This window comes from Tasmannia lanceolata, unplaced genomic scaffold (genome assembly GCF_043159265.1).
Source record: "Tasmannia lanceolata isolate RefF3 unplaced genomic scaffold, GAP_Taslan_0.1 ptg000005l, whole genome shotgun sequence".
Classification (NCBI taxonomy): Eukaryota; Viridiplantae; Streptophyta; class Magnoliopsida; order Canellales; family Winteraceae; genus Tasmannia; species Tasmannia lanceolata.
In genome coordinates, this window is record NW_027518682.1 from 11839496 (window position 1) to 11958764 (window position 119269).

The window sequence follows — 119269 nt, forward strand, 5'->3', positions numbered from 1 at the left end:
AGCCTCATTTAGGGTTATGTAAAAAAAAAAAAATTTACTGGGTGATTTTTGAAGGTCTCTTAGGAGGATGTACCTTTATGGTCTGGGTCCCCTCATGATGACACTACCAATGGTCTAGATTTCAGCATTGACCCATTGCCCTCATAATCAACGTTTAAGATTTTGGTTTTGGTACCGGTTTCGGTTTCGGACCAAGGAATTTCGAAATTTCGGTCGAAATCTAGTACATAACCCGAAATGATTATTTTATTTAATATTAAATTTCGGTAAAATATTAAATTAATATTAAAAAAACAGTTTTTTTTTTGTCAAATTTTGGAAAAACTGAAATTTCGACCGAAATTCCAAAATTTTGGCCTAAATAAATGACCGTTTCGGTTTTGGTCAATTTCGGTGTCGGTCTCCAGGACTGAAATTTCGGATTTCGGTCGAAATTTAAAACCATACTCATAATGACATAATTTGCAATTTAATTATACCATTTTTTGCATTGTGTTAAATGAAGAGGTCATTGGTAAAGTTCTGTCATGGAAAATGATAGAGTATGACTGATGGGAATGTACTATATGTGCAAAAAAATATACTTTTTGTTGATTTCTTTGTGGCCAGAACCCATTTGTTATGTCCCAGTTCCGGTCTTACTGTCGGTCTCGCTAGCATCACTCAATGAGAAATATTGGGTTGCCGTGCCTATAACATAAGGTTATTTAAAAATTTACATATGAGTCTATAAATTAAATATAAGTTAAATTCTTCGAATAACAGCACGAGGTTATTTAAAACTATATTAATGAAAATTTTTCTAAAAATATTAAATACGTACGTGACAAAATTTTAAATTAAAGGAACAATATATAGTTGGAAACGACACTATAATCTATTTAAATACATGCACATGAAAAGGAAAAACAAAATACTAATCTCCTAATTAAAATAGGCTACTGTTTTTATTTAGGGCAGTGATAAATCGACTCCCCATGTGTCTATCTCTCTCCTCTTTCTCTCTCTAACCTAGAGGAGAGAGAAAGACACATGGGGAGTCGATTTATCAATTTGGGGAGTAGATTTATCACTCCCCTCTATTTATTGAAATGTGAGCCTATGTAGCTGCTCTCATGCAACATAACATTCACGAAATGCCTTATGCTATGGTCCCTAGCAAATCCCTACATATGTACCAACCATGTTTCTTAATTTCCATTGTCATTTGTTTGCTTTCCAAGAAAATTTTTTATTGGAAAACCTTGGGTTGCTCCCGAGTTTTTTAATTAAAACCTTATAAATGTAATGACCTCTAAACTATTAAATAAATTAGAAATGTCAATTTCTTTATAGTTTTTGAATAATTTATACACATATTTTCGCTGGCTATAAAAAGCTATTTTTACCTCATTAAAATGTAGTCATAATTAAGAGGGTGAGCCTTGGCACAACGGTAAGGTTACTCCATTGTGACCTAGTGGTCACAGGTTTGAGTCACGGAAACAACCTCTCTGCAAAGCAGGGATAAGGCTGCGTACATCTCCAGACCCCGCCATGGCTGGAGCCTCGTGCACTGGGCTGCCCTTTCTTTCTTAAAAAAAAAATAAAAAAATAGTCATAATTAAGCAAGTTTGGCGCATTTCATTTTCTTGCAATTGATAATATCATTTGCCTCATGTAGCAATGGATCTTTTCTCTCACAGAGTTTGGCACCAGTAATAGGACCACCAACACCCGAAACCCTTAAAACATCAAGCATGCTGAGAATGTGCTCCATAATATACTAAGACAAATGCTAGGGGAACTATTTTAATGACCAGTTAGGAAACCAATCAAATCAATCGTTGCCATGTCGTAATGATAGTTAGAAAACACTTCCCTATGGCTTAACTTTTTTTTTGGTTAGGTGAGCTGGGATTAAAGCTCCCATCTTAAGGTTGAAGAACAAAGCCTTAACCAATTGAGCTAGAGGCTCAATCCCTCCCTTGGTTTAACTTAAATCGGGATACTCACCAAAAAAAAAGGGTGGCACACTTGGGTTGTTGAGTAGTTCCCATGATCATTTTTCTGTCCCAACAAAATAAAGGGAAATGCTAATAGGAAAGTCATTTTTATGCTCATTGTTACGAGACACTTATTGAGCCTCATTTGCATGATCAGATCTGTTGATCTGAACGGCAAACATAAGGCCAGCCAAATTATGTTGATCAGATCGGATGATCTATGCCCTTTATCTGTCAAGCCTCATTTCAGTTGATTTTTGTAGCACTTTGCCTTACTCACTGGATGTCCATTCAGAATGGGACCAATACCATATGAGTCGCCTCAAAGTCTAAAGGATGAACAGTTTTGATTTTACTAGATTTTATATGGTGTGCTGCCTGGCCACTTCATAGAATGATCCAAACTGTTCATTTGTTGTGCCAAACTTATACACTGTAAAATTGCAAATCATCGACATAGGATTATCCTAACTCTCCGATCTATAGAGGTTTCTATAATCTGCGGTCCCACTACAGCCTATTTGCGTCGTGGCCCATCAAATGAATGGTTTGGATCATCCGCCATACAAAATCTCATTTTAGATATATGTCATTCTACCCCCTCTATGGCATGGTTTTAAATTTCGGATTTTGGTCGAGACCGAAACCAAAATCCACAATACACGAAACCTTACAAAGTTTCTACCAAAATTTCATCCGAATTAAGGAATTTCAACCCAAAAATCTCGATTTTGTTAATTATTTAATATTTTCTCCAAAATTTTGACCGAAATTACTGAAATTTTGACTTCGGTGTGGACTGAAACGCATTCTAAAACCGAGATTTGAAACCTTGCTCCTAGGTCGCCCATAAAAAAGGTACTTTGGTACAGTTTCAAATCTGAGCAATTGGGTAGCAAAAAGGTGAAAGAAGGGAGTGATTGGACCACTTTCCCACCAACGAGATGGAGTAGCATAAAATCCATCATCCATGCAAAACCAAGGAATTGGGTAATTTTACACGGAAAATTCAAATTCAAGAAGGAAAAAAGCCTTTATCTCAAAATGACCATAGTGCCCTCTTACAGCCTTTCATCATCAGCATTGCATGGAAAACGCTCCTTTTCCCCTTTGCACCATGGTGGAATAGAAATAAATTTGGCAAAGGTAACACCATGATCGCGACCTATTAATACTCACTCAAAATCTTACGTCCTCTGGTTTTATTTTATACTCCATAAAATAGTTGAAATCCCTTTAGTGGGAGAGGACGCAAAACATGCGTGGATTCAAGGTTTTAGAGGCATCTTCTCTTATGATGATTAAGATAGACACAATAATGGAACAGTTGTGGGCATCTTAAACTAATTCATTAAGAATCTATGTATGTGACATGATGGCTTTCCACATAAACTCAACCTCTTTTATCAACTAACATGCATGCAAGTTGTCAAGTGCTATGAGATGGAAAGGCCACTATTGATCTTTTCCCAATTTTGGGAATTGTTAGAATATATCAAATTAATCTGGTAAGATCTGACCATTGGATCATTAGCATGTTAGATTTAGAAACTAGGTTATATAAGGTAGATTAGGTTTAACTCTACTATAGGTTTATCTTTATCTTTCCATGTTTGTCTCCTAAGTGCTCTATTGGATTTTGAGAATCAATTGTGAAGAATTTATATGGTGTTAAGTGCAATATTTTTTAGAAAGTATAGTGGCGCCCACATCAGAGGATGATCTAAACCTTTCCATTAAACTTTGAACTATAACTTGAGATCTTGGTGGTATTTAATAGTTATTTAAAAGTATATATATATATATATATATATATATATATATATATATATATATATATATATATATATATATATATATATATATACGAGGAATAAGATTGTACGCTCGACCGTACCTAAAGTTAGGTACGGTAGAGTGCCAAATCACATGGGTCCCACATTTTTGGTGAGCATCTAAACCATTCATTTGCAAGGCCCCATCATAGATAGGGTGCATACCAAAAATCAGCTCCATAGGATCATCCTAACCCATCCATTTGTGGAGGCCAAAATGGACAGACAGTATTTGTCCACAAATCTGCCCATTTTGGCCTCCAGTTTTGGAGGGGTTAGGATGATTCAATGGTGCTGATTTTTGGTATGCACCCTATCTATGATGGGGCCTTGCAAATGAATGGTTTAGATGCCCACCAAAAATGGGGGACCCATGTGATTTGGCACTCTATCGTACCTAACTTTAGGTACGGTCGAGCGTACAATCCTTTTCCTCTATATATATATATATATGAGGAAAGTGTTTCTAGTCCGGCCGACTAGAGATCATTCTCTAGTCCGCCGACCAAAAACACATGGGTCCCACATATTTGGGTGATGCAAAGCATTCATTTGATGGGGCCTGACATAGAGACGGTGTCCACAAGAAATTAGCTTCATAGGATCATCCCAACCCTATGATTTGTGGAGCTTAAAATGGATGGCTATAAACCGCCACAAATCTGTCAATTTTTTAACTCCACAAATCGAAGGGTTAAGAAGATCCTATGAAGCTGAATTTTTGTGGACATCCTATCTATGATGAGCCCTATATATATATATAAGCAACCAAGGGACCAATCAAGTATTCCCATCATATAGTGCAAGACTTATATGAAGATTCAAATTCAAACATTACTATTTCAATATCGAGACAATTTCCTCTTCAAAATCACATCAAGATGCACTTCGAAGAAGTAGGAAAGGCAACTCTGGGAATTCAGATATCCAAAAGAGGCTGTATGTGTGATCATTGAGAAGCTTATTTCCAGGCTATATCATCTCCACAGTCTGGTGTGAACCATCAAACCATCCAATAACCAAGAGAATATACCGTACTACAGTGTGTTAACATATGGTAATTTGAAATGAACCAGAATCATCACTCTTATAAGTATCAGAGACATGTTGCCTTGCCACTTTTTCTTTTTTGTTTTTGTTTTTTCGCGGTGTTTATATAGAAAAGATCATATACACCATGCAAATGAATATATTTCTATTGCATTTGCCAAATACACAATTACACAAACGCCCCAAACCTCCCAATGCAATACACCACAAATCCCATACAAAAGGGAAAAAAAAAAAAAGATAACAGAAGAGGAACCAACACATGAAACCCTGTAAATAACTTATTGGCCATAGAGGCGGATCCCATTTCAAGGTCTTCGGAGAGCCATGGCCGACATCACAACCAGTAACATGAAGATGACCGCTGCTATAAAAGAGGCGACCACTGCGCCACTAATGCGCTGGCAAAAGTTGTTAAATTGTTGGCAAATGGCGACCCAGTTCGCACTCGAATTCCCCTTGTGAGCCAGGTAAACAATGGAAGCAGCCGATGAAGCCGCGGAGGTAGATAACGCTACCATCACCTTAATTTGATTTATGACACATGAAGGTATATATATTAAAAAAATACATACAAAGAGTTGTGACAGACATGGTATAAATAAGTTTACAAATTTGATACAACACAATGAGGGCAGTTCGGGAATAAAATACTATCATAGGTTTAAATAGTTGGGGGTCGGGGTAGACATGGTTCGGTTCGGTTCGGTTTTGGGCTAAACCCAGAACTGAACCATATATAATTGGTTCCCTTAAATTGGAACCAGAACCGAACCATATATGTGTGGAACCGAACCTAACCAGAACCATATATAATCGGTTCGGTTCTGGGTTTACCCGACCTTCACCAATGGCTCTGTTTATATGTGAATTACAAACACTAACAGTAACATGCACAAATTTGGTCAATGTAAAACTTATATGAAGTATGAAGAAGTATAAACAGGTGGGATAATCATGCACAAATTTTGGCAATGCATGAAGCCATGAACTACAAATTTGGGAAATAATCAGGCCAAACATGCCCTAATATCCAAAGTAAAAATCACATTAAACCAGTTCGGTTCTCGGTTCCGGGATCCCAAACCCAGAACCGAACCGAATTTGCACCGGTTCCTGGATTTCTGAACCGGAACCGAACCATATAGAAATGGAACCGAACCGAACCGAACCAAATGTGCCGGTTCGGTTCGGTTCGGTTCCTCGGTTCGAACCGGAACCATGTCCACCCCTAGTTGGGGATATTTTGAGAAGGGAAGTGATATATTTGCCCCATTTTCTTACTTGGGACAGATCCCTCTAGCGTATGTATTATTACTACTCTTTTAAACTAGAGGGGGTTGTCCCAAGTAAGGAAAATGGGTGAATATGTCATTTGCCTTTTTGAGAATGAAAGTTTCAGATTTGCAAATGAGATCGTTATGTATATAAGTCAGAAATATTTCATGAGATAAAAAATTTGCAATCTAATGCATAGCATCATAGAGTTGAAATTTTTTATAGGATTGCTAATTTGCTATAAGATGGGTAATTTGAGATTAGTAAAAGCGTAAGTGGGTAACAATTTTGCAATCCAGATGGTGTGGTGAATTTTAAAACTGGGTAATATATGGGGCCAACTTGGGAACAATCTAACCCCAAATTACCGATAAAAAACAAAAAACTTGGGAATAATCTGTACAAAATTTTAAGAATCAGAAATAAACACCCGTAATCAAATGTGACGATAATACCCTCCTAAATGGAAATATTGCTGAAAACCTCCAGCTTACCGTGTCGAAGATGAGTAGTAAAAACCTTGGTCCCACTGCTTGGGGCCGAACGATAGTGAGAATGGAGAAGGGCAGGGAAAGGACAAGGTATCCGCTTGCTATCGCATTTGCAATCACAAAAAACCTGAGGACATGGAAAGATATAATAGTATTGTCAAGGGTATTATAGTTATTATGAAGAATGAGGGCATTTTGTTACTCTGAAATAGGGGTGGCAACGGGGCGGGACCGGATGTTGCACTCCCCGTCCCCGCTTCAAGGTGGCGGGGAATCCTCGTCCCCGCCCCGCACACTAGAGGGGAAAATTCCCCGCCCCTTTCCCGCCTTTCTATAATAAAAATTTCTACTTTTTTTAATCTAATTAAACACTTATTAAATAAGAATTCAAATTTCTAAACAAGATTATAACAATTTATGGAAAGACAGTCACTTATAGGGATATTTGTATAATTTTATAGATGAGGATTACGGGGCGGGACGGGTCTAGAGGCATCCCCAACTCCGCCCTGTCCCCACTTCGGGGAATTTTTGCAATCCCCACCCCGTCCCGTCCCCGCTCAAAGCGGGGAATCCCCCCGCCCCGTGCCGGGGGGATCCGCGGATCCCCGTCCCCACGGGTTTAATTGCCAGCCCTACTCTGAAATTTCAGTGATAGCGAAAAGGTTATGGGCTTCAATTCTTGGAAGAGCTAAAATTAATGGAACATCCGCTATCCTAACCTTCCAATCAGGAAATCATTGCCTACTTTTGATGATCATCTAGAAGTAGAGATTGATCGGATGGCTCCAAGAGATTATTCAGTGATTGGAGATGCCAACATCTCTATGGTTTGAGAGTGTCGAACCTCCCGATTAGCATATGATACATTTTTGACATGGGTATGGTGGGACTCTCAATCTAGGCTCTCCATCAAGTGGGTCTGTCAAACCTCCTGATTAGAATATGATACATTTTTAACATGGGTATGGTGGGACCCTCAATCTAGACCGTCCATCAAGTGGGTCCCACCCAAATTGAATTAATGCTAGGATAGCTGATCCAAGTGATATTTACACAATGAAACATCTATGGTGGGGCCCACCTGATGGGCAATTCATGCATGGCCAAAGTACTCAAAATTCAGGACAGGGTGATAATAAGTGAAATTATATGGTAATTCGCGCATAATGGGAGTACGACATAGGTACCACAGTTGATATTTCATCCAACGACAACGACTTATAAATTTCTCTATCCTTGGATCAAATATCAAGGGCTGCGACACGCGTATAATACTCACGTAAAAGCTGGAAGATCGTCATAGCTTGCTTGGAACTGGAAGAACTGAGTGAAAAAGGGAAGGGTCTGGTCAGTGGTCCCCATTGTAGTAGTGGCGACAAGAGAAGCCGCGATCGCGAACAGCCTCAGAATGAAGTCGAAAATGGAGACACCTCTCTTCCATCCTCCTCTTGCTATTTTCACAGCTGTAAATCGGGCGGCAATACCACGGCCGGCGGCCGGAGGGGCTTTGGCCGGACCGGAGGTCTCCAGACTGGCAGTAGCTATGCCTTTTCCTTTACTATCAGTGCTTGTCTCTGCAATATGGATCGTGGTCGTAGTTGGTGCATCGATGCTCGCCATTTTCGCTTGTGGGTCACTTGATGAGAGAGATGGAAGTTGTGAATATGGACTGTGGATGTTGGGATTTATACAAGGGATTAGAGAGGATAGAGAAGGGATTAGTTGTTGCATGATGGGAAGTTAGGTTTGGTACAACTTAGAGAGAAGGGAGTTGTTGTCAACTTACTCCACTTTGTGATACATTTCTCGTTTGGCCTTGGATTGGGGGGAGTTGGAAGTACATTACATTATCAGTGAGGGCCCCTCTTTTGATTCTACAAGAAGAATGTTGTAAAGATGGTTACAGTCAGGCTCTTTCCTAAGAGCCACTTAGGGCCCACCTGCACCATGTAGACGTTTGATCTGAGTGGTTATGACGAGTTCATGACCACCAAGAGCATATGAGTCTAAGGATTAGTAATCTATTTTAGAAGTTGAATGGATTCGGTCTTATACTTACGTGGGAAATGTAATAAAAAGCAAGATGGATTTGGCCGTGCGGCTGCGGGAGTATTGCTTTTGCGTGGAACCCCAACATATATGAGGGAAACAAAGGGTAAAATGGAGGGTAAAAAACAGCGATGCAATGCATTTCTTCAAGAACAAAAGTCCATTGATTGGATAGATAGGATATTCTGAGTGACTACTGAACAGTGGTACACTAAATGGGAAGCAGAAGAGTAATTGACGAGGAAACCATGCAGGCTGTTAATGAAAAAATTGCTATGAGTAATACTTGGACCCCACCTTTGGTTGATCTAGACCGTCTATCCGATAGGACTATGCTGGATCTCCAAGGATTTTACATATACGATCCATGTGAATGTAAGTGACTCAGAAAAAGAAATGATATCAGCATACACGGAAAATAAATTGGAATCTCAATAATGAATAACAAAAGCACATGTTACATATGCGAGTGAATACAAACTGCAGCAAGCTGAACTTTGTACAGAAACTCTGGAATTTACAGAAGACAAAAATCAATCCTCAACAAATAAACAAGGAAAATTGCAGCAGGCTTCTGAAGCTACAGATGAAAAGAAACTCCGATTTTCCACTAATAATATATTGACATTAACATTAATAGGCTTGCAGATATTGACATTCATGTGCAGACATGGCCAGAAACACCGATATTGCCACATAGAGGAATGCGAATTCTGATACCCTACTGTGGCATACCTCGGAAGAGAATTGAAACCAAGACACCTGTAAATGAGTGTGAATCAAGATCGGCAAGACGGAAGGGTGATGCCTCCGCAACAAGCAGCAATTATTATGTACAGCAACACCACTATCAAGCATGTCAATGTGGCCCTGCAGTGATGAGAAAAATGTAAACTGTCTGTGGAAGCATTGAAATTCACGAGCAAAGCTATAAATGCCACTTAATATTCGAATTGTAATAACCATAGAATAGCTTCATCTGTGGTCTATGATGCCTCAAAATTATTGAAAACAACATAGTGACCCGGCCTTTATTAATTTTACGAGGACTTTCTGTTTTGGGTTGTAGTGTTGAAAAATGGATGGGAAACATAATGATATAGGACCAATAGGGAAGAAAACTAATTTGTGTAGCTCTGATACCAAAAAATGATGTAGACGGAAGATCCCAATTCTTTTAGAACTTAGATGCAATATTAGTTCTTGCAGCCCTGATACCAAATATAATGCAGAACTAATAGAGGAAGGCACATTATTCGTCAGCTATGCAAAAATCCACCAAGATATAGTAGATCTAGAGTTCATGTAAACTTTCTAAAAATAGCTCCGAGCAAACCCTTCTATATGACTCGAAATCTTCATCTATGGTTAGTCTTATCCAATCAAGTGGAAATCAATCCAATCCAACCACTGGATCTTGAGATCAACCTAATCTATAAATCTGGCGGTTCAGATTAACACAACCCATCCGTCAGATTTAAGATCAGATCAGATCAGATCAGCTCAGATTGATCATTCTAATGGAAATTACAAAACTCTAACATCCACGGGGACTTTAAATTTCAAAATCAGTAAATAGATAAATTTTCAATTCGATCACTTGATTCTTTACAAGCTCTAAATTTAAAACAATATTCCACATGAACTTTTGAATCTTTAAAACACATCTACAAAGGAGATTAATAGTTCCCAACAATAAGCAGAAAAAGAAGTAGATATACCTCAATATATAAGAAAGAAAGATAGATGTTCCAGGGCATCACACCTCAGGTTGGAAGAAGGTTCAAAGAGAAATTCTCCACGAAATTTCAAAGCAAGACTTCTTTTCATTCATAATATTATAACATGTTTAGCCATAAAGCAATATATATATATATATATATATATATATATATGAGAAAACGGTTTCTACACACATGTGTAGATAAGTTATCTACACACTAGCTTAAAATGCAGTGCAGGGCATATTGTTTGGGTGATCCAAACGATTCATTTGATTGGCCCTCACATAGATAGGGTGTCCATAAAAAATCAGCTCCATAGGATCATCCCAACCCTACGATCTGTGGAGGTAAAATGGACGTGTATAAACATTCACAAATCGGTCCATTTTTTGCCTCCACGGTTCGAAGGGTTAGGATGATCCTATGGAGCTGATTTTTTGTGGACACCTTATCTATGTGTGGGCCGATCAAATGAATGGTTTGGATCACCCAAACAATGTGGGCCTCCACTATATTTTAATCTAGTGTATAGATAACTTATCTACACATGTGTGTAGAAACCGTTTTCTCTCTCTCTCTCTCTCTCTCTCTCTCTCTCTCTATATATATATATATATATATATATATATATATATATATATATATATATATATAGAGAATAGAGTTCCTAAGGTGTCACCTCATATAGCTTATATGAGGTGGCGCTCACAAAACATAAAGGGCCCACATTTTTGGGGTGATCCAAACCACACATTTGAAAGGCCCTTAGATGGATATGGTGCCTACAAAAAATCAGGTCCATAGGATCATCCTAACCCTTTCATTTATGGAGGTTAAAAATAGGCAGATTTATGGAGGTTTATACCCATCCATTTCAACCTCCACAAATGGAAGGGTTAGGATGATCCTATGAAGTTGATTTTTTCGGCACACCCTATCTATGTGAGGGCGTATCAAATGAATGCTTTGGATCATCCAAACAAAGTGGGCCCCTTATGTTTTTAAGCGCCACCTCATATAAGCTATATGAGGTGACACCTTAGGAACTCTATTCTCATATATATATATATATATATATATATATATATATATATATATATTTGTTGGAAGAAGGTTTGTAAGCCAATTAAGGCAGGGGTCTATGGAGGTCTACCAGGAAAGTGGATCTCAGATAGCAAGTATAGGCATGTTGGTGTCACAGTGTACAGGGATATTCTAAGTCAAGTTCAAGTTCAATGAGGAGATAAGATTCAGAGTTTACTCAGGGAAAAGATAAAGTTTTGGACTCATATGTGGTGTGGAGAGGCCCCATTGAAAGAAGTCTTCCGAGATTTTTTTGCAGTGGTGGTGGATAAAAAGGCATGGGAAAGGACCACTTTGAGGGGAGAATGGTATCTCTTGGAAAATCAGTTTCGGAAGGAACTTCGACAGGGAGTTGGACCGGATAGCGAGTTTACTTGAATTGCTAGAGACATGTTACATCAAGAAATCCGGTAAAGACAAAAGGGTTTGGACTAGGTGCTCTTCTGGGTTGTTTAGAGTCAAATCATTCTACAACCTAATTGCATTTAATCCTGCAACTTTGCTGGTGGCTAGAGTGTGGAACATACCAACTCCGCCTAGGGTACGTGCCTTTGCTTGGATGACTGTCCTAGACGAAATCCTCACAGCGGATCACTGCTGCAAATAGCTATATAATGATTAATGCCCACTTCACGTCAAGTGTGGAAGCGGGAGAGACAGCAGATCACCTGTTCCTTCATTGCAAAACGGCCAGGTATTTGTGGAGAAGAATTCTTACCAAATTCGGTATAGCATGGGTTTTCCCCTCTAGACTTTGATCTTCTGGAAAGTTCGTTGTGTGTTCCTTGGCGAAAGAAAGGGGAAATCATATGGAATGTGGTATTGTTAATCACCATATGGGTGTTATGGAAATAGAGGAATGGCGAGGTGTTTATGGTTTTAGACAAAAGCCTTATTTCATATTCATGAAGGTGATTGCGCTTACCATTTCTTGGGTTAGGGCTCAACCCAACTTTAGGTTCGTCTCAGCGTGTGATCTTTGGTACAGGTGGAAAGAGGTTGGCATCAGTGGCAAGCCGAGGGAGCCCATTTCCCAAGGATGGGATCCACCTAGCTAACACTATTTATCGATGAATTTTAACGGTCCAATCTTGGGGAATCTAGGGCCGCCTGGGGTAGACATCCTCCTAAGAGATGGTGGAGCAACGAAATGGGCTTTCTCATGCCTTAACTGGGATTGTAGACTGCGATGAGGAGGTTAAACCGATTCACCAAGGCCTTAGACTAATTGAGCCCAACATCATTGATAAAGTCATAGTGGAAGGAGATTCCCTCAATGTCATAAAACGGTTGAAAGAGATTCCCACAATGGATAAAGGTCACACACCTTGTGCCCTAGTGATTATGACATAAGGGTGGGACCATTGAGACTGTAAGAAGCACCTAGCTGACCCAACAAAAAGAAAAAGAAAAAGATAGAAGAGAAATCAATGGTTCATCCTAAAAAAGGAGAAATAAATGGCTTACAAGAACCAATTCCACAAGTTTCATTGTTCTCATAAAAATATGAAATATCCAGGCATTTGGAAGATTTCCTGTAAAGAAAATACAAACATTTTAATAGTTGCCGATAAATTAATCTTTTGCAAGACTTGGGTTCTTACAATAGCTTGGCATTTTTCATCCAGAGAGCTCGGGAAAGGCGCCTAGAATGCTTCTTGAAATGAAAGGCACTATCTTGCATTGTTGCAGTTTTGTCAACAAGAAGTTCAATTCGATCACCTCTCTCCAGTATCTTTTCAATATTTTCCACCATGATTGTGCGTACCTGGAAAACAAGTTTTAGTTGATAACAAAACATGAGATGACATAGACAAATATGAGATTGTATATTTAGTGAAAACAGAGAATAAAGAAACTAATCAGAGTATTCAGGATATGGCAAAATGCTCCAAACATTCTACATGTCCAAAACACCAAAATGTCCCAAAAACAACAAAAGAAGAGCCATAAAAATTCATAATGGTAGGCATACAAGATTTCATGAATTGAACAGAGAGAAGAAAAAACCAAAACCTAAAATCCACTGAAAATGACATAAAAAGTGCTTGCAATTTGATCTGTGGGCAGCACAGAAGTTCCAACTCAAGGATGTCTTTAGTCATCATCTCACCTTTTTCAATTGTTAATGGGATAATATAAAAGAATGACAAAAAGCATCTAGCGAAGCTACCGCGGCCTTATTAAAACAATCTATTGACTCTGCTAAATAAAGAAAAGCTCGCCTAACCAGATTCATCATACCATCATACCAACCAAATATCAATTCTTTAATTTAACAAATGACCAAGGCATCTTTGAAATTAGGTAGGAGGCCAAAAATTTAAAGCACCTTTCAAGGAGTTCTTTCAATGTGGTTGAAATGATTTAGAGACACTGAACCCAGTGATTTAGCTTCTATAAACAATACATCCCCATGCCAATATCATTTAGTAAAAAAATGCATTTATGAATATCTCCCATTTTTCATAATGTTTTAGCTTTACTAATCCTCTTTTTAGCATAAAAGTACCCCTACTCAACTACTAATATATGCGATGTGAATGTCCATGTAAAGCTGGGTCCATCTACATCCAGATCAAATAATGATGTAATGTGCGTGTGAGAGGGAGGGGGGTGAGGTGGTTGATGTGGCTTTACAGGCCAATCGATTTTGACTATTTTATTTCTTGATTAAACGGGCCTAAACATATCATTGCACAAAAGATTTATATGCGTAGTCGTAGTCATATACTATATTTTAAACTCTAAACATAAAGCTTTGACAACATATTAACATGGGATTTGCTAGGGACCATCGCAGAAAGGCATTTCGCGGCTGGCTGTTGCATGAGAGTGCAGCCACATCCGTCCACGAAAAGCCTTTCTGCAATGGTCCCTAGCAAATCCCTATTAATATAATACAGAAAAAATTGGAAACTGACGTCTACACCCCATTTTTATTTCGAACTTCTTTCATCGGTTATTACAATTTCCAAGAAGTAGTAACATCCAATGAACAGAGTCAGAATTTTGTGTGCGTGCGTGCGTGCATGTGTGATAAAATAAAAATTTAATACAATTTGATTCTTTTTACTATTTCAGATGTTAAGCATGTACCTACAGTGTTACCTAGTCATGTGACACACGTGCCAAGTGTCAAAGTATCCAACGTGGCTAACTCTGATGAAAATAATAAAGAAAAATCAAAATTTTTGAAAATACCAATTCAATCATAATCATTATCAACTAAGAAAAATCTAAATTAAGAAACAATCATTTCATTTTATTCTGATGAGACAATACTTTTTATTATCTCACCAAGACACTTACCCATACATGGTATAAGAGTGTCTCGTGGCAGTGGCCCAAGAGTAGGCACAATAGAAAAATATAACGTAGAAGTGCTCAGGTAACAAACAGTCCCTAGGTAGTAGGTAACCTTGGTTTTAACTGCCTAGGAAGTACAAAAGAATTTTTGTTATCTCCAGGCAATGATAATGTCTCAGCTCAACTATAGTACTTACCTCATTAACTTCACCTCGTACGCGGTTGAGAGTATCTGCATTAGGATTACTAGAGAAGTATTCCATCTGCTGATGCAAGACTCTAGAGAACTCATCATTCATTGCATAAGCTAGAGCAGAATGAGCCACTCTCCCATAGTTTTTCATAAATCTCATGTGAATATCCTCCAAGTAAGAAAAAGGAATTCTCCCTGGATTAAAGCATCAGATAAAATAAGATGAACAAATAAAAAAATAAAAATATTCTCAGAGGCAATATATCATTGAATAAGAAATTTTAAAAGGCATAATAGAAATCATTAAAAAGAAAAGCGGCGAACTTTAGGGCAGGTATCACAAATAATGGTGTACAAAAGAAGAAAGGTTTAACGTATGAATAATAACCATGAAGAGGGAAAAGATAATCTAGATGTTTCATGACATGTTCAGATTCTTCAGAATATCAAGATTGACTACTTATAGCATAACAAATCAAAGGATGTGCACATGCCCAAGTATGTGGACATACATGGTCATAAGCAAAGCATATACTGATATAATAGAAAATGAGTAAAAGAAAACCCAACTAGAAGTCCATTCATAACAATCTTGCATAGCAGCTATGTAATATAAAGCATCAATGCCTTATGAAGATTACTCAATTCCATTACTATCTAAAGTTATGATGAAACTTATCCTCACGAAAGCTGTAAGGATTGGTTTGATGATGACAGAAGCCAACGATAGCAGGCACCAAAGCAAATAGAAATGTCTAACAGCTCAACAGAAGATGGTTGGGGGTGCAATGCTCTTTTTGCCATAAGAACCATCATCGAGTTGGCTTTCTTTCAATTAACAACTAAAATGAGGCGAACTTGATCTTCTGAGGCCCCACATAGTAAGTTCGCATCATCTATATAACTTGTGCTATACAGACCTAGAACCCCCTCCAAAATAAATAAATAAATAATAATAAAAAAAAAAAAACCTATGGTGACCAAGGCACCTACATGGCATGGCACATAAGCTAGCCAAGAAGCTCAATGAGAATAGTGAAGAGTACAGGCAAAAGACATTTCTAACTCTGAAAGAAAATTGCTACATACCATAAGACACCAAAGAAATTTACCTGGACCCAATGTGGATGATCTATAGAACACATCCGATTTAGTGTTTACACTGCCATATTGAACACCAGATTGTCCTAAATTTGACATCTTCATGTTCCAAAAAGTTGTCGACATGCCACTTGCTTTACTAAGCTTGAGAAGTAGGGGCAAAAACAAGGCACACTCATATTTTTCAGATGAAAGGCAACTTAAGAAAAAGCTTATAGAAAAAAGGCTAATTGATAGAAAGTTACAAAGGTTAAAAAATTCATGGATTTAAATTGAATAACTGAGTCAAATTACTTGATTGAGCAAGTAGAGATGGATAAATCAATCATTTTAGAAAATGAAGTAATAAGATAAGAGAAGAGGTTATGCAAAAGTTGGAAAATAAGAAAAGAAAGGCAAGTTAAAAATTATAAAAATGTTTTAGGACCAAATAATATGTCTTAATTGAAGAAATATTAAATAATTAAATATACAATAAATTTTCTCACAAAAACTATACAATAAATGTAATAATTAAAAATAGGGGAATGGTAAATTTGGCCCTTTTTTGCCACACCCGCCCCCTTTTATCAAATTTACATCGGACGTGCTAAAAAAAGTAACTTCCTAGAAAGACAGCCTCTACCCTCCTTCCTCTCTCCTTAGTGTGGTGATGACAACATGATGAGTCCACCAACTTCAAGTAAAAGATGAGTGATGTAGGCCAGGGAAGAAAAATAGAAGAGGAGAAAAGAGAAGAAGATAAGGGAAAGGGAATCTCTCGACCATATTTTTATTCATTGCTGAGTTACAAGAGAGGTATGGGGTGCCATTTTGTCCAGATTTGGAATTCATTGGGTATTCCCTTCCAGTTTACAAGATTTACAAGAAGGGTGGTCTGTGACCCCTTGGAAGAAAAAGGGGTAAGTGTTGCTCTCTCTCTCAGCTATTGTGTGGGTGCTATGGAAAGAGAGGAATGCCAAAGTGTTTGAAGGTGTGGCTAAATCATCCTATTTTCTATTCATCAAAGTGGTTACTTTAACCATCACTTGGGCCAAGCCCCTTCCTCTTTTCCGCTGTGTATCGGCGTATGAGTTATGGGAAGGGAGGAAGGTGGTTTGCCATAGTAAGGAAAATCGTCCCGCGGTATTGCTTTCTTGGCAGCCCCCTCCCAATGGGTTGCTGAAATTCAATTTTGATGGGTCGGGCTTTGGAAATCTTGGCCCTGCAGGCATCGGGGGTGTTCTTAAGGACTCAAGGGGGGGAAGTATCTTGGGCCTTCTCAGGGCCTATAGGGTTGCCAGATGCTAGTGAACCGGAGATAAAGGCAGTCCACAAAGGATTAATCAATGTGGATAGAGCTTCCTTAGATCGATTAATTGTGGAGGGAGATTCCCTCAATGTCATCAGGTGGCTCAAAGGTTCTTCGGTTTCCCCGTGGAGATTTGCTCCCTTGTTTGATGAGATAAAAGATAAAACACAAGGCACCTCCATTACATGTTCATGTGAGAAGCTGACGAACTAGACAGGGATGGGGTTGACAGGCTGTAGTTAGAGATGTTTGATTTCTTACCTCCTTAAGAGGTCATCATGGTTGTATTTTTGTTCTTGTTTATCTCTTTTAGTTTCAATTTCTTGTAATTGTTGGGTGGACCTTCTCGGTTTTCCCTTGCTTTTTAATGAAATCTTGCTACCATTCATAAAAAGAAAAAGAAAAAGAAGAGATGAGGGGAAGGGAAGAAGAAGGGAAGAAAAGGAAAGAGGGAGAGGAAGAAAAGAAAAGGGAAGAGAAAATCAGAGGAAAGAAATCTCCATCAATGAGACCAGAAGCAATGACGATTTGGGCACAGACGTGTGCAAGTCATGGCTCTAGTTAGAAGAGAGTGAGTGGCGATGGACGATGACAATGTGTTGGGAGGCCGAAGTATGGTGATGAGAAGGGGGTGAATATGGTACAACAACAGGCAAGGGAAGATTTTTCGCCAATACGATTCCAAAGAGCGACCATGGATGAGGTAACTACACAGAGGGAGGGCTGAAGATGAAGTCATGTGATGAACATGGCACGAGACAGTAGAGTAGCAGCGACAATGAGCACAATAACACCTGTGCAGAGAACAAATCTGAGAGAAGAAATTTGGCATTAATGTATTCTAGGAGTCAATTATTGTATTATGGGAGAAAGCCATTAGGTGCTGATGAAAGTTCATTACAAGCAGTAGTTTCAACTTAAAATAATGACGAAAAGGTAATGTTGCTGAATGGGAAGCGAGTGTGAGAAGCGATTATTTTTTCAAAGACATTTTTTTTCTAATGTAGCATTATTTTTTGCGAATATTCCCTAGGGCTCAAAGATATTGTTCAAAGACATTATTTTGCAAATATTTCCTTAGTTTCTTTTTATAATTTTGTTATCTTTGTATTAAATTTTTGAGTTAGTTTGGGAGAATAAAATTATTTATTTTATCTTTAATTATTTAAAATAAATTTATTTAAAATGCTAATATTATTGTATTTTTAAAGACATTAAATTTTCTAACCTTAATTCTTTTCCCACAAGTTTTTTTGTTATTTTTAAGGGCAACAGTGTGTGTGCGTGTGTGCGTGCGTGTGATATTATTGTATTTTTAAAGATATTAAATTTTCTAACCTTAATTCTTTTCCCACAAGTTTTTTAGTTATTTTTAAGGGCAACATTGTGTGTGTGTGTTGTGCGGGGGGGAGGTTACTGCGCTCGAGCTTAGCCTGAGCTAGAGCTCAGAAACCACCACTCCCATAGTTGTTTGACACTTTGACTTTGACTCATCCAACCTGTTCATTTTATAGGTTATGATTAGGGTTAGGGTTATGCTTTGTGGAGGTTTAGAATGGATGGCTAGGAGATGTTCTTCTATAGATTGAATGGTAAGGATTGTGGTATGGAGATGGTTTTTTAGGAACATCCTATGTATGTGAGGTCCTATAGAATGAATGGGTTGGATGACTGAAACAACATGGAAATAGTGTATTTATAGAGCTCTAGCTCAGAAACCTCATCCTCAGAGATATATATATATATATATATATAGAAAAACAAGGGCAATGATATATTCACCTCCTTTTCCCCACTCTCGCCCCCTTTTACTAGCTTTGCTTCACAAACAGTGAAAGAGTAACTTAACTCTCTCTCTCTCTCTCTCTCTCTCTCTCTCTCTCTCAACTGCGAAGAATGAAGATTCCCTCTCCCCCCTCTTTCCTTTCTCTCTAGTGCGATTATGATGGCACAACGAGCAGCATGGAAGTAGCTTACCCCCTGCAAGCAATAGCTTGAATCACAACTGAGTCATCCAATGAAAAGCTAAACATCTTTTTCTTCAGAAATATTTATCCCGTATAAAGAATCTTCACAAGAACTAGCCAAGTAGCCATGAAGTGCAATCCATATACACAACCGTCGATAGAACAAATCTTCATCATTATTTCTCTGCATGAATAAGCCTTTCAATGAATAGTTTCCAACCAAACTTGGCAATAACTGTGAACCATTTCCGCCCCTCAACATTTCCAAACTTCCTCTTCTGTTTTCTGCTATGATTTGTGGACATGGACACGAGTGTCGCATGTCGACACGGACTCGGAGTGTCGGACACGGCAAACCCCCAAACTTTAGAAACGGGGACACGACTAAAATAGAAAGTATCTGTAATCATGATCTGTGGATATGGATTCGTGTGTTTAGTTTCGACATGGATATGAGTTGTCTAAATGAGGTGAACACAATATTCAATAAAAAAAAACAGAATGCCACACTTGACACAGTACAAAAACATGTCTACACACCCACATTAAGTCTAACACTTCCAGCAATACAAGTAAAAGTGTCCAAAGGAGTGTCGACAAGTGTGGACACGAATGTCGTGTTGAACACGGCAGGACACGTGAGTCGGCAATAAATTCGAATTGTCGGCCAAATCATAGGTTTTTTGCATGAATAACTAACTCTATACAACATAGCATTTTCAGTATAGCTAGGCAATAATTCAAACCCATGTTCAACCCTCAATTTTAATTTTTATAATAAAAATTATAAAAAAAAAAACCAAGGAATTTTCCTCAAAGCCTTAAAATGATCTTATTTTTTTTTCACATTCCAAGCTACAGTCAGCCAAAAATGAGCATGAGAATAGTATGGCAATGGAGGACAATATTGCTTTGTCTTTTTTCAACCCAAACCAACAACGTTCAAAATTGAGAGATTCAAAATACTGGCGAATCAAAGCATCTGCTCAAAAACTCATCCAGATTTTAAGGATGGGCAGCTCACTGCCGGTTCGAAACAGCCTGTGTTGGTCAGATTTTATGAATAGGGAGAAGTTTTCCTAGATTGATTTTGCAAGCTTATAGATTCGTGAACCATGAGAAATGTCATGATGAATGCGGAATAGAGTTCAAAATCCAGTACATACCTGCGCTACACCAAATTGAAAACCAAGTCGGACTAATCTGTAATGATCTGATACACAGCCACTAAAGAAGTTTCCTCTATGAAATGCATCAGATGCACCAAGCAATTTCAAATGAGAACATAATTTCCTCACACAGTCTATTTTGGACCATGTCCCAACTATGGAATCTTTTAGAAAATGGGATCTGAAACAGTCCACCATCTAAGAAAAATATGCTATTCTACTTCTATCTATGAAACCAGCTAACCAGGATCCTTAAAAATAGGTGGCGTAGCCAACTAAAAAGGATATGAGAACGATACTATACTAGTGTGCACTGTGGTGTAATATGCTATTCTACTTCTATTTATGAAACCAACTAACCAGGGTTCTTAAAATTGGGTGGTGTAGCCAACACAACAGGAAATGAGAACGATACTGTAGTAGTGTGGTATATGTGTTGCATCCAGCTTATCGATATCCCCAATTTTGGTGTTTTTCTTTTCTTTTTGCTGTTGTTGCTTAAGTGCCTAATCTTGCATATAAAGACAAAAGAAAGATGACCCTTGGAGCATGAATCTTCTTTATTCTTTTTAGATCCCTCATCATAAAAGGAAAATGAGAATCCAAGAATCCCTATCTTTAAATGCTTCTCTGTTCTTTTTATATTTCTTCCCTATCTTCTATGATTTGGCCGACACTTCGAATTTATTGCCGACTCACGTGTCCTGCCGTGTCCAACACGACACGCGTGTCCACACGAATTTATTGCCGACTCACGTGTCCTGCCGTGTCCAACACGACACGTGTGTCCACACGTGTCGACACTCCTTTGGACACTTTTACTTGTATTGCTGGAAGTGTTAGACTTAATGTGGGCGTGTAGACATGCTTTTGTACCGTGTCAAGTGTGACATTCTGTTTTTTTATTGAATATTGTGTTCACCTCATTTAGACAACTCATATCCATGTTGAAACTAGACACATGAATCCATATCCACAAATCATGATTACAGATACTTTCTATTTTAGCTGTGTCCCCGTTTCTAAAGTGTGGGGGTTTGCCGTGTCCGACACTTCGTGTCCGTGTCGACATGCGACACTAGTGTCCGTGTCCACAAATCATAGCCTATCTATAAATGCTTCTTGCTCTTTTTATATTTCTCATCATAAAGGGAATAAGAATCCAAAGAGAGAGAGAGAGGACAGGACGTGTTGATTAGCTATACAAGAGAGGTGTCATTGCTTTGCAAAAGTTAAACCATGACTATTTGAACATTTTCGTAAAGTATCCTCACCAGTTTACTCATATGCCGCACTCATCAGGTCATCACTGCATCTGCATCCTAATATATTTTGGAACTTTGAGGATCCCCTTAGCACGTCCTCCCAATATCTGATACAGACAACCTTATTCAGGTAACATAATATTCTACAACTGCCAGTCCCTAACACTGTGTTCAGAGGCATTGTTGATCTCCTTCATAGAGCCACTTTGTGGAAGAAGCAAGTAAAATTTCAAGAGTAGCTTCTACATCACCAAAATCACCATCCCCATCAAGTATAATTGGAGGATTAGAATTCACCTTTATACAAGTTTTCCCTTTGTGAAGAGTTTCAACTTGACAGTCAATGAAAACAACATAGTTGTGTAATCCCCTACGACCTTCCAAGATGTGTATAATACAATAGCATTGTTATGAATTCGAGCTCCAACACAAATGTACTGGGAATTGATTAAACGAACTAATAAGTTAGTTGAATCTATTGCATCTTATGCTTCATTATGAACATACAGAATTTCAAAACATGTAGAGTAAACTGACAATGAACCAAGTGTATATGGATCAGATTTATTCGTTGTGTTTTTTTATTTCATCAATTGACCAAGCGATGCCACGAATAGGTGCTCAAGAGTAGTAGCTGTATATATCTCTAGCTTCAGGAACTTACCTATCTTCATAAATTAGTACTAAAACATATTAATCTTCAAAACAGCAAAATGATAAACAGATCAGAATAGATTACAAAAAATGCTCTTATGATGAATTATAGACAGAAAGCAACATGGATTCATCCCATTAACAGATCGAATTAGTCAACAAGATCCGCAACAAAGAAAAAAATAGATCTAAAAAATCAGGAATTCAGATCTGATTTTTTATTAGATCTAAAAAATCGGATATTCTCACTTCCAAAGGTGTCGTTCGCCATACAGAGGAAGCTAATCCCATCGGATCTAAGTATGTGGAATATATACCGATCTTGCGAGAAACAGAGCCTAGAATCCCCATCCAAAGGCAATTTTTCCAAAATCCTACGAGCTAGGGCGCCAGTATTCCCAGACACGGCGCTGAATTCTGCTAGAACAACTGTTCCTCTAGCGACTAGGGCGTAGAGAATAGCCATTACTGTTGCAGAGAGGTTTTGTTATTGAGCTACGATATCATGGAAGATATTTTAGGGTTTTGGAGATATGTGTAGAGAAGAGGGACAAATAGAGGGTTTTACAGAGGGGAAGGAAGGGCGGTCCACGACACGGTGTTTTTTCAGTTTCTGGTTTTTGCTGGTGGCCGAATTTGAGTTGGGGGCCGGGTGGGTCTCACCACTACAATGCAGCAACTCAATTTTTTAATTTCCGTTGAATTCGATTTCCTTGTTTGGATTGCAAGAAAAGTATTTCTAATGGAAAATATTTTATTAGAAACTTTCATTCTTGGGATTTGCTAACAACTAATCGCAGAAGGCATTTGGCGGGCATGTGAGAGCAGCGACACAGCCCATACGTGAAATACCTTCTGCGATGAACGCTAGCAAATCCCCAACGATTTTTTTGGCTTTCCTTATCATCATCTTGGATTGTAAGCAGTAACTATTCAAGCATTTAGTTAGGGGTTGGCTTACCAACCATTTTTAGGTTTGCAATTTTAGCTCAATGGGACAAGCCTTTGTTCTTCAACCTATGGCCTAAGGTTCAATCCGAACTTACTCCAAGAAAAAGGCTCTGAGGAATAAATAAATATTTGGGAGTCAAAATTAGGTCAAAAATCTTCACTAGTATTGGCAAATTATTCATATTATAAACCAATTTCCCTCCTTGAAGAAAATTGGAGCCTCCAGTTCGTCCAGGGGGATAATGGCAGCCCAGCCTCTGGCCCCGCTTGTGCCAGCCCACCCAAAACTGTAGTCAGAGAGCAGCATACAAAAGATCTGAACCAACGATTGCATGATATGACCAGACATCTAAGTATTACATCTACCAGAAAGAAGTCAATTCTCATACGAATTTATACACCCAAAATTAGATAAAACAAGGTATAACAAACATACCTTCATCGCCACCGTTCCAACCCCACCCCCAATGTTCATATTCCCACCTTGTACATAGTTTTAAAAAAACAAAATACAATCCTTCCAAAAATGTGATTACATAGTGCAAACCTCAGCCCATCTCTATAGGCTTCTGAGTACATTTCAATTGGAGCAAAATCATCAATTCACAGAAGCAGAGCCCAAATACATCACACAAAGGTAGGACAGATGGGAGGATACAATATCCTTCAACTCAATGGAGAGAGCACTTGGCTCACTAATTTCATCTAGCTCGGCTTTCCTGGATTTGTACTTCGATTTGATTGGCTGACATGTCCATCATAAAGGTTTGGGGCCGAAGATGGGACTGAATTGACACCGTTCATCTTTATAGCTGAAGGTAGAGTCTCTCTCGGTGTTGAGACTATAGTCCGCTCGGAGAATTTTACAGATGGGTTTTCAGGAACTGACTGATTTTGAAGCAATTCCATGTTCCTTACAGATGGGATGTCGCCTTGACAGTACCGGTGCCATAATTTTCTATAGGTAGACTCCAATCCCAGAGTGAAGTTTGGTCCATCGCAAACTGGAGACTTCACCATTAGTTCACGGAGAGTCATTCTGAGGTTTGAGAGAGCCATAATATCAGATGCCAATTGCAGTGCCAATTCGATATACTCCTCTTCTGTTTTGGCAATTAAATTTCCTAAACCTGCATTGGAGGATTAGCCAACCCATTCACATCTGTGAGTAATGAGACCATTCTTATTGATTTGAAACAGCCACATAACTGTGACGAATTTTTTGACCCATAAAAGTTTTATATTCAAGAAGAAAAAAACAGTTCAAGAAAATTGATATGAGATGTCCGTCAAGACTACAAGTAGAAACTAGAAAAACAGCAGACAATAAAGAAATAAGAACTTGTCCATGTTATAAGAAGAGTATTTCCCAATAACAAGAAATGTGGATCTACTTCTAATTAGATTGGCTGTTAAAAATGCACAAAATGATCATCCCAATTCAAAAGCACAAAATCACATAAATATGTCAACCTTTCAAACTCCCACTGGTTCGGTGTTGCTAGGGTTTGGTTTCTGAAGTTTAGGGAACATTAAGGTTGACGTTCTGGAGGTGACCCGGACTTCACATCACATACTGCAGCACATGAATTTGGCAGGCTACTGACATTCGCACTACAATGTTTTGATAATGGGTCGAACTCACCTTGTCTGTTTTTTAATTGGCAACAAAGAGCCTTTTGAGATCTGTAATAGCCTTTGACAGCTGGTTCAATAATAAACATCAAGGTGAGTTCGCCCCATTATCAAAACATGGTAATGCGAATATCAGTAGCCATTTGGAAGACCACTACAATGTTTCACATCAGGTAATTAAATCATGAAGGCACTCTCCCAATTAGAATCCTAGCATACGCCAGCTCACTCTTCAATTGATTCCAGTGAACTAAGATACTAAGATTTGTTGCCAGAAGTAGCAGCGGCGACAAGAAAAAAGCTATGTTATGACCTCAAGCATCCAGGAATCATGAGATTCAAGAAAAGCAGTGTAAGGAGATCTCAACTAGTTCTGATTCCTTGAACATAATTTGAGTGTTCAACACACCTGTGCAACAAATTCAGATAGCACATTTTTAGAGTTTTTTTTTATTGGTTTCAAAACTGCAAATGACAAACTTACATGAACTGTGGGTTTTGAGTTCTACCCATCCCAATAGTCCAATACTAAGGGTAATGCATCAATATATTTAGGGCCCTCTTTGGATGCCCCTAAAAGTTTTTGAAATGACATAGATAATCCCTTTCCAAAGAGGCCTTAATGTCCCACTTGAAATAAGATTAAATTAAAATAATCAGATTAGCAAATACGGAACAACTTTGGCAGCATCCAAAGAGGCCCTCACAAAATCAACTATAATCAAATTATAAAATTTTCAGGGCTCGTGGAGTGGACTCCGAACACAAACAATTCTGCCAGTACCAATATGCCAGCCTACTTACTATAGCCAGAATATCGCTTCTACGGAATACGCCCTAGAATATAAGATTATGCTACAGTTTCGGACAATTCATAGTTCAAAAGCATCACATCACCATCAATTGGTACTTGGTCCTTTTTCAAAGGCATTAAAGCTAACAATTGGCATGAGTATTTGCGAAAAGAGATGTTCGAAGCTGATTTAGTTATACTTGGGGATTTTGATAAGCGGTCATATAATACAATGAAACATTTGAAATTGCCACAAGAAAACGCAGGAACTAACTTTACCATCTACATAGATGAACCTTGAATCCATAGTTTTAAATTTCAGCCGAACTATTTCAGTGTCGGTTTGGACCGACACCGAAAGTACATGGAATCGGAAAAGTACAAGATTTCGGCGAAGTTTCCCCGAAAACCGAAATTTTGTTTTTCACCCTTATTTACAAAATTTCCTCTAAAATGTTAAAGAGATTTCAACCAAAGTTAAAAGATTTCCACCGAAATTTCTGAAAATTTTATGAAAACTGAAATATTATCTTCTTTTTTTAACATAATTACGGTCGAAATCGAAAATTTTTGGTTTCGATGGTGGCCGAAACCGACATTTAAATCCTTGCTTGCATAACAGCATTTTCTACTAATGAACTAGATAAATCCTTAATCAAGAAAGGAAAAGAAGAACTAGATAAATCTTTACTCGTACTGACAAGTTCAAGTTACTATTCAACACACACAAAACTAGAAACAGACATGGGTTTTTGGATTGGAAATTGAAGATATAAGATAGCCATACACTTTAAAATAGAGATGAACACCCAAATTAGATTATATGTGAGAAAAGCCCTGCATTTCTTAAAAATTGTAGTGTCCGACATTCATCTATATACATTTTTTTGTGTTGTGATTTTATGAACTAATAACTAACATAAAAAAGCTGATAATGCCACCAACTTGTTTCAGTACTTGCCACCTATCTCCTTCATGGTTTTTTCATTACTTCGAACGTATATACAAAAGTTCAAAATGAAGAGATGGCACTGGGAGTACCAAAAAGGAGGGTGACAATACCATTTTCCTAATAACAATGTCATAATGTTATTGTACGAACACATTTTTCAAGTTACGGTGTTCGACATCTTGTGGGTGCTTGAGCCGATTTCACTCAGCAAGTTTTTCAAGTACTTGATTTCTTTTTAAACAATGTATCATGCTTGTCATTGTATGAGACCAAACAGGTAGAGACATAGTTTCCTGAGTCAGTAAAACTTCCACGTGGTAAATAATTTGAAAGATTAATGATAAGAGACAAGTCCTTACCAACTTTACTGAGAAGACTAACACCAACATTATGGGCATGTACCGAACCTGACATAGTAACACATGGAACCCCCATGTACAAAGATTCACATGTAGTAGTCGTTCCAGCATATGGAAATGTGTCCAAGCTACATGGAAGAAACAAAACAATTAGTGAAGATCCTCCAAACAAGACCCATGCTTGAAATAACAATATACTAAAGAAAAATAATTTCTGCATTCTCTAAGCATGAGAATCAAAATAACAATTGCAGTTCTTCGGTTCAATTAATCAGTCAAATGACATACAACTATCTCATAAGCTACTATTCAAGGAGTCACTTCTGATAATTGCAGTCTATTCGTAGAAAACAAAGCATAGGATGAGACATAGTCATAAAGGAGTCAATGCAACCCAATAGCCAACACACGATAGTGGGTAAGGATCCATCTCCTCCAAGAATAACTCCCTGAAGAAGGAACAAGTGGAAAATATCCCCCTAGTTATCCCATTCCAAATTCTGTTATCCAACCCACCACTAGAAAGATACATGTCCAATAAAAGAATATTTTCCACCAATTACTCTACCCCCACTAACAATACAATAATGATTCAAGATTTCACCTGATATCCATAAGGGAGTATGCTTGCATATGATCGTGGTTGAGAAGGATTAGTGGCAGAAGATCAACACGTAATGATTCAAGCCCCAATTGCTCCAATGTAGAAAGAAACCTTTGCCTTACACTATCACAGCAGAAGGGCTTACACTTAACTACAAGTCGGGAATTTGGAACTGCACACAGTATCTTTGCCCATACTTGCAAGACTTTTGGCGTAATCTGGGAAAATAAATCATTCAAGCAAAATTCTCAAACCGTTTCCACCAAGATTTAGAAAAAAAACAATGGCAATTAAAAAGAGAGTTTGATTTTTGTCCAAATCAATACCTTTGCTAGATTATTAAAACTTCCGAAAGTAACAAAACCGTTAGAAAGGGCTGGGGTTGGCGTAACAGGCCCTGCTTCGGGAGAAGGTGCATAACAAAGAAAACAATCAGGTAACCGAACTAATTCCTCAACATGCCTGCCCAAAAAAAACATACAATTATCATACATATATACAATTAACAAATAATATTTATTCGCATATTAAGAGTTACTTGAATGTATGATAAATAATCAGAATAGCATATGATAAAATAGCACCAAAAGAGAAAGCAAAACCTACTTTTGGGTTGTATCTGGCGTATCTGCAAGTGAATCGGTGATTCTATAATCAATGGTAGGCAAACCAGTTGTGTTTGGGTATCCAATCCATGTGGCCTACACACCGAACCCGGTATTAGACGATATGAAGCAAATGGACCTTAGAAATTAACAGTTTAATTGACTAAGAGCATAAGACGTAATACCAAAGCCAGATCTCAAAGCATTGCTACTTCCAAACAACAGTGGTGAAAACATGCACATATTTTCTCAGATCATTTCCTCAACAAGAGTAAAACTCATATATATATATATATATATATATATATACATGTGTGTGTGTGTGTGTCTGTGTGTGTGTGTGTGTGTGTGTGTGTATGCATATAAAGTGGTCCTTATAGACTGATTCAACTCAAGATTATACCTGCTAAGTTCATGTGCAACTCTAAAAGTGGCGTTTTACAGAGCAGGTAAGTACGTGTAAATTTACATTCAAGTAGATTACAACCTAGAGTGACCGAAACAACCCACGAGCAGGTTAATGGTTGTCGATTTGCCATATAGTTCCCAAAGATAAATTTGCACAAAATAATTACAAAAGTTTCCAACTTGTATGCAAGAAGAGTTCCCTCTAGTTCCTCAACATTAGAATAAGAAGCCTACCTCTTAATCAAATGTCCAAGAGGATAGGAAGCAAATACTAAGGAAAAAATTGGAAGTTGGGTGAACAACTTATTAGCCCACATGATCAAGTTAAAATAATAATAAATAAAGGGAAATGTTATCAGCACTACCGTATTTTGATGAGGGCACTCCTCACTTTATTTTATTTTTTTGAAAATTGACATTTTATTGGGACAAGTTGTCCCCGCCATTATACAAAAGTAGATCAAAGTCCAAGTACAATCCTTAAAAGGATTATAAAGATGTAAAAACTATAGTTTCCTCCTTTAGAACTCTCGCTTTGGCTAAAACATCCACCTCTTCATTCGCCGATCTTCTCCTGTGCTCAATTCTAGGATGCAGCACCCTTATGAGGTCAAGGACTTACGCTATCACATCATGAAGGTGCCAGGGCCCTTTTGAAGTACCCGAAGCCCAGCCCACTGCATTAGTCGAGTCCCCTTCCACTATTAGAGATCGCAGGTCGTTCTCATAAGCCTATCGTAGTCCAAAAAGGAGAGCCTTGATTTCTGCCTCATTAGCATCACAAATTCCTGCTAGACCCGAGAAGGACATAATGATCGATTGTTTATCATTCCTGATTAGGCCACCAATCCCAGCCCTGCCTGGGTTTCCTACCGAGCTTCCATCAAAATTAAATTTGAGCCACCCACTCGGCGGGGCCGACCATTTAGTTTTAGGTTTAATTCGGATCGCTCTAACCCAGATGATTGCCCACCAGTTCCTTTTCAAATCCCCCACTCCATAAGGTATTTTCTTTTTATTCTTAGCCCATGTGATCAATTCAACTTTAATATCAGTCGCCAAACGCCCCAAGGTTCTACTCTGATCTTCAAAGATTCACCTATTTCGCTCCTTCCAGATGTTCCATGCGATAGCATACGGGAAGGTGGCCTAGATAAGTTTACCTATCTCTCCAAAATGGCCTCCCCTCCAATAAATGAGAAGCGAGCTAATAGACTTTGGGCAAACCCAACACATTCCAAAAGTGCCAATTGCTCGCATCCAAATTTGATAGAAGAAAAGACAGTGCAACATCAAATGATCTAACATTTCCTCATGTTGGTGGCAAAGAACACAAATGCTTGCAAGGCTGAAGTGTCTTTTTTTCAGGCGGTCACAGGTGTTTATCTTTCTGTGAACCAAAGTCCATCCGAAAGCAACTGTTCTTGGTGGAGCCAAAGAGTTCCAGATGCACCGCTTGGTGGCACTCCTCACTTTATTGAAAGTATGGTATGAACCGCACCATAGGATGATCCAAACCGTCCATTAGATGGGCCACAGCCTAAATAGGTTGTGCCACAAAAATCATTTTCTTAGGTTGATCCTAACCCTTCGATCTATAGAGGGTTACGATCAACACTCTAACATTCAGATCAGAGGGTTAGGATCAACCTATGGAAATGATTTTTGGGGCACAACCTATTTAGGCTGTGGCCCATCTCATGGACGGTTTGGATCATCCTATGGTGCGGGCCATACCGTACTTTAATGAAGTGACGAGTGCCATCATCAAAATACAATAGTGTTGATAACATTTCCCTAAATAAATAACCTTAATACACAAGCAACAATGAGCATCTAAGTTATAAAAATCATTTCGTTTCGGCCGAAATGGCAGAAACATTTCGGCTTCGTCCGAAAACAAGAACGAAATGACCCCTTTTTTCGTTTCATTTTGGATTTCGGTCAAAACCAGAAATTTCGGACGAAATTGACAGAAATCCGGGGAAAACATTTTTTTTCTTTCTTCTTTCCTTGGTTCTCTTCTCTTCTTCTATCCTCCTAGTATTTACATGTAAAGTCATTTAAGTAAATGTCTTCCATTTACTTACGATTTACATGTAAATAAGGGAATACCCCCGATTTGAATGTATTAAAAATGGTTTCAAGATCCAAATGTAAAAGGAAAAAAAGTCAACTCTCCAGTTCTAGTACAAAATTTGAAAAAAAAAGGTCGGGCAAAATCTTAACTTCCAAACAAAGGGCTATTTTTCCAATTTTAAAAATTCATAAATTCTATCATGTCCAAAGTTAAGATTTTGACCCGACCCTTTCATTTTGTCAGGCCCTTGTCAACACAGGCATTTCAGTTGATAGCGATTTCCCTTTAAGTAAATGTTGGATCTTTTACATATTTGGTTCATTTAATTGTTTCTTAGATTTTTCTAACAATTTTTATTTTTTTCATATTTTTAACTATTAAAAAAAAACCCTCCGTCGTAACGGAACAAAAAGTTTCGAACGAAATCAGAACGAAATGACCGAAATAACTGCAGCGTTCCGTTCCGGTCACCAAAACGAAAGGGCGAACGAAATGAAATTTACAACTTAGATGAGCATTGTTCCACTCCCTAAGCTTGTAATCCGCTTCTGTCGTCAAAGCTCGTAACTTTAGAAACATTGATCACCATTGCTAGGATAACAATCTCGACTTCATTGTTAAGGCCGTTTGAACCAAAAAAATACTAGGGAGAAGTGTTTCAAAATGCGGATGTGGGTCAAAATGAGGGCAAGGCAATCCTAGTCGACTAGATGTGGCACGGCCGAGAACGTGGCACCCTAATCTTACGTTTTGATCAAGCAGGGATTCAAGTATAGTCAGGATTTTTCTCCTACTCGCATTCCATCCGTAAGATAAGTTCTACGAAAATCAACGATTTACATTCTGTAGGTATTTATCTAACGGATGGAATGTTTGTTTGGGACTAGAACCAAGTGGGTCCTAACCATGATGTTGTACAAGATCATCGCACTGGATTATGCATAAAATCTACATATAGGACCCAAAAAATGAGGAGTGTCGATAAAATAAGCAGTTAATATTTTTCAATGTTTGTGAACCCCACAGACATGTAGAGGTAATCTATATCATTCATCTTCTAGCTCATCATGAGATGATAAACCTGGTTCTGGTCCCTTACGGAATGGACATCCCATCTGCAGGATTAATCTAATAGGTGGGATGTCCGTTTAGCATGCGACTAGAACAAAGTGGATCCTAATCGTGGTGGCCTACAAGTTCATCATTCTGGATTATACATAAGATCCATGTGTGGGACCCAAATGTTAAGGTTATATTTAAAGATTTTTTATATAATGTCTGAATGTACACGAACATGCAAGAACAGAAAAACAGTGGGCGCACATTATTGGATGATCCAACCGTTCATTTCTTTGTCCCTGACTTAAATAAACTATGTCCCCAAAATCATCTCCGTCTGATGATCCTAACCCACAGATCTGCTGAGGTTTAAAATGGATGGCACAAAATTAGAAACCTCTACAGATCGGAGATTTAGGATCCTCCTATGGTAGTGGATTTCGGTAAACCCCCGATGTAGGTCCATGCTTTTAAATTTAGTCCGAAACGAAACGAAATGGCCGAAATATTTCGATTTCGGCTCCAAAACGAAATCCACTTAGGTTCGGAAAATTACAAGATTTTGCTTGAAATTTTGGTATTTCATTAATGTTCTGGTCGAAATATGCGAAACATGCAAATTTTAATGTATAAGAAAAAAAAGGAGTAAAGTTTCTGTCGAAATGTCGAACCCCAACAAAAATCAACTCCAGACGCATAAAAGAGAGAAGAACAACGAGATTCCTTTAAGATATTTCTAAAAAATGAAAAAGAAAATAAAAATAAAAAATAGTGGCGAAGAATCTTACCTGAATTTTGGTAGTGATTTTGTACCAAAATGTTTTCGTGATTTTACAAGTTTTCAGCTGAAATTTTGTACCGAAAGTGAAATGTTTCCGTTTCGATGACCAAAACCAAAACCAAAATTAAAACTATGTCTTGGTCAGGGCCTAGCATCGGAACAGATGTAGACCGATTTTTTGCAATACATTCAATTACGTGAGGACACTATGGGCTCCACTCCATTTTTTTAATATAGGTGCACAATCAGATATCATATTTAAAAATCATTTTTGAATAAGAGGGGAAGGAGCATCCATATCAAAAATAGGGGGAAGGGCCTTAATTCCGCGGACACAAATATAAATCTCTTATCTCTTCTTTGTTTCTCTTCCCCTCTTCATCTTTTCACTTCTTTGTTTCCTCCCTCTTTCTTCTCTTATCTCTTTATCTTAACCAAAATGTAGAAAAGATAAGAGTGGCAACAAGCGGCAGGACAAAAGGGTAGCGGCAGAGAACTAGCACCCAAATGGCAACCCCAAGCCTGCGTCAAAGGAAGCGGAAGAAAGAAGCATGTCCCCCTTTTTTCTATCTGTTCTGCTTTTCTCTTCTTTTCTTCTCCCTTTTCTTATCTCTCTGCTTGACTTGCATGACCGGCAGACGAAGAAGAAGGTAACCATGCCTTCTTTCCCTTTTTCTATTTTTTCCTTCTTCCCTTTTCTTTTTATTTGCCCGCCCGACTTGGTATGTCGACTTGGCCAAAGTGATTTCTAAGTTAGCTTTAACAGCTCTTTGTTTACCATAATGCATCATTCTAGTTTTAAACTCACTTCCATCCATAAATAGTCATAAGGTTAAACAATTAAACCTATGATTTAGCTGACACTTTGAATTTATTGCTGACGCACGAGTCCGCACGTGTCGACACTCCTTTCGACACTTTTAAATGTATTGTTAGAAGTGTCAGACTTAATGTAGGAGTGTAGACGCGTTTTAATATTGTGTCAAATGTGATATTATGTTTTATTATTGAATATTGTGTTTACCTCTTTTGTTATTTACTCTTCTTTTATTATAAACTCTTCTTTTAGCTATTCTTTAACTAATATTTGCTATTATAACCCCTCCCCTAAACCTAAAACCCTAAACACACTCTTATTCCAATATTATATTCATTGTATCCTAAAGGTTTCCCTTTCTCACTGCATTTTGGAGACTGAAGAGAATTTAGATTGAATTGATGAATGCATTGTTATTTGATTATCTCATGTTTGTTTTAGATTATAGTTGATTAACCCTAAGATTTATTAGTTTGTTAAATGAATATTGTATTTATAATGTTGCAAATTATGATAGTAATCAATAATTTTATATGTATGTAAGGGTTTGGGCCTTGATCCATTTCTAGATTTTAAGAGGTTGCCATGTCAGACACCTAGGATCCATGTCGAAAATAGCACACGAATATTTGTCCATAAATCATGATCATATATACTTTTTGTTTCAGGCGTGTCCCCATTTCCAAGTTTTGGGGGTTTGACGTGTCTGACGCTCTATTTTCATGTTGGCATGCGACACTCGTGTCTGTGTCCACAAATCATAGGGTTAAACCTTAATGGTTTGAAGCTAGAAAGATCAATGGCAGATAAAAAACAAAAGGTAAAGATGATTTGAGTAATAATTAGTGCCATGACATTAATATCATGTTTGTGCCATTCAAAAAAAATTAATATCACGTTTGTGCAAAGATCCTTTTCAAGGAATTCCCACATGTGTTTGAATGGAATGTTATCCCATATGTCCAAAGAGAAGGCAATTTCATGACTGACTGATTGGAAACGTGGTGTCAATTAGCATAGTATGGTATTTTGGGATTTATTTGTACGATGTATGAGCATTCCTGCTTTTGGGAGATACGTAGCTTTTATCCCTTTGATTAAAAAACTTAAGCCGTTACTAGTTTGAAAGTAAATAAATAGCCAACTATAGTGTCCAAAAACAAAAGTTTGATTGTACGCCCAGAGATAAGGAAAGTTATTTCATATTGCAAAACACTAGATGAATAATTAGGAACAGAAAAGACAGAGATTCAAATACTAGAGGGGACTTGCGACAGTGCTAAAATACTAGAAGTTTTTCGAGTTATATAGCTTGCATTATCTTGCACTGAAATATAAAATACTACAGGCAAAAGCATTTGGAAATTCTTGAAATATGAGAAGTTGCATCCCAATTCAATAATCAAAATTAATATAATGCATAGAGTTGGCAAATAGCATACACAAAACAGACAAGGTAATCATAAATTATGTTTCAACAATTGCAATGCAAATTTGCGATATAAAAATACCATGACCTGAAATAATACCTGAATTGGAGCTGGCCTGCAAGCCATCATTCCTAACCTATTGTTGGCAGTGTGACCAGTGAGCTCCACCAAGATGTCAACTTTATCTTCTCTCACCAAGCTAGCCACCTTCTTCTCATCAATCCCATATACATCTCTCCATATCCCACCCTTCTTGACAACTCTATCTCTAAATTTGTGAGTTTTTGCATCTGCCTACAAGGTCAGATATACAATTTAGTGAAAAAAAAGGTGCTGCATGAAAAAGGTCATGACATCATTCCTTTCAAAGCTTTTCTGGGTATATCGAAAAAAACAAACAAACTTGAGCCAAAATAATAATGATGTTTACACAAGTACCACACAACAAAGGAGGAACTGTTGAAAAAAAAAATCATAAAGTGTGCATACGGGAGTATAAATATGGATGCATATCCAAATAATAACACATTTAGTTCATCGTCAACAAAAAACCAGTATGTCAAGTAGCTGTGCAGCCGAAATTCCAAAATAACTGATACCTTAACAACTGCTGAGTACACAACAACCTTGTAATTTGCATAGTCATGGTACGACAAGGGGGCTTCTATAAAATATGATACAGAATGGGTAAAATAATCTGGAGACACATATCCAATAACAAGTGGCCGATCCCTCTCTTTGGGATTCTCCCAAGATGTGTACTGTGGATAAAGTTTCATAAAACGCCTGCCCCATTCCCTGCAAGAGAATATGTTATATCAGATGGTTATTCCAAGAAGCAAACAGTTACCCTCTATTTGTTGATGAAAATGATATATTCATTAAATATAGGAGCTTTCAGATGCCAGAAGCATTGAACTAAGCATATGAGGAGAAAATAAGTTCCTCAATGGATCCAACTTGTATAAGAATAACAAGTATCTGTGACAACACTTTCATAAGCTGCCAGTTAAGATGGTCGTTTATTAATTTTTTTGAAATGAGCATACAAAGGGTTTTTTATTTTGAATGATCAGTTTAGAGTCTTTAGACGGTCATATTTAATGAATATATCATTTTCACAAATTACAATGATGAATGCATCCAAAAAGGCTTATGACCTCATCCTTTTTGGAAAACAATGATTCTTCCAAGAGCTTGGATTATACACTAAGTAATAATATATCTTTTAGATCTACACTCGGATAAAGTTTTGAAGAAAACAAATCCATTAAAGATTAAACTACATCTACTAGAGCCATGGTGGTCATTTGGATAGCACCAGCACCAACCTCCCTATCTTGCTGTTCTGATTTTCAGAGAAACACCTAATTCAGAACAGCAATTATGATGGTGAACCAACTGATAGAGATAATCATCTTTTTGAGAAATGACAACACAAAGCAACCAATGGCTTTCAATAATATTACACTAGGGCATCATTTAGTGTAAGAGAATCACTAAAATGTCTTTGTGCCAAGAAATTTAGGGTCGACTTCTTCAGATTATAACAAATACGGAAAGACCCTTGAAAATTTCTTAAAGGCTAAAATACACCGACCACATTAAGAGAAATATTAAATAGTTTCAAAGAGAACACCCCATTATGTCTTTTTTGTAAGCTTAAGTTACAAAATAGTAATTTCAATTTTCAAAGCCATTAAAATGTAGCCAAATCAATAGCAGAGACAGAATAAATGGTGTTAGCAGCAGCAACAACTAAAATAAAATGGCTCGGAAAACCCATAGGAATCTACAAGAGAGAAAAAATGTGTCACTACCACAAAAATCAAATAACTTTGAATATGCACACCGATTCCTCTCCAAACAAGCTTACTAGTTGTGCCTTGAAGAGAGGGTGTTGCAGATACAAACTGTCTGCCACATCGATTAGTAGGGGCCAATTGTAGGTTTCGTCCACCAACGAGATCTTTGTCTTTTGTTTTCCATTAAGCATAAAAGAATAAATACCCTACTGTGTATGTAAATACTAAAACATTATTACATGCTGTGTATATAAATACAAGAAGATTATTACTTGGGAATTTCGCATCCATGTCGCTTTTTTTATAATTTCTTCCATTTCGTGATTTTTGAAATAAAAAGATACAAAATCAGTATGCAAATGTGATACAGCAAAGACAAAAATGGTAAGAACAGTATCTGATACAAACTATTTGTGCAATAGAAAATACTAGAACTAGAGGAACTTCAAGCAAACAGTAAAGTGAGGAAAAATACGAAAATATATTCAATATATCTTGATGAAATTCAACCCCCATACATTATGTATAAATAGATCACTCAAAAACAAACTTAGACACAGAGACCTTCTACTAACTCCAATTTACTCTTGATCAAGGTTGCCAGAGCGCGAATCAAAAGCGGGAATCGAAGGCTCCCGGAATGGTAGGAAGCGGGAAGCGTGAAGTCGCCGGAGAGTCGCCGAGGAATTGTTGGGGAGTTGTGAATCGCCAAGGAATCTCCGGAAAATCACCGGGAAATCGCGTTTCACATAACATTAAACCGCGGTTCCCAAAAGTGGGAATCGCATTTCCGGGGAATCATAAACCGCGATTCCGAGATGTGGGAATCAGGTTTCCGACGAATCCGAACCGGGATTCTCAGTTTTTGGGGATTCGAGAGTATTCCCGTTTCGGAATTGAGAACCGGGGAATCGAGGTTCCCCACTCCCAGAGAAGAATCCTGCTTCTTCGCTCTTGGTCTATCATAAAACCCGGTTGAAACCAAATTTCACGGAGAAGTCCTAAAAATAATCCTACTATTTTCTCAAATCAACCCTTACTTAGACTCTCACCGGGAGTCATCTAAGAAATCCCCGAAAATATGACAAACCTCGAAAAATTTAAAACGTTAAGGGACTTTTTGGATACTTGGATTTTAGAATCCAGGTTTTAGTTTGAAAGCAATGTAAAATTCTGGATTTTAAAATCCATTATCCTGGATTTTAAGTAAGAAATCCAGGTTTTAGAAATCTCTCCCCCATCCTGAGATTTCTAAAACCTAAAAACATGGGACGATCTCCTACTCCCTCGCTCGACGGAAAGAAGGGCGAGAAAATCAGAAAACAACGAACAGTCTCCTTTTTGAGGAAATCCAAGATTCTAAAATCTGTGTATCCAAACGGCCCCTAAGGTTTTGCAAATTCCTCGGAAAACAAACAGTAACACTGTGAGTCCCTTTTTTTTTCTGTCTGTGAGCCTTCATGGGCAATGCCATATGATGGGTGTAATTTCTGGTAGAGCCTGTTGGCCAACTAGAATTACATCATCGCCCCCTCTTGAAAAGAAACCACTTCTGAGTTCAGGTCTTTGTTGTTTGTACACTTCCACTGGCCACTGCCTTCGCATCAATTATCTCCAAATCCTCAGTGTTGACAATGAACCCTTCAACACCAACCCTGCATTGGAAGAGCTTCATGTACACACCAACCCTACATTGGAAGACTAGGTTCATGTATGTCTTCTACCTAGGGAAATGGTAATCCCACATGGCTGCCATTTCAAATGTCATGAACCCCAAATCACCACCCTCGGTTTCATCATCAATGAACTTCCAAATGGGGTTGAAATTACCCACCATTGAAAAACCAAATCCACAAAATGGCTACGAAGATATCATCGCGCACATTAAAAACCTCCCTTAGATACACTTGACTAAGAACTGATGTAACTTCTTTTTGCTACATGAATCCAAATCGATAGAAGATCAATAAAGGAACCACTTTCCCTTTTGCACGGGGAATGGGCGAGGCACATTCTTTTGGTTGGATTGTAGGTTTGGGGAATGGGTAATGCAACTTCCTTTATATACACCTGATTAAGAACTGATGTAACTTCTTTTTCACTACTTGAATCCAAATCGATAAAAAATCAATAAAATGACCAAATCTTCCATTTGTGTGGGAAATAGGTCAGGCACTTTCTTTTTGTTTTGTTGGCTTCATAGTCACTAGGTTAGAAAGCAAATTCAGGAAGTGAAATGTGAAATAGAAGCAGTAAACACAGGGAAAATGGAGGGAAAATAAAAAATGGGGAGGCGATAGCAAATCGCATGAGAAACGTATTGAAAAACTTTGAAGAAACCATGATAGAAATGTTTCAGAAACGATGCAAAAAATAAAGGGAAACCCATAAAACACAATAGAAACACCAGAGAAATATGTGAGAAATCAACACTGTGTTTTTATTTTTATTTTAGTTATTTTTATCTTATTACCCTATTTTTATTTTTATTTTTATTTTCACTAGTTTTGTCCATTTCCATTTTGTGTGTGTAGATTTGGAATTCGTTAATTTCAAATTTCTACTAGCTTTTACGCATAAATAAATGCATTTATAATTTCTTATACTTTTCTTTAAATTAGAGACATGATTTGAGTATGTCCTTTCCATATTTAATTTTTTGCAAAATTTTTTACTTATTTTTAACTTTACTACTATATACACTATTGTTTTCCTTTTTAACAAGTAATTCACAATTTTTTGGAGTAATATCAGCAAAACGTTGCCTGTAAGTTTCACGCACATTTTATATATGTTTGCCATGTGTTTCACATACATTTTCCACACTTCTCATACTTTTCTCATGCATTTCACACATGTTTCACATAAGTTTCCCATATGCTTCCCATGCGATTCCCATAAGTTTCCCATGTGTTTCGAAAACTTTTCCCCCATTTTTTTTCATGCTTCGGAAACATTTTCAAAACGCGTTTCCGGGAAAATGTGTTTCCCAACCTCCAAGGCATTTATGACAACTATGGTGGGATTGATGTTGTAGTGATCCTCTAGCATCATCATCCTCAAGCCTCTTTGTCTGTGCCATCGATACTAGGGCATCCGAAACTTTCTTTTGGTTGGATTGTGGAGATCCTCTAGCAACATCATCCCCGAACGTCTATGCTCGTGCCGTTAATACTAAGGCCACAATTGCTGACTAGAATGGGGGAATGGATGCTCATTGAGCTACCAGCCAGCTCCTTCGTGAAGGCATGTCCCTTAGGCCATCAACGAAATTTTTGTTGATGTCAACTAATGTTAGTGCCCTTACATCTCTCTGATCGATTATGTCGATGAGTTGATCTGGTCCCCTGAGCATAGCAGGCTATATAAGATGACCAAAACAAGGTAGTGTGAATATCAGTATCATATATAGATATATGTATGTGTGTGTGTGTGTATTTGAGGGATTTGCTAGCGTCCATCGCAGAAGGCATTTCACGGATGGTCTGGTGCATTTGACAGCAGCCACAGAGGCTCAATTTTCAGCAGATTTTGTCTTCATTCACGAGGTGGCTGCTGTCAGATGCAACAGACCATCCGCAAAAAGCCTTCTGCGATGGACGCTAGCAAATCCCTATATTTGAATGATTATATATGCATTATTATGTATATATATCATGAATTAGAACATGAAAGATCATAAGGGTTTATATCTAGTCAATCAGTTTACTGTTTTGAGGTAGAGCAAAAGGGTGCGTTAAGACAGCAGTTATTTCTTGTGAGACAACTGCTGGTTGTTTCAGTCCAAAACTAGTTGCCAATTGTTTCAGTCCGAAACTGGCAGATCTGATAATCCAGATTATGAAGAACAAAACCCCTACATTGGAATAAGAAGACAATGATCAATGTAAAACTTCATTTATTTCTATTATATTACATGCAAATAGGCGCATTGTAGATGTAGAAGGGTACACCAATGAAATTGAGGCTGTTGTTCAAAGGATGGTGCTTTGAGATCATTGTCTTCTGACTTCAATGTAAGCATGTAAACCTTTTTAACCTACCATCAGTCTTTCAGGAAGGAGGTGCAAACCTTTTTAGTGATAAAGATGAGATAATTTCTTAATATTATATGCTACCTAAACATCAACCCTTCAATAAAGAAATAGGGGTCTACATGCTGACATTCTGCCAATCATGTCACAAGAAACTAAATAGTGGACATCAACGGCAGGTAAGTAGGAAGGAAAGTGAACCTTAACAGGCCATTGAAGCCATAAGAAATTATAATTAGAGGAGGTAGGGAGTTATTGATACCTGTGAGCCTCAAAAAGTTTATCATCACTGCCCTCATTTATATAATTCATTGCAAGCAATCGATTCTGCAAGAAAGGGTAGACAAAGTCCAAGTTTAGTAAAGCTCTTACAGATAGGAGGTAACAGAGGGGGGCCCATGGGGCAAGAGAATACTACAGCAAGCACTCACTACATATAGCTGTTTAATTTTACTTCCAAAAGGCTTTTCTTTAGATTAGAAGGCATATGTAGCATATTTATAGATAGCAGAAAGAGACAACTTCACCAAAATTACTATTGCCCGCCAATGAAGTTCAAGATGCCATTGGAGATGCTTTCAAAGTTCAAACAGTAAAAGTTTTGGACTGCATATGTAGTTCATAATAAAGCAATAGAGAAAAAAATCATGATTTTTGAAGCAGATATATGCTTGCCCAAGTACAAACTTCCACTTCGGATCCTAACAAAATTAACACATTGGTACTAGAAAATAGGAGTGCAACTCGGGTCGGGTTCAACCCGAAAAAAAGCCGGGTTGGGTCAGGTTGAGTTCGGGTCGAGTTCGGGTCGCGTCGGGTTTGGGTTGAGGTTTTAGGCAACCCGACCCGAGTTCAACCTGACATTTTTTATGATTTTTTTTTTTTTTTTTTTTTTGTAATCTTAAAAATTCAGGTTGGGTCGGATTGAACTTAGGTCGGGTCAGGTTGAATCTCGTCGGGTTGGAAATCGGGTCAGGTTCGGGTTGGAAAAAAGGGTTCCTCGGGTCGGGTCAGGTTGGCCTCAACCAGACCCGAGTTGCACCCCTACTAGAAAAGCCCTCCAATACCATGATGGTAGTTGCCACAAGGAAACATATTAAGCAGGTTATAGAATCGACATAATTGAGAAACCATTCAGTTACATGTTAGTCAATTGATCAATGAACAGGAAAATCCCTCACCAGCATTACAACGCTTTTTTGGAGCAAACTCTTTAAGATTGCATCAATTGCTCCACTAAACCCGAGAGATCATGGTGATGTAGTCAAGGTTTAAAATTTCGGTTTCGGTTTCGGACATAGCCGAAACCGAAATTTCAGCTGAAATTCGGTATAAAAAACAAATTTCATTATTATGCCGAAATTTCGGTAATTTCGGACAATTTTTTTATCTATTAAACTTCGAACAATTTATTGAAGTGCGACCACAATTCACAATTTCTTAATATAGGAAACTACCCTAACAAAAACCATATATTGCTGATAACAAAACATCTAACTCTGTCAACACTCCCCAAAGGGCCAAAGATATTTAACACCAGCTTGCTGAGAATCCCATTAAGACAAACTTGACGAGTGCTAGACGCCCATCAAAATGCACATAAGGAGTACAAACCACTACCTCTGCCAACTCTTGAAGAAAGTGAACATTTAACTCCATATATATGTTATGCCATGGAAGACCGGTTAAAGGATAAGGGAAATCTAACCAGATTATCACAATAAAGAACTTAATTACAACCCCTAACACCGAAAAAGTGTTCAAACCAGCACCAAATCACACATAACACGTGTCATTACCCTATATCCAACATCTAAATCTAGTGAGAACAGATTGCTTCTTGCTCTTTCACATGATAAAGTTACTTCGAGCCAGTGTGTCATATGCTAATATAGACTGCCTATCATCTTAAAACGAACCAATCAGTATCATAATAAATTTCTACATCAAATTTCCCATTGTTTGCAAGCAAAATTCCTTTCCCCTGGCAAAAACTTCACACATCTCCAACTTTTTCTCTTTTTTTGAAAAAGGACGAATTTTATTAAACCATCAGAATCCCATATATGGCTTGTGAATGTGACACACACATAGTTACCGGATTCGCCAACTGCCCTCCGATCCGCGATCCGGGGTCGCACGATCCCAAACGTGGTTCGCTAGCGACCCGGATCGCCAAAAATGACGAACCGCGGCGACCCGCGAGAGAGAAAGAGAGATATGCATAAAGACTAAGAGAGAGATGGAGAGAGAGCTACAAATTTTATATATTTTGGGTTGAATTGGAACTAGAGCTTTATTTTTGAAAAAAATATGTAGGGCATATATGAGGTTTTTTTATTTTTTTATAAAATGGATGTAGTATTGGACTATGGAAGGATATTCATATATTCCAACGGGAACTTTCTTTTTGAAAAAATATGTATGACATACATGAGCTTATTATATTTTGTGTATTAAATGTATGTAGTGTGTACTATGGAATGATATTCCTGTAAATATATATATATATATATATATATATATATATATATATATATATAGAGGAAAGTGTCTCTAGTCTCTCTCCTAGATAAGCTTATCTACTCCTCCCTTTAAAAAAACACAGTGGGCCCACGTTGTTTGGATGATCCAGAGCATTCATTTGATAGGTCCTAACATAGATAGGGTGTGCCCAAAAAATCAGCACCAAAGGGTCATCCTAGAACTTCATTTTGTGGTGCCTTGTGGTACCCAGAATGGACACATATAAACGTCCACGTTTATATGCGTCCATTTTGGACACGGTGTGCCCAACAAAATGAAGTTCTAGGATGACCCTTTGGTGCTGAATTTTTGGGCACACCCTATCTATGTTAGGACCTATCAAATGAATGCTTTGGATCATCCAAACAACGTGGGCCCACTGTGTTTTTTTAAAGGGAGGAGTAGATAAGCTTATCTAGGGGAGAGACTAGAGACACTTTCCTCATATATATATATATATATATATATATATATATATATATATATGCCCTCATCGTACCGCGTACCGGGCTACCATCGTACCCCGTACCCGTTCCCGTACCACGTACCAGAACGATCCGCGTTCCAGGTAACATTGGACACACATGGATCTAGCATGAATTGGCTTGCTATGCTTAGGGCATAAGGTACGTCCGGTCGAGTCATTGTATGAATGATAAATCATCTTCCCAAACAACCCTTGTTACAAATATACATCAAGTAGTACATCACTTTCCTCTAAATGAAGAGAATGATTATTCTTGACCCCAACTTTAATGTCTCATTCAAAAGATACAGAATACATGTGCTTTGTGAAAAAAAGTACCTCACTTTGATAAAGCCACTTCAATGCCTAAAAAGTATTTAAAAACTCGAGTCCTTGATATCAAACTCCTTAAAGTATCATCTTAGTTGCTGAATAGCCTCAGCAGCATCCAAGTAGTGAACAACTATATCATTCACGTAAACAATGATCATAGTTACCCCTGCACCCTTCTTCACAAACATCATATCGCCTTCATTGCTAATTCAAAACCCTATCTTCACCAAGGTCATGCTAAATTTGTTAACACAAACACAAGGCAACAACTTGAGGTTACAAAATTCCCATTTCCAATCCGCACCACCTTTTCAACTAAGCCATATAATGAAATCATGGGGGAAGATCCATATAAAGCTCCCCTTGGAGCTCACAAGCTGACCAAAACCACATTTCAGAGCCCTATTTTGATCTCGACCAATGGTTTAGGGTCAATTTCCCTTAGTTCGAACTAAATAAGCCCAATTATCAATTTCAAAGAAGCCTAAGATGAAATGGAAAGTAAATTACGGGCCTCTGCCCAAACATAGATGAACAGGATATCGTAAATTGAGAATATTTCAAAACTCCCCTCACCGCTGCCCAAACATAGATGAGCAGGTTTTCTTAAATTGAGAATATTTCAAAACTCCCCTGCCTCTAAACTTAATCATCTAAAAGATTCCCTAAAGCCTGTCTTCCTCTCTTTCTCTTCTCTGCTGATATACTTCTAGAGAGGGGGATCTTGACTTTGCCTTTTCTAATGGCACGCTCAATAAAAAAGTGAGAAAGAGCGAGGGCTCCAGGTGCTAATGGGCAAGCACAAAGCCAAATTCAAGCTTTTAAACACTATTTTCTACCACTACATCCCAAAGACTCTTTGCCAACTTCCCAGAAATATGCTTAGTAACCTGCCCAACTCTTTGCCAACTTCCCAGAGATTTAAGCAAAGAGGCAACTGTTGTCTTTTGATTCTTCATCCACCTTACCATTCAAAAACAAAAATCCACCTTAACCCCATCACCATTGCTTTCGTAATATTTATTCTTTGCTTCAATACACCTTCTGACTGCTTATGATTGGAAGGCCTGCTCTGGAGAGGCACCACAAAAAAAGTAATGGCATCAACAAACTACAAAAAAGCTATAACCTATAATTAGACACAATTTTTAGCCTTTTCCATCTTCTTGCTTGAAGTTTCCACCATTAAGTCAAAGAAAAATGGGGATGGGGAGGTCTCCTTGTTTCAATCAACTAGATAGCTTCAAGAAATTTTCAGCGGAGCTGTTAATAAGCATTGAGAACAAACCAAATAACATACATCATCCAGCCCCTCCACTATTGGCCAAAACCCATTCGGAAGATAAGAAAATGTTCGAATTTCTGGTTAGCATAACCATCACAATTTGACATAAATACTTTGCTTGCTACTCTTATGACTGGAGCCAATGCATTAATGGGCAACTCAACAATTAGTCATTCCACCTAATAGGTCTGAAATATTTTAGTCCCTCTGAACCATCTTTTGTTTGAAATTATAGCAATACAAGGCAAGCTAATTTCCTGTTTAAGAGTGACCTTTTATGGAATTCTGTGATTAATGATTTCAAATAGAAAAACAGCTCAAAGGAAATTGATGATTAGTACCAAGTATGAGAAAGTAATGTTAGCAGTAAAATGAATTACTTGCTTACAAAATTTGCAATTTAAGAAATATCGGGAACACTATGCAACAATTAGTATAGGAAGTGAATTTGACGATCCTGGTAACGAAATTAGAAGCATGTCAACAATACCTGACCGGCATTGCGTGAATCAGGATCTATCTGAAGGCATTTTTCATATGCTTCAATAGCCAGAGAAATATTGCCTGCATCTCTGTAAAGAACACCTACACATCCAAAGAATTTTAGAAGCGAAAATTTTAAACAATAAATGGAAGTTCGACCACGAAAAGCAATTTGAACTCAATCAAGCATATATTCTTTTTCCATAGAGCAATGATTCATATGTTCAAACTCTATAAAAATAGAAGTACAACCTGAAAACATCAATTTGCAGATTCAAATACGCAAAGACGTGAACACAAGAGTGATGCTGTAATGACCTCACTTGTAAGAACTACTGTGTATTTATACTGTGTACAATATTATAGTATATATGAATTTAAATGTGCTCGCATGTATATGTGTGTGTGTGGTAAATTAACACTTAAGAAATATCCTATGAAAATGTCTATATATAAATATATGTATCTGTATGTGTGTATGTATATGCATGTGTATTAGTGTGTATGTGTATGTGTGTATGTGTGTATGTGTATACGCATATGCATATGTATGTGTATATGTGTGTAAAGAAGAGAAAGGAAGAGAAGAGAACAAGAAGAACCTAGAATATTTGGGAACTTTGGAGAGGTGCTTGTGTAGAGATTAAAGAGAGAATGGAACCGAGAAAATTTGAGAACTTTGGAGAGCTGCTTGTGTGGAGGTTGAAGAGAGAGAGAATAAGAAGAACCTAGAACATTTGGGAACTTTGGAGAGGTGCTTGTGTAGAGATTAAAGAGAGAAAAAGAGGAGAACCTCGAAATTTGGAACTTTGGAGAGTTGCTTGTGTAGAGATTTAAGAGAGAAAGAGAGCAAGAAGAAAGTAGAATAACGTAAAATATTTGGGAACTTTGGAGACGTGTTTGTAGCATTCCCCAAGGAGTTCAAGAAAAGAATATATCCAAAATTATAAAATCCACATGTTAAAGAAAACTTGACCGGAATAAAGGTATTTCAGGTACCTAAGTTATTGTATGCTTCTGCATATGTGGGATTTGCAACAATGGCTTTCTCAATCATGCTTGCTGCCGCATCCATTTTACCCTGCAGATATATAACAAATAGTTAGCAACCATCTCCAAAACATGATAATTTTCAACAGAGACGACCCTGTGCAATTAAAGAAAAGATGAATAAACCTGAACAGTGTAGACAACACCAAGATTGTTTAGCGACTGCGAGAAGTTTGGCTTGATAGTTAAAGCCATCTACAAGCCATCAATACATGTCAATTCCATGCATTCTGATTAAACATATCTTACAAGCAAGCAAAAACCAGTAACATCACACGGAAAATAAGAGGAAGTATCAACAGAAAAAAATTACAGAACATTCACAAGATTATAGTATTTAAAACTTGCCTGATAACACTCCACAGCTTTGTCAAGATTGTCTCTGTCTTTGTATATAACTCCTAGATTGTTACACGCCTCCGCGCAATGGGGGTTAAAGTGTAATGCGAGTTCATAGAACACAATTGCCTTCACAGACACAAATTTTTTACTATATTGAATTCAGTGAGATGCTACTATGATAACAGAAATTTCTGAATAAGATGTGAGTAAATTCACTAACTACGATTACCAATAAAAATGAGAAGAATAAAATCTAAACAAAAAGCACACATTAAAGAAGGGCAAACAGTTTCCAACAATGAGAGGCACTTCAATAAGGTGCAGTTCTTGCAGCTTTCGGGGAATAACAAAAACTGCTACAGAAAAATAGACAAAATAAATGCCTCTCATATATTGCTTACCATTTCAAACTTCAACATTTCGCCATATGCAACGCCAAGATTATACATTGCATCAGCATAGTGCCAGTTGTAATACAATGCCCTTTTGTAGTATGCCACACCTTGGTTGATGTCTCCCTCCAGTTTTACCTAAATATAAGCTACATCAGATAATTATTTAAGCCAAAATAAAAAAAATACTAAATGTGAATGCACACTATACAGAAAATCAAAATAAAAAGATTCTATCAATTACAAAAGTAAACTTGAAACACCTAAAACTAATGATTTGAAGATAAAATAAAGATAAGCCGCTAGCAAATTCATTCACGTAAATGTTGAAGGATGAAGTACATCCACAATTGATTGAGATAGTAAAAAAATCGTACATCCTGAAATCACCAAACAAAGATGAGAACTTAAAAGAAATAAGAGCAGATTAAAACTAGCAATGTGACGTATTTATACACATGATAGTTTGTAATATCACCACGAGATAGTTATATGCATGGGTATATCATAATCAGGTACATACAGGCATTATTCTACACATATACTCCACAACTAGAGGAAATTAGTAAAGCGGGCACACAAACCACTATAGCATCTACTCAAACAACCTAATGGACAAATATAACACGAGACGATAAATCAGTTACAGGCAACTCCCTGTGACATGAAACCCCCACCGCCAAGTGGCATGCTGCCAATATTGGATCGAGTATCAGCCTTTGTTCATAAGATACATTGGCTACTAAGAAAAATGCATGGAAAGGATCAACCGACACAAGTAGATAATTGCAATATAGGCACTAATAATAACCGACATCATCATACCTATGTATCCTTCTAGGGTCGAACAAAGGTTAATAACAAGTCACACTGAGTTAGTCATCAATTCAAAAAGATGGGGATGAAGACTTGAAAGATTTGGTGGGCCCATAATTGGTGGAAAATCATTACCTTTACCATTCTGATCACAGCCTATGATCCTATGTCGCTGCCTGCAGCCTATATAAGCTACCAACTGCAGGCCACATCTCTGCCCCTCCACATACAGTGAACAGTACTGGAGGGATCCTGGAAGTAGGGGTGCAACTTGGGTCTATTTTTCAGAATTTGGGATGATCTTTTACCATAAAATCGGGTCGTGTTCGGTATATTCCAATTCATTTTTTTAGCAAAAGCTCGGCCCGGCCCGGCCCGGCCCAAGTTGCACCACTACCTGTAAGAGAATATATATTATATTCATTAAGGGGGGTTGCGAAAGTCAAAAGAGCATGAGGAACATTCTGTAGCGCTGGATTTCGATCCTTGAGCCTGCCTCTGGAGTCTGTAAGAAGAGAAGATTCAATGACGAGCTTGCACAATACATAACAACCGCTCCTAGTTCTTCATACAAAATCTAATTTGGACAATCCCTATTTCTAGTGTCTAAAAATGTGGATGTGGCGCGGAACGCGGCCGAAGAAAATCCTAGTCGACTCAGCACGGCGCAGTCTGAGTACTCGATTGATGTAATTCGGGAGAGTCAAAGGAGTTTTAATTGACTTTGTAGGGCAAAACGCGGTACGCAGATGCGGCGCAACGCGGAACACGGCCAAGGTAAAAGGGAATCGATTCAAAGGAGTCGACACATATGCGGGAGAGTTTTAAAAATATGCCTATTTCTCCATACAAAGTATTACTTGTAATTTCCCTTCCCAAGTACTAACTCTCAGTTCGGTACAAGGCCCTACTCTCAAGTTGGTTATATGCAAAAGAAGTGCAAAAAAAGACGAGCACCCATGCAAGTGACAATATACATTTTAAGAAGTTGACAACAAAGAATTTTGATATACGCCTCCTAATTATGGTCTTGCGTTCCTTGCGCAAATAGTCAGCTGGTGAATTATCCAAACCTTATCCACCAGGCACCAAGAGAAAGAAATGTCAATTGGCAATCATTTAATTGGACAATCAGCTAAAAAAGAAGATAATTCGTCTCCAAATATTTATCCACTCGTGACAAAAAGGATTATGGGGGCAGGAAATCTTAAGGCACCATTTTTTTGTCCCTCGACAATAGTATGATAGAAGACTTATACAGTATACCGAATTAGAAAGGTGCACTGATTCAAAGCACTTCATTTTATATTTTACTTGTGGAAACACTTTTCTTTAAAAAAAATGAAAATAGAATAAAATGTTGAATAAGGTCAGAACAATATACAGGAGTTGAAACTCACCTTTGTTCCCAAGTCTGTCAAAGCTATGGCCATGTTATTCTTGGCAATCTCAAAGTTTGGAGACACAGTTAAACATCTACACAGCACAAAATCCATCAGTACGATATATATATGAGCCAAAGTATATTGAGAATCATGCAAAAATCCACAAGTACATAGTGTAGATGATTAGTGAGCGACCTCTCATAGCAAGCAATAGCTGCTTCCAAGTCTCCACGGTTTTTATATATGACACCCATGTTGCAATATGCCTCAGCATACATAGGCCTCTGCAGTGCAGCCTTTTCATAGCAACTAAGAGCCAAATCATATTGCATCAACTCAGAATAAACCACCCCAAGGTTATAATATGCAGGCTGCATTTAGAAACCCCAAAAACAATTAATAGGGTGGTCAATACTTAAAATGAATGACAGAGTAAGAGGAAGACACATTAAGGAACGGGAATGGCAGGTCATGATATTACAGCATAGTGGCTATCGATTTTTAGAGCTTCATAATACTTTTGCATTCCTTCCTGAGTGTTTCCAGCCAACTTTAAGCTAGTTCCTAGATCGGTCAAGACAATTGCTAGGCATTCCGCAGCTGGTTTGTAAGAAGGATCTGCCTTTAAAGCCTTCTGATATGACTGCAGCAAGTAAATTTAATAAGAACTGATGTGAATCATGCACTAATTGAGCAGAAAATTAGCAGGCCAGCATAAGGAAAGAATGTAAGACAAGATGTGCCAACAGCTATCCCGGAAGAGAATTTACCCAAAAAACAAGTATCACGAGCAGATTGAAAGTGAATAATAATAACATCCACGTATCATTCAAAATAATAATAATAATAATAAAATCCAAGATACATCATGTTGATAAAACTCTAAAGAACCAAAACTTTTGCAAGCACATGCATGACGAGATTATCAAGTGAATCTTGATTAAAGTTACTAATTTTGTCAAACATCGTACATAAACCACAAGTCCTTTACTAAAGGAATACAAAACAACCAAGACACAGAGTGCTTCTACGAAGGGTAAGAATTTTCGGCCCAAGACATCACATATACGACGGCAAGGGATAAACACTTTTCTAGAAAATATGCATTAGCATTTAGCATTTAGCATTAGGGTATTCAGTGACAAGAGGGGGACGGGTGGGGGCATACAGGGACAGAGAGGGGGGAGAGAAGGAGATTGTCTTGTCATATTCTATACGTAAGTATCATGTTCATACAGACCAAACTCAACTTGATTCTTAAGGTGGTCAGTGGAGCCGGTAACGATGTCTCTTGCCCCTCCAGACTATGAAATCCTAATGTTGCATAACCATGATTTTGAAAGACAAAAAATCGCCCAGGGGAAGCAACTGGACATCAAATATGCCAATACATACCAGGCCCAGTCCCTTCCCATGGGTTTCACACATTCACTAAAAGACGATAATACAGAACTTGCATACAAGCCCAATTGCCTTGGGAGAAACTTCTGAAGAGGCATGGCATTGTTTCGAAAATCAAACAGGATGCTCCCCCAAAATGAGCAAATGCACATGATAGATCAGACCCAGACATACCATGTTTTCTTCCCAAACAAGCAACAGGCCAGAAGATAATCACATCGCACCTACACCTTAGCATAGTCCCACAGATGCATCTAGAAACATATGCCCCTTCCTAACAGCTCGAGCTGTAAGACACGTAGGTCGCATGTCCTTAAACATTGAGTTTTGGGGATCCAATACTGTCCGATATGGACAATGTGGCCAAGACAGGCATTCCCCTCCATGCAGGTATTTATTTATGTATGCATTTGTTGTGCGCCATAATTCATGTCTAAGGTGAAAAATGTTGTATACAGTGTCCAATAACCAAGCCTCCAGATAGTCTCATTAAGCCGTCCATGGCACTCAAAAGATACAATGTAAAAGGCAAAACAAAAGAACTGCACATGATGCTGAGTGAAAACAAAGTACTGTAATGCTCTTTTCAAAAAGCTCAGAAAGGCATCATATTCTTTGAGGAATCAAAAATAAAAGTATCCTGTCCCGAAAAAACATGTGCTGATTTCGCAGAAAAAAATCAGTATTTAGTAAATAAAACAGTATATCAGCATTGAATAAATTGTATACCTCAGCAGCCTCTAACAAGTGACCTTCGTCTTTGTAAAGAATCCCACAATGTGTAAGTGCACATGCATTCTGTGTGTCCAACCTAATGGCTTCTGTAAAGCTCTCAAAAGCTTGTCGGGTCAAATTCTGCATCTGGAGAGAGATCCCCTTGCCAATATGAGCTTCGACATTCCCAGCATCCTTTTCCAGTACGCTCTCATACATTGCAAGGGCATCCACAAACTTGTTCCTAGACCGAAGTATGTTGGCATAAGAGAGAGCATCCTTTCCTTCAAACTTCTTTCCTAATGGAGAAACCTGGCGAGGAGAGACACTTGTATTGGTTGGAAGTTGCAGTCCGTTTTCTCCAGCAGCATCACTCTCCCCCCCATTCCCAACATATGTCCCCGTCCATGCCATCGAATAGAAACCTCAAATTCACTCACCTGAAAGGAGTAATTATCATCATAAAAAGGAAAAAATAATATGTTATGGCATAAAAGACTAAATAATGCCTCCTCCTACAGCTTAAGGGTCTGTTTGTTGGAGATTGTGAGCTAAAAACCTATTATTGGATGAAAAATTACATTTAAATTTGAGTCCAATAACAGATTTGGAGCTCACAATCGGTTGTCACAATCTCAAACGAACAGGGCCTAAGCTTTTGGAGTAATTAGTTGTTTCACGTGATATCAGAGCAATTGCCATGGGTTCAAACCTCCTTGTATTAAAAATCCACCTATAATGGCCAACCCAAAAAAAGAAGAGGGGCCACATGTGGCACATGTAGGCCAACCCTAAAAAGAGGGGGAGCCACACGTGAAGGGGAGTGTTAAAGTATAAAAGATTAAATAACGCCTTGTCCAACAGCTTAAGCTTTTGAAGTAATTGGTTGTTTCACATGGACTCAGAGCAATTGCCCTGGATTCAAACTTCCTTGATGTTAAAAATCCACATCTAATGGCCAACCCAAAAAAAGAGGGGGCCACGTGTAGGCCAACCCTAAAAAGAGGGGGAGCCACACGTGAGGGGGAGTGTTAAAGTATAAAAGATTAAATAATGCTTTCTCCAACAGCTTAAGCTTTTGAATAATTGGTTGTTTCACAATCTAATGTAGCTAGGGACGCATCCCAGTACAAAACATAATGGTAGAAAAGAATGCCACTATCTAGAAACGTAAATTGAAGCTTAAACCGGAAACATGATCCAACTTTGAATTCAGAAGACTACTATGAAAGGCCTACAAAACTAAAAAATACAAAATTAAAGGTAATGAAATCGAAAAAAAACATGAAGAAAGTAAAATAAGGTTGAACTAAAGCATGCTAGTCGAGGTTTACAACCCAAGGCCTAAATGCGCATTGAAGCTTAAACAAAGTAGAAATGCACGAATAACAACACATTATACAAATTCATGTGAAAATGTACAGTTCGTTTCACAGAAATAACAACAAACCTAATACCTGAGAGAACATATTATTCATCACAAGAAAAAGAAGTCACTAGTTCAGAGCCAAATCAACTGGAACACTAACAACCCACAATTAATCGCAACATTCAACATCAAATTGCAATAGCCACACCAATATAAAGAAATTTGTACTAAAAAGTAACAGTTAATGAACTACAATTACAATATCAGAAAATCTCAAAGGAAAGAAAAAGAACAACGCAATCCCTAAAAAGAATCAGAAACGATCATATAAATACATTGATGAGAATAACAGATACATTAAAAATACCCGGGGGGGGGAGGGAAAAGACCCATGGCGAGTGGTGGTAGCGATTAGGGATTCGAGAACTTACATTTAACGAATAGAACCCGCTAAGAACACTACATGGCGAGTGGTGCTCGCGATTTGGGGCAAGATGAGGTGAAAGGTGAAGGATAAAAAGCTAATAAGAGATTGTGGAAGAGCAAAACCCTCGAAAAAGGAAAGGAAAGGGAAAGTGAGAGTCTGAGAAAGGGGAAGAGAGAGAGAGAGAGAAGAAAATAAAAAGGGTTATTGAGGAAAGAAAACGGAAAGAGAAGAGGGTTTGGGCGAGAGGAGGGAAGGGAGTTTGATGAATGGAGTCGAGAGTCTCTCCCTCCGACACTCTGATTTTATGTCCCAAGCCTCCTTCCTTCCGTTAACTCCAACTACATATAAAGAGCCCCGCCCTTGAAAGGACCTGCTTTTCTTCATAATTACATTGATACCATAAAACCTTTAAATACACGGAGGATAGCTACCAAACCGGTAAAGCGTTTTGAAGTAAAAAAAAGGGACAATAATAAATTCGCACCCTTTTAAGTTTTAAATGTTAAAAAGGCGTTAGAGTCTACAACAATTCACGTTACAAGTGGTGCTAATTATCCTACAGGGAGTGTGAATTTATCATCAACCAAAAAAAAAAAAAAAAATGCTCCTCTTTGTTTCATTTACATGTGAAGTGCTCGAATCCCCACAGACCAAAAAAATGCGGAACGCCTAAGTAGGGGGTAATTTCACTTTAGTCTTTTTTTTTTTTGTTGGGAACCAAATCCCGTTTTGGAAATGCATCCTAAATACAAATACAAATTCATTTGTTGGGCTTGAGCTTGAGATATGATAGGAGGCAACGATATTTTGATTATTTTCACTCCCCCTACGGTAAGCATCCGATCCCCTTTTGACCTGATTTGACGCGTTAAGTAAGCATGGTTTAAAATTTCGGTCCGAAATTTGGTAATTTGGTTCGAAATTCCAAACCGAAATTTCGAAATTGCGGACCGAAATTTCTGCCAAAATTTTGTAACACTTTTTTTTTTAATAAATAATGGCTTTCGGACAGAACTTTCGGTCCGAAATTTGGTAAATGGCGAAATATGAAATTTCAGTAAATTTCGGTTTCGGTCCCACCAAAATCTGAAATTTCAGTCCGAAATTTTGGATTTTGGTCGAAATTTAAAACCATGGTTGTAAGGAGTGCGAATGCGTATAGCAGGGGGAGTGAAAATATCATCGCCCTGTTGATGTTATTAGCCCATCAAAATTAAATCAAGAATTACATTGATTTAGCTTTGAAATTTGAACTAAAGCCCTTCTTGAATTGCATAATTTTTCACGAAAAGTATTGACAGGAAAACTATTTTTAAAAGGAAAATGTTATCAGCACTACTGTATTTTGATGAGGGCACTCCTCACTTTATTGAAAGTACGGTATGGCCCGCACCATAGGATGATCCAAATTGTCTATTAGATGGGCCACAGCCTAAATAGGTTGTGCCCCAAATCTGAATGTTAGAGGGTTGATCCTAACCCTCTATAGATCGGATGGTTAGGATCAACCTATGAAAATAATTTTTGTGGCACAACTTATTTAGGCTGTGGCCCATCTAATGGACAGTTTGGATCATCCTGTGGTGCGGGCCATACCGTACTTTTAATAAAGTGAGAAGTGCCCTCATCAAAATACAGTGGTGCTGATAACATTTCCCTTTTAAAAATCCAACTTTTTTTTATATGTGAGCTGGGATTGAACCTCTGACCTAGGTTGGAAACCAAAGCCTCCACCAATTGAGCTACAGGCTTAACCCTAAAAAAAAAAAGTTGTTCTTTTTATACACGAGAAAGAAGATAACTTGAATAACCTTATTTAATTTTTGCTTAGGGTCCGTTCACTTGTTTTCCCGTGAAAGGAAAAGAAAATGATGCTTGAGAAACTGACGTGGCAAAAGGAAAAGAAATCCCGAGAAACTGTGCAGGAAAAGGTTTCCTGCGCTTGTTCACTCGTCTCGTGGAGTGGAGAAGGAGTCGAGGGCGAGGCGTGCTAGGTTTTTCCGAGAAATGAAATCGCTTTCCCCTCAATTTAGTCAGAAAATAAGTAGCTCCTTTTGCGGGAAAACAACATTTCCACGTCATTTTTTGGGTTTTCCACATCATATATTACATTTTCTCGTCAAAGCGAGCGAACACCGAAATTTTAGGTATCCCGATAAAAAAAAACGCGCCTTTTTCCTTTCTTATCATTTCTCGAGAGTGCAAGTGAACAGAGCCTTAGGGAAACTTCAGTTTATGATACTATACTTGTAAATTAACCATATTCATATAATTCGCCTTTATTTACTAGTAAGAAAAAATTCCTATAGATTGAGACTTTCAATAATTTTGGAAAGAGCACTGCTAGCAAAACGGATTGTAAAAAATGATTTGGCGGGGCGGGGCGGGGATACGCCATTGGTACACGTCCACAAAAATACAAGAAATAGATCTCGAATCCCCATGAAACAGCAAAAAAATCATGAATCATCGATCCTTTTCACTGTCTTTTTCACCTGCGTTTTCCCTTTGGAAAAATAAATGGGACATTTTGTTACTGTGCATTTATACTTGGAGATAAAAATGGAAAAAAGACAAAATGACATAAATAAAAATATTTCATACATAGTGGTTCCACTATAGAGGAGTCAAACCATCCCCCCCTTCCCTATTTGCAACGAAAGCCATATTTAGCTCAATTATGGAAAAAGAGCTGGCTGGTCTGTCTAAAACTAGAGCTTCTTTTCTTAAATGTGACAAGAAAAAAGGCAAAGTGACGCCATAGAGAGATCTTATTTATTAGGGGTGAGAGGGTCGGTCTATCCACTCCCTTTACTCCCAACATAGATAATTGATTTTAGTTAGCTCCTCTGTGGCCTTATTTGTTTGGATTTTGAGAACCGATTGGGAGTCCAAAACTGATTAGGGACTCTTTGGATGCAAGCAAATTTGGTTCTTAGTTGCAAATCAGATAAAATTTACTATGCATTTCTGAATGTGTTATATCCACTATTTGCAAATAATCATATTTAACTTCACAACCATTATTACATAAGGCACTATGCAAACAGTTTCTAGAGGTTGTCCAATACCTTTAAAGAATTTTAGACTGCTCCTCGCAAGGTCCTGGACAACCTTTCAAAACTGATTGGATTTCTTGTTAGATTGGTCCTCTTAATCAGATGGGTCTGTCCAACCTTTCAAGAAGCATATTCTCGGATCCTAACATACTAAAGAATGCGGAGTTCAAAGTTCAGACTTAGGTGAGTAGTGTGTGTGCAACCAAGATGACCTTTAGAGTGCACCACACCCCTATCGTAAATTCAAATAAGTAATTGTGTTCGATGCCTACACAACTTTTTCTCTTGAGCTCACAAAGTACATTGATGTTGAGTAACAGACATTTCATTGTCTATTTAACTGACGGATAATTAAGACAAAGATTGGTGTTTGGGACCTTGTGAGGACCAATTTAACAAGAAACCCAGCTAGTTTTCTTCTTCAAATCCCATCAATGATGTCAAAGCGGTGCATCTATAGATCATTTTATCTGCCACGAAATCCCGATCCCATTGTCAGTGGGCCGTTCATCTAGCCATGATCATCATAAGTTTCTCTCGCATGAAGGATGTTATGCAACAAAAAAGCATCCCTTGAACACTCTGAAAGCGGGTAATTGTCCATGTAAAATAGTTGACATTGGATGGGCGATATGTTTATCAATCAGCCACCACTGTCTTTCCACGACCGCCTCATCAGGTGTCTCCATGCACAGCCAATCAGTCATTTATGGGCAGTGCAAGTGAAGGAAAGACTGTGGAAAAGGGTGTTAGTGTAATTAGGGTTTAAGCAAGTATGCTTAAAGCATTACACCCAAGGTATCTAGTTTGGAATACCAAGTTTGTTGCCTCCAGCCCCTATATATAGAGATACACTAGGGTTATAAGAGGTTAATGGGCTCCAGCCCAAATGGGCCCACTACACCTGATCCATTACCTATTGGGCTTATATTAGAACATACATGGGTTATATTATATACCCAACAATCTCCTCCTATGTTCTACATATAGCACAATCCAATAGATAGTTAATGTGATGTCCAAACAAAATTATTGAATCATCCATATCACCATATCAATAAAGATCTGTAATCCAACTGAAAACAAAATACTTTAAAGAATAACCAAGAGTTTTAGAAATAATCTAAACTCAAACATAAGCAGTTTCACATGTAAGTGAACTATTTAATCAACTGAAAAGAAAATAATAGTTCCCACTGCTCTATAAGGATTCACTCATCAAGTAAGTCATCATCATCAAGATCCAAATTGAGGCAATCTCCTCCATTTTCGCCAATTCCTGTAAATTACCAAATATGAATTTCATTAAAATGAATCCAATCATTTGTGTATTTTACTAAAAGTATCTAGTTCTACAGAAAGAACTTAGTACAATTTCATAATGGCTGAAAAATAAATATCAATATCAATAAGCATCAATGTCAAGTTTCAATCAAGAACAAGACCTAAACAGTTTCTTTACAAAGAACCATTCCATGTTTCCATTTGGAATGTTACAGGCATCATATCCAAATTGAGTTAAGCTGTATCATCAAGTTTGGAATGAAACAACCTTTCCCAAGAAGGACATGTCATCAAATGTGGAATGACATAAAGATAACTGTAAACATCATTGAAACATATCAAGTGCTTATCTTGGCCAAGATAGGAAGATTCAAAAATTTCAAAATTATATGAATGTAGGTTAAGACACGTCTACACAGTCTTTAATCCCATCTCCCGCGCAGTTTTGAATATTCGATCTTTGTTCAGTCCCTTCGTAAGAGCATCAGCCATATTATCCTTTGATCTCACATCAGCCAAAGTGATAATACCTTGTTCTAGAAGATAATTCAGCGTGGCATGTTTCAGCCTAACATGTCTCCTCTTACCATTAAAGAGTGAGTCTTTCACAATCGTAATTGTAGCTTGATTATCACAGAACAAACTTAAAGAGTTAATCTTTAAATGGGTCAATGGAATGTCCAGGATCAGATCTCTTATCCACTCTGCTTCATCTCCTGTAGAAGCTAAAGCATAAAGTTTCGATTCCATAGATGACAGGGCAATACAAGTCTGTCTCTTTGACTTCCATGCAACAACGGCTCCACCCAGTGTAAAAACATAACCACTGGTAGATTTACTGTCTCCTAATTCTGAGCCCCATGATGCATCAGAATACCCTTCCAGGATAGGAGGATGGCCATTATAACATAAAGCATATCCTTGAGTGCCCTTAAGGTATCTCATCAGCCTCATAAGGGCATCCCAGTGCTCATGGCCAGGATTACTAGTGAAACGACTCAGCATGCCAACTGTAAAGGCTATGTCTGGCCTAATGCAACTCTTAGCATACATGAGACTACCAATCAGTTTAGAATAATCTAACTGATTCACACTGTCTCCGTCATTAGAGATCAGCTTCTTGGTATAATCAAATGGTGTCTCAATCGGTTTACACTCACTGTATCCCCAAGTAGACAGTAATTTTTCAATATAATAGGCTTGGTTAAGAGTAATCCCTTGCCTTTCAAAACTTACTTTCATACCAAGAATGGTGTCAACCACACCAAGATCTTTCATGTCGAATTCTTGAGCCAAAGTAGTTTTCACGTCACTCACTACAGAGAGATCGGAACCAAGAATCAACATATCGTCTACATGCAAGCAAATAATCGCAACCTTATTCGACACAGAACGAAAGTAAAGGCATTTATCTGAGTAATTGGTCTGAAAACCAAAGCTCTTTACTACCTTGTCAAATTTTTGATGCCACAATTTAGGTGCTTGTTTAAGACCATACAAAAATTTGTGTAACTTACAAACTTTGTTCTCGAAACCCTCCATGACAAACCCTTCAGGTTGGTTCATGTAGATTTCCTCTTTGAAGTCTCCATTAAGGAAAGCAATTTTTACATCCATTTGATGCACAACATACTTCTCAATAGAAGCTCAAACACATCACCCATTGACAGCAGCTCATCAAACTCATTTGACTCAACCTCCTTCTCCTTTTTTGAAGTTCTAGCCTCCTCTGAATCCACGTCTATTTTGCAGTTAAATGATATTTCCTATCAAATATCATTCTCTACATTAATGAAGTGAAATAAAATGAAAATCATAAAACCTTTCCATTTTTTTTATCGTTCCGACCATTTCAGTCAAATTTTAGGAATTCTAGTATAATTTCAAGAATTTTAGTCGCATTTCGAGAATTTTGGTCGAAATTTTAGGGAAATATTGACGTGGAAGGAATTCATGTAAATTTCGTTAAGGTGGAGATGGAAACATTCCGGTTGTTTCGGAGAAATTTCTGGGAAATTTAAAACTATGCATGTTACTTTTGATTAGTGGCTTTATTTTCTTACTAATTGAAAGTCATGATTCTTATTTTTAAATTTAACGAGGGTTTTAGACGGCAATTACAGAGTGAAACCCACTTCAATCGATCCACTAAATTTCGGCCAAAAAGGAGTTGTTGAAAACTCGGTTTTGCAGGTGGGGAGGAAAAAGACGAGTTGGATGGTGATCTCCAAGCCTTCCTTAAATCCCTGCCAAGGTTCCTACTCTCATTCACAATTCGAAAAACCTCATGAGGCATTCATCACCGGAGGAAGTGCCAAGAAGGAGCAGTCTTGGGAATCATTCCATTGAGTTTATGGCTAGAAAAGAACGAGAAACAACCCTTTGGAGCAAAGTTTTGGTCATCGGAATCCATGTGCAAGGTATTGCTTTAGTTTCTTCTTTTAATTTTTTTGCATTGTAATCACTATGATCGTGTTAAAACCAAATGGCTTCCATTTGGCAGCATAGCGATTATTGCGACAATCTAATGTACGTGCAAGTCTGCTGAAGACCAAACATCGGGTTTACAGTTGGGATGATAGGCAAATATCATGGATGGGACACTAAAGAGTTGTAGAGAAGGTTTTCTGATACCTCTAAGGGATGAAAGACTATATGCTTATATACAAATAATTTGATCATTTGAAAGTGATCTGGTGTTTGGAATCAGACTTTGTTTGGTGCCTGGATACTAGGGGATCTACTTCAGGGCATGTCTTCTTACTTGTGGAAAACATCGTTTTATTGAGCGTGAAGCTAACTCTAAGCCATCGGTTATCTGTTGCGATAATATTCCACTGCATCTTTCTTATAAAAGAACAAGATCGAGTGGCAGATGTAACAAATATATCAACATAAAGAAACTTGTTATTCGAGAGAATGTTGGGGATCATCATATGATGATTGAGCACATCCGCACTGAAACGATGATTGAAGACCCATGACGGATGAGCTTCCTCCTATATTTCATAGGGGTCCTATGGAGCGTATGAGATTGATTTGACCATTTAGTGTTTGATTGTGATATTGGGACACTGTCGATTTATTAATGTTACAGCTATGGTTCGATAATTTGTATTATTGTCTTTCATGAAAGTAATATTTTGAGAAAGTTATTAAGAAAGACTTTTGCATGAGGACAGAATAAAGTTGGACCAGAATGAACATTCGTTAGCTTATTCTAAAGATTCACTAGGCATTGAGCTCATTGGAGGGAATTGGTGTCATTATAATGCTCGTCTTGGAGCAATTGTCGTCGGAATTCATGCACTTGAAACTCTTTATACGAACATAAGGTATTCCCTTAAAATATTAGAGCGAGAGATTATTTTTGAAATGTAGGGCCGTTGATTTTATATATCAATTCGGAGGAGGAAATTCGCTGGAAAAATCAACTCGTTGGATATTGAATTTTAAACCAGCTTCATAGAATGGTTACCACATCAACAAACTTCTCCGTGTTTGAATGCAGCCCACATTAGTTTGTAATTATACAGCAGGGAAAGAAGAAACAACTACTCATATTTCCTCGAGCAGAAGATCATTTGAAATTTTCAAAGATGAAGATTGTGAATACAATTTGTTGATGTGTTGGTTTATTTATTTTACCTTTCAAAAAATATGTGCTAGTTTATTTTGGTCGGCAACCATTCTTTTTTTTTATAGGTAAGCTGGGATTGAACCTTCAATCTCCAGGTTGCCGAACAAAGTCTTGACCATTGAGCTAGAGGCTCACGCCATATGGCAACCATTCTTCATAGGGATTCTTTTTACGGAACATTATTTGGAACTCTCAAAGATGACGATTGTGAAGGCATTTTGTTGATGTGTTGGTTTATTTAGGCTGTATCCACCAACCATTCTTTTTTCTTTTCTTTTTTCCTTTGACATGTATCACTACCTGATTTAGTGCAGGACTAATCAATCCCTACATATGCACGCAATCACCCATAAACCATGTGCATAGGGTAAGCCCCAGGGGATTTGAACTCGCATCTATGGGGAGCAAAACCACGACGCCAGCTGACGTGCCAACCCCGTATAGGTTCGCCAACCATTCTTCGCAGGACTTCTCTCGTTTTTTCAGTGTGGAAAATGATAAAAAAGGGGAAAAAACAAAATAAAGTTTGGCAAACTCGAACCGCGACACCCATTTCTCGAAATTCCCATAAAGGGTGGGGAGAATGGACCTTTTCCGCTTGTTTTATCAAAGCCATGCGGAAAATCTTTGGGCGATTCTCATTCTCCCGTCCCTCAACCCAATTGCTAGGTACGATTTTGAAGGCTTACATGATAGTACTTTGCTCACCCCTACACTTTATGTATGTTGGGAGTCTCATGGGATCCAGCCTCATGAGAGAATCTCTCTCCTTATGCAAGAAAGAGAGGTAGACGTTGAAGACCCTCTTATTTTCTGTCCAAGCCGTTTGAGAGAGAGAGAGAGAGAGAGAGAGAGAGAGAGAGAGTCACTTGCGTCAAAGCAAAAAGGGGATAGTCAGTTGCGAAAAGATGAAAAAAAAGGTGTTTCATGTATAAAAAAGGTTTGGAAACCCTAATACGGTGATGATTCGAATAAATCCTCTTCGAAAAGGGTAAAAAAGATGAAGGACGAAGGGAAGTCAGAACCAGGATTTTGAAGGTATTCTTAGAGAAGGATAAGAGCATTTCTCTTGCAAGGGGTTTCTGAGGTAAATCTATATTCCTCCAAGATTTATGTTATTCTTTCGCTGTAATTTCAAGTTTTGGGAAAGCATGAGAAGAAAGCAGAGTTTCCACGTTAAATCTTGTGTTCTTGTTTGTGCTTGGTGGATTGCTATCATTGCTCAGTGGTCTGTTTTTTCTAGGCTAGTTTCTTGATTCACAGATAGAAGGAGAAAGTCCATCCGTTGCAGTTCGTCTATGCTTCCCAACAAGGCTGTTGTTATACCTAATGCCATGGTTCCTCTTTTGTCCAAGCAAGCATTTGCTTGAAATCATAGGCAGAGGTCCACTAGCGGACATTTGTCGGTTTTCTTGCAATACAAACCGGGCCTTTGTATACATGAAGTTGACCAAGCTGTCCTAGATCAGTAGAGTATAGAGTAGGAACCGTGCAAACTACAGAGATCTACCTGACTTAGCTCGACTCACCGAGTCAACCAATCATCAAACCGACCGAGTGCATTTGAGCTTTTCATCTACAATATTGGGGAGCTAATAAAGGAAAGAGAAGCTGCCATGGTAGAAAAATAACAGATTTCATTGGTTAAAGACAATTAGTAGAAAATTTGCTCTAAACTCATCAATATTCATTTTTTTGGGCAGCCCTTATGGCCATCGACAAAACTATTTCCCATCCATGAGTTCTCGAGATTCTCTGTGCTTCCTCTTTCCCCTAGATTTTGCTCCTAAGGAAGGTCTTGTCGTTGTTTTCTTCGCATGTAACCCTATTCTTGTGATAGGGTTAGTGGTGTTTGTTTGCTGATTGTATCATCTTTCTCTCTCTAATAAACCGGTAGAGGTTCCCGCCAAACCCCTGCTTACCTATAAAAAAATAATAATAATAATAATTCCCATCCTTTGCCTTGACCCGTCCGAGTTAATGAGTCAATTGGGTTGAGTCACTAGTTACGAGTCAATTCCAAGACGCATCACATGATGAACTCAAATTCAAAACTACAAGAGTATAAACAATTTCATTGAAAAGGTGGTTGCTTATATACGATTGAAAAAGATGAAGCAAAATATAAGGGAAATGATATCAGCACAAGCTGCACAACCATGTTTAAATAATTACACAAACTCAGCTTGTCTTTTTTTTAATTGGCTCAACTGTAATAACCTTTGACAGTTGTTTATATAATAAAAAGAAGAGAAGTTAGTGTAATTATTAAAACATGGTTGTGCTGATATAATTTCCCAAATATACATGTACAAAACTGAGAATCCATTCAAATGTACCTCTCCTATTTACATACGATATCCAAAATGCTGATACCCATAAGGGCCCTGGCCAGGATATTGGCCTACGAATGATCCCTGGACCGGGTCCGGAGGGCCCATTGTCTCCTGACCCCGGTGAGTCGAACCGGCCAGTGGGTCAGTCGATTTCCGTTCATTGAGTTGAGCCTCTGGGACCGTAGTTATGTCATGAATGCTCGATCGCTTCTTTTCTTTCTTTTCTGAGTTGAGTCTAAGGTAATATTTCTGGGCATGACTAGCCACTTGTGTCGGGGTCCTTGTAACCACTGCATTTCTAGAAATACTCCTCCAATCCCCCCTCCCATACTTCTGCAGTCCAATTAGAAAATGCCTATTACAACAACAAGAGAAAAAAAATAATCAGAAATGGAAAGTATAGAGTAGATGACAAATATGAAAAATAGAAAGGTCTAGATCTTATCTATTAAGAAATCCTACATACTTTAAATAAAGTTAGAGAGGGAAGCGATATCCACATTCACTGTGTTACACTTTCCTAATTAAATGTTTAATGTAAAAAGGAGACGTGGCATTATCAAACAAGGGGGTGAAGATAGTATTTTCTGCTCGAAACGTTGGTAGAAAATAATCACATGGGTCTCTTACAATTGATCAATGATTGAGATTGTCCAATCTTCGTGTTCTCGATGATCCAAGCCGTTTATTTCCTAAACCTTGATATGGATGGCCCACGGAGAAAAATTCACCCCGCATTGGACAATTCTAACCATCCGATTTGGGTCCACGACAGTGAAAAATAAGAAATCGACCGTCCATATTTATAAAAAAAACATCGCTACAAATTGGACGGTTTAAATGGTTTCGATCATTGACTAAGTTGACCCCACCCAACTAGTGCTAGGAAAATCCAGCCAGAAAAATCAGGAAAAAGCTCAAAAAATCCACAACAAACCCACTTATAAAATCTCCAACAATCTTCCCTAAATTTGGGTTTTTTTTTGAGCTGATTTTATGGACCAAAATTGGGCACCCTCATCGCTTTTCTTGCCAAAAATTTCTCCATGGCCGGATTTACAAAATCAGAAAACGATGGATTAATCCAGACCGTTCATCTACCCAATATCAATCTTGAGTTCCATGCTCCAAAAATATCTTCTTGAGATCCTGGGCTAGGATCGATTGATCTTTAGGCAGCAGATGAACGGTCTAGATCATCAAAGGAAGAAAGAAAAAAAAATCAAAAGAAAAATAAATCCCCATACCTATGCTCTTCTTCAGTCCAAGGAACCCCTTTCTTCCTCTCGGACTCTCCAGATTTCGATTTGGATCCGCCAAAAGAGATATGACCAGAACCGGGCCGGAAGTCCGAAACCCAATCCGGGCTTAAAGAATCATCAGCATAGAAAGGCACTTCAATCCTTCCAGAATCAATCTCTGACACATCATAAACCAAATCCTCATAATGTTGCCGGACCTCCCACGGGCCTTTACCGGGCACTTGCGCCGCGATCTTGGCCCACCGGTCTGGAAACCCTTCCGGGAACATAACCAGAGCTCTCTCGAATAGCTTATCTTGTAATCGGGTCCATGTAGGCGGAGCCCACCCTGTTCGGCCGAGCATGAAAGGATCGTTGCGATGCTGCATCGTGGATAGAGATTTTTTCTTGGCTTTGCCGCGAAGGTTTTTCAGATATATAAAAAAATCTCGCTCGTTTGGGGATTTCACACGTTTTCCTTTTTAGGTTGTTTTTTGGATAGACGTATTTGAGTGCATTACACGTAGAACGCCAAACGCCGACTTGGCTTTATAAGAGGGAGAATAAAACAAGAGAGTTGCGTGTGTTATCTTTTGATGCGGTGAATATTACTGAAGGAGTTTCCCTCATGTGAAACCCTACTTTACTTTGGTGGTCCCCTGAAATCTATGTCGGCAGTTTTAAATAGTAATTGGTGGGGCCCACTTTTATTTTTTAATGGTCAGATCATGGGCCCCCACTTCTTCTCTGATCCAGACCATTCATCTGTTAGGGTTTGCTTTGGATGGGTCGACATTAACTTGGGCCCCAATTTGTACTGCTGGAGCATATATCTGGACCGGTTACTTATATCTAATTTTGCTTTGAAAACGATTGTTTGTTAGGCTTGTTACTGAGCCCTGCTTTTGCCTTGCACACATGACCGGGTCTGTTGATCCGGATGGTTATCATAAGTCTGGCCAAATGCCAATGAGATAACCTTGATTGGATGATCCTAGGTGCTTAATCAATCAAGCCACATTAGAGCTCCTCCTAGAGATTCTCAACCATTGATTTTCGGAGTCCTTTATTTTAGACATTAGATGTTTGATCAGGATGATAAGAAAGTCATGGCGGCGGCCTAATAATGTTCTGCAAATTCTACAGTCCCTGTTTTTAAATGTCTCCTCGTCGTACCCAAAATCACATTTCATAGTGATTCCTCGTGTAGTCATTCTCCCTTTGTTTTGGGGAACATTATAGATTGTCCCACACATTGCGGGAATGATCGTGGCCTATCAACTAAAACCAATAATTCTGGGGCTTTTCCCCCAAATCAACCAAAACACAGCAAAGAAGTACCATACAATCCTTTTTGGGGTAGGTAAGCTGGGTTTGGCGGAGACCCCTACCGGTTAGATAAATAGAAAGATGCTACATTCATGAGTACAAGACACCATCCCTAATTTGGAACACATGAGGAAGGGAGATCGAAAAACTCGAGATAAACAAAAACAGAACATCAAACCTAAGAGTTCAAACTGCTCAATAACCCTGAGTTAGATAGTTGGCTATCTTAATAGGAGCATATTAGGATCTCTGGGAGTCTCTGAGGCAATTCTTTTTTATGAATCTTCTGCCATGGTTTGTCTTATAAGGCTTCTCTCCTCCTTGTTTTACCCTCAAGACCTGTTTGGGAGGATTACTCCCCTCCTCCTATCATATAATTTTCCTGCCTTTTTCCTACTACGTGTGATTCATTAGATTTATCCAGTTCCGGTGTCATAGTAGGGCCCGCAAACAATGACATAGATTAGGTGCAGCCAACTAAATTTTTGGAGCATATGACACATCTAAAATGTGTAATAAAGGTTGAGGATAGAGGCGGTCTAATAAACCCAGCCATGGTAAGCAAATGTTTGACCGTTTTGATTTGTTTTATACGTCTACAGACTGGTGCCATGTTGTGAGCGTAAGCAAAGTGGAGGGTTGGAGGAGCTGATCAAGTTGAACTTTTTAGCTTACGTGGCTCTCATCCACTACTAAACGCGTAAAGTAGAGCACATCCGAGCGTTTGGGATAGAATAAATATTTTCGGTGCAAAGTCGGCTCAACGAGGTTAGTGGAGGCACAAAATCATTTGCTGGCTAGTCACCACATCGAATTAAAGTAGTGGAGACTTTCTTTATAGAGATTTTATGAGTTTTGAGGCCTCCCGTCATAATCTTGTGATTGATATTACCACACTTGGGAAATTAAGTGGGGGCCACTTGTTCAATGATGTTGAATTTCTGATTTGTGGTAGTGAACAAGTGGGGCCCCACTTATAGTTCAATACGACCATATTTTTCCATCTATTCCCTTCAATTTGTACAACCTAAGCTTTCTTGATGACAATTGCCTTCTTACGTGATCACTGTTAATTCAAAGGCCACAAATTGAAGGACTAGAACTGTCCAATGGAAGTTGATTTTGCGCTATGGCCCATCTAGAGCAAAGCAAGGCTCACAGGGAGTATATCTATTGAGCAAAAGTAAAAGTAGGATCCACTTGCTTAATGATAATAGGAAAGCATATAAAGAGAAGAGGAGAAGGGAGGTGGAAGATAAGAGATAAGATGGCAAGTGGGTGTGTCGATTGGGCTGGGTTTAGATCCGATCCAACCGTGTCTATGTCACGATCACGATCCGCTTGAATTCTAATAAAATCAGATCGTAATTGAATAATTCATCAAGCCCTATCCTTGTGTTTTGAATCCAAATTCAATCGGGATTTAAACCATCTAGGTTCTCACAACAAATTAAAATTTTATTTTATTATTGTCATAAAAATTACAGTGTATGTTACTACCAAACGCGGTGAATGAATATTTACATTTTTGTTAGGGAAATGATATTTCCCCCCACTTAAAGCGATAAACAACACCCCCCCAAGCGGTTTCTGTGAGAATGGTTCATTGCTTGACTATAAATTCACCCCCTTTAACGTTTTTCTTTGCCCTTAAAACTTAGCGAGCATATGGTGGGATTTTATCTGTTAGAGGGGGGTTGGGAGATTATCATTTCCCTTAAAAGTTACTACAATATTCTTAGAGTTTGTATGCTAAACCATATTAGAGAAAAATAGGGCGATGATTTTTTCGCCAACGTAGGATTATGTGCCCCCATTTCTACGTGATTTGACGTCAAAAAGTGTCAAGCAAGCACACAATTCACTTTAACAGGGGAGTGCACAATCCTACAGGGGGTGAAAAAAATATTAAATAGCCTTTGTAATATAAATTAAACTACTCAATCCACATGACTTCACACATAATCCACCACTAAAGCCCTGCTCGTTTGGATTTTGAGAATTGATTTTTAGTCCACAATTGATTATTGGATTAGAAATTTGTTAAAAGAGACATCTTTTATTTCGTATTGTTATTTTCAGAATTTTAGGTTACACGTCAATTCCATGGGCGGCCTAAGTAAATTATAAGCACCAACGTCAACTTCATTTTCATTATTTGTATATCAGAGATGGCCCACATATCATCACTACTGGATTGTGTGCAACTCACATCATTTTTCCTTTTGTACTTATGAAGTTATGATGACAATAAGATTTTTCCACCATGACGTGTCAGCCTCTATACTCTATGCCTCGCGGGACCCAACATCTCTAGTGCAGGTATACCTTTCGGGTGAGATTTTTGATACAATTATGTTCTGTTTGGTTACGTTCTTTTAAGTAACATAGCAGGGAATGTAATTCTCCTAATTACCCGAGAGGTGTTTGGTAGGGATTTAGCAGAAATTGAAATTTTGACCACCGGTTATGTCGGGCGCTTGTCGGGTGACGTGGAACCCTCGAAATTCGCCGGATGAATTTCTCCAAATAGAAGGAAAAATGGGAGAATTTATCAGGGAAATTCTTTTTCACCGTAATTGTCATAACTTTCTACTTTTGCTTATAGTTTTTTCCGTAATTGTCATATCTTATTACATTTTATTGGTATTTTTTTCGTAATTTTCTAGGTAATTTTTCATTTAAAACTTTATAACCATTTCTAGGTAATTTTTCATTTAAAACTTTATAACTTCTGTTATTTTACTTTTTTTTTTTTTTTTTGTAATGATATTTTTGCTTTTGCTAGCAACCTTTGCCCATGTGCGCATCTTTGCACAAGGATGGTCATATGCCGAGAAGTGGCATAAGAGAAGTTTGCTAGCAAATTCCTATAAAAAAGAAGAAGAAAGGAAATGTTATCAACACTACTGTTTTCTTATGAGGGCACTCTCACTTTATTAAAAGTACGGTATGGCCCACACCATAGGATGATCCAAACCTTCCATTAGATGGGCCATAGCCTAAATAGGTTATGCTCAAAAAATCATTTCCATACCGCCAATCTGAATGTTAGAGGGTTGATCCTAACTCTCTATAGATCGGAGGATTAGAATCAACCAATGGAAATAATTTTGGGGCATAACCTATTTAGGCTATGGCCCATCTAATGGGCGGTTTGGATAATCCTATGGTGCGGGCCATACCGTACTTTTTATAAAGTGAGGAGTGCCCTCATCAAAAAACAGTAGTGCTGATAACATTCCCTAAAAAAATATCTTAAAAAATATGGTAAAAAAACTCCTGCACATCTCTTACCCCTAACCAAACAACGTCGGGGAGATTTGCTCACAATCTCCCTGTTGACTGATTTTCTTTTGGTTTCCTTTTGATTACCCTTTGACTTCTTCTTCTCTAAATCCCCCCAACATCTACCAGCATCCAAACAGAGCATTATAGAAACAACGACACTAAGAATTTTCATTAGTGGATTCCAAATGGACTACTACCCCCCACCACACAAACGCACGCGCGTACACAACCCAAGCAAAATCAAGAGAACAAAGGTAAGCAATCGTCTACCTTTTTATGCCCGAAGATTGCTCCGTTGGGATGGAACCGAGGTCTTGTGAGTTATGAGTTACGACCTTCACATTCTCATGTTTTAATACTGGCACTCCTTCTTATGAGTTATGCGCAAAGATTACTTGTTGATAGCTTCTTGAGTATTATAACACCCCTTTCACAGCCACTTGGAAAAGTGTAAATAAAGAAGGAATAAAAATGGGAAATAATAAATGCGCCCCTTTTCATCACTTGGGACACCCAGCTGAAAATAATTAGCAAACAAGAGACGGCGGATGTAGCTTACATGAAAAGATAAACTACCAGGGCACTTTTGCCAACCATGAAGAAAATAGAGGGCAGCAAGTGAGGAGAGCATGAGACGGACTGGAAAACTAGGAAAAATTTCCCTCCCATTGATAAGTTGTTGTTCCATTCACGAGGTGGCTGGTATGACATGCGACATACCAGCAACGAAATGCCTTCTGCGATGGTCCCTAGCAAATACCCTATGATAAAATTCTCTTTTTCATGTTTCCACCTCATGTCTCTCATCCCCTGCCTTTTTTTTTTATCACAGCCACTGAAAAGTGAATGGGTTAGTTTTGATGGTACACTTGGGCCATGTCCGGCTCCTCAGTGATAAATTCACCCCCTTGAAAGAAGAATACACCCCCTTTTAAACAAAAATCGTCAAGTTTTAAAGACCAAAAATCATTAAGCGTTGACTCCAGAAGCATTGAAACTTAACGATCTCTGTTAAAGGACGTGTATTCGTCTTTCAAGGGGGTGGATTTATCACCGCCCTTTTTTTTCATGAGGGATCTCTGTCTCCAAGTGGTGAGAGAATGGTAGGGCAGTGGGAGAAGGAGAAAGATTTGAGAGGCACAATTGAGATGAGCCGAATAAACGGCTAGAAATCAGGAAAAAGTCCATCCGGTTTTTAAGAGAGTGTTTTTGTTCCCTGAATATTTGCCACTTCTCATTACCTGAGACACTAGTTTATGTTTCTTGATTTTTAGCCACTTTACCCTCTTATCCACTCAGAGACACCAATTTATCATTGAAAAAAAAAAAAAAAAAAAAATTCATGGTAGGCAAACGTGCCCTTAGTCGTGGTGGAGGTCAAATTGGCTAATCATAAGGAGTCAAACAAAGAATAGTGTTAATATTGAAAGGTATGGGAATGTCACACCCCATTTTTTATTAAATTACATGGGATTTGCAAGGGGCTTTTGTAAAAAGGCATTTTACTACGGTTAGCAGTTAGCATGAGAGAGCAGCCACATTAGATGAATTAAATGAATAAGACAAAACATGCCACAAAGTGAGCCTCTGCCTGCCTCCTCTCTCATGCTAAAGCAGGCTGCGAAATGTCTTTCAGAAAAAATCCCTAGCAAATCTCAAATCACAGATACATACCTGACTTTGTACAGGTGGCAAAATTCAGGTGGCTGTTTTGGATAATCCTGAAACATGCTTGTCTTCGTATCATTCGTCTTATGGGCATCCTTAGAATGTAATTTTTGATACAAAACCTGGGCATAGTCATCGATTTAGTCAGTGCTCTATTCCCTGGAATTGATATCTCCTTAATCATACGTTTCGATTCTTCGTCCATTATTCTTCAATAATCTGAAACCTTGAAACCGCAGAATGCTAGATTTTAGATTCTATCTGTTCTTTTGTTTCCCTGCTTAATTTTCCATTTGATTTCATGCTTATATGGCTCGATTGTTCATTTTTCGGAAACTTAGCAAGTTAGTAGTACGATTTTTGTGGTTTCTTTTGTATAGATGAAACTTGTACTGATTATTTTCGTGATAAATTTTCTGTAATTTCTCGTAATTTGGGAGTTAGAGTTTGTGTTCTGGTGACTTGTTTTCTTGAGTGTTGGGAGGAAACGCTGCCTAATTGTGAAGATTAAAGTTATGTTTCATATTCTCTCAGATGTTTATGGAAGTGAAAGCCAGGATCATTAAGCAGGGGAAGTCTTGAGTCTGAGTGTGTTTTATGGGCATTTAAGTGGTGTTAGTTATGTGCTTATGTGTTTTAGGTTGTGGGTTTAGTATTTCCTGTGTGTTATGTAAGTGGGTTAGTGGGGTGATCTAAAGCTACCTTTATGGGTGTTAGTTATGTGCTTATGTGTTTTAGGTTGTGGGTTTAGTATTTCCTGTGTGTTATGTAAGTGGGTTAGTGGGGCAGTGATCTAAAGCTACCTTTATGGGTGTTAGTTATGTGCTTATGTGTTTTAGGTTGTGGGTTTAGTATTTCCTGTGTGCTATGTAAATGGGGTTAGTGGGGCAGTGATCTAAAGCTACCTTTACGGTTGTATATCAATGAATGGAGAGGAATGAGATTTTTACAGCAACAACGAAAATAATTTGTTTTGGAGAGTGATGGTTCAATCATAGGTTACCTAACGGGAAAAAATAAAGTCATTTGCACCGTTGAAGTGTATAAAGTAGTCTTAATTTAAATAGGAAAAATTGCCAATGGGGGACATCTAAATACGAGAATTGCCAACGGGGGACACCCTTTTGAAAAATTGTTAAAGAGGGACGAAATGGGGCTATCAAGTCTCTTAAAGCAGGTTATCAACCCTCTAAATGGGGTTATCAAACTCTCAAAAGAGGGTTATCAACCCTCTTTAACAATTTTTCAAAAGTGTGTCACCCGTTGGCAAATCTCGTATTTAGATGTCCCCATTGGCAATTTTTCCCATTTAAATACACCAGAGGGGTGGCCCGGGGAAGAAAAGGGACGAATATATCACTTCCCTTTGGTTTATTCAAGAACTGTGGGCCCATTATTGAGGCTTGGAATGCTTGTTATTTTTATTGTAATATGGTCCACTTTTTGGAATGTTTGTTATTGTTATTTTTATTGTCATATGGTCCCACGTGGTAGTCATAATCATCTTATCCGTTGCTTTTGGTTTGTTGTTTGCCAAATGTGGCCGGATTGTTGGCTATTTTTTATTTGAAGTGATTTACTAGCCCCCTTTTAATCCCTTGGCCACCCCCTTGAAGTGTATTTACGACTGCTCTTTTTACACTACGAGGGGTTGGCCCAGGAACAATGGACCAAACATACCATTTCCCTTTTATTTTAGCCATACATTTTTTTTGTCATTGATCAAACCATTGCCCCACACACACAATTGCTATTGACGATTTGGCAGTCTCCTTCAGTAGTTATGGTGGTAATTCAGCAGAATCCAACAAACGAACCAACCCAAGGAACACCTCCAAAGTCTCCAACCATCTGATTCACCAGGTATTCCTTCTACCCCATCAGGTATTTCTTCTACTCCTGTATCTTCTTTTAATTTTCCTATTGCTCTCTATAAAGAAAAGAGTTGCACTAGTCATCTAAATTTCTTTGTTTCCTATACTTCATTGTTTCCCTTTCGAGCATAATTTGTGTTTATTTCCTTTGTCTCTATTCCTAGCAATCTTTTAGATGCTCAAGTTCATTCTAACTAATGCCTTCTTGGATATGTCTCATCGTAACCAATGGATGGGTGAGATGTTTGGTTAGGTGAGTCTCCTCTTTACCATGACTTCTCAAACCTATATATTCGTAAACCATGTAAGGTGAGAATGTCATAGGAGAAACTTTGAAAGAAAACTCCGAAATGAAAGGAGCTCAAGGAAAGGAAAGTTTTTTGTTAGATTGAGTAGGAGAAAAAGAAGAAGTTTAGAAAGCATCTTGTAGTTCCACTTGCCGATCGTGTAGCAGCGAAGGCTTAACCAAAGAGGTGTGTGGTCCAGTGCAAAGCAGATGTCAGGGTTGAACAAGAAGAGTTGCTACGTGTAACATAAATAAGATTTTGAACCAGAGCTTCCTCTAACAAGAGAAGAAGCTGTTAGCAGTCCAGGTTGAATACCAATCTCCCTACTTTGATAGCAGAGTAGTGTTAAAACCAATAAGAGTTGTACGGGCGATGACCTAGTCTTTCAACACAGCCAACTTAGTTGATACTTCACCTCAAGTGACCAAGAAAAAGGAATTTGGGCTCTTGATCTCCAAGTTGCTTCAACGGTGAGGCCTTTTTTCGGTGCATTTTGGATGTGGATAACTCCCACTCCCCATGGCGAGGGTGTGGGCCTTTCAGTCCTCACTTTCCATAAACTAAGGCCCTGTGCGTTTTAGATTATGGCATCCGAGTCCAAAACCAATTATTGGACTCAACATTAAGGCCCTGTTCATTTTAGATCATGACAGCTGACAGTGAGAAGGCTCTCTCTCTCTCTCTCTCTCTCTCTCTCTCTCGAGTTTTTCTCTGAATCGTCTGCCCCTTCTTCCCTTATTTCCTGTTAGGGGTTTTTCATCTCTCTCAAGTCGCTTTTATCTATCTCTCATCCCACATGGCAAAATACGTAAATATAAAAATTTTCTTATCACGCTTGTCTCACACACTAGAGGTCCCCGGTTCGAACCCGGGCTTAGACACTTTATTAGTTTTGCTTTTTAATCTTTTTTTTTTGTCTTACAAGTAGGCCCACTTATTCAATGATTGAAACTATTTCGAACCAAAATAACCAAAGGAAGAAGAAAAATAAGCACATCAATAATCAGTTTTAGTCACAATCAGATCTCAGAAAACAAACGGGCAGGGGTTTTAATCCGCCATTGACGCAAGTTCGAATCCCCGGGCCTGCAAGATGTGCGTGGTTTACAGGTGATTCCGCGCATCCGTAGGGAATAGTGGAACCCTAAAAATTGGGGTGGGAATATCCCATGTCATCAAACAAAAAAAAAGAAATGTGATAATATCCTCGACCAGTCTCTAGCAAGGTTTTAAATTTCGGTTTTGGTACCGGTTTCAGACCCCATGAAAATCAAAATTTCGGTGGGAATATCCCATGTCATCAAACAAAAAAAAAGATATGTGATAATATCTTCGACCAGTCTCAAGCAAGATTTTAAATTTCCACTTCAGTACAGATTTCAGACCCCATGAAAATCGACATTTCAGCCGAAATCCGGCGAAACAAAGAAAACACTATTTTATTCAATATAAAATTTCGGTCGAAATTTCGGTAAAATATTAAATTAATTTTAAAAAAACGGGGTTACCATGCCCTGGGCTCTTATACCATTTGTAGGGAATTTAACCGGGCATAACTCACCCCTAAAAATCATTTCTATAGGATGATCACATCCCTCCGATCCATGGATGAACGGCATATTATGAAAACCTCTATAGGTTGGATGGCTAGGATCATCCTATGGAAATTATTTTTTGGGCACAACCTATTTACATTATGGCCCATCACATGGACGGTTTTGATCATCCTATATTGTGGTCCGTACGGTCCATTTTGAAAAATAAGGGACTATAAGGGCTGACCCTGTAGCAAATCTCACTAAATCCAATGGAATTTCTCTATGTTATGGTATGAGCCGCGCGAGTACGCCATCTGACACAAAATATGACGTGCGCTGTTTCTACAGGTTGAGGAAATGCTAAGCAGGCAGCCCTCCAGAGTGCAATGGAGGCTGCTAATTAACCTAGGCCATGGGCCTTCTTGATCGCCCAAAGGCCCCATCCAGGTAAGTATGCCTGATATCCCCATTATGATAATTTGATATTGGCACTACTGAGATTGTTTTATACTTTTTTTTAAGGGAATTGCTAGTGTCCCTCGCAAATGGCATTTCCCAGAGATGGTCTGTTGCATGACCGACGAGCAACCTTGTGAATGAAGACAAAAGCTGCAGAAGAGTGAACCTGTGTGACTGGTCTGACATGCAACACACCATCTGCCCGATGGATCTTGGCAAATCCCTTTTTTTAATTAGCTTTAATAGGCTCTTATGATGCTCAAGTGCTATCAACAACCAATCACAATAGTGTAAAACAAAGTGAGTAGTGCCAATATAAAAAAATGTGGTAGTGCAGATATCAGTCTCCTATATTTATTATGTCCCGCTTCTTTTTCATTTACTTAATTAGAGCCGTTGATTCACCTCATGATGTTCTATACAATCAACTACCGTGATCTCGCATATATATGCCCCTAGTTGGGAACCACCAGATGAAGTCGAAATCATATGGATGGTCCAGGTCAAGTTTCCCTTGTGCTTCTCACAATTTAGATATCCAGCAGAGGAAATTATCTCCTCAAAATATAAGCAAGTCTCCTGTCTCCTCCCCGAAGCAGATCTAGTGAGCATGGTTGTAAAATGTCGCACTCTTCAGTGCCCGAAACAGTTTGATAACACATGCATACATACAGAAGGTTACATCTACATGGCTGCCCACTCGATATTCCCTTTCCAAGTAGGAAATGCTTATTTAGATTTGAAATAACGGGTATGACAGTATCATTTCTCTTTTCCAAATCTAAGTGTTAGCTGAGAATTCCTACAAATATATTCATTCAAAGTACAGGAGAGGTGAAGAAGAATTTGAATTGGCCTGCAATCCCTATATCTGAACACATCCTTCGTTATGGAGGAGGCAGGTATTGATTGTAGAGATTACAGTGGAATAAGCAAGGTCGGAAACAATTACTTTCAGTGGTTGTCAGTTATTTAATCGGTTGATGGGGTGGAATCAAACTTTGGAACTATTGCATAATAATCCTTTGGAACTATTGCAGGAGTTTGCCTTTGAACAGAACATAATAATCCTTTTTGAGAGAAATGGAGGAAAAATCTGCAGAGAATGATGTGAAAACAGAAAGGAATTCATGAACAGACTGTTCTTCGTTTTCTTTTTTCATGTTTTGTGTGTGGGTGGGTAGGTCTGAAAAGTTCCTTCAGCAGTAAAATGAATCAAAATTTACCAATAAGTAAAAAAAACCCCAAAATGTGAGACCGATTTTGACATGATAGTCTCTGGCCAATGACAAACATGCTCAAGCATACACTTAACTTGAATGAAAACTTCCAAACGTCGGGTGATGAATCACCCAATTTCATAGTTAGAGAATCCAAACTAAGCTAACTATTTCAGGCTACTGTATAAGCAAGTTAGCATTTTGTATGTTGATTATGTAACTGATTGGGGTTGACCTGAGCCACAGCCCCTGACTAAATACCTTTGCAGATATTCAAAATAAGACAGAAATACACTGTTCACAAGCTAGAGTTTTTCATTTGAGAGAGCTCTCTCCATGGTGGAAGGCGTCCACCAAGGACAGGTACAAAATGCTAACAAACAGATGAAGCCACAATCAACTGAAGCCACCCTTTGCAAATACTGTTTTGTATTGAAAGCTCAAATGAATATTCCTTTTCTATGTGTGGCTTTTGTATGGAAATCACTGATCAGCTAAAGCTTCCGTTAGAACTGGACCCCACTAACGGGAATTGGGCCCATTTAGAACTCTTTGAATGATGGTCCCCATCACCCAATCGTTCCTTCGTTTGCATCTTTTTTCTGTAACATGTATTGATGTCAATTTTGCATTATCCGTTGTTTTTGGATGTTTCTTTACCTTTTATTTTTTAATGTATACCTAAACTACTAACTTGTGCTTCGTGGCTTGTGTTATTTTGTTACATAATTATATTGCTCATTTTTTTATGTTCACTTCTTTCTACACTTCTAGTTTACGTAATATAATGGAAAATCTTTTGCGAGAGTAGTACTAGGATGGGTGACCTCCCGGGAAGTCCTCATGTTGCACCACTGTCACTTTTTCCATTTAAAAAAAAAAGAATGGAAAATCTTTTAAGAAAAAGTATTTCACAAAAGAATCCACATACAAGCAAACAAAAGAAGCCTAACAAACTTTTTTTTTTTTTTTTTTTGATGGGTAAGCCTGACAAACTTCCCAACATGCTAGAAGCATTGTAAATCACGTCAAACTTGTCAAAATGTAGATTTTTGTTAAACTAAATAAAAAAAAATCATGGATAATAGAAGTCAGCACGAATTTATGGTGGAAACAATATGTATTATTGCAAAACTTGGGCTATGAGACAAACAAAATTATCCAAAGGCATATTGGTCAATCTTCATATTAGTGCGGGCACTGGCCAATGAACCTACCAATATTGCTATTTTGAACCTTCAACCTTCGCTATGACATAAAAAGCTCCTAATTATTTTTTGAGCTAATGATGCTTGCTCTTGTTTGGCTTGCTTGCTCATGTATTGTTGTTCTTTTCATCTTCTCATCTAAGGTCATAGTTGGCAATTGCGTCCTCTGATTTGCAATGACTATATGTAGAGCATGCAAAAACTCTTCGATTGCCATCTCCAAGGGTACTTCTTCATTGTCGCCTTCAATTTCACATTTGTTTATCACTGTGAGACAAGTCATCATTGAACATGTCATGAACATGTTATTCAAATTAAGTTGGTATCGTATTTGGAAATATTTCACCCTGGTTGGATTATCTGAATTTGTATATTCACTAATCCATTGCTATTTCTAATATCTATTAGAGCAACTGTTCTATTGCCATTTCCGCAGTCATCTTCAACTTCAAAATATCATTCTGCTGGTTTCTTTGTTTACGAAAAAATATATCTTTATTATATATCCTGAATTCCCGACTTCAAAACTGTTTAGTTTCAGATTGAACCTGTAATTACTGATCCACAGATCCTGACTCAGATTCTCATTTTCATCCTATTTAACCTCACCAAATATTATTGGCACAAACACCCATCCTGGATTCATGGACTGAATTATCACAAATATTTGAGTTTTTGAATGTTTCACATTATGTAACTGAGCTGAGCTCTTTCGTGCAACCAGACTTCACATCTATTAGCTTATTTTGTTTAAGTTTTATTTCCTCTATAGAATAGTTATAATGTGGACTGTTACAGACCTCGAAACTGGTTTTGATTCCTTGATTACATACTGCTTCTGTCCTTGATTGTCTCCAGTAGATTTCGTACCATTGATTCATGCACAATGCTGAGTTTAATTAGCGCTTGCTGTTTCAACCTTGTATTCGTTTTACACTAGTTAGAGTGTGCAATTATTAAAACATGGTAGTGCAGATATCAGTAACCCCAAGGAAAGTGGGGTTAGGGCTATCACTTTTTGTACAAGGAAAGTGAGCTCTTTATGTGTCCCCTAAAGATCCCAGTATCTCTTTCCTTCCATATCACCCAGTTCATAGCCAAGAGGATCACACATCATAGTATCTTTCATTTTTCTGGCCATGGAGCAGCATGCCAAAACTCTAATAGGTCGGTTAGGCGAAGTGGAAATACCCTGGTCATCCCGAATCTCCTTAGAATCAGACTCTAGATCTCCCTAGCCATCTTGCAATAGATAAAAATGTGGTCCCCCATCTCCTCTGCTTCCACGTATAATCCACAGTTGTCAATAATGATCATCTTCATGGTTTCTGACGTGGTCTACCTTGAGAATCTTATCGCAGAGGGCTGTCCAGCTAAACGTATAGACCCTTGGAGGAGCAGGTATACTCCCCTTTTGGCTATATGCAAGATTTATTGAGTTTCAGTTGGCACGGAAATGGAAACCGTTTCGGTTTCAGTGGAAATTTCGTTGTAAATCTTTTAAAATCACGGAAGCGTATAGAAACATATGCAAATGATGAAATTTTAAGATGAAACTCTGGGAAATGCTAGGATAAGGACAAATATATACTTCTACGATCAAGTCCTTCTACCATCAACTTGTATCTTGTCCCGTGCCTTCCAAAGTAGCCAAAGTTTGGAACATCCAAGCACCTACTAGTTGCTTTCTTGTTTACCTTTCCAGAGGGCTTTCGGTGCCTGCTAGTGTGGCCTTTGGCTGGGCCACTTTTCTCAGAAGAAAATTAATGGTTGACTTCTTAAGAGCTCGGGAGATGTTGGTCATCGACCATTGTGCACTTTGCATAGATGCCGGGGAAATGGTGGATCACATATTCATGCATGGTAAGGTGGCAAGAGAGGAGTGGAGCAATGTATTGAAGAGATTTGAAATATCATGGGTTTTCCCAACCAAGCTCATAGATTTATTGGAAAGTTGGCCCATGGTCCCTTGGAGAAAAAAAAGGGAAGATCCTATGGATGGTCTCACTTTTAGCAGCAATATGGGTTTTGTGGAAACAGAGAAATGCACGTGTCTTTAAAGTAGACACAAAGAGATCACATTTCCTCTACAATAAGGTGATAACCACTATTATTTCATGGCTGAAAACCCTACTATGCTTTAGATTTGTGTTAGTCTATGATTTATGGTATGTGTAGAAGGAGATTTTCCATGGTTCAGAGTAAGAACCCAAGATTGTCCAAGATTGGGAGCCTCATGCTCAAGGCTACTTGAAGTTGTATTTTGATGGGTCTAGTATGGACAACCCTGGACCTTCTAGAACTGGGGAAGTACTAAGGGATGAGTATGGGGCAGTGAGATGGGCAGTTGTGGGTCCCATAGGAGTCGCTGATGCAAATGAAGCCGAAGTGCATGCAATCCATCAACGAATAAAGTTTCTTGAGAATGAAGACTTGAAACCAGTGGTGATAGAAGAGGACTCTCTCAATGTGATAAGATGGCTTAGAGGCTCCCACTCTTATCCATGGAGATTTGCTTCTTTTTTCCTACAAGATCCAAGAGAGGGTGGGTGGAGCAAATATATCTTTCCATCATGTCAGGCGGTCGCCCAATGGTGTGGCTGATAGGTTAGCCAGAGAGGGCGTCTCGAGGGAGAGTGTGCTATTATTTGATTTTCTCCTTCCTTGACTTTTATTCTTCTTTGCCCCTTGGGGAGGGGCATGCAATTGTATTCCTTCAGTTCTTTCATTTCTTTCCACTTTGTTGGTATAGACCTCCTCGGTCTTTGTTTTCTTTTAATGAAATTTCTCGCCATTAAAAAAAAGGACAAATACATACTTAGAAACCAACATATGAGGGAGGAAGCCATTCATAATGGCTTAGTCTCATCGAACACCTAGTGACATGTGTTGGTCCCATGTTGATCTGACATCCCAGGCATAAGATACGGTTACTTTGTTGTGCAGCTCAATGATGTTGCCTACCAACTATCATTATCTACATTAATGAAATGAAATGAAATGCAAATCATAATATCTTTCATTTTTTGTCGTTTCGACCATTTCGGTCGAATTTCAGGAATTTCGGTCAAATTTCAGGATTTTCGGTCGAATTTCAAGAATTTCTGTCAAAATTTTGAGAATTTCGACAGAAATAATGTCATGAAAGGAATTCATGTAGATTTCGTTTCAGTAGGTATGGAAACAGAAACATTTCAGTCATTTTGGGTTTTTTTTTTTGAATGAGTCATTTCGGGAAAATTTAAACCATAGCTATATGCAAAGTTGGTGGACAAGTGTCACGGGGAAACAATTGAGGCCAACCGAATCGTCGCAGTGCACTCCGTGTCACGGGGACGCAGTTGGCATTTTAGGCCATCAATGTCTAGTGAATTTCCCAGGGTTAGTTGATAATATAAACTTTTGGTGGGCACTCCTTGTTGAGAGGGTTGGTTGGCAAAACTCTTTAAGGTGGAGTTGGCCCTGTGACAAGCTGACCCCTCCCCCGATAGGCCTAGCAGGTGTAGGCCGGAACCTTGGTGGTTTGCTTATGGGTTGTATGAGGACTTGCTTGTGCATGTGAGGCATACAGTAGGAAATCATACTACAGCTCGTGTGTGTGTCGACGTGCCCTAAAGGAGCTTTGGGTGCGGACTGCGAGTTATCCACATGGATGCTCCGGTTTCTTTGGTCGAGGACGGAGGCCAAAGACAGTGCATGTTGGGTTGGGTTTCCACATGCATTGTGTGCACGAACCCCTGCAAGGGGCTAATTATACTATTGGCCTTTTGCATCGCGGTACGTCTTCTGGATAGGCCAATCTCTTGGTCTTCCATGAGTACGTGCGTGGACGACCTGGATTGTCCTCGCGAGGTGTACACCTTGCGGATCAGTCCATGGAGCATGCTTACTTCTTGGATGACCAAGCTCCTGTACTTGGCGGATTAGTGCGTGGCATCGTCATGCCTCGTACTCGATTGACTTTGCATTGGGCTTTCAAGGCCTGATGTTCGATGTACTTGTGATGCTGGTTGATCACGAGAGTGGGTTCATAGTTGGTCTCGGCACGTCTAAGCTCAGTAGACAATAGCTTGATGAAAGGTTTGATGGCCGTGAAAAAAGTATCTAGAGGTCAATGTCAAGATTTTGGCCTAGTAGCCTGTTGAACAACTCAGAGATTGGGTGCACATGTGAAGGATCGAGAGGTGTTCGTCATGCAGGGCCTTCAGAGCCTTGCACGTTGATTCGGTTGAAGGCTTGCCCTAGCATACGCACATGTTGAGGCGCCGCACGGGCTATTCCGTTGCTAAAACAAAAGGCCCGTGACACAAGGCACGGTGTGGGGGTAAAAAATGATTTAACACTGAAAGTGCTAGGTGAGCTTCATATCCAAACCGTTTTTTCATCTCTCATCATACTTATATAGCAAGACTCCAATGCCTCTGGGTTACCCGTCCTATCTCACTTTTTAACAATATAAAACAACCACATTTTTTTCGACAACCACTTTGTACAATTCTGCGAAGCCCCACACCATTTATCATTCTAGAAGCTTATTCTATCACCCTTTTAAACTCTATATTTGATCCTCTCATTGAATATGAACTTCTGTCTCAGGATTCTCTCCATAGTGTCAACCCACTGAATCCGTAACTATCGTCAGATATTCAGTTTCCTTGCGCCATGCCATATTTGCTATCAATGACTTTAGTCTACAATTGACTACTTTCTTCCCAATACCTCCATAACCACTTCCCAAGTAAGGCTTTGTTGACTTCTTTCAATTTATGGATTCCAAGGCCCCTAGCTTTGATTCATTTATACTAATTTCAAGCTAACAAGATGGAGTCTCTCTTCTCCTTGGACTCTCCCCAAAGGAATCTCCTTTGTATTTTCTCGATCCGATTATTTACACTCATTAGACATTTGAAAGTGGATGGATAATATATCAGAATGTTTGCCAACATTGCTTTTATTACGGTAATTTTCCCTCCTAGTAAAATTAGGTTCCATTTCCAGGTGTCAAGCCTTCTTTCCACTCTTTCAACAATCGGATCCCATATGTTCTTGCGTGATTTACCTTTACATAGGGGGAGACGCAGATAAGTTGTAGGAGTGATCCATCGAGCACCTTAGCAAGCCTGCCGGGCGATTGCTCTCCGCTTCTGAAGTATTAATGTCAATAAACCTGGACTTGCTGAAGTTTGATCATTGCCCCGTCACCATTTCATAACACCAAAGTATATCCTTTAGTTTTTCACCTTTACTTCATCCACTCTGCTAAAAACCAATGTGTCATCTACAAACTGATTTGAAAAAACCTTATGGGGACCAAGTTATTAGGATTGAGAACCAAGCCGGTAATCTGTCCCCATTTGTACTGAGTGGTTGGACCACCTCGGTCTTTCCTATGTTTTTAATGAAATTTGCTACCATGAGAGAGAGAGAGAGAGAGAGAATGAGAGAGAACCAAGCCGATGATACACATCTCATGATCTAGGTGCGTCATCTAACACCAAAGCCCATTCTCCCCATTAGATAATCTCAAATGCCCCACTCCACTTTGTCGTATACTTTTTTAATGTATAGTTTTACAGACGATTCCTTCTCATTCTTGAAACAGTATTCTACAATCTCATGCCATTCAAAAACAAAAAATATTCTATCATCTCCTTCGCTATCAAAGTGATGTCAAAGATTTGTCAATCTGGTATGAATGTTGATTGATTGGGCGATATGTTCTTTGGGAGAGGCTTTTTCAGTAGTTCTGTTAGGACTTTTGCTAGCAATTTGTATACACATCACGCCAAGCTAATAGGATGAAAATATGCTACATTGACTGCCCCTTGTTTTTTTGCATACAAGAGCTACAAAAGTCGTACTAGTGCTCCTGTCCAACGCTAAATCCTCATAGAAGGCCTCAAAGAATGTTAGAATCATATGTTTCACGGACTCTTAGCAAGACTAAATGAAACAAAGCTAACCAGAAACCGTCGAGCCTAGGCACACCCCACCCCTCCCCCCCACGCCCACACACACACACTCTTTCTTTAATGACCTAGGTGCTCGATTCTTACTCACAGAAAAGAGGCATGTCCTTCCTCTTCAAATGGTTTCTCTAGCTGTGTACAATATGCCCATCTAAATAATTAAACTCGACCCCATTAAGTATAGGGCAACCTCTCGTACTTCATCACCGACACGTAATGCTGTAATCGCCAAGAGATTTCTTCTTGAAAGATGATACGGTTCTATTCATCTTTGAGGTGCCCCATCTCCGCTACCTCTTCTACCCTAGCATCTCCATCTTCTTCCGCCCTTTTTACCTCCTGGATACGATTAAATGACCCTTGTTACCTTCCTATTGCTTCTCTTTGGGATTCCTTTTTCCACTCTTTGAGTTTTTCTTTAAAAAACCACAGTTTCTGGCTTAAGACTACATTAGCCGCTGACACAATCGGACTAGGAGTGAAATTCTGACGATATTGGATGGCGGCGTGTGTCAAACGTGTGAACAAACAGACGACCAGCGAGCAGTATTCAAATAGTAATTCTAACAGATATATTGATGACATAAATTTTATCAGAGGGTAGAGTTCATCCCCTCGGCTGATGTCGAGTTCTCGTGGACATGGGAAGTTCACTGTGCAACATTCCTCTCCCTGGTGACTGCCAGTTACTCTATTGTGCTGGGTCTACGTCTCGGTCAGCTCTAACAGGAACTACTCGGGTGAACTGTCAACTTATTAAATTTTAGTTTCAGGTTCTTGGGACACACTCTAGAAGTGAAGAATTTTACACTGGTTTTGCCAATTCGAAACTGAATCCAGTGACCGTGCACTTCCCTTTCCCCACCCTACCTACCTACCTACTTGTGATAGTTTTGAGGTAATAGAACTTCAACCGATAACACAAGAAAAAAAAGTTATTCTGCGCAAAATTTTCCATTTAAAAAAAAAAAACTTCAATCGTTATCCTTCAAGTGGTCTATCCCTGTAACATATGGCCTTGCCTGAATGCTGAACATAAGTCGTAGGGTTCATGACCTGCTAATGACGACTGGGCAGAAGTACTGGGGCTTCAATAATCTGCCACCACAACTTAGACGAACTATTCTATGAGGCACTTCCCAAGCTTAAAGCTAGAGTCCTATGGTTTTAAAACCTTTTGAGATTACCGGCTCAGGTGATCCACTTCCTCTCTTCGAATTCCACAATTCCACCCAACACTAAGAAGATCCTCAGAAAATAGAGCTAAACAAGACTCGACTAACATTCCCCTATCAGTTATAATGTGATTAGGGAGTGAGACTGCGAGAGATCGATGATCTGCGATCCTTGGGTCTGCTGACATCTTTTGATCCTTGGCTTTCTTGGCATAATCCACAAGCACCAAGAAGGGCTGCTGGCCATGCTCTTCAATCTACCAACCACACGATTCTGGCCAGCTCATCCAATCACAACTAGTGCATTGGCTTCTAGAGTGACATTAGTTGTGTTCCCTTCTTTATTCAAGTGGTTCCTTCCCATCGCGGACTCATTTTTTTTGAACGGTAGTGGTCGAGTCATTTTATTCCATATCTGTCATAGGATAACACCCTACATACCCACGATAGTTCTGAGACTCTTCTTATGAAGTAAACTCTGTAATTAATTCAGTAACAATGGTATTCCATTCATAACAGAAGTAAATCCTTTCATTCAATGCAGGTTTTCAATCAAACCAATCACAACATTACAGATGAACCGAAAGCCATAGAAATAGAAGAAAATCGGCCAATTCAATTGAACTCAGAGAGGTTTTCTATTGGGAGACAGCAGAAAATTGTTGAATTCAGAAATAAAACTTCTGGACAACAGGAGAAAGGCACTCATGATACCATACCAGTGCCTGTTTGTCTTCAATACGTGGGCGGCTTTCAGCAGATCTCCCTCTTTGGTTCTGTTCAATTCTCCCCCCAAAAAATGCCCCCTCCATCTCAAAGGTCATTAGGTTTTATTGCTGTATTAGGCAAATCTACAAGACCGTTTTGCCCTTTGCTTAACTTCAGTTTTTTGAGGGGAATTCCTGGACAGAAACGTCTAAGACCCCCTTTGTATTTCATCTGAGCAAGAACTACTCTTCCTGGACAGCCACCAAGTGGTGCGCCTTGAGCCGTTCACACTGCCACAGTTACTTTGGGTGTTTGTTTTTTCGCTAGTAATCTGATTCCAATTCCACGGCGGTGTCCTCAATTACATCTAGCTCTGCATCAAACTCCCCCCTTGACTTGAATTTGTCTACTAGTTCGGCTCTTCTCCATGGTAAGGGGTTAGTGTTTAACGCTGAATACATTGGTGATATTCATTCCATCGGGTAGCTCAATACATTGCCATTAAGTTTTTCCAGCACTTGGCACGGCCCAAATTTTTTTTGGATGAAGCTTATGGTATTCTCCGACGGGTTACTGTTCCTCTGGAAGATAAACGCAAACCAAATCTCCTTCAAAGATGAGCTGCCTGTTTTGTTTATCAGCTTGTTCCAGATTAGCCTTCTCAATGTTGGCCCTAACTTTTTTTTTGAATGGTAATGTTGACCCTAACTTGATCATGCATTTCTTGCAATTTCATGATCCGGTACTTTCTTCATTCTAGTTTCCATGCTTTGTAGAGGCAGTAAGTCTAGGGGTCCCTCTTTGGGTTCTTTCCATGGAGGATCTGAAAAGGACAAAGGCCGGTTGTTCGGTTTTGGATGCAATTAAATTCAAATTCATTCTTGTTCGTACGCAAGTTCATACAAACGTTCGTACGGGGACGCCTTTTTTGAAGCACTTCATAACTTTTACGTGAGAGGGCCCAACATGCTTCCAATTGTCCGGTTGACGACAACGGTTTGCCCATCGGATTGAGGATGATATGGGCTGCTTAATTGCAAACTAGTCTCTAATTTCTTCCAAATGGCCCTCCATAAGTGACTCGTGAATTTGGAGTCCCTACCTGACCTAATGGTTTTAGGTAGGCCGTGATATCACACCACAGGGCAGATACAAATCTGCTATGCGACTAGTGTCCATGGTTGTCTTACATGGGATGAAATGCGCCATTTTGCTAAACCGGTCCACGACAACCATGATACTGTCCCAACCTCTTGGTGTTCTCAGTAGGCCTAGTACAAAATCCATAGAAACATCAACCCAGGGAGCCTTTGGATCTGGCAGTGGGGTGTCGGGATCAACCCTAACCCTAACAACCCTAAAATTCCCCAATCAACCCTAACCCTAACAACCCTAAAATTCCCCTCATCTTCATCCTCCTTCAAACCTTAACCCTACCTGGTTCATTGCTGCCTATGTTGCATGGATTCGGATTCGCGTGTCGGGATCCGATACGGATTCGAGGTCTTGGATTCGGCAAGACCCCGAAAGTAAGATTCAGATTCAGTAATTTTTAAATAAAATAAAATTATCAAAATTTAAATATGTATGTATATGTGTGTGTGTGTCATGAAAAATATGAGGGTAGAGGGTTGTTGCGAGTTTAGTATTAAGAGAGTCAAAGGAGGAAGGGGGTCGATGTTCGAGGGTCAAGGCACCGGGGTTTTTATTAAAAGATTAAGTGTTGTGCTTTAATATAAAAAAATGTTAAGAAACACATTTAAAGAGACAAAACGAAGAATCAGATTCACCCGAAAAAACAGGATTCGTGTGGAAAAGAGACCGATGAATCGGATTCGCTCGAAAAAAACAGGATTCGTGCGGGACACAGCTACAACAAGAATTCGGGTGTGTCCCATGTGAATCCATGTCCGATTCGCCTGTGGAGACGTGTCGACACGCATTCGGCATAGGGGGGCAAAGAATCCATGCAACATAGATTGCCGCTATCCACAACCTCCCTCAGCTCCATATCCAACCTCCTCCTTTTCCTTTGAATCCGAACACCCTTTTCCTTACATCGGCCCCTTCCATAGCCTCCAACAACTCCCCCATCCATTTTCTCCATCAACCCTAACTAGATTCGGCCCTTTCACCATTAAATCCGGCCTTCTTGGGCCCAGCTCCGGCCATTCCGCCCTATATTTGGCCCCCGGCTTTCCATGACACCCGGATCCAATAATCCACGGCCTCGCACCGCCTATAGCTGGCCTTCCATGGCTCCAGGTCTAGCACCCCACGGCTTTTCACAGCCACCATTTTCCTCAATGTTGATCAGCTCTTCACAATTTTTTTAATTTGACGGTTGGAGGTAAATAAGTCAATAATCAGTGTACGGTATGATGACATTTAGAAGACTATGCTTTCAAACACTTATAATGATGGCTCATATAGGGGTTCCGATTGATTGATTTGGCAATGATTCTCCGGACTTGAATAATACCAATATTTTCATCACCTTTTAGTTCTTGCACCCTTTTGTTCTTCAAACTTATTATGCATTTCCCAGTACCGTCTTGACTTTTGAGTTAATGTCCAGCATTGTTTCAATAATCCACCATCAGCATGTAGTTGATTTATATTATTTGGGGCTCTATGCTTAGGGGTGGTTATTAAAATGAATGCATGTATCTCCTTCAATCTATTGGATTCTGAACATTGATCTTTGTTGCCCTCTTCTGTTTTCAATAAATGTTCTGGCCTCTTATGCTTTCATCTCTTGGTTTCTTTAGTTTTTCGTACCATCTTCAGTTAATTTTGCTTTAGGCTGCATTTCACCTCGTTTTTCTATTTCATCTTGAATCTTTTCCTCTGGTATTTTATTTTGTTTCTTTTCTTCAATGGCCCTTAATTTTTTTATTTTTCCAACTTCATTTGTGGTTCTGGTGATGTTACATCTTCAATATTTGTAATGACATCGAGATTCCTGGTCATCTTTGTGCAAAGTTACTCAAACTGAAATATTTCTCTCTTAGAAAGGAAATGGGTTTAATGTTTGTAGCAACAATTGACAATAGTCTGAAATATGTCGCGAGGTGGTGGATGGAGCAAGTAAAATTTAGATGTTATCCACATAGCTCTTGCAGTTGCTTGGTTTGATGTAGTTTTTCTATTAAAAAATCCTATAGCATAGGTTAAGACTCTGTATATTTCAGCCCTTCAGAGTGAAGGTGTATGAATTCTCCATTTGATAGCATGCCTATGTCGGTAAAGGCTTTTCTTGAAAGTTCCCCTCGGTTCCACTTTTGCACTCGTTTACCCTGATGGAGCAACCGTCCCCATGTTATCTCGAAGTGTCAAGTACATATTGATCTGTGTTTCTGAAATGCCATAAAGATGCTCATGTCCCTCCCAGAATAGAAGTGCTTGCGGTTGAAACGGATTCTGTTAAATAAAATAACATTACGATTCACAAACGGCTCTTATCGTTCGTTTTCCGGTGGAAGCACACGAATCTAAAGCTCAGAAAGCTAAGGTAAGGGTTTTTGACCGTATTGACTGATTCGCCAAGCATTTTGTCTCTATTCCTTCCCGTTATTGAGGATGAGAAATGCGCATGGGGATTCCCTGGAGTGACAGAAGCGAATAAAGTGGATAATTAGTGTATGATGATGGGGCTAGAATTCGTCTTTCCATAGTTACAGAACATTCCAACTGTCATCAGTTGAAAAGCAACTGACCAGACTCGAAAAGATTCCAAATGAGACAAAAAATGCCTGACTTCATTTTCCTCATATTCCACTTTGTAAAACACTTCTAAAAAGGAGCCCCCTTTTAGTGAATAAAATGGCGCCAATAGTGACAAAACACCCTTCTAAGGGTTGAATTTTTAGAAAAATGTCCCCATCACTAAAGCTCCATATGGTAACCGAATGTGACCAATGGCGAGCGGAGTCTTTGCACAGAAAATACGGTGTGGAATTAGACTCCGGCCACTGAAAGCTGTTCTGCCGGAAAAATAAAACCATAATATACGTTTAGATTTAAAACCACATATAGGGTATGTCTGGATACCTCATATAATGTATTTGGATTTGGAACTGAGTTTTGAATACAAAATGAATAGATCCGGAAGCTCATGTTGAGGTATAGAGAGACGGAAGGGGTTCTTCCTATTGGAGGGGAGAGGTTGAGGAGCAAAGAGGGTGAAGGAAACTGCCAGATCTGTGGATTTCCAATTTCTTATTTGCACAGCATATTTGAAAATCTTCCAAAATATTGAGTGATTGAATCACCATTCAGGATCAAAGCCAATAACCATGATCCTTCTCTGCCTGTGGCATATCGACTTCTCATAATCCAATAACTCACCCACAATTCTCTCCCTCAATATGCAGAAGAAAGCAGATAGGAGAAGAGTGGAAAAATCAAAAGTTATACTGAAATCGAAAATAAAAAACGCTTACATTGGGTGTTAGAGGCTGGAGGCCATTGATCTGGTGGCCCAGAATGTTTTCATGCTAAGGCCTCAAAATGGGGCCAATCAAAACAGTATCTTCGACATATATTTTGCAAGTTCATGCTGTGAAAACACTCAAAACCAAATACCTTTTGCTAAAACAAACAAAAAATATAATTAAGAGATTTCATATTCAAGACCAATGTCACATCAATATTTGGCTTTGTTTATTCAAAGGTCCATCCTAGATCGGGTCACAGGCTCACAACTTCAGGATTCGGAATTGGATGGGCCCTTCATGAGAACATGGCAGAATTAAATCTTAATATGCACTCTGGGTTTACATGAGTTAGAAACTGGCATCAGCAAGATGAGTAAGAGGTTACAAGTTTCCTATGTATTGACTACATCAGCTACTAGCTGATACTGAAAAATCTGATATAATGGGTTCTTATTGGCCGAGATATTGGATACTTTTGACTGTTTTCTTTTTAAAAGGGAAATTTTGACTGGCAAAACTGATATCCAAGACGTTTATACATTGGAATTTTTTTTCAAAAAAATTATGGGCTGATGGTTTGAGATAAGCCCAACTCCTTTCATAGGACACAAGTGTTTTCATCGGATTGCCCAATCCTATCTTTCCTTGAAGTAAGTCCAGAGCGAGCCGGAGGCCCCGAAATGAGACCCCTTAGACGGTTCTATTAATTAGTTTTTATTCTTTCTATCGGTAAGTTTGCCAGTGGCACTTTTTCAAGGAAGGTCATTCATTCATTTGCCTGCTTTTCAACTGATGACAGTTGGAATGTTCTGTAACTATGGAAAGACGAATTCTAGCCCCATCATCATACACTAATTATCCACTTTATTCGCTTCTGTCACTTCAGGGAATCCCCATGCGCACTTCTCATCCTCAATAACGGGAAGGAATAGAGACAAAATGCTTGGTGAATAAGTCAATACGGTATAAAACCCTTACCTTAGCTTTATGAGCTTTAGATTCGTGTGCTTCCACCGGAAAACGAACGATAAGAGCCGTTTGTGAATCGTAATGTTATTTTATTTAACAGAATCCGTTTCAACCGCAAGCACTTCTATTCTGGGAGGGACATGAGCATCTTTATGGTATTTCAGAAACACAGATCAATAGGTACCTGACACTTCGAGATAACATGGGGACGGTTGCTCCATCAGGGTAAACGAGTGGAAAAGTGGAACCGAGGGGAACTTTCAAGAAAAGCCTATACCGACATAGGCATGCTATCAAATGGAGAATTCATACACCTTCACTCTGAAGGGCTGAAATATACGGAGTCTTAACCTATGCTATAGGATTTTTTAATAGAAAAACTACATCAAACCAAGCAACTGCAAGAGCTATGTGGATAACATCTAAATTTTACTTGCTCCATCCACCACCTCGCGACATATTTCAGACCATTGTCAATTGTTGCTACAAACATTAAACCCATTTCCTTTCTAAGAGAGAAATATTTCAGTTTGAGTAACTTTGCACAAACATGACCAGGAATCTCGATGTCATTACAAATATTGAAGATGTAACATCACCAGAACCACAAATGAAGTTGGAAAACTAAAAAAAATTAAGGGGCATTGAAGAAAAGAAACAAAATAAAATACCAGAGGAAAAGATTCAAGATTAAATAGAAAAACGAGGTGAGATGCAGCCTAAAGCAAAATTAACTGAAGATGGTACGAAAAACTAAAGAAACCAAGAGATGAAAGCATAAGAGGCCAGAACATTTATTGAAAACAGAAGAGGGCAACAGAGATCAATGTTCAGAATCCAATAGATTGAAGGAGATACATGCATTCATTTTAATAACCACCCCTAAGCATAGAGCCCCAAATAATATAAATCAACTACATGCTGATGGTGGATTATTGAAACAATGCTGGACATTAACTCAAAAGTCAAGACGGTACTGGGAAATGCATAATAAGTTTGAAGAACAAAAGGGTGCAAGAACTAAAAGGTGATGAAAATATTGGTATTATTCAAGTCCGGAGAATCATTGCCAAATCAATCAATCGGAACCCCTATATGAGCCATCATTATAAGTGTTTGAAAGCATAGTCTTCTAAATGTCATCATACCGTACACTGATTATTGACTTATTTACCTCCAACCGTCAAATTAAAAAAATTGTGAAGAGCTGATCAACATTGAGGAAAATTGTGGCTGTGAAAAGCCGTGGGGTGCTAGACCTGGAGCCATGGAAGGCCAGCTATAGGCGGTGGGAGGCCGTGGATTATTGGATCCGGGTGTCATGGAAAGCCGGGGGCCAAATATAGGGCGGAATGGCCGGAGCTGGGCCCAAGAAGGCCGGATTTAATGGTGAAAGGGCCGAATCTAGTTAGGGTTGATGGAGAAAATGGATGGGGGAGTTGTTGGAGGCTATGGAAGGGCCCGATGTAAGGAAAATGGTGTTCGGATTCAAAGGAAAAGGAGGAGGTTGGATATGGAGCTGAGGGAGGTAGTGGATAGCGGCAATCTATGTTGCATGGATTCTTTACCCCCTATGCCGAATCCGTGTCGACACGTCTCCACAGGCGAATCGGACATGGATTCACATGGGACACACCCGGATTCTTGTCGTAGCTGTGTCCCGCACGAATCCTGTTTTTTTCGAGCGAATCCAATTCATCGTTGTCTCTTTTCCACACGAATCCTGTTTTTTCGGGTGAATCTGATTCTTCGTTTTGTCTCTTTAAATGTGTTTCTTAACATTTTTTATATTAAAGCAAAACACTTAATCTTTTAATAAAAACCCCGGTGCCTCGACCGTCGAACATCGACCCCCTTCCTCCTTTGACTCTCTTAATACTAAACTCGCAACAACCCTCTACCCTCATATTTTTCATGAATACACACACACACACACACACGCATATACATACATATTTAAATTTTGATAATTTTATTTTATTTAAAAATTACCAAATCTGAATCTTACTTTCGGGGTCTTGCCGAATCCAAGACCTCGAATCCGTATCGGATCCCGACACGCGAATCCGAATCCATGCAACATAGGCAGCAATGAACCATGTAGGGTTAAGGTTTGAAGGAGGATGAAGATGAGGGGAATTTTAGCGTTGTTAGGGTTAGGGTTGATTGGGGAAGGAGGTGAGGGACTAGTATAGTCTTTAGGGTTACGGTTTAGGGTTAGGGCTAGGAGTATACTTTTGGATGGAATGATTTTGGGTTAGTGGAAGTAGGTTTTGGAGAAGATGGTAGAAGAATTTGATATATTTTTAATGGGGAGCAGTCGGTGTTTGGTGGTGGTTCGAGGTGGAGGCCGCCGGAGATCGGATGATGATGTTGGGTGGTTGGCTATTGTGCACGGTTAGGGGCCCACAATAGCTCTGGGCCTTCGGCGGGATTTTTGAAAATCGAATTTGCCAGCAGATTGCAGTGGAGAAATCGGTGTGACGTGGCAGGTCACGATCTTGACTTGGAGGTTCCACAAATATGGCACTTTTTGCTTTATTCGATTCAATTGAGGCTATTGGGTAATGTAAGGGGTAATGGGTTTTTGTTTTGGGCCAAGGAGAATGCTCCTGGGCAATTCAAACTATTTAAATCTCGTGGGAGTACTGGTCCCCATTGTAATTTTGCTGGTATGAAAATATTAGTCAATTTTCAAAAAAATAACATTGAGGATGTAAATCTAACTGATGGATTACTCTGGTACACAAAAAGTAAATTCAAATAACTAAATGTGGTAAAATTGTTTTTTGACAAATGTCTGATAAGTGATAAAGTAAGATGACGCTAAAGGTTTTGACTCGATTAGCTGGGAAATCTTAAACCACCCTGAACTTCTCATTATAGAAGAGGACATTTCCTTAATGGTGATAGAGATAGACCTTTTCCATCATAAGCATTGACATCATTTAAACTGCTCTTCCCAGGATTGGTAGGCTGGTAGTCTGGTACAAGTTCACCTCATAGCATTTCATCAAACCATTAATAGGCCTACCATTTACAAGAAGCTCAAAGAAGGAAGTAGATTCATCCATCACATACAAAAGAGTAAAGACAAAAGATAATGGAAGAAAAGCGGGGAAGGAGTCTTCTTGGGTTAATTTCAATTTCTAAAGAAACCATGTAGAGACCCGAACTAGTAGACAAATTCAAGTCAAGGGGGGAGTTTGATGCAGAGCTAGATGTAATTGAGGACACCGCCGTGGAATTGGAATTAGAGTACTAGCGAAAAAACAAACACCCAAAGCAACTATGGCGGTCTGAACGGCTCAAGGCGCACCACTCAGTGGCTACCCAGGAAGAGTAGTTCTTGCTCAGATGAAATACAAAGGAGGTCTTGGACGTTTCTGTCTAGGATTCCCGTCAAAAACTGAAGTTAAGCAAGGGCAAAATGGTCATGTAGATTTTCCTAATACAGCAATAAAACCAAATGACCTTTGAGAAGGAGGGGGCAAATTTTGGAGGGAGAATTGAACAGAACCAAAGAGGAAGATCTGCTGAGAGCAGCCCACCTATTGAAGACAAACAGGCACTGGTATGGTATCATGAGTGCCTTTCTCCTGTTGTCCAAGTTTTATTTCTGAATTCAACAATTTTCTGTTGTCTCCCAATAGAAAACCGCTCCGAGTTCAATTGAATTGGCCGATTTTCTTCTATTTTTATGGCTTTCGGTTCATCTGTAATGTTGTGATTGGTTTGATTGAAAACCTCCATTGAATGAAAGGATTTAATTCTGTTCTGAATGGAATACCATTGTTACTGAATTAATTACAGAGTTCACTTCATAAAAAGAGTCTCAGAACTATCGTGGGTATGTAGGGTGTTATCCTATGACAGATATGGAATAAAATGACTCGACCACTACCGTTCAAAAAAAATGACTCCGCGATGGGAAGGAACCACTTGAATAAAGAAGGGAACACAACTAATGTCACTCTAGAAGCCAATGCACTAGTTGTGATTGGATGAGCTGGCCTGTAGAATCGTGTGGTTGGTAGATTGAAGAGCATGGCCAGCAGCCCTTCCTGCTGCTTGTGGAAATGCCAAGAAAGCCAAGGATCAAAAGATCTCAGTAGACCCAAGCACCAAGGATCGCAGATCATCGATCTCTCACAGTCTCACTCCCTAATCACATTATAAGTGATAGGGGAATGTTAGTCGAGTCTTGTTAAGCTCTATTTTCTGAGGAGCTTCTTAGTGTTGGGTGGAATTGTGGAATTCAAAGAGAGGAAGTGGATCCCCTGAGCCGGTAATCTCAAAACGTTTTGAAACCATAGGACTCCAGCTTTAAGCTTGGGAAGTGCCTCATGGAATAGTTGGTCTAAGTTGTGGTAGCAGATTACTGAAGCCCCAGTATTTCTGCTCAGTCGTCATTAGCAGGTCATGAACCCCACGACTTATTTTCAGCATTCAGGCAAGGCCATAGGGAACAGGGAGAGACCACTTGAAGGATAACGATTGAAGTTTCTTTTTTTTTAAATGGAAAATTTCGCAGAATAACTTTTTTTTCTTGTGTTATCGGTTGAAGTTCCATTACCTCAAAACTATCACAAGTAGATAGGTAGGTAGGGTGAGGAAAGGGAAGTGCACGGTCACTGGATTCAGTTTCGAATTGGCAAAACCAGTGTAAAATTCTTCACTTCTAGAGTGTGTCCCAAGAACCTGAAACTAAAATTTAATAAGTTAAACAGTCCACCCGAGTAGTTCCTGGTAGAGCTGACCGAGACGTAGACCCAGCACAATACAGTAACTGGCAGTCACCGGGGAGAGGAATGTTGCACAGTGAACTTCCCATGTCCACGAGAACTCGACATCAGCCCAGGGGATGAACTCTACCCTCTGATAAAATTTCCGTCATCAATATATCTAATAGAATTACTATTTGAATACTGCTCGCTGGTCGTCTGATTGTTCACACGTTTGACACACGCCGCCATCCAATATCGTCAGAATTTCACTCCTAGTCCGATTGTGTCAGCGGCTAATGTAGTCTTAAGCCAGAAACTGTGGCTTTTTAAAGAAAAACTCAAAGAGTGGAAAAAGGAATCCCAAAGAGAAGCAATAGGAAAGTAACAAAGGTCATTTAATCGTATCCAGGAGGTAAAAAGGGCGGAAGAAGATGGAGATGCTAGGGTAGAAGAGGTAGAGGAGATGGGGCACCTCAAAGAAGAATAGAACTGTATCATCTTTCAAGAAGAAATCTCTTGGCGACAAAGACCTAGAGCGAGGTGGCTAAAGGAAGCTGACAAAAATACTGCTTATTTTCATGGGATCGCTAGTACAAGGAAAACAGGCCAACGGGATTACAGCATTACGTGTCGGGGATGAAGTACGAGAGGTCGCCCTATACTTAATGGGGTCGAGTTTAATTATTTAGATGGGCATATTGTACACAGCTAGAGAAACCATTTGAAGAGGAAGGACATGCCTCTTTTCTGTGAGTAAGAATCGAGCACCTAGGTCATTAAAAAAAGAGTGTGTGTGTGTGTGGGCGTGGGGGGGAGGGGTGGGGTGTGCCTAGGCTCGACTGTTTCTGCTTAGATTTGTTTCATTTAGTCTTGCTAAGAGTCAGTGAAACATATGATTCTAACATTCTTTGAGGCCTTCTATGAGGATTTAGCGTTGGACAGGAGCACTAGTACGACTTTTGTAGCTCTTGTATGCAAAAAAACAAGGGGCAGTCAATGTAGCATATTTTCATCCTATTAGCTTGGCGTGATGTGTATACAAATTGCTAGCAAAAGTCCCAGCAGAACTACCGAAAAAGCCTCTCCCAAAGAACATATCGCCCAATCAATCAGCATTCATACCAGATAGACAAATCTTGGACATCACTTTGATAGCGAAGGAGATGATATAATATTTTTTGTTTTTGAATGGCATGAGATTGTAGAATACTATTTCAAGAATGAGAAGGAATCGTCTGTAAAACGATACATGGAAAAAGTATACGACAAAGTGGAGTGGGGCATTTGAGATTATCTAATGGGGAGAATGGGCTTTCGTGTTAGATGAATCACCTAGATCATGAGATGTGTATCATCGGCTTGGTTCTCTCTCATTCTCTCTCTCTCTCTCTCTCTCTCTCTCTCATGGTAGCAAATTTCATTAAAAACATAGGAAAGACCGAGATGGTCAAACCAATCAGTACAAATGGGGACAGATTACCGGCTTGGTTCTCAATTGTAATAAATGGGTCCCCGTAAGGTTTTTTCAAATCAGTTTGCAGATGACACATTGGTTTTTAGCAGAGTGGATGAAGTAAAGGTGAAAAACTAAAGGATATACTTTGGTGTTATGAAATGGTGACGGGGCAATGATCAAACTTCAGCAAGTCCAGGTTGATTGACATTAATACTTCAGAAGAGGAGAGCAATCGCCCGGCACGCTTGCTAGGGTGCTCGATGGATCACTCTTACAACTTATCTGCGTCAACCCTTAGGTAAAGGTAAATCACGAAAGAACATATGGGATCCGATTGTTGAAAGAGTGGAAAGAAGGCTTGACACCTGGAAGCGGAACCTAATTTTATTAGGAGGGAAAATTACCCTAATAAAAGCAATGTTGGCAAACATTCTGATATATTATCCATCCACTTTCAAATGTCCAATGAGTGTAAATAATCGGATCGAGAAAATACAAAGGAGATTCCTTTGGGGAGAGTCCGAGGAGAAGAGAAACTCCATCTTGTTAGCTTGAAATTAGTATAAATGCCAATCAAAGCTAGGGGCCTTGGAATCCATAAATTGAAAGAAGTCAACAAAGCCTTACTTGGGAAGTGGTTATGGAGGTATTGGGAAGAAAGTAGTCAATTGTAGACTAAAGTCATTGATAGCAAATATGGCATGGCGCAAGGAAATTGAATATCTGACGATAGGTACGGATTCAGTGGGTTGACACTATGGAGAGAATCCTGACATAGAAGTTCAGATTCAATGAGAGGATCAAATATAGAGTTTAAATGGGTTATAGAATAAGCTTCTAGAATGATAAATGGTGTGGGGCTTCGCAGAATTGTACAAAGTGGTTGTCGAAAAAAATGTGATTGTTTTCTATTGTTATAAATTGGTAGATAATATCCTGGAAAATACAATTTAGATGCAACTTCTTTGAAAGTGAGATAGGAAGGGTAACCCAAAGGCATTGGAGTCTTGCTATATAAGTATGATGAGAGATGACAAAACGGTTTGGATATGGAGCTCACCTAGCACTTTCAGTGTTAAATCATTTCTTACCACCACACCGTGCCTAGTGTCACGGGCCTATTGTTTTAGCAACGGAATAGCCCGTGCGGCGCCTCAACATGTGCGTATGCATGGGCAAGCCTTCAACCGAATCAACGTGCAACGCTCTGAAGGCCCTGCATGACGAACACCTCTCGATCCTTCACATGTGCACCCAATCTCTGAGTTATTCAACAGACTACTAGGCCAAGATCTTGACATGCACCTCTAGATACTTTGTTCACGGCCATCAAACCTTTCATCAAGCTACTGGCTACTGAGCTTAGACGTGCCGAAACCAACTATGAACCCACTCTCGTGATCAACCAGCATCACAAGTACATCGAACATCAGGCCTTGAAAGCCCAATGCAAAGTCAATCGAGTACGAGGCATGACGATGCCACGCACTAATCCGCCAAGCACAGGGGCTTGGTCATCCAAGAAGTAAGCATGCTCCATGGACTGATCCGCAAGGTGTACACCTTGCGAGGGCAATCCAGGTCGCCCCCGCACGTACTCATGGAAGACCAAGAGATTGGCCTATCCACAAGACGTACCGCGATGCAAAAGGCCAATAGTATAATTAGCCCCTTGCAGGGGTTCGTGCACACAATGCATGTGGAAACCCAACCCAACATGCACTGTCTTTGGCCTCCGTCCTCGACCAAAGAAACCGGAGCATCCATGTGGATAACTCGCAGTCCGCACCCAAAGCTCCCTTAGGGCACGCCGACACACACACGAGCTGTAGTATGATTTCCTACTGTGTGCCTCACATGCACAAGCAACTCCTCATACAACCCATAAGCAAACCACCAAGGTTCCGGCCTACACCGGCTAGGCCTATCGGGGGAGGAGTCAGTTTGTCACAGGGCCAACTCCTCCTTAAAGAGTTTTGCCAACCAACCCTCTCAACAAGGAGTGCCCACCAAAAGTTTATATTAGCGACTACCCCTGGGAAATTCACTAGACATTGATGGCCTAAAATGCCAACTGCGTCCCCGTGACACGGAGCGCACTGCGACGATTCGGTTGCCCTCAATTGTTTCCCCGTGACACTTGTCCACTAACTTTGCATATAGCTATGGTTTAAATTTTCCCGAAATTACTCATTCAAAAAAAAAAACCCAAAATGACTGAAATGTTTCTGTTTCCATACCTACTGAAACGAAATCTACATGAATTCCTTTCATGACATTATTTCTCTCGAAATTCTCAAAATTTTGACAGAAATTCTTGAAATTCGACCGAAAATCCTGAAATTTGACCGAAATTCCTGAAATTCGACCGAAATGGTCTAAACGACAAAAAATGAAAGATATTATGATTTGCATTTCATTTCATTTCATTAATGTAGATAATGATGGTTGGTAGGCAACATCATTGAGCTGCACAACAAAGTAACTGTATCTCATGCCTGGGATGTCTGATCAACATGGGACCAACACATGTCGCTAGGTGTTCGATGAGACTAAGCCATTATGAATGGCTTCCTTCCTCATATGTTGGTTTCTAAGTATGTATTTGTCCGTTTTTTTAATGGCGAGAAATTTCATTAAAAGAAAAGAAAGACCGGGGAGGGTCTATACCAACAAAGTGGAAAGAAATGAAAGAGCTGAAGGAATACAATTGCATGCCCCTCCCCAAGGGGCAAAGAAGAATAAAAGTCAAGGAAGGAGAAAATCAAATAATAGCACACTCTCCCTCGAGACGCCCTCTCTGGCTAACCTATCAGCCACACCATTGGCCAACCGCCTGACATGATGGAAAGATATATTTGCTCCACCCACCCTATCTTGGATCGCGTCGGAAAAAAGAAGCAAATCTCCATGGATAAGAGTGGGAGCCTCTAAGCCATCTTATCACATTGAGAGAGTCCCCTTCTATCCTTCTATCACCACTGGTTTCAAGTCTTCATTCTCAAGAAACTTTATTCATTGATGGATTGTATGCACTTCGGCTTCATTTGCATCAGGGACTCCTATGGGACCCACAACTGCCCATCTCAAAGCCCCATACTCATCCCTTAGTACTTCCCCAGTTCTAGAAGATCCAGGGTTGCCCATACTAGACCCATCAAAATACAACTTCAAGTAGCCTTGAGCATGAGGCTCCCAATCTTGGACAATCTTGGGTTCTTACTCTGAACCATGGAAAATCTCCTTCTACACATACCATAAATCATAGAATAACACAAATCTAAAGCATAGTAGGGTCTTCAGCCATGAAATAATAGTGGTTATCACCTTATTGTAGAGGAAATGCGATCTCTTTGTGTATACTTTAAAGACAAGTGCATTTCTCTGTTTCCAAAAAACCCATATTGCTGCTAAAAGTGAGACCATCCATAGGATGTTCCCTTTTTTTTCTCCAACGGACCATGGGCCAACTTTCCAATAAATCTATGAGCTTGGCTGGGAAAACCCATGATATTTCAAATCTCTTCAATACATTGCTCCACTCCTCTCTTGCCACCTTACCATGCATGAATATGTGATCCACCATTTCCCCGGCATCTATGCAAAGTGCACAATGATCGATGACCAACATCTCTCGAGCTCTTAAGAAGTCAACCATTAGTTTCTTCTGAGAAAAGTGGCCCAGCCAAAGGCCACACTAGCAGGCATCGAAAGCCCTCTGGAAAGGTAAACAAGAAAGCAACTAGTAGGTGCTTGGATGTTCCAAACTTTGGCTACTTTGGAAGGCACGGGACAAGATACAAGTTGATGGTAGAAGGACTTGATCTTAGAAGTACGTATTTGTCCTTATCCTAGCATTTCCCAGAGTTTCATCTTAATATTTCATCATTTGCATATGTTTCTATACACTTCCGTGATTTTAAAAGATTTACAACGAAATTTCCACTGAAACCGAAACCGTTTCCATTTCCGTGCCAACTGAAACTGAATAAATCTTGCATATAGCCAAAAAGGGAGTATACCTGCTCCTCCAAGGGTCTATACGTTTAGCTGGACAGCCCTGTGCGATAAGATTCTCAAGGTAGACCACGTCAGAAACCATGAAGATGATCATTATTGACAACTGTGCAATATACGTGGAAGCAAGGGAGATGGGGAACCACATTTTTATCTATTGCAAGATGGCTAGGGAGATCTAGAGTCTGATTCTAAGGAGATTCGGGATGACCAGGGTATTTCCACTTCGCCTAACCGACCTATTAGAGTTTTGGCATGCTGCTCCATGGCCAGAAAAATGAAAGATACTATGATGTGTGATCCTCTTGGCTATGAACTGGGTGATATGGAAGGAAAGAGATGCTGGGATCTTTAGGGGACACATAAGGAGCTCACTTTTGTTGTACAAAAAAGTGATAGCCCTAACCATATCTTGGGGTTAAAACCCTCCCCAGCTTTTCTTTCGCTTCTTGTTATGACTTATGGAGGGGATGGAGAGAGATCTGCATTAGTAGAGTAAGCACAGGGGAACCCCTAGGCCAATCAAAGCTGAAATATAATTTTGACGGATCCAGTATTGGTAGCCCAGAGCCAGCTGGGGATGGTGGAGTCCTCAGAAACGAGAGGGGTGACACCATAAAGGCTTTCTAGAGTCCAGTCAGAATAACGGGACTCAAATGAAGCTGAGGTCAGAGCATTATTACATGGGATAAGAATCGTTGAGAGCTCAGACCTTGGTAGATTGATAGTTGAAGGGGACTCCCTCTACATTATTAGGTGGTCAAGTGGGAGCCAGCCGCCTCCATGGAGATTTACGCACATGTTTGATGAGATCTTCAATAGTGAAAGGTACTTCTGTATCATACCAGCATGTTCGAATATTCAATCTCAACTTATTTTTAATAAATTGATTCACCATTTTAAAAAAAAAATAGAGAGTTCGTGACCCTCAAATTTGTTACGCTCTGAACAAGGAAAAATCCTTCCAATATTTGGCTTCCTTTACAAATATAATTGGTTATATGCACTGGAAACAACTATTATTTGTGATATGACCACTAAAAAAGAAGACAAAAAAAACACCTATAATTTGGAAAATATGTGACTCAAAACAGGTTTTGCTAGGATTTTTTGAGTTGTATATGCTTGGGAGCTAAAACTCATTTTGAGAACAAGTAGTGGAAGTTTTGGGATCAAGTAAACATAGAATACATATCCTTTAGGATCCCGTTGTCGTTTCAAGTGCCAGGCACGAATGCACAAACATCAAGACATATAACACAAGTATTATTTAAAATAATCAGCAAGGCTAGAGCGAAGGGGGAAGGGTATATGGCTTTTCAAACCATTGTTGCCAGAGTGGGAAACGAATGTGACAAGCCATACGAGAAGCGAAAGCGGGAAGCGAGGGTTCCAGGAAAAAAAGGAAAGAAATGAGGGAAGCAAAAGCGGGAGATGAGAGACCAAAAAAAGAAAAAAAATAGTGAAAAGCTCTAAAGAAAGTGAAGAAGAAATGTGTGGGAAGCTTAATTGAACGTCAATGTAATAAGCCTTGTTGGAAGCGTATAAGATGCATATAGAAAGAGATCGGGCTACACTAGGATAGAGGAGAAGGGTTAATGTAAGTCGCGGCGAGGCAAAGTCCGATCTCGTGTGGGGCCCATGAGATGGCATTGACGAAGGATTTGAGATCGGAGAATACGTGGGCTTGGATCCACTCGTTACGGTTTTGGCCTTCCTTCCTAATGATTACGCAACCATCGTAAGAGCAGGAAGCGAGGATGGATCCGAATCTGGGGTGGGCCTAAGCGACTTGCCAGACCTGGCCAAGGTGGCCCGTGAGGGTGGCGAGGTGCAGTTGAGAGGAGGATGTGACGCCCAATGATCTTGATCGTTGCGTCAGACGAAGCCGTGGCGAGACGCTTCCCGTAGTAGTCCATGGCCACGTCGTAGAGTGTGTCTTGGTGACCCGTTTCGATCTTCTGAGAAGTTTTTTTTTTCCGTGGATTTTTCTCTGAAATTGTTTGCCCCTTCATGGAGACGACGACTAGGGCTTTTTCTCACAGTTCATATCCCTTTCTTTCTTCTCTCTCTCTCCCTTTCTCTCTTCAATCTAATCTATGGGCAAAACACAATTTTCCTTTTTACCCTTTGACTCCTAGTATTAAGCCAAGTAATAATGATCGACAATGCATCACCTCACATGGGAAAATAGTTTGTAATTGGGGCCGTTGATCTAGTGAACTCCATTATAATTCAAGTAAATATTAAAAGTTTCTTGATCTAACAACTAAGTCTGGGTGGTGTAGTTGGTTATCACGCTAGTCTCACACACTAGATGTCCTCGGTTCAAACCCGGGCTTAGACACTTTATAATTTTATTTTCAATTTTATTTTCAGGCGTAGGTCCCACTTGTTTTATAATCGAAACTATTTCAGACTTAGATGGCCAAAGGAAAGAAAAAAGAAGCACGAGCAGTGGTTTTAATCTTTTATTGTAAAGGGCTTTCTTTTACTTGTATGGTGCAGATAAGCAACATGTGTAGGAAATGAGACCGAAGTTTTTGGGACTGGTGAGCTTCACTCATTGGTTTAGAAGGCATTGCTCTAAAACACTTCCAAAACGGAATTCCATTGAGAAAACAAAAACCAAAGTGAAAATGACCAACGATTTGACTGGATTTGTGCTTTCTTAGGCCCTGTTCAGTTTTAGATGTGACAACAGATTGTAAGCCCCAAATTGATTACTAGACCAATAATTAACGTAATTAGACCCAAAATTACAATCGGTTTTCACAATCTAAAAGGAGCAGGGTCTAAGATACTATGACGTGTGATCCTCTTGGCTCCGAGCTGGGTGATATGGATGGAGAGAGATTCTGGGATGTTTAGGGGGCTCATAAAGAGCTCACTTTCCTTGTACAAAAAAGTGATAGCCCTCACCATATCTTGGGGTTAAAAGCCTCCCCAGCTTTTCTTTCGCTTCTTGTTATGACTTATGGAAGGGATGGAGAGAGATCTGCATTAGTAGAGAGTAAGCACATGGGAACCCCTAGGCCAATCAAAGCTGAAACATAATTTTGACAGATCTAGTATTGGTAGCCCAGTGCCAGTTGGGGTTAGTGAAGTCCTCAGGGTCGAGAGGGGTGGCACCATATAGGCTTTCTCGAGTCCAGTCAGAATAACGGAATCAAATGAAGCTGAGGTCAGAGCATTATAATATAGGATAAGAATCGTTGAGAGCTCAGACCTTGGTAGATTGATAGTCAAAGAGGACTCCCTCGACATTATTAGGTGGTCAAGTGGGAGCCAGCCGCGTCCATGGAGATTTACGCACATGTTTGATGAGATCTTCAATAGAGTGGAAGGTACTTCAGTATCATACCAGCATGTTCGAATATTCAATATCAACTTATTTTTAATAAATTGATTCGCCATTTAAAAAAAAAAAATAGGGAGTTCATGACCCTCAAATTTGTTACCCTCTGAACAAGGAAAGGTCCTTCCAATATTTGGCTTCTTTTACACATATAATTCGTTATATGCACTGGAAACAGCTATTATTTGTGATATGACCGTTAAAAAGGAAGAAAAAAAAACACCTATAATTTGGAAAATATGCGACTTAAAACAGGTTTGCTAGGATTTTTTTACTTGTATATGCTTGGGAGCTAAAACTCATTTTGAGAACAAACAGTGGAACTTTTGGGATCAAGTAAACATAGAATACATATCCTTTAGGATCCCGTTCTCGTTTCAAGTGCCATGCACGAATGCATAAGCATCAAGACATATAACACAAGTATTATTTAAAATAATCAGCAAGTCTAGATCAAAGGGGGAAGGGTATATGGCTTTTCAAACCATTGTTGTCAAAGTGTGAAACGGTCGTGCGGGAAGCGAGGGATATAGAAAAAAAAGGAAAGAAATGCGGGAAGCAAAAGAGGGAGATGAGAAACCAAAAAAAGAAAAAAAATGTGGGAAGTGAAAAGCTCTAAAGAAAGTAAAGAAGAAATGTGTGGGAAGCTTAATTGATTGTGAATGTAATAAGCCTTGTTGGAAGCGTATAAGATGCATATAGAAAGAGATCGGGCAACACTAGGATAGAGGCGAAGGGTTAATGTAGGTTAGGGTTACAAGTAATAAAGAGGTCTTCATCTAATTAGAATAACAAGTTTTAGGGATTTATAGTTTTATTCTTGTAGATTTAACGCAAGTTTTGGAAAAATGAATCACAAAAGCTTTATTTGAAACTTGAGATTTATAGTTTTAAATACACTATTTCAGCAATATCAAAAGGAGAAAATACTCTTTAAAGAAGGAAAAAAGGCGGGGGGCGGGGGGGGGGGGGGGGGGGAATACTCTTTAAAGAGAAAATAATCAATACGAAAATTATTCTTAATCATTGAAAGGGCAAATCACAAGGATTGGAGAAGCACTAAAACTCCCTTCATTTACCTATTTATCTACATTATAGATCTTTATTTGCATGTAGTTGTTCCATATAATTTTTTTCTTAAGCTTCAATCATCCATCATTAGATTCATACTTGATCAATTTTTAATTTTTATTGTTTTCAACAGTGAAATAGTTTTCAACAAGAGAGCCATGACAATGCATCATAAAAAAAGCATGGTTACAAGATGTGATTTAATAAAGCTAAAATAACAGATCTTGAATGAGATTAACTAGTTGCAAACCAATTAACATTACCAGGCAAACCAATAGTTGCAAACCAATTTATAGTTCCCAGGCAAAGTTATTCAAAGCACAACAAAAAACAGAAGTAAAAAAGAAAAAAAGAAAGCAAAACTAATATGCAACAGCCATTGAGGGAGTAATGGTTTAGCATCAAAAGAAGAAGCTAAAAAACCTGGATCTAGGGCTCCACTGTAGTGACCTGCTGCCACTCTCCATCGACCGCTTCTTTCCACAGCGTCACATTATTCTTCCCGTCGGCAACGGCCAGTAAATTCCCTGTGAGTGACCACGAAACCCTCCACACCGGCGTCTGAAAATCCTTCAAAACCTTCCCATCCCATTGATCACCTTCCTTGCCCACCGTCCATATAACCACGGTCCCATCCTGGGACGCACTCGCAATCGTTGATTTCGGAAGCCCTAGATTCGGGGCCCACGCCACATCCCTCACCCAATCGGAATGCATCAGAAGTGCTGGAAAGCAATCCAATTTCCAGCTCCCGTTATAAAGCTTCCAGATCTTGACAGTGTTGTCACATCCCCCTGAGGCGAGCTTCTGGACCGGGGGATCGGATTCGGATCCGACGAGGGATCCGGGAGCAGTGGATGGGGCCCATGAGACGGACGTGACACCGACGGGATGGGCCTGATCGATCCGTGTAGTGTCCCAGGATCCATCTGGCCGAGCGGTGAAGATAGAGATGTTACCGTCGGAGGAGGCGGCGGCCAGGCAGAGTCTGATCTCGTGTGGGGCCCAGAAGATGGAATTGACTGAGGATTTGTGATCCGAGAATACGTGGGCTTGGATCCACTCATCGTTAGGGTTTTGGCCTTCTTTCCAGATGATTACGCGGCCATCATAAGAGCAGAAAGCGAGGATGGATCCGAATTTGAGGTGGGCCCAGGCGACTTGCCAGACTGGGCCGAGGTGGCCCGTAAGGGTGGCGAGGTGCTGCTGGGAGGAATTGCTGACGCCGATGATCTTGATCGTGGCATCGGAGGAGGCCGTGGCGAGACGCTTCCCGTAGTAGTCCATGGCCACGTCGTGGACTGTGTCTTGGTGGACTGGTTCAATCTTCTGAGAAGGCATTTTTGTTCTCTCTCTCTCTCTCTCTCTCTCTCTCTCTCTGAGTTTTTCTCTCAATCGTCTGCCCCTTCTTCTCTTATTTCCTGTTAGGGCTTTTTCGTCTCTCTCAAGTCGCTTTTATCGATCTCTCATCCACATGGCAAAATATGTAAATATAAAAATTTTCTTATCACGCTAGTCTCACACACTAGGGGTCCCCGGTTCGAACCCGGGCTTAGACACTTTATTAGTTTTGCTTTTTAATCATTTTTTTGGTCTTACAAGTAGGCCCACTTATTCAATGATTGAAACTATTTCGAACCAAAATAACCAAAGGAAGAAGAAAAATAAGCACATCAATAATCAGTTTTAGTCACAATTAGAGCTCAGAAAACAAACGGGCAGGGTTTTAATCCGCCATAGACGCAAGTTCAAATCCCCGAGCCTGCAAGATGTGCCTGGTTTACAGGTGATTGCGCGCATCCGTAGGGAATAGTCCAGCCCTAAAAATTGGTGTGGGAATATCCCATGTCATCAAACAATAAAAAAGAAATGTGATAATATCTTCGACCAGTCTCTAGCAAGGTTTTAAATTTCGGTTTTGGTACCGGTTTCAGACCCCATGAAAATCGAAATTTCGGTGGGAATATCCCATGTCATCAAACAAAAAAAAAAGATATGTGATAATATCTTCGGCCAGTCTCAAGCAAGATTTTAAATTTCGGTTTCAGTACCGATTTCAGACCCCATGAAAATCGACATTTTGGCCGAAATCCGGCGAAACAAAGAAAACACTATTTTATTAAATATAAAATTTCGGTCGAAATTTCGGTAAAATATTAAATTAATTAAAAAAAAGGTTTTTTGGGTGAAATTTCGGAAAAATCGAGATTTCGTGCACTGTTTCTACAAGTTGAGGAAATGCTAAGCAGGCACCCCTCCACAGTGCAATGGAGGCTGCTAATTAACCTAGGCCATGGGCCTTCTTGATTGCCCAAAGGGCCCCTCCAGGTAAGTATGCCTGATATCCCCATTATCAAAATTTGATATTGGCACTACTCAGATTGTTTTATACTTTTTTTTTAAGGGAATTGCTAGTGTCTCTCGCAAATGGCATTTCCTAGAGATGGTCTGTTGCATGACTGACGAGCAACCTTGTGAATGAAGACAAAAGCTGCAGAAGAGTGAACCTGTGTGACTGGTCTGACATGCAACACACCATCTGCGAAGGACCTTGGTAAATCCCTTTTTTTAATTAGCATTAATAGGCTCTTATGATGCTCAAGTGCTATCAACAACCAATCACAATAGTGTAAAACAAAGTGAGTAGTGCCAATATAAAAAATGTGGTAGTGCAGATATCAGTCTCCTATATTTATTATGTCCCGCTTCTTTTTCATTTACTTAATTAGAGCCGTTGATTCACCTCATGATGTTCTATACAATCAACTACCGTGATCTCGCATATATATGCCCCTAGTTGGGAACCACCAGATGAAGTCGAAATCATATGGATGGTCCAGGTCAAGTTTCCCTTGTGCTTCTCACAATTTAGATATCCAGCAGAGGAAATTATCTCCTCAAAATATAAGCAAGTCTCCTGTCTCCTCCCCGAGGCAGATCTAGTGAGCATGGTTGTAAAATGTCGCACTCTTCAGTGCCCGAAACAGTTTGATAACACATGCATACATACAGAAGGTTACATCTACATGGCTGCCCACTCGATATTCCATTTCCAAGTAGGAAATGCTTATTTAGATTTGAAAGAACAGGTATCAGAGTATCATTTCTCTTTTCCAAATCTAAGTGTTAGCTGAGAATTCCTACAAATATATTCATTCAAAGTATAGGAGAGGTGAAGAAGAATTTGAATTGGCCTGCAATCCCTATATCTGAACACATCCTTCGTTATGGATTTTAAAGATTTGAGCTCTTGTTGCATAGCCTTCTGCCATTTATGTTGAAAAGATCTGAAAGGGAAAGAAATACCTCAAAGGGATATCCATCATCAGAGTATGTGACTCTCACAGAAGAGGAACTAGAAAGCTTTAAAGAAGCTATGACACATGAGCATAAGAAACAGTGGCAGAAGGCTAGAGTTTTTCATTTGAGAGAGCTCTCTCCAGGGTGGAAGGCGTCCACCAAGGACAGGTACAAAATGCTAACAAACAGATGAAGCCACAATCAACTGAAGCCACCCTTTGCAAATATTGTTTTGTATTGAAAGCTCAAATGAATATTCCTTTTCTATGTGTGTGGCTTTTGTATGGAAATCAGTGATCAGCTAAAGCTTCCATTAGAACTGGACCCCACAAACGGGCATTGGGCCCATTTAGACCTCTTTGAATGATGGTCCCCATCACCCAATCGTTCCTTCGTTTGCATCTTTTTTCTGTAACATGTATTGATGTCAATTTTGCATTATCCGTTGTTTTTGGATGTTTCTTTACCTTTTATTTTTTTATGTATACCTAAACTACTAACTTGTGCTTCGTGGCTTGTGTTATTTTGTGACATAATTATATTGCTCATTTTTTTATGTTCACTTCTTTCTACACTTCTAGTTTACGTAATAGAATGGAAAATCTTTTGCGAGAGTAGTACTAGGATGGCTGACCTCCCGGGAAGTCCTCATGTTGCACCACTGTCACTTTTTCCATTTCAAAAAAAAGAATGGAAAATCTTTTAAGAAAAAGTATTTCACAAAACAATCCACATACAAGCAAACAAAACAAGCCTAACAAACTTTTTTTTTTTTTTTGATGGGTAAGCCTACAAACTTGCCAACATGCTAGAAGCATTATAAATCACGTCAAACTTGTCAAAATGTAGATTTTTGTTAAACTAAATAAAAAAAAATCATGGATAATAGAAGTCAGCACGAATTTATGGTGGAAACAATATGTATTATTGCAAAACTTGGGCTATGAGACAAACAAAAATTATCCAAAGGCATATTGGTCAATCTTCATATTAGTGCGGGCACTGGCCAATGAACCTACCAATATTGCTATTTTGAACCTTCAACCTTCGCTATGACATAAAAAGCTCCTAATTATTTTTTGAGCTAATGATGCTTGCTCTTGTTTGGCTTGCTTGCTCATGTATTGTTGTTCTTTTCATCTTCTCATCTAAGGTCATAGTTGGCAATTGCGTCCTCTGATTTGCAATGACTATATGTAGAGCATGCAAAAACTCTTCGATTGCCATCTCCAAGGGTACTTCTTCATTGTCGCCTTCAATTTCACATTTGTTTATCACTGTGAGACAAGTCATCATTGAACATGTCATGAACATGTTATTCAAATTAAGTTGGTATCGTATTTGGAAATATTTCACCCTGGTTGGATTATCTGAATTTGTATATTCACTAATCCATTGCTATTTCTAATATCTATTAGAGCAACTGTTCTATTGCCATTTCCGCAGTCATCTTCAACTTCAAAATATCATTCTGCTGGTTTCTTTGTTTACGAAAAAATATATCTTTATTATATATCCTGAATTCCCGACTTCAAAACTGTTTAGTTTCAGATTGAACCTGTAATTACTGATCCACAGATCCTGACTCAGATTCTCATTTTCATCCTATTTAACCTCACCAAATATTACATGGACTGAATTATCACAAATATTTGAGTTTTTGAATGTTTCACATTATGTAACTGAGCTGAGCTCTTTCGTGCAACCAGACTTCACATCTATTAGCTTATTTTGTTTAAGTTCTATTTCCTCTATAGAATAGTTATAATGTGGACTGTTACAGACCTCGAAACTGGTTTTGATTCCTTGATTACATACTGCTTCTGACCTTGATTGTCTCCAGTAGATTTCGTACCATTGATTCATGCACAATGCTGAGTTTAATTAGCGCTTGCTGTTTCAACCTTGTATTCGTTTTACACTAGTTAGAGTGTGCAATTATTAAAACATGGTAGTGCAGATATCAGTAACCATTTTCGTTCTATATTTCAATTTTCTTTTCATCTGCTTTCGTTTATTCCCTTCCACCATTTCAATTTTCCTTATTTTCTGTTCATTTTCTCTAAAGCTTTACGGCAACTAACGCCTGGTTTTTTTTTCCATTTCTTTTCCATCTTCTTTTCATTTGCCCTGCCAGTTCCATTTTCTTTTCCAGTCAAGCAAAGCAACTGACCAGACTCGAAAAGATTCCAAATGAGACAAAAATGCCTGACTTCATTTTCCTCATATTCCACTTTGTAAAACACTTCTAAAAAGGAGCTCCCTTTTAGTGAATAAAATGGCGCCAATAGTGACAAAACACCCTTCTAAGGGTTGAATTTTTAGAAAAATGTCCCCATCACTAAAGCCCCATATGGCAACCGAATGTGACCAATGGCGAGCGGAGTCTTTGCACAGAAAATACGGTGTGGAATTAGACTCCGGCCACTGAAAGCTGTTCTGCCGGAAAAATAAAACCATAATATACGTTTAGATTTAAAACCACATATAGGGCCTGTTTGGATACCTCATATATTGTATTTGGATTTGGAATGGAGTTTTGAATACAAAATGAATAGATCCGGAAGCTCATGTTGAGGTATAGAGAGACGGAAGAGGTTCTTCCTATTGGAGGGGAGAGATTGAGGAGCAAAGAGGGTGAAGGAAACAGCAAGATCTGTGGATTTCCAATTTCTTATTTGCACAGCATATTTGAAAATCTGATTTTTTTCAGTGTCAGATGCTGAATTGGTTGGAAATATCCAAATCGAAGTAAGGACCTACAATGGCCTGTCATTGTTGCTTTATTTTTTATTTTTTTCTGGAAAGAGTGTGTCGAGATCCTCTCGATTTGACAATGGAACCAAATTTCTTACAAAATGATGAAAATGTGTAATTGCAAATTTCTCAAGGCTTACTGCTCAGGTAATTTTAAAAAAATGCTTATCACATGTGTATGTGGCAGGTGTGAGGTATGTCTTATAAAGGACCCTAAAAAGACACTTTTGTTTGGCATTTCCTATTATTTGAGAACGGAACAACGTCACTTTTATGATCAATGAAAAGGACAAATGTGAAATCAATAGTGTTGATCTTGTAAACATTCTAAATAGATATTCCACCCGTGAGATTATAGACTACAAAAATCAACGGTGGTGGAACCATAAATGAGTCTTGATTGATCAAAGGCCCATGATTCGCCGACCTAGGTGTTCTCAAGAACATTTGTCTGAACTTATGGTTATTGTTGGGATCAATGGATCTGATTATGTAAATAAGGCAGAAGTGAGGCCCAATAAGTGTCTTTTTGGAAGGAACATAAAAGTTACATGTGGGACCCTAGAGCTGATCGTGACCATTGATCCGGATGGTTCTACTTGCCATGCTTGGACATCATGAAAAAATATTCCATGGAATATTTGTGAGGACAGTTGTGGCCTGTGAAAGATGGGCTAGAGATACTTACAGGGCTAACTCCGTCTTTTCACTGGTTCAATGATATTTAAGTCATGTGAGGTGGGTGCTGTCACATGCAACAGCCCAGCCACGAAATACCTTCTGCCATGGTCCCTAGCGAATCCCTAATTTTTAAACATAACCGTGTGTATCTGGGAATTGATATATTCTCCCCTTTTCTTTCCTGGGACACCCCTAAAGTAAGCAATCGTCTACCTTCTTATGCGCAAAGATTGCTGCGTTAGGGTGGACCAGAAGTACTATGAGTTATGACCTTCACATTCTCTTGCTTTGATAATGGCACTCCTCACTTAATGTCGTGACTATTAATTACTTGTTGATAGCTACTTGAGTATTATACACCCCTTTCACTGCCAATTGGAAAAGTATTAATAAAGAATGAAAAATAATTGGTAAACAAGAGAGAGCGGACGTAGTTTACATGAAAAAAAACTTCAAGGCACGTTTGCCAACCATGAGAGAGTGGTGGGTTAGGGATTTGAGAGGGCACCAAGTGAGGAGAGGATGAGACGGCCTGGAAAAGTAGGAAAAATTTCCCTCATCCTTTTCATGTTTTTCATCTCAATGAAAATTGAATGGCATAGTTTCGACGGAACACTTGGGCCATGTATGGCTCAAAGAAAATTCCCAGCCCCGCTTCGGGGATAGTTTCATCGTTGTCTCTTTTCCACACGAATCCTGTTTTTTCGGGTGAATCTGATTCTTCGTTTTGTCTCTTTAAATGTGTTTCTTAACTTATTTTTATATTAAAGCCCAACACTTAATCTTTTAATACAAACCCCGGTGCCTCGACCCTCGAACATCGACCCCCTTCCTCCTTAGACTCTCTTAATACAAAACTCGCAACAACCCTCTACCCTCATATTTTTCATGAATACACACACACACACACACACACACACACACACACACATACCTATTTAAATTTTGATAATTTTATTTTATTTAAAAATTACCGAATCTGAATCTTACTTTCGGGGTCTTGCCGAATCCAAGACCTCGAATCCGTATCGGATCCCGACACGCGAATCCGAATCCATGCAACATAGGCAGCAATGAACCATGTAAGGTTAAGGTTTGAAGGAGGATGAAGATGAGGGGAATTTTAGGGTTGTTAGGGTTAGGGCTCATTGGGGAAGGAAATGAGGGAGTCGTATAGCGTTTAGGGTTACGGTTTAGGGTTAGGGCTAGGAGTATACTTTTGGATGGAATGATTTTGGGTTAGTGGAAGTAGGTTTTGGAGAAGATGGTAGAAGAATTTGATATATTTTTAATGGGGAGCAGTCGGTGTTTGGTGGTCGTTCGAGGTGGAGGCCGCCGGAGATCGGATGATGATGTTGGGTGGTTGGCTATCGTGCACGGTTAGGGGCCCACAATAGCTCTGGGCCTTCGGCGGGATTTTTGAAAATCGAATTTGCCAGCAGATTGCAGTGGAGAAATCGGTGTGACGTGGCAGGTCACGATCTTGACTTGGAGGTTCCACAAATATGGCACTTTTTGCTTTATTCGATTCAATTGAGGCTATTGGGTAATGTAAGGGGTAATGGGTTTTTCTTTTGGGCCAAGGAGAATGCTCCTGGGCAATTCATACTATGTAAATCTAGTGGGACTACTGGTCCCCATTGTAATTTTGCTGGCATGAATATATTTGTCAATTTTCAAAAAAAAAAAACATTGAGGATGTAAATCTAACTGGTGGATTACTCTGGTACACAAAAAGTAAATTCAAATAACTAAATGTGGTAAAATTGTTTTTTGACAAATGTCTGAGAAGTGATAAGATGACGCTAAAGGTTTTGACTCGATTAGCTGGGAAATCTTAAACCGCCCTGAACTTCTCATTATAGAAGAGGACATTTCCTTAATGGTGATAGAGATAGACCTTTTCCACCAGAAGCATTGACATCATTTAAACTGCTCTTCCCAGGATTGGAAGGCTGGTAGTCTGGTACAAGTTCACCTCATAGCATTTCATCAAACCATTAATAGGCCTACATTTACAAGAAGCTCAAAGAAGGAAGTAGATTCATCCATCACATACAAAAGAGTAAAGACAAAAGATAATGGAAGAAAAGCGGGGAAGGAGTCTTCTTGGGTTAATTTCAATTTCTACAGAAACCATGTAGAGATTCGATGACCAAACATAAAGGAATGCCAAAGATTTTCATTTGGACCTCTGAATTTTTGCTATTGAATGGCTTTTCAAAGCTAATTGCTTGTGCATACCAGATTATTACCTACGGCTGAAAGTGATCCAAGAATTGTACAACCGAGGTCGTTGGGAAGGACAAAAGTGTGTGGTTGGTGAAAGAGAGCTTTTATTGGCTGAAAATCGGCAAAGATGTGCAGAAATTTGTCCTAAGGTACCAAGTTTGTCAAACTCTGAAGGGAAGCAGCAGCAACACGCGTTTCTACACCCCACTGCCAGATCCAGAGGCTCCCTGGGTTGATGTTTCTGTGGATTTTGTACTAGGCTTACTGAGAACACCAAGAGGTTGGGACAATATCATGGTTGTCGTGGACCGGTTTAGCAAAATGGCGCATTTCATCTCATGTAAGACAATCATGGACACTAGCCGCATAGCAGATTTGTATTTCTGCCCTGTGGTGTGATATCACGGCCTACCTAAAACCATTAGGTCAGGTAGGGACTCCAAATTCACGAGTCACTTATGGAGGGCCATTTGGAAGAAATTAGGGACTAGTTTGCAATTAAGCAGCCCATATCATCCTCACTCCGATGGGCAAACCGTTGTCGTCAACCGGACAATTGGAAGCATGTTGGGCCCTCTCACGTAAAGGTTATGAAGTGCTTCAAAAAAAGGCGTCCCCGTACGAAGGTTTGTATGAACTTGCGTACGAACATGAATAAATTTGAATTTAATTGCATCCAAAACCGAACAACCGGCCTCTCTCCTTTTCAGATCCTCCATGGAAAGAACCCAAAGAGGGACCCCTAGACTTACTGCCTCTACAAAGCATGGAAACTAGAATGAAGAAAGTACCGGATCATGAAATTGCAAGAAATGCATGATCAAGTTAGGGCCAACATTACCATTCAAAAAAAAAGTTAGGGCCAAAATTGAGAAGGCTAATCTGGAACAAGCTGATAAACAAAACAGGCAGCTCATCTTTGAAGGAGATCTGGTTTGCGTTTATCTTCCGGAGGAACAGTAACCCGTCGGAGAATACCATAAGCTTCATCCAAAAAAAATTTGGGCCGTGCCAAGTGCTGGAAAAACTTAATGGCAATGTATTGAGCTACCTGATGGAATGAATATCACCAATGTGTTCAGCGTTAAACACCTAACCCCTTACCATGCAGAAGAGCCGAACTAGTAGAGAAATTCAAGTCAAGGGGGGAGTTTGATGCAGAGCTAGATGTAATTGAGGACACCGCCGTGGAATTGGAATCAGATTACTAGCGAGAAAACAAACACCCAAAGCAACTATGGCGGTCTGAACGGCTCAAGGCACACCACTCGGTGGCTGCCCAAGAAGAGTAGCTCTTGCTCAGATGAAATACAAAGGAGGTCTTGGACGTTTCTGTCGAGGAATTCCCCTCAAAAAACTGAAGTTAAGCAAGGGCAAAACGGTCCTGTAGATTTTCCTAATACAGCAATAAAACGTAATGACCTTTGAGATGGAGGGGGCATTTTTTGGGGGGAGAATTGAACAGAACCAAAGAGGGAGATCTGCTGAGAGCAGCCCACCTATTGAAGACAAACAGGCACTGGTATGGTATCATGAGTGCCTTTCTCCTGTTGTCAAGAAGTTTTATTTCTGAATTTAACAATTTTCCGCTGTCTCCCAATAAAAAACCTCTCTGAGTTCAATTGAATTGGCCGATTTTCTTCTATTTCCATGGCTTTCGGTTCATCTGTAATGTTGTGATTGGTTTGATTGAAAACCTCTATTGAATGAAAGGATTTAATTCTGTTATGAATGGAATACCATTGTTACTGAACTAATTACAGAGTTTAAGCAATAGGAAGGTAACAATGGTCATTCAATCGTATCCAGGAGGTAAAAAAGGCGGAAGAAGATGGAGATGCTAGGGTAGAAGAGGTGGAGGAGATGGGCCACCTCAAAGAAGAATAGAACCGTATCATCTTTCAAGAAGAAATCCCCTGGCAACAAAGATCTAGAGCGAGGTGGCTAAAGGAAGCTGACAAAAATACTGCTTATTTTCATAGGATCGCTAGTGCAAGGAAAACAGGCCAACGGGATTACAGCATTATGTGTAGGGGATGAAGTACGAGAGGTCGCACTGTACTTAATGGGTTTAGGTTAATTATTTAGATGGGTATATTCTACGCAGCTAGAGAAACCATTTGAAGAGGAAGGACATGCCGCTTTTCTGTGAGTAAGAATCGAGGGCCTAGGTCATTAAAAAAAGAGTGTGTGTGTGTGGGGGGGGGGGGGGGGGGGGGGGGAGGGGTGGTGTGTGCCTAGGCTCGACGGTTTCTGCTTAGCTTTCTTTCATTTAGTCTTGCTAGGAGTCCGTGAAACATATGATTCTAACATTCTTTGAGGCCTTCTATGAGGGTTTAGCGTTGGACAGGAGCAATAGTACGACTTTTGTAGCTCTTGTACGCAAAAAAACAAGGGGCAGTCAATGTAGCATATTTTCATCCTATTAGCTTGGCGTGCTGTGTATACAAATTGCTAGCAAAAGTCCCAGCATAACTACCGAAAAAGCCTCCCCCAAAGAACATATCGCCCAATCAATCAGCATTCATACCAAATAGACAAATCTTGGACAACACTCTGATAGCGAATGAGATGATAGAATATTTTTCTGTTTTTTAATGGCATGAGATTGTATAATACTATTTCAAGAATGAGAAGGAATTGTCTGTAAAACTATACATGGAAAAAGTATATGACAACGTGGAGTGGGGCATTTGAGATTATCTAATGGGGAGAATGGGCTTTGGTGTTAGATGACGCACCTAGATCATGAGATGTGTATCATCGGCTTGGTTCTCTCTCTCTCTCTCTCTCTCTCTCTCTCTCATTGTAGCAAATTTCATTAAAAACATAGGAAAGACCGAGGTGGTCAAACCAATCAGTACAAATGGGGACAGATTACCGGCTTGGTTCTCAATCCTAATAAATGGGTCCCCAGAAGGTTTTTTAAAATCAGTTTGCAGATGACACATTGGTTTTTAGCAGAGTGGATGAAGTAAAGGTCAAAAACTAAAGGATATACTTCGGTGTTATGAAATGGTGACGGGGCAATGATCAAACTTCAGCAGGTCCAGGTTGATTGACATTAATACTTCAGAAGAGGAGAGCAATCGCCCGGCACGCTTGCTAGGGTGCTCGATGGATCACTCCTACAACTTATCTGCGTCTCCCCCTATGTAAAGGTAAATCACGCAAGAACATATGGGATCCGATTGTTGAAAGAGTGGAAACAAGGCTTGACACCTAGAAGCACCACCTAATTTTACTAGGAGGGAAAATTACCGTAATAAAAGCAATGTTGGCAAACATTCTGATATATTATCCATCCACTTTCAAATGTCCAATGAGTGTAAATAATCGGATCGAGAAAATACAAAGGAGATTCCTTTGGGGAGAGTCCTAGGAGAAGAGAAACTACATCTTGTTAGCTTGAAATTAGTATAAATGAATCAAAGCTAGGGGCCTTGGAATCCATAAATTGAAAGAAGTCAACAAAGCCTTACTTGGGAAGTGGTTATGGAGGTATTGGGAAGAAAGTAGTCAATTGTAGACTAAAGTCATTGATAGCAAATATGGCATGACGTAAGGAAACTGGATATCTGACGATAGGTACGGATTCAGTGGGTTGACAATATGGAGAGAAATCCTGAGACAGAAGTTCAGATTCAATAGGAGGATCAAATATAGAATTTAAAAGGGTGATAGAATAAGCTTCTAGAACGATAAATGGTGTGGGGCTTCGCAGAATTGTACAAAGTGGTTGTCGAAAAAACTGTGGTTGTTTTAGATTGTTATAAATGGGTAGATAATATCATGGAAAATGCAATTTAGATGCAACTTCTTTGAAAGTGAGATAGGAAGGGTAACCCAGAGGCATTGGAGTCTTGCTATATAAGTATGATGAGAGATGAAAAAACGGTTTGGATATGGAGCTCACCTAGCACTTTCAGCGTTAAATCATATTTTTACCACCACACCGTGCCTTGTGTCACGGGCCTATTGTTTTAGCAACGGAATAGCCCGTGCGGCGCCTCAACATGTGCGTATGCAGGGGCAAACCTTCAACCGAATCAACGTGCAACGCTCTGAAGGCCCTGCATGACGAACACCTCTCGATCCTTCACATGTGCACCCAATCTCTGAGTTGTTCAACAGACTACTAGGCCAAGATCTTGACATACACCTCTAGATACTTTGTTCACGACCATCAAACCTTACATCAAGCTACTGTCTACTGAGCTTAGACGT

The 119269-nt window shown here is 39.2% G+C and overlaps 4 protein-coding genes, 2 non-coding genes and 1 pseudogene across 8 annotated transcripts; 1 reads left to right on the forward strand and 6 right to left on the reverse strand.

Moving 5' to 3' along the window:
* Positions 1-4709: 4709 nt before the first annotated feature.
* Positions 4710-8262, reverse strand: LOC143877501 (casparian strip membrane protein 2-like). The gene is made up of 3 exons (XM_077379584.1): positions 7922-8262; positions 6643-6766; positions 4710-5394 (listed from the first exon to the last, which is right to left on the reverse strand). Exons 1-3 carry the CDS (start codon positions 8260-8262, stop codon positions 5179-5181), a joined length of 681 nt encoding a protein of 226 aa, XP_077235699.1. The 3' UTR covers positions 4710-5178.
* An 837-nt stretch (positions 8263-9099) lies between these two features.
* Positions 9100-23090, reverse strand: VAMP714 (vesicle-associated membrane protein 714). Its single transcript, XM_077379583.1, has 4 exons — positions 22697-23090; positions 15005-15195; positions 13103-13266; positions 9100-9561 (listed from the first exon to the last, which is right to left on the reverse strand). Exons 1-4 carry the CDS (start codon positions 22911-22913, stop codon positions 9471-9473), a joined length of 663 nt encoding a protein of 220 aa, XP_077235698.1. The 5' UTR covers positions 22914-23090; the 3' UTR covers positions 9100-9470.
* A 671-nt stretch (positions 23091-23761) lies between these two features.
* Positions 23762-54073, reverse strand: SPY (Tetratricopeptide repeat (TPR)-like superfamily protein). The gene is made up of 18 exons (XM_077379585.1): positions 53754-54073; positions 51969-52393; positions 50320-50481; positions 50034-50209; positions 49854-49929; positions 47647-47775; positions 47252-47371; positions 47030-47098; positions 46853-46934; positions 45861-45955; positions 41023-41087; positions 35521-35719; positions 35021-35215; positions 28348-28442; positions 28068-28203; positions 27742-27959; positions 27138-27265; positions 23762-24528 (listed from the first exon to the last, which is right to left on the reverse strand). The coding sequence occupies exons 2-18, from the start codon at positions 52365-52367 to the stop codon at positions 24104-24106; spliced, it is 2769 nt and encodes a 922-aa protein (XP_077235700.1). The 5' UTR covers positions 52368-52393; positions 53754-54073; the 3' UTR covers positions 23762-24103.
* Positions 54074-63804: 9731 nt separating this feature from the next.
* Positions 63805-65827, reverse strand: LOC143876635 (transcription factor DIVARICATA-like). The gene is made up of 2 exons (XM_077378327.1): positions 65316-65827; positions 63805-64423 (listed from the first exon to the last, which is right to left on the reverse strand). The coding sequence occupies exons 1-2, from the start codon at positions 65696-65698 to the stop codon at positions 64081-64083; spliced, it is 726 nt and encodes a 241-aa protein (XP_077234442.1). The 5' UTR covers positions 65699-65827; the 3' UTR covers positions 63805-64080.
* A 9759-nt stretch (positions 65828-75586) lies between these two features.
* LOC143878019 (U1 spliceosomal RNA) lies at positions 75587-75751 on the reverse strand. The gene has a single exon (XR_013250850.1). It is a non-coding gene; the product is annotated as a U1 spliceosomal RNA (small nuclear RNA).
* A 723-nt stretch (positions 75752-76474) lies between these two features.
* On the reverse strand, positions 76475-107413 carry LOC143876636 (protein transport protein SEC13 homolog A pseudogene; annotated as a pseudogene). 2 transcript variants are annotated; one of them, XR_013250439.1, is made up of 2 exons: positions 106496-107413; positions 76475-77577 (listed from the first exon to the last, which is right to left on the reverse strand). The product of XR_013250439.1 is annotated as a protein transport protein SEC13 homolog A pseudogene, transcript variant X1 (transcript). The 2 variants fall into 2 exon arrangements; XR_013250440.1 differs by lacking the exon at positions 76475-77577 and adding an exon at positions 77588-78450.
* On the forward strand, positions 103917-103990 carry TRNAV-CAC (transfer RNA valine (anticodon CAC)). Its single transcript has one exon. It is a non-coding gene; the product is annotated as a tRNA-Val (tRNA).
* Positions 107414-119269: the final 11856 nt, after the last annotated feature.

Coding starts and splice junctions, on each gene's coding strand:
- VAMP714 (XM_077379583.1), bottom strand. CDS start 22,913: ATGGCTATTCTCTACGCCCTAGTCGCTAGAGGAACAGTTGTTCTAGCA. Junction 15,196..22,696: donor GGCGAACGACACCTTTGGAA/GTGAGAATATCC, acceptor GCTTTAATCCAG/GGAGAATTCCTTTTTCTTAC. Junction 13,267..15,004: donor TACGAGGTGAAGTTAATGAG/GTAAGTACTATA, acceptor CTTGTTTTCCAG/GTACGCACAATCATGGTGGA.
- LOC143876635 (XM_077378327.1), bottom strand. CDS start 65,698: ATGCAGCATCGCAACGATCCTTTCATGCTCGGCCGAACAGGGTGGGCT. Junction 64,424..65,315: donor TGGACTGAAGAAGAGCATAG/GTATGGGGATTT, acceptor TTGTTGTAATAG/GCATTTTCTAATTGGACTGC.
- SPY (XM_077379585.1), bottom strand. CDS start 52,367: ATGGCATGGACGGGGACATATGTTGGGAATGGGGGGGAGAGTGATGCT. Junction 46,935..47,029: donor GTGTTGTCTACACTGTTCAG/GTTTATTCATCT, acceptor ATATATCTGCAG/GGTAAAATGGATGCGGCAGC. Junction 27,266..27,741: donor TACTCCCTTATGGATATCAG/GTGAAATCTTGA, acceptor TCTTCCATGTAG/CTTGGACACATTTCCATATG.
- LOC143877501 (XM_077379584.1), bottom strand. CDS start 8,262: ATGGCGAGCATCGATGCACCAACTACGACCACGATCCATATTGCAGAG. Junction 6,767..7,921: donor GACGATCTTCCAGCTTTTAC/GTGAGTATTATA, acceptor CCATGTCCTCAG/GTTTTTTGTGATTGCAAATG. Junction 5,395..6,642: donor TACTACTCATCTTCGACACG/GTAAGCTGGAGG, acceptor AATCAAATTAAG/GTGATGGTAGCGTTATCTAC.